The 144,179-nt window shown below is 44.4% G+C and overlaps 1 long non-coding RNA gene across 1 annotated transcript; it reads right to left on the bottom strand.

Moving 5' to 3' along the window:
- Window positions 1-62,986: 62,986 nt before the first annotated feature.
- On the bottom strand, window positions 62,987-139,654 carry LOC146799477 (uncharacterized). The gene is made up of 3 exons (XR_014969277.1): window positions 139,581-139,654; window positions 80,588-80,763; window positions 62,987-63,060 (listed from the first exon to the last, which is right to left on the bottom strand). It is a non-coding gene; the product is annotated as an uncharacterized LOC146799477 (long non-coding RNA).
- Window positions 139,655-144,179: the final 4,525 nt, after the last annotated feature.

The raw sequence follows: 144,179 nt of genomic DNA, 5'->3' as shown, positions 1-144,179 counted from the left end.
GCATATGACCAATCAAAGCTGAATGACATCTCATGATACAAGCGTGATACAATATGCCAGCTTGTGTGATTTCCACATGCCAACCACCTGTGCGTCAGAATACAGTATTTGCAAAATATCTGTCTAATCAAATGCAGACGCTTGGCCTTAGCATATATGTGGCCATCAATATGTCTGGCTGGTGGGTGGTTGGGTGAAGCAATGCATGTCGGGTGCGGTGTCTTTGAGCAAGCCTTGTGTTACAAGATATTCAGTTATTAGTTTATCTGAGGTTATTAGACCTCTGTAAGCCTTTTGCAGACTCTGTCATCATTGAAGATCACAGTATGTGAACAAGACTTGAACAAAACAAGATGGACTTCACACATAATAAAACAGACTTCCACACTGGGAGTGATTGGCTGGGCGTGTGAAAGCTCTGACCTCACTCTGTGTCAGTCCATGCACCCCTCTCAATGGTCCAGTCTTGATTTTCTGATGATGTTGACAGTTGTTGGCTGGCCACTCAGCCAGTGCTTCTGGACAAAACAAGCTTGAGAGACACCAAATAGTCTTCACAGGAACCCCCATGACAAAAAGGGGAGCTTCGAGCCATGTTTAGGGTATGAAGTGCTATATAAATGCTACAATACAATGTAATACAGTACAGCAACAGTATAGATACCAAGGGTCATATGCTATAAAATAGCTCACTCCCTTTTGGCGCTGCACCTTGCGCAGAAATACCGCACCCATTATTACATACAGTGTGCTCTGCCCAGTCAAGGTGCATACGTACGCATTCTTAGAGGAAAGGGTAGTATTCAAAGACAGATCAGCATTTTGAAAGACAGTCTGTCACTCAATGCTGAACGAAAGAGACTGGACTTTGAGAAGAAGGCTGGGATGCTCCTGCAGGTGGGTGTGGTGTGTGACTGCACACACCTGGAGGGGATACCTGGAGGCTACCTGGAATCTCTGTGCTCCCTCCCACGATGTACCATTAGCATGACTCTGAATGTGCACCACTTAATATGTAGTGCACTTTCCAACTGCATGTTTGCTTGTCCCAACTCTATAATATGGCACGGGCACAGGGACAAAGTCTTTCTAACATTTGCATTGTGCCATTACATGGCCCCTTATAATTGAGGCCGGACACCAATGGATTCCCACTGGTGCAATATGGGCCCTGGAGCAGTCCATATTACAGAGGAGCATCACAAATTCCAAAAAGGCATAAAAATCTAGTGTGCCCTAGGGGCACTTCCTGTAATACCCACCAACTAGGAATAGCATGTCAGTGGACATATAGAGTTATCCTATAGGGCCATCAACGTTATGGGCGACTCAGGCACAAAAGCTACTTTTTACCACTGTCCAGATGCATTGAGTATCCTAATATCAAATATGTGGGTTGGGAATCTTGGTAGAGCAACAGATTACTGACTTCCTACTTAGGGCTGTAGTAGGATCGTACATCTTAAAAGTAGTTTGTGGATGTTGCTCTCTTTACCCATAATCCTGACTCTGCTTCCCGTTGGACTGCAAGAAACCCACTACGAAAATGTTAGAAATAGGAGAAGGGTAGCTTAAAGGAACTAGGTTAGAATAGTTTGAAATTACATCTTAGGCCTAAGTAGGACTAGGATGTGTCTGAGAGACTGGGTGGGCAGAGCCTACAGCACTTGGATCTCCATACAACTATATAAATGTTGTGAGTTTGACTGATTCTTAAAGTCTTAGTGCACTTAATCTCCTTGAAACTGATCTCCAGCTAAATCCCTTGTGGATGTTCAAAGAATGTACACTCATATATATGTATCCCAAGGAATGTTGCCTGACATTTGACTGTGCTTATGGGGGTAGACTAGGAAACATGCCCTGAAGTTCATAGGACCAGGGGCTATATTTGTATCCCTGAAGATACCCTGCATGGGACATCACACACACTTTCACAACATAGGTCATGCCACCTCTGATTGGGGTAGAATTAACTTTTTCCCATTTTTGCTATGCAGATTGGAAACCACTGGCAAGTTCGTAGATTCTACGCGGCCCTGTTTGGGAAAAAGAAAGAATGCTGATGAATTACTTGTGTTGGGATTGGGGTATGCACAAAACGAGGACTTCTTGTGCTCCCAGGCCATTTTTATTATCTTATTGGTAATTACGTTCAGTAAATTGTAATGGTTTTCCCCTAAAAGTGCTCTTGGAACATTCCCAGTAGCAGAGCTTGGGTGTGTGGTCTGTCTACCTGGAGTACCTTGCAGGTAGGAGCTGCACAAAGACATCCCTGCTCGGGAAGTTGTTTATCCTTGCACTGGCAGAGCCCAGGCAATGTAGTCACTTTGATACAGTTAGCACTAAGGCAAATACTCTTCCCAGCCACTTACAGTGCCTTAAAAAGCAATTGTGACTTTTGCTTTTTAATTCCAGCAGAAAACTAAATCAGGGGAGTAGACTTTTGAAAATGCCCTCTTGACTATTCATTAATACTATTGGAACAGACACACTGTTGCAAAGTCATCCTTGTGCCCTGGGCACCCCCATTTATTTGCTGACTGGTACTGGTGGTACCTGACTGACTGTCCCTGGGCTCTGCTTAACCAGGGCCAGTGCTATGCTGAAAACCACACTTAGAATACAGTGAAAACACCCACATACACTAGGGTGCACTATGGGTTACGGTACACCTATGATTGGCATGACCTCACCTATAAGGCCCTAGTACATAATAGGACAGGGGAATCAAAACTACCTTAAAGCCCCTAGTATATAATAGGGCATGGCAGTTTAGAGGCCAGCAGCCCTTTCTGCAGTTGCATGTGTGCACTGCTGAGGCCTGAGGTCAGTTTAAAAGCAGCCCTGTGTTGCAGGACTGCTTTTAACATGTAAATTGACTACTTTGGTGTTTGGGGTATTCAAAAATTAATAAACTACAATATTTTGGTATATTAGGTAACCTTGGGGTCTCCCCAGATGTCCGAGTGGTGGGGGCCAGGTACTTATAAGGAGGACCCAGAGGATTTGTAAAGATTTTGTACAAGTGGATTGTGGGAATTGAAGTCCCAAACTTTCAAGGACCATCTTGGAGCTTCCAGACCATTGGAGTAAGATTTGGACACTTTGCGACCCTCAAAGGAACTTCTGGAAGAAGTTCCAGACGTTTGAAAAAGTTTGGAGCAACTTTGGAAAAAAGCTCCATAAGTGGACCGACTCGACCAGGCCAGCCAAACCAGTGAACCCAACCGTGAGCCGGCCTGCCCTCCAGGTTCATCCTGCTGAAAAGCTCCGGAGGTCGGACTTCCAGAGTTTGATTGGGAGCTGGTCCAAACCCAAGACACCGAACTGTCACCGAATCCGGCCTGGTAAAGAGCATCGAGAGACACCGGGAGAAAAAGCTCCATAAAAGTTTCTAAGTCAGAACGCAGAAAAGGTGACCAGGACTAACCGTGAGAGTCAAGCCGCTCCCCTCCAACTGCAAGCTGGCCTGGATCTCTGGTTCGTTCTGCTGGACAGCTCCGGAGGTCCGACTTCCATGAGTTTGACCGGGAGCCTGTTGCAAGGCAAGCCTGCAAACCCTCACCGAATCCGGACTGGCTGAGAGCTTCGAGGTACTTGGGTAGGAAAAGCTCTAGAAAAGTTTTTAAGTCGAAAGGTAAAAACATTTACCGAGACCTCCCGCGAGAGGTAGATGTGCAGGGCTCCATTGCGATCGGCCTGAAACTTTGATTTTGTCCCGGTCTAGCGCAACCAGATGTCCCAATAGGCACTATAGGCTTCTATGTGCTATATAGTGCTAAATCATATCTCCGGTTCCCAGCATTGGATTTTTTGCATTTTGGTGTCATTTTAAAGATAAAAATCGTTTCTAGTTTTATAAATTGGTGTTGGATTTTTATTGTGTGTTGTGTCTTCATTATTTACTGAATTGGTGTTTTTAAATGCTTTCCATAACTGTCTCTGAAGTTAAGCTTGCCTGCTCACAGCCATGCTACCAAGGGTTGAGCATGGAAATAATTTTCTGAGACCTATTCTGAGCCCTAGCCTATGTTAGTGTCCTTATTCCCAGTGTCTGATGCACATTTGCCACTACAAAAACCCACTTTCCAACACACACTTAAAGCCTCAAGGTTTAAAAAACACTGTTAAGACTTTTCTTAAAAAACACAAGTATACACTGAATAATGTTGCCTAAAGATATTGTCATGCAATTTCAGTATTAAGCAATGTCCGCCGACAGCCAGTCGGGGTGATGGGGATCCATAGCTCATGGTTGGGATCTGTTAAAAGCACCTGCTGAAATCTGTAAGGTTTGGCCCCACTCAGCCCTGCTTAGGCACCTGATCTAGAAATCAAAGGCCTTTGAAGCATCAATGGAAGCAACCACTGCCTGGAATCTTTGAGCAATTGCATAGGTAACAGAGAAAATATTTGAAAAACTGTGTATACTGTATCTACCATTCTTCCTGGCTTTTAACATATCCGGGAAAAGCAAGGTGGAAAGTCTGACCTCCAGTTTCCTTGTCAGTATTTTACACAATATTTTATTACTGTTGTTTATCACCAACTTTGAAGAACCTTTTAATAAAGAGAAACATCTGGAATTAGACAGCTTCTTGCCCCCTTAGGACAACTGCAGGCAGCGCCCTGTGGTGCACCATCCAGAGGTCACAGTAATGTAGTACTGTGTTTAGTGCCCATTGGTCCTTCATCCAGAGGTCACAGTGATGTAGTACTGTGTTTAGTGCCTATTGGTCCTTCATCCAGAGGTCTCAGTGATGTAGTACTGTGTTTAGTGCCCATTGGTCCTTCATCCAGAGGTCACAGTGATGTAGTACTGTGTTTAGTGCCCATTGGTCCTTCATCCAGAGGTCACAGTGATGTAGTACTGTGTTTAGTGCCCATTGGTCCTTCATCCAGAGGTCTCAGTGATGTAGTACTGTGTTTAGTGCCCATTGGTGCTTCATCCATAGTTCACAGTAGTGAGTGGACGGGGGGTTTGCATCCACCTCACACTGTCGCCTGCCTTTCAGTGTGGTGTTACATCGCTATTGAACCGTTTCTTTTCTCTGATTTTGTTGCTAGGTCGCTATATATGTCCCGGCAAGGACCCCAGCTATTTCAGCTGTGCTTCACTGAGGACTTCAAAGAGGACTGGCTAAGAAACAGACTTCTGGAACTTTTAAAGTGCCTCTTGTTAACTCATAATCCAGAGGATTTGACTGCCTGGCATTGCTTCAAACTTCAGATCTTGTGGATATTAGAGACACCTTTGATATGCCCTAACGTGGCCAAACCATCAAATGGTCTCTTCTCTCTGTGTTCTTGAGGGGGAGGGCCCCCTCAACCCATTTCTGCATGCCCTCTATAGATGACAGCAATTCATCATATGTTGGATGCGACATCTGAACATAGAAGGGATGCCTAGTAGCTTCCCCTAGCAAAAAAATGTGTAGTGATCTGTGGCAAATGGAGCCCCTTCATGTTTACGTTTTTAATGAATGTGGACCTTTGCAGTTCTTAGGTGAACTAATAATTGCAAACATCCACTTTGGTGTAGAGTTTTTTCAACAAAAACAATCAGAAGGACTACAAAGTCATGTTTGACTGAGACCATCTTCGGTGCACCTGCTCTTATAGTAACACTCACCTCCTCCTGAACATCCTGTTAGTTTAAAATGGTGATTGCAAAATGGAAGATGGCTGCTGCCCAAAGAAACACAGACCTCTTCTCCTTACTTCATTTCTCTCTCTGCTTCTCTCCGGGTCCAGCATGAGAGAAATACACAAGATTCCCCACCAGAATAGACCCTTGGAGATGGTGCCTCCTTGGTGTTGCTTTGGCACTGGTCCACAGAGCTCATTCTGGGAAGAGGACAAGACCTGCTCTTGTTAAACCCCCTTCTGAGAAGGAAAACTTTTCCCCAACCTGCTTGGTTGGGATTCTGGGTAGTTTGGATGCAGTGGCACTAATTAGCAGTGGGCTGCTGCCCAACTAGGAAACACTGTAAACTTAAGTTGAATCTCCCCTCCAGCTGAAGGAAGATCTACATTAACTCAAGCTCTGGGAAGACTCCTGTGGTGCTTCTTGGATGTGGGCAGCAGCACCAGCTTGGCCTGCATACCAGCAGGACCCCCTGTAGCTCTAAGAAGGCTTGTGTTGTCCTAGTGGGTGCCCCTGTGCTTGTGGATTCACACATCAATTGTCTACAGTGTCTGACAGCTATCAGCCACTATTAATAACAAGACTTCCTCACTAATTATTGAGCTGATCATTTACACCTGCTAGAACTACCAGGTCATGAGATATGTATTATTCAAGGTTCTGGTAGACCTTGAGCCTAAATAGGGTGATTAGTTTATCCTTCTGGTACTATTTGTGGGGTTTGTGTGATATCTGGTGTGCTTGCTCAGCTAGCGACCACAAAAAATGTCTGATTAGTTACCAAAATTGTAAAAGGGATTTCACATTCCTCCACGTCTTTTTTGTTCGCGGGACAGTGCAAAATTCAAATTAAGTTAGTGATCACCAACAGTACATTTTTGGGGTTATTTATCAAGGTTTGTTTGTGTGTTCATGTGGCACAAAACATTGCATCTATTATATCCTATTATAGAATTCTGTGGGCGCTGCACAAAATGAAAGAGTACATTTAGTCCTCTGTGTGTAACTTGGGTGCTCAGTGTTGCAGAGGTATTTCTTTATTTTGATTAGTTTTCTTTCATTGTTTCATCACTCAAGGCGAGCACGTCCAGCCTTCTTTCAGGTTTCAGACAGCAGGATAGTCCTTCTTCAGAGTCTCTACAGGTTCAGAAGTGTTCTTATGACATGTTCTAAGGGTGCCAATGTTATACCCAATGGTAGCCTGTGTGTAGGGGGTTACCCCCTTTGTCTAACCCTGAAACTGGGTCTGGTCAGTTCTTCCCATTTCCCTGGGTTTGGCTCCAATCTGTCTAGGGGGACAAACAGCAGGCAGGCCCAGGTGTGAGCTGGATTGAATTTGAATTTGAATTGGGATTTGTAAAGCGCGTAGCTACCCTAGGGCGTCCCAGCGCTGGCCTAGCTTACCGTTCCAGAGGGGGAGAGTAGGAGAAGTGATGGTTTATGGAAAGAGCCAAGTTTTTAGTTGCCTACGAAAGGCCAAAAGATTGTGTTCTCTCCGCATGACAAGTGGAAGGGCGTTCCATAATTTAGTGGCGTTGTAGGAGAACATGCGCCCCCCGGATCGGGATTTTTTTATTCTGGGAACGCTGGCAAGGGAGAGGGAGTCTGATCTGAGTTGTTTGCTAGAGATATGGGGTTTGATGAAGGATCTCAGAATCTGGGGGCCTTTACCATGCAATATCTTGTGAGAGATGCAAAGGTATTTAAAAGTAATCCTTTCTTTAACTGGAAGCCAGTGCAAGCTTTTGAGTGCTGGTTTTGCAGAGCATCTCGGTTTGGTTCCGGTTAGGAGTCTGGCCGCAGAGTTCTGAGCGCATTGCAGTTTATGAATAACTGATGCTGGTGCCCCCAGGTACAGGACATTGCCATAATCCAGTCTGGAGTTCACCAACCCCTGCAGCAGCAATTTCCTAGATTGGAATGGGATCAGATGGAGGATCTTTTGCGCCGTTCGGATGAGGCCAAAACAGGTGCCCGTGGTTTTTCTGGCCTGAGTTTTGAAGTTGAGGTCTTGGTCCAACCATATGCCAAGGCTTTTGACTTCAGGTTTGGGAGGAGGAGGCGTTCCCATACAAGGCGGCCAGGATAGGGATGGAGGGAGTTTGTGAGGGTTCCCCAGGAGAAGTATCTCGGATTTTTCTCCGTTTAGTTTTAATCGGGTTTTACACATCCAGTGGAAAATACTCTCGAGACATCTTGACAGATTGTCTAGGCTTTTACTCTTCTGGTTGACCGAGACCACCAGCTGGGTGTCATCGGCATACATGACTGTTTTTATGCCAAATGGGGCAATAACGTCTTCTAGAGGGGACATGTAGACGTTAAAAAGTGTGGTGCTCAGGGAGGAGCCCTGGGGGACCCCACACAGAAGGGGCTGGGCTGTAGACACTGCTGAGCCATCCGACACTTGAAAGGTTCTTTCTTCCAAAAAGGATTTGATCCAGGACAGGGCGGAGCCAGAGAGTCCTATCGAACTTAGTCGGTGGATGAGGATGGCATGATCCACCGTGTCGAAGGCAGCACTCAGGTCGAGGAGGATCACTGCCACTGATCCTCCTGCGTCTATGATGGTTCTAGCCTCCTCGACCACGGCTAGCAGAGCGGTGTCAGTTCCCTGCCCGGGTCTAAACCCTGTCTGAGATTTGCGGAGAAGATTGTTGGTTTCCAGGAAGTTGGAAAGTTGGTGGTTGACGATTCGTTCGGCTACTTTGCTTATAGCCGGAAGAAGAGAGATGGGTCTGAAGTTGGTAGGGTCCGTGGGATCGAGGTGGGGTTTCTTTAGAAGAGCCCTAACAGTGGCTTTCTTCCAGTTGGCTGGAACAGAGCCCAGTGAGAGAGAGGCGTTAATGAGGCGGGCAAAAAGAGGGGCAACAGTGGGGGCGACTAGCTTTAATTTGCTCATGGGGGCTGGGTCTGATGGAGCACCACTTTTTACGGTTTGTAGAGTGGATAGAAATAGCTCCGTGGTAATCTGGGGAAAATTTTGGAGGCGTGGAGCTTCGAGGCAGTGGGAGGGGATGTCTGGAATTTGAGAGGAGTTAGGGGCTGAAAGTGAGGTCAGAATTTTGTCGATTTTTGATGAGAAGAACTCAGCAAGCTGGTTGCATCTAATGCCCGATGGATCGGGTATGGGTAAGGGGTCTGGAATTTTGGTGAGTAGACGAACAATGCGATAGTTTTCTTTCGCGGAGTTGGAAGCCGCTGCTATTTTTTTCTCAAAGTAGGTTGCTTGGGTGTTTTTTACGCAATTTTTGTAGTGCTTGATGGCGTCCCTGTACTCTTTTTTGCTTTCCGTCGTCCAGATCTTTCGCCAAAGTCGCTCTAGTTTTTTGCAGTTTTTCCTGAGATTGCGTAGTTCTTGGGTGTACCATGATGATTTGGCTGATTTCTTTTTACTGGGGAGGGGTCTGACTGGCAAGGTATCGTCGAGGGATTGGGTGATCCACTCGTGTAGTTGGGCGTCTGCTCTGGAGGGGTCTGGGTCCAGTGCTGGTATGGTGGAAGTGAGTGCTTGTGTCCAGGCGTTTATGTCCAGATTTTTCCACGGACGGGAGGGTGCTTGGGGGGGGAGTTCTCTCTGGTATCGCAGCCGAGCATTGTAGCTTAAAGGAGACTAGGGAGTGGTCTGACCATGGGATGGGGAGGGGGGTGTTGACAACTAATCTTGTGAGGTTGGTGAATATGGGGTCCAGCAGGTGGCCCTTGTTGTGGGTGGGCTGGTTGCTTTGTAGATGGAGGTTCAGGGGGGCTAGATCTGCTTTGAGATCGGCAGCTGTTTTGTTCGAGGGATCGTCAAAGTGGATGTTCAAGTCTCCCAATACCGTGAAGTTTCGGGATAGGCTGGCGAGGGAGGAGGTGATGTCCATTAGGGAGTCACAGAATCGTTGTTGTGGGCCTGGCGGGCGATAGATTAGTATCCCTGAGATGGTAGTGGATGGGGGCTGATGGATCGAGAAATGTACGTTTTCACAATCCAGAATGGGGCTTTCTTTAAACTGACAGGACAGGTGATCTCGGTAGATGATCGCTATTCCACCTCCGATACCGGACGGTCTGTTTTGGTGCTTTATAAGGTAACCAGAGGGGAGTGATTGGATGATATCTGGCTCCGAGTCTAAAGTCAGCCAGGTTTCTGTGAGAAAGAGGGCCTCGATTTTCGAGTCCTGCAGGAGTATATTGATTTCTGCCTGGTGCTTCGGAAGGGATCTGCAGTTCAGCAGAGCCAGCCTGAGCCAACTTGGTTTAGGGGGGGGGGGGGGGTGGGGTTAACCTATATGCACAGTTTAAACAGCGGGAGTGTCCATCCGCTGCGATAATGCTACCGCGACAGATCACGGGAGGAAGGTCCCTTAGCCCGAGCAGGGTTTCCTGGGTGTATCTTAGTGGAAGTGGGGACGGTGTAGCATGGGTCATGGGCTCTGGGCTTGGCCTGGCGCGGACGGGCGCAGACGGGCGTGCCTTAGGCGCGCCTTCGGCGCGCAGACGGCGCTCCTGCTGCGCTCGTCCGCTGCGCTTCCGGCCGAGGCACATGATATATGCGGTGGCCGAGAGGGAGGGTAAAATAGGCGTGGCCTAAAAAAGGGGCGTGTCCCGATTCCTCGTGGTGCTGGCGTCGGGAGGGGAGATCAGGGGAGCTGAAATCCGCTACCCGTGCCCGGTCGTGATTATCAAGTGCCCTGCGGCGTGGTGAGTTAAAAAGCGCGCCCACAATGGCAGCCTGTGTGTAGGGGGTTACCCCCTTTGTCTAACCCTGAAACTGGGTCTGGTCAGTTCTTCCCATTTCCCTGGGTTTGGCTCCAATCTGTCTAGGGGGACAAACAGCAGGCAGGCCCAGGTGTGAGCTGGATGTGCTAGTGACAGAGCAGGCATATTCTGAAATTAGTAAGGAACTGGGTAAAGTCCACCCCCCTTTGAATCTGAGGATGGGTCTGTGTAAAACACACAAGCCATCCTACTCAGGAGAGACCCACCCTTCCCCACGCCCGGGTGCTTTGTTAATTATCTGAAAGGAATACACATCACACTGCAGGAGAGCCATTAACAGTCACGTGATCCCGGACACTGGCAGAGAGGCAAATTTGCTTTAGGCAGAAAGTTCCAACTTTCTAAAAGTGGCATTTTCAAAATGTAATTTAAATCCAACCTTAATATCAAAGAGGATTTTAAATTTCAATTCAAATGAAGGGGAAAAGTATTTCTGTAGCTGTTTACAAACTGAAGTTATCATTAATTAAATGTAATACGTTAACCCATTGTAACTATGTGAGGCTAGCCTTGCCATTGTGAAAAACGAGTTTAGCAGGTTTTCTCTGCCAGGACATGTAAAACAAGGAATATATACGTACGACTTTTCATCTACTGTGCACCATGCCCTGGGACTGCTAAGGGCCTAAATGAGAGGTTACTTATAAGTATTAAAAGGGCCGGACATAAGTTTTATTTTGCCAGGTCGAAATTGCAGTTTTAAAACTGCACACAGGCTGCAGTGGCCAGCTTGAGACATGTTTCACAGTTCTACTTTAGTTGGAGGCACAATGAGTGCTGCAGCCCACCAGTAGCATTTAATTTACAGGCCCTGGGTACAGGTAGTACCCTATACTACGTCCTGATAAGTAAATTAAATGGACCAATTAGGTATATACTAATTCTATCATGTGTAAAATGGAGAGCACAAGCACTCTACCACTGATTAGCAGGAGTTAAGTGTGCAGGGTCCTAAAGGCAACAAAATAGGTTCAACAAAGGAAGGCAAAATTCTGGGGTGACCCCGCAGAGAGGGCCAATGTCCACCAGCACAGTTTCATACTGTGTGGACAGAAGGGTGTTTGATTAAATATGTCCTGCATGGGGGATGCTGGTTTGGGTGCATAAGGATCAGTGAGAGGCTCCAAACAGGGTGCAGTGCATCGCTGCACTTGTTATGTTATGTTATCCGTATTTATATAGCGCACAGCTGCCCCAGAAAAGGGGCGTCCCGGCGCTACAGCAGACAGGTATCAGATCAAACATAGCCAACATCGGAACACTAGCAGTTCTGGGGAAAGAGGAAGGTTTTAACAGCCTTCCTAAAAACCAGAAGATCGTCAATAGCACGGATGTGGGCAGGGAGAGAATTCCAGAGTCTGGCCGCTAATACTCTAAAGGAGCGACCACCGGTCCTAGCCCTCTTAAAACGTGGGACTACAACAAAGTGAAGTCCAGAAGATCTTAAAGTGCGCGAGGGGAAATAAGGCGGAATAAGATGTTTCAGGATATGAGGAGTGGAGTGCTTGAGGATTTTGAATGACAAGCAAAGACACTTAAACCTAATCCTCTGTAAAACAGGGAGCCAGTGAAGTTTGCCAATAGTTGTTTTGGCCGAACAAAACCTTGGTAAGCCAACCAGAACTCTGGCGGCAGTGTTTTGAATGCGTTGAAGTCTAGCAATTTCAGCCGAGTTTGCTCCTAGCAAGAGAGAGCTCCCGTAATCCAAACGCGACAGGATCATAGCTTGTACAATAAGCTGTCGGGTAGGAGCATCAAAATATTTAAAGGTGGGTCTGAGCTTGTGGAGTATCCCAAAGCAAGTGGCAGCAGTTTTCTTTGTATGAGAAACAAAACTAATGTTGGAATCTATCCAAAGCCCGAGGTTTCTAACCTCCAAAACAGGAAGGGGAGTAGGGCCAAGCTCAGATGGCCACCAACAATCACCCCAAAGATGGCTCTGCTTGCCAACCAAAAGCACCTAAGTTTTCTTGGCATTCAATTGAAGGCAATAATCAGTCATCCAGCGTGCTATTGAGCTGATGCCCTCCCGGAATTTAGCAGCTTCCAGGTCGGACGCCCCACTTAATGCAACCGCCAGCTGGGTGTCGTCAGCGTAGGACACCATAGACAGGTTCCATCGCTTGGCTACCACAGCCAGCGGCTGAACATAAAGGTTGAAAAGAGTGGGGCTTAGAGCCGACCCCTGCGGGACGCCCTGGGCAATAGGATACGGATTCGATTGAAAAGGGGGTGTAACAACCCTAAACGTACTGTCCGATAGGAATGATCGAAACCATTCCAGTGCCGTATTACCGACACCAGCCTCACCCAAACGTTGTAATAAGATAGCATGGGAGACGGTGTCAAACGCGGCACTGAGGTCAAGAAGTACCAGTGCCGCTGTTTGACCAGAGTCGACCAAAGTTCGTAAATGGTCGACCATGAAAAGCAATGCCGTCTCCGTGCTATGGCCGGATCGGAAGCCGTTCTGAGTAGGGTCCAGAATATCAGCGCGATGGAGATGATCAGATAGAATGGCGTTGACATGAACCTCAGTCAATTTAGCCGGCCACGGAAGAAGCGATATGGGGCGATAGTTTTCCAGTTTGGAAGGATCCAAAGCTGTTTTTTTCAAAATAGGCATCACCTGAGCCTCTTTCCAGCTTGCAGGAACAGAGCCAGTTGTTAGAGATAAATTAACAAGGTCACGCAGTGGAGAAAAACAAAGAGACGCAGATTCTCTAAACTGAGCAGGACGAAGAGGATCCCTAGGTGAGCCAGACTTGACCTTCGCGACAATTTTTGTAAACTCCTCCCGGGAAAGCTCAGGTAAAGAACAAAGAGCCAGCGTAGTCATCGGAGGAGATTCTCCCTTATCCAGAGGGGCATATGATCGGGGAAGGATCGATAAATAGCTGCCACCTTTTCCATAAAGAAAGCGGCGAGATTTTCACAGTGTGATGCAGAGCGAATCTCATCAAGTGAAGCTCTACTAGTTGTAAGATCCTTAAGAACCCTGAAGATTAATTTAGTAGGATTAGTGCTAAGATTAAATTCACGAGAAAAATAGGCGGCCCGAGTTTTACAGACCGCTCTATGATAGAGCTTAATCTTAGCACGGTACTCCAATTTCTTATCAGATAAATAAGATTTGCGCCAAGCTCTTTCGGCTTGTTTGCAAGATTTCTTTAAGAGCCGAAGCGTATCGTCATACCAGGGGCTAGACTCACCACGGCGACATTTGGCCTCCGCAGTTGGAATCAGGTATTCCAGCGCATCAGTCAGCCAGTTACAGAAAAGATCGTAGCCAGATTCTACGTCAGAGAAAGGACCGAGAGTTTGTTGGCCAAGGATCCGATGAAACTCGGCTAAGTTCAACTTGCTCCATGGGCGTCTCAATGCCACAGGCGCCGATGTTTTGTTCGGAAAGTCCTTGATTGCAAGGCGAAACTCAACAAGATGGTGGTCGGTCCACGCCATAGGCTTGGGAGGCAGCACTTTAGCTGACATAAGGTTGGTAAAAATGGGGTCCAATATATGGCCACCATCATGAGTGCTGTGATCGACAAGCTGATGCAGCTGGAGTGCTTCCAGATCTGCAAGGGTGCTGCTGACGGCAGGAGAAAGGGGAGAGTCAAAATGGAGATTTAAATCTCCAATAATGCTAAAATTAGCTGCATTCAAGGCCAATGCACTAACGACCTCCGGTAGAGCTAGCCTAAAGGCAGCGTCAGGACCCGGGGGTCGGTAGATAAGTAGCCCGGAAAAAGTAAAATGAGGGCTGACCGAAACACGGAAGTGGGCACTTTCGCAGCCGGCTATGTCCAGCGGCTCCCAAACACATGGAAAGCATGATTTAATAACGGCCGCAATGCCACCTCCTCTAGAGTTGTGGTTGAGAGTAAAGATCGTGTACTCCGAAGGAAGAGCTAAGTTGATCGCAACCGCGGCGTCCTCATGTAGCCAGGTCTCGGACATAAACAACATATCAGGGGCAGCATCGGTAAGTAAATTATGCACATCCCCGTAACGTCTAACCAGCGACCTTACATTAAGATGACAGAACTTGAGATTAAGGGAAGGCTGAGAGCTATCCGAAGGTGATAATGAACAGCCTAAGCACCCCAAGGAAGATTTCCTATAATCAGCAATAGGGGTGTGTGGTAACAATTGAAAGGCACAATCAGAGCAATTCACAGGACCGGAAAGAGGGTGTAAAGAACAGGGCCTGCAAGAAGCCCGAATGCGCAGGCTAAGCAGAGTGGTCCGTGAATACCTAACCTGTAACGGAGTACGGGACATCATACAATAGCAACCTGCGGCGGAGCGGGGCCCGACCCGGCCTGGTCCGGCCTCGACGCGGACGAGCGCAGACGGGCAGGACTCTGGCACGACTCAGGCGCAGGGAGGGCGCCCACCGCTGCGCGTAACCCCTGCGCGCTAGGGAGGCTGGCTGAAATAGACTGCCCGCGAATATGCAGCGCGCCTAGGACATGGAATATGGCGTCAAAGCTATATCACCACTAATGCCCCACACAACATGGCGCCCAAACTTCCCACACTATCCCCACCCGAGGACTAGACCCGCTAAGCAGCGGTGCGGGACACAGTTTACGGTGCAAGTGAGAGGAGAGACCCCAAGAGCTAAAATCAAGGTAAAAGAAAATGAAAACGTAACCCAAATGAAAAAAGGGAGTATTTTAAAACACGGATCAGACAGCGCGCGCCTCAAAGTAGCACTATGCTATGCACATGATTCCTAAAGCTGAAGAACATAAATACCTTGTCCGACTGTCCCGCTAGGCAGACCGCCTTAAATAGACTTAAGCCTGAAGTGTTCCCAAGAATATCATGATAGATACCCCTTTGTATGTCTACTTAGCAAAGTAATTGCATAGATCTTCTATTGAGTGTTATAGTTTTGGGCAGTGCAAAGTTTTTAATGCTTTCTGGAATTGGAGATGGTTTGGAAGTCTTTTGATTCGAGCTGGTATAGAATTTTGGTATAGAATTCCAAAATGTGGGTGTCTCTGCAGATAATTAGTTCTTTGGTTTCTCTAGTGTGTGTCTTTTTGAATGTGGGTACAGCTAGGAAGGGAGCATAATTGACCACAAAGTTTGAACGTGATCGCACATAATGAGTTTATGTTGAAGGAAAAAGGGTCTTTACCTGTGGATAGCACAGAGCTCTTTTCACATTACGTATATGGATTGTTGTACAAAGATATGAGCGAGCAGTAAACCTGGCCCTTTGGCCTGTTGACTAACCACTGGTGTGACTGTCAGTGCATGACAATCATTTCACTTTGCTGGCAGCATCTTACCACTGCTGTGGTTTTTCCTGTGCCAAGTACTTGCTTACTTACTTACTGCTTGTTATGCTGAGTGGCATGTAGGGCAGCAACGAAGGCCTCCCACTTCTGTCTGTCTTGGGCACGTTTCCCTACGGTGTCCCAGCTGTGGTTCAAGGTCGTCCTAGTACCCCCAGGGGCACCCCGCTGTCCCCCCTCCCCCATAATAGGTTACCCAAATGACACACACAAGACAGTTGGTGTTGGGTAACAAATGCTGCAGGTTTATTACATAATTCCAGAATATGTAATGGGTGGGTTATCTTACGGGCGATCCAAGGGCAGGCAACCAACTGGGTCGCCTGCCCGCCTGATGAGCCGGGTAGCGCGGGAGCGATGCCCGCCTTGCTGCCCTCCAGGTGATTCTTTCTATGATCACGTGCCGTTGGTAATTCTACTCACGCCCCCCTATCGGGGCGGAGCGTCGCATAGCAAGCCCCCGTTTGTTCAGGCCCACAACAGCCCGCAGGACTAGCGGGGCGCCGACACGGCTTCCGGGACCTCCCTTGAGGCTCTTCGTTTTGGCTCAGGCACCCCCTCTGGTGCCGCGCAGAGGTACCCTTTGTACCGGCCTGCTTCCAGATCGCCCTGTAACTCCGCCTGCAACGAAAAAGAAAACATTACAACGCTCAGAAACCCCCCCCCACCCAACGCCTACGCCGGGTAAGCGGTAGGGAGGGAAAAGGCGAGGTGGGTGACAAAGAGGTCGCCAGGAAGGGTGGGGGAAGGCTAAATAGCCTCCCCCTCACCCCAGGGCCAGGAAGTGACACGTATTGCGCGTCACTTCTGGCCCAGCCAGAGGAGGGGGGCTCCGGTCTGCGTCCCCGCACCCCCCTCCCCAGTGGGAGGGGGTGGGGAGGGGTGACCGGGGCCACTAAGGCGCCGACCGCCTATTGGCCCCCTGCGGGGGCCGCGGTCAGTGGCATTTCTGTTTCCACAGTTCGCCTACAGGTGCTCTTTCTCCTCCTGGAGAGCTGTTCTTGTGATGTCTTGTTCTGTTCTGACACTGTGCTGAGCATCACCAGCATTCACATGATGGTGGCAGCAGTGGTTACCACTGCAGAATGCTCCTTATGTAGTATGGCCCCTTACCGAATACGTCCCCAGGCCACACCTCTCATACGTTATCGGGGGACAGGGAGGTCGCCCGTCTCTGTGGCTCTACTATTCTTACAATGGCAGAGGTAGAGTGTGCAGTCCGCAGTTTCGGAGGGTTTACCTGCCGTGTTTTTGTGCGCTTTGATTATTAATTTTTCCGCTCTACAAAGACTAGTGCGGCGCAAAGTTTCTGAAGTTTCAACACAGTTTTTGTTGCAGTAAAATGTTTTGTTTTTCCATTTGCCAAAGAAGGCGTTCCGCGGTGCAAGCCTGGGTGCATGCGTACAAGTAGATTAAAACGCCACATGTCTCTGAGGTACTTATTTCTCACTGTAGGCTGCTGCTGTTGACTGACTTTACCATTTAATGACATTAACGCATCCCATGGGTAACAGAGTAATTATTTTCTGGATGAAAATGAAATTAGCCTCCGAGACTGTACTAAATGATGTTTAATTTGCAACGAGCGAATCAGCATCTTTGTTCTTGAATCACGCCCTGAGCTGCTAATGTTTGCAGGTTCTGTCTGGAGCCATCGCAGACAACAGAGCGCCTAGACAAGTGTGTGATTAGGAAGAAGCAGGCGCTGCAGTGGCCCTGTCGGAGATATCCTCATGGGTGACCTTGCAACAAAATGGCCGAAAGCTGACACGCGGACGCAACATAAAACACTAAAATAAAATGCAAAATCATAATGGCGTGAAATTGTTTATTTTACATATTTTAATGATATGATCCTGAAATCCAAATTGAGAGATGACACACAGGAGAAGATGTGAAGAGGAAATACAATGTTGGAGTAGATGAAATCTCCAAGTGAAGTACTTTGTACATCCCGCAGTACACCAAAACAGTCCATACTCGGTCACTCTCCAGCTCAACTCTCTTCCAACCAATCACTCCCACTGGTTTAGGGCATCACCTGTCTCTAAATGCGCTTCTACGCCTCGCCGGAGATATGAAGCGCTATATGAATGCAAGCACAGTACAGTATCAGTGATGGTAACTGGGATCACGGGGGATCTGAGCGAGCGAAAATGTAGAAGAGATAAAGAGAGAGATGTTCGGTTTAGGTACAGACTTTGGGTTCTGATCACAAAGGTATTTTAAGGTACACAAAGTAATAAATACTCCTGTAGTAGTCTTGTACTTACTCTTTCATGCCTTTGAAAATTGGCCCTAAAACATCTCAAATTGGACTAAAATGTAAGTATAAAGGGAACTTTTTATAATTAGTACAAATAAAAAGGATTGTAACTTCTTTGCACTTTTACTAAAAGGCAGTTGGATGCTTGGTGACAAACGAATGTCGGAGTAGGTAATAGAGAATTCCTGTAGTACTGCATGCCTTACTCATAAATGAATTTGTGATTCAACCCCATACTTTTAAGAGGCTGGTAAGGGGCCTGGGTACATCCAGGGAACCAGACTGACGGATTTGATGATAACAACATCACATCAAAAACTTTTTCGGTCATCTGTAATCTACCAGCCTGTCTACCAAGTCAAAAAAGACCAGTGACAGCTCATTAGCTGCAGAAGGCTAGTAGTAACAAAGGTCAAATAAAAGTGGCCGTAAGTTATTCTAAATGTATTAACACAGCTGACATCAAAATCACAATTCACTATGCATGTAACAATGATGATCTTATCCACAGTTTTGGCTAGTCTGAAAAGGTGCTAATGACCATGGGGCATATGTATCAAATTCACTATTTGCGATTCTCAAATAGCGATTTTTCTGAGAATCGCTATTTGGGAATCGCAAACGAGATGTAAGTAAAAATTTGCGAATTGTTAGCGTTTCCTTTGCATTCCTTAATTGCGATTAGCGAATTGCGAATCGCAATTAAGGAATACCTTCCCATTCATTCCAATGGGCCAGGAGGCCCATAGGAATGAATTGGAAGATATTCTCAATTAGCGATTCACAATTAGAGAATCGCAAATTGAGAATAATTTCAAGGGTGCAAGGGTGTCATAAGGACACGCTGATGCACCCCTGAAATGAGCATGTGTGCGCATGTGGCGCACATACATGCCCTAAGGGCATGTATGTGCACCACATGGCACTTTGAAAAATGCCAAAAAGTGCATCTTTCAAAGAAATTGCAAATTACCACCAACTTGAAGTTGGTGGTAATTTGCGATTTCTTAAGGAGAACTTTGGTGCTTGTTACATTGCATTTAAGGAATCGCAATTTGCAATTCCTTAAATGCAATCGCAAAATAGAGAATCGCAAATTATTTGCGATTCTCTAATTTGCGATGCCCTTTTGGGATGATACATCCCAAAGGCCTTTTTCCGTTCGCAAACGGGCCGATTCTGAGAATCGGCCCGTTTGCGAACGGGAAAAGGGCTTGATACATATGCCCCCATGTTCTTATGCACTGACAATCCATTTTCTGAAGACAACAGGGCGTACAAAAATATATTAACACTACTAAGAACGTTGCCTACTCTACAATTTTTTAATTTATAGGCGTGATGAATGCACTTGTCTTTGTCCTATGTTCCTCAATACATAACTTATGCCACTTTTGGGTACTCTTGTTCTTGGGCCATTTTACCCGAGGGAAATAAAAAACAGGCTTGTTCACCCATTTTACCCGCAAACAAAAAACTCACCACAGTGTGTATTCTGCCCCTAAACACACATTTTAGAGCTTTTTCAAAGCCAGTGTAGGTTAAGAGCCCCAGCTGCAGTTGTTGAATTTTGAACATTGACACCAGTGGTCTTGCACCAAAGTATACTCATTTGTTAGGTCTCGCCTGACCCAGCGCATGCGCTGGTCTGGCGAGACTTATTGAGAGGGCTCCAAAAAGTGCTACCAGGCCAGCCTAGAGCTACAGTGCATGTGCGCGGGCGCGCTTGCCGCGATTACTTTCACTTTCGCGGCCACATGGCCACTTTGATGTTTGATCGCGATCACTTTCACGGCCGCTTGGCATAGCCAATAGGTCTCGCTTTTGGGACCTTATAAGTATTTAGTTATGCAAATGTTGCATGGCTAAACACTTATAAGGTCTCAAAGGCGAGACCTATTGGCTATGCCAATGCTTGTTTTTCTTTCTCTTTGGTGCAGAGGTGCAAGGGAAGAGTTCTTGCAGTTGGGGGTGCACCTTTTGAGTGAGTGTTTGCTTTTTGCGCCTGAAATTAATGTCATACATATCTTACTCTGCTCATATTGCGAAATGAGCTAAAACAATTCATCCAAATGTGTGTGTTTTTTTTAATGTAAAGGAGGGGTTTTAATGTGACGCAGGTCACAGACGTCTATAGGGTACACGGAGTTAGGATTGGACTTTATGGCTCAAAAGTGTGGGGATTATGCAACGTTATGAACTACCCCCAAAAAACAGTATCGCAAACCGCTTGTGACTGTCTCCACAAATGTGTTCTTGTTTTGTGTAAGGGCAGATCTGAGGTACATTGCTTCCATACTTACACTGTCCAAAATAACCCTGCTCCTAAGACATACGTCCTATTATTCTTTTATTTTTTCCCAATGTAGCGCTGATTACGCTAGTCTTTTTTACATTTTTAGTAGAAAGACTTCTAATTGGTCCTGTATTTAATTAAAAGATAACCATATTATATACAGCGAATTACATTTTCTTTCTAACTCCCCACATTTGGAACTCGTTTTTCGGATTTTTTAGAATTCTTTTCTGCGGTGGGGACCCGGCGCGAACCCGGTGTGCGATCCCAGCCCGTTTCTTGTGTTATAGTAGACAATGACGAGTTGCACTGGCCATATCGTTTCCCTATTCATTTTGCTCTTGCATAATTTGTGGGGGACTGAGATGAAATCTCGAAATGTTCCTAGAAAGCTTCTATTAAATGTCCTCCATTGCAATGATATATATCCCGACTGACTTCGCTCTGATTGATCTCCCGACTGATTTCTTGTTCTATGTCAGTAATAAAAGCGTGGAGTGTCCATTTTCAAATCAGGGGAGCACTATTTTTCCACAATATTGTGATTTGTTTTCCCCCAGGAGTTCACTTTTTCTTGTTGTTTCAGCAAGCCTGTACTAGGGAGTGGGTATAATTACTTTCTGTCTCATGCTCCACATGTGCCAGTTGCATCTCTAGCAGGGGGGGAGGGGGACAGATGTGGCCTGTGTCCCTGCTCTATTAGTCCTGCTCCCCCCTTGTGCCCCACGACCACAGCTGCTGAATGTGCCAGTAGGCAACACAAAACAAGCATTTGCAATGCAATAGGTCTAGCATTTGCGAGAGTTTGAGCTATTGGCATTGTAAATGACAATGCCTTTTATTTATGTGTTTTGAAAACCTGCAAGCAGGGCATATGTACTTATAGTCCTTGCTTACGAGAAGCAAGGCTGGTAGTAAAAGAGGCGCAGTTACAGCCAGCCTTGCTTCTCGTAACTAGGGTGGCAGTGGTAACTGCTAAGAAAGTGTAAGCAAGGCCTCTGTTGCACCCAAATCTTTTCAAAGAGCACGAGTAGCTCACAGTACAACTTTTAAACCTGCATTCTGGGACTTGAAGTGCTGATTCCATAACAGGATAAACAGGACTACAAGCCTCAGAATGCAATGTAGAAACCTAGAGTGGATGAGTTACTCATGCGTGGACCTCGAAAACATGAGAGCTTTGCCAAGCCATACTAAAACATGGAAACGCACAGATAAACACAGAACGCCAACCAACTAACCTAATTAAATATTGGCATAATTGCTGCAACAACATAAATTATTATTTTTCTTCTATTAAAGGACCATATGGAGTGAACCTTGCTCTAGGGTCAGGGAAGCGGTGTACACAGCACAAAGTTTATGAGGCCATTCGTACATATAGCAAGTGTTAATTACTTGTGAACAAAATCAAGAGCAGGTAGGACATGCTTACAAATTTACAAAAGAACAGCGGGTAAACTGCACAAAGCAAGATAGGACCAAGACGCAGGCAGTATGAGCATGGTTTCAGTGTAATGTTGGGGAGAAGAGGAAGGACAATAGTGTGGGTGGAAAGTCTCAGAGGATGGTTCCTTCCTGCTGGAGTGAATCGTTCTTCGGATATTTTTCATGCCAACCCTGGGCGTGATTGGGGGACCCGTTTCATTTGTGGCCTTAGCACAAGGGCAACTGCTTCACAGCATCCTCTTTGTTTCCAAGGTTTTGGTAAGCCCAGGCCCCCGCTAACCAAAGGACACAGCAGCGTTGTGACTTGACGGAGGGACAAGCTTATTCAAGTTAGTATCAAACCGCTGTGGGACTTTGATATACGCGGTGAGACGTTAAGGGGGCCCGGGAGAAAACTTTTTGCCGCAGGGACACTGTGTGATGGCAACTGCACCTATACATACTTTGTCGAGATCGCCAGCAAACTATTCAACAGTTTCCATGAGCTGGCAGCAAAACACTTACCTGGCAGCCAAGACGGTGCATGCTGGGAAACGCAGTCTTCTGGATGAGGCGGCGTCTAGGTGTTCAGGAGACCAATCGGCTCAGCTGTGCTGCTAACCAATGTCAGCGAGATGGATCATAGAAAAGTTACAGGATGCAGTATTCAGTGTATGGCATTTGAGAAAGGGACTTAACCCAAAACGCATCATGCCCCCTGTGCTGGAATAAAGGTTTTCTTCTTGGCTCCCTGTTTGTGTCCCTCTGGGTCCTTCCTGCTGGAGTGAATCGTTCTTCGGATATTTTTCATGCCAGCCCTGGGCGTGATTGGGGGACCCGTTTCATTTGTGGCCTGAGCACAAGGGCAACTGCTTCACAGCATCCTCTTCATTTCCAAGGTTTTGGTAAGCCCAGGCCCCCGCTAACCAAAGGACACAGCAGCGTTGTTGCCTTCGCAGCCCGTGACTTCACGGAGGGACAAGCTTATTCAAGTTAGTCTCAAACCGCTGTGGGACTTTGATTTACGCGGTGAGAAGTTAAGGGGGCCCGGGAGAAAACTTTTTGCCGCAGGGACACTGTGTGATGGCAACTGCACCTATACATACTTTGTCGAAATCGCCAGCAAACTATTCAACAGTTTCCATGAGCTGGCAGCAAAACACTTACCTGGCAGCCAAGATGGTGCATGCTGGGAAACGCAGTCTTCTGGATGAGGCGGCGTCTAGGTGTTCAGGAGACCAATCGGCTCCGCTGGGCTGCTAACCAATGGCAGCGAGATGGATCATAGAAAAGTTACAGGATGCAGTATTCAGTGTATGGCATTTGAGAAAGGGACTTAACCCGAAACGCGTTGTAGGAGAGTAGGGTCTGCTATCCTATGGTCACCCCAAATTTTTGCTTTTTGCTTCACTGGTTTTTGACATATTGAGGCTGTGGGCCTGCCAATCAGACCCCCAGCCTGCTGTTCTCTCTACTAAATTAAAACTATGCACCCTAGGTGCATAACCAATTGGAAGTGGATCACCCTGTCAGCCCCTGTACCAGTGTACACTAGGTACCCAGGGCATTGGTGTACCCAAGGCCTGCCAAGGGCTGAAGCATGCATTATGCCACCCCAGGCTTGGCCTAACAATTTGACACAACTGGCTGATCACTCAGCTGGGGTAAGTTGGTGTAATCACCTCTTACTTAGGTGTAGTATACCTATACCTAACCTTAAATGGGACACCTGGTAACCTATAAGTCACTCCTATGGCAGGCCTTAACAATCCTGAAGGCAGAGTGCGTGGTTCCATGTGAGATGGTGCTCTGGCATGAGCTGAGCCTGTCTGCAGTGGTCGGAACAACTTCCTTCTACTGTTTCCAGATATCGTCATACCATATACTCTTACGTGCATTATGAACCTCGCGGTTAAATGCTATCTTTGGTTTGGCTTTATCAAAACATGTCGAGTAAGGTGTCATACGAATTGGAATACTAACCCCTCGCCAATTCTGGCGACGGGGTTAGCATTCCACCCTTCTAGAGGGACACGACATGTACAGTGCCTGAAACCCGGGTAAAATCAGACATAGCCTCAGCTCCTCAAAATGGATGCTGCCACCACAGACACAAGTCTGCCCTCCTGCTGCTGGGAGTCCTTCCAGCTTGGGAGGTGTGGACAAAGGGTTTCCTGCCAGGGGAGGTGCGTGCACCACCCCAGACAGGATTTTGTGTATTGGTCAGGTAGGGCTTGAAAGAAACCAGACATGCCTGTGGCTCACAAGGAGCCTCGGTGCATATGCCAGTTCAAACCGGTCCTGGGGCACACCAGTCCCGGGCCTGGGGCGAGCTGGACAAAGGATTGGGGGTGTAACCACCCCCCTTCCTGGTCCCACCCATAGAGAGGGACCTAGCAGGTAGTCCGGCCCCTAGAATCCGCTTAAAGGTAGGAGCTGTGTCCTAAGACTTCAGACATCCTGGAATCAACTTAACACTAAGAAGAAGACGGGAACTTCGACGCTCTGCTGCACAGAGGACTGAAGCCAATCTCCCCTGTGGTCAGGGAGTGACCACCTTGCTAACGCAAGCACCATCCAGCGAATCAACGTCTGCTTTGCCGCCGCCTCCCGCCGGAGCCCGAGCCCAGAGACTGACAAGACCTGGACCTCCAGACCTCTCACCGCCCGATCCACAGTCCCTGAAAAGAGGAGACCCGTGGAGGCACCGAGACACGTGGAGCCAGCCATCTTGGAACGACTATGACAAGCTGACAAGTGCAACAACCGAGGCTCCCTCCAAGTTGTGCTTTGGGATCTGAGAAGCCCAACACCCGAGCAGCATCTGCACCAAAGGTGAGCCCTCCAGCATCTCCACGATCTGCGTGGGGCCCTTCTGCATTTTGCCACTCGACGCGCCTAACCGGTTGCTGGCCCGCTGGCTAGTAGCCATCTTGGCGACGAACTTCAAGAAATACACCGCTGGTCTGGTTGCTCCAGACTAGCCCTTGCTCCCCTCCAAAGGAGCAGTCCTTCTGACCTTGCTGGTCAGAACCATCAGCTTATTTCCTTTTCCTACAACAATTGCTTTTGCCAAGGCTTGTTTGCTTCGATCAAGTCGCCGACACCGCCGACAGCGAGAGCCTGCGTGGGACAGCTCGTGACTCGACTCCCGGACGTCGTCGACCTCCAGGGACCACGTGGCTGCAGAGACAAGCTACACCTTTCTTCCTGTTTGCACCCGACATTGCCTGGTACCCACCTGGTGCCACGCTGGTCACTGGCTAGTGACTGTGAACACTGTCCCCTCTGCTTACAGGTCTTCAACATCTCCGATCCACTCTTGGATCCACTGCATCTCTCCCGGACCGACCGCCTGCAGCATCTTTGTCTTCAGGCTCCACGGAACAGATAGAAGAAACCCGACGCACTTCGAGGCCTATGCACCCGCTTCCTGTGGGTGAGGTAAAGCTGGCACACCTGTGCCCAAGTGTAGTATTACATCTATAGTGCCTGTGTTCCAAATCTTGAGTTCCTAGTCCATCCGGAAGATCCTCTTTGCAGTAACTTTGTACTTTTTACGCACCCATTGAAACCTATGGGAGCACGCGTGTGACTATTTGCTCTGCACACGCCACCCGTGGACCTCCTGGTCACTAACTGACGTTAGCTCCTTGTAGGCCCAGCGATTCTAGAGGCCCTAGGCCTTTTCCCTTTTCTGTTCGTGGTACTTATACCACTATTTTAGTATATGGTTTGAGTGGCCACCAGGGCCTATCCATATAAAGTGCAACTTCTGTGTATTCTACTGTAATCTTGTTTGACGATTTGTGCTCCTGTGCTCATAAAGAGACTAGGGGTTACTTTGAGAAATAAATACATATATATTTTGAATATATATCTGTGTGGTGTCCTTTCATTGGTATAAAAGGGGGTTGCATTTGGTAAAACAGCTGGCTTAACACGCTTCCCGAGTTTAGCCTCAAAGACTGCTTAGCCTACGCTACCACTAGGGCAGCTAGTCCGAAAAGGTTGACTTACAACCACACCATAAGGGTTGCTTGGCATGGTACAAGGTGATCACTTTAACTAGTGAGCATCATATACCAGGCCAACTTCTCACACGCGTCATGCCACCTGTGCTGGAATAAAGGTTTTCTTCTTGGCTCCCCGTTTGTGTCCCTCTGGTTCCTTCCTGCTGGAGTGAATCGTTCTTCGGATATATATAGCAAAATGTGAATGACACCACAACAGACGAATGGATGAAGAAGGCAGACTAAAAGTTCTTGTAAATAAGTATGTAGAATGTATATTTGTATTAAAATCAAAAGATCGTGCCAGTGGACATAGCTTTCCAAAAGTACACAGAAAGAAAAACAAAAAAAATTGGCCCAGACCACCAACCAGATCTCATCAAGCTAGATAGTTGAAGAGATGATAACTTTCTTAGATCGAGGAAGGACAACTGGAAAATGCTATTTTGGAAATTTGTGGAGATCAAAGAAAATATAAATTCATCTCAATATTCCAAAGTAACAGAAGTAATATTTTCGGCAGTGGAAGGGCTATATATTTCCGTATGAATACTTTACAACTGCCAAAAGATCATTACCAGTTATTTTGTAAAATGTAGCAGGTAAACAGGGGTTCTAAGTTGCCAGGGCTTTTAAACCAACCAACAATGTTTAAATACAAAGTGATAGCCTTCTGTACACTCTGATCCCCTCTTATGTTTAGGGTTTGCCTTTACCACACTTTTCTTTGTAGCGCTGTCACTGAAGAGGAATACTTGTGTCAGTCGGGTATGTTAATGGCTGAAGTGGACTACTCCTGAGTCATTGCAGTATGCTGTTGAGGGTCGAATCTTAAAGTGAAGGACGGTACGTCAGACCAGTGAATGAATAAAGAAGGGTGACTGAAAGCCCCGTGTGAATATGCTTTGTTCAAATATATTTATTAGAAACAAAATGTTTTGGCTAACGCCAGGTCTTAACAAGTATTGGCATAGCCAATAGGTCTCGCTTTTGGGACCTTATAAGTATTTAGTTATGCAACTGTTGCATGGCTAAACACTTATAAGGTCCCAGAGGCGAGACCTATTGGCTATGGCAATGCTTGTTTTCTTTCTAATCGCGGCACCGGTGCTTTACTTTTAACATTAAAAGTAAAGCGCGGGTGCCGCGATTATAGCAAAAGTAAAGAAATAGATGTTTGTTTCTATTTCTTTTCTTTTGCTATAATCTCGGCACCGGCGCTTTACTTTTAATGTTAAAAGTAAAGCACCGGTGCCGCGATTAGCAAGCTAAGAATGCTACCGCCGGCCACAGCTTGCAGTGCATGTGCGCGAGTGGTGTGCGCGCAGCAGTAATCACGCCATATGGCACCTCTGCTGAAGCGTGCGCCCGCGCACATGCACTGCAAGCTGTAGCCGGCGGTAGCATTTTCTAAAGCCCTTACTAAAGTCTCTCCGAGCAGCGCATGCGCGCTGACTCAGCGAGACCTAAAAATGAGTCCTCCATTGCAAGCCTTACTCCCCTACACAAATAACAGTCACTGCTTTAATAACGACAAACAGTGACCAGTTACTCCCCACACCTACAAGACAGATTAGATTAAAAAGAAGATATGGTCTAGCAGTTTTTGGGAATGTAGAATGACCAATATTTTATGTGCAGTTAATCTATTTTTCTTTTCGAAACTGTCCTTGGGAACTTCAGCTAAAATGGCAACAACAGTGCTTATTTACTACCGAACATGGTGGTGTTTCCCCAAAAATAGTAACACCTGTCCTTAAGAGTTGAAAAATACTTAAGAGAGAACCTGTCCAAGTAACCAGAATCTAATAGTTGAAAGGAAGAGTTTTCATTTTCTGTAAATACATACACTGAAGGAACTACAGAGATACCAGCTATGTTTCCGACCATAAACATTGAAACACGCTTCTTCAGCCATAACTGCTTTCTAGGAGCAGCTTGTCAGAAAAAAAACATATTTTGGTAAGATCAGAAGCCCGTATTTCCACCATCCCTTTACAAGACTTTCTGTAATGTTTTGGTCCAAGGTGTATCTTTAGAATGCAAGCCATTCTTACATCGATCAGTGATAAACATTGATCAGACTGTGGTCATGCCAGAGTGCTCTCGCCTGAGAGGGAAGCCAGTGCAGAGAAAGCATGTCATCCGAGAGTTCTGTGTGGTGCTCTCTTTAGCCACAGTTCCGGAACTCATCTAAAAAAAGGGAAGCACTGGCTTTATGCAACGAGGGCTTGCCTTGGGAACACACTTACTTTAACTTGCAGTGACGGCCAAAAAGCAGCTGCATTTTCACGCTGGCTGCCCGCGACCTCCGCTCATGTGGAAACCGGCCACCTGTACTTGCTGGGGCTGGTTTAGAGTCAGCTGAGCTGCAGTGAGGGGTCCCGGGCCGGCACGCTTTGTGTAAGCCGCTGCCTGGACCCCAGTACCATTGGATGCAGTGAAAGTAAGTGCTGGCGCGTTGTTAAACAAAGTGTTCAACCAACGCGCCTGCATTTACTTTCATTTTCTCTCGCAGAGCAAATGAAGCAACGTTACGGGCGGAAAAGCAAAGGAAAGGGTAGGGCGGGAGAGAGGCTAGGGAGAGAGTAAAACTAACGGAACGGTACATGTTTCTCCATGTACGGGTCTCCTAAAGGGAGCTTATGCTATTCCAAAGGTACCCACAAATTACCTGATGGTCAGCGCCCCACGCAGCCTTCAGCCAACATCGCACTGCTCCTGTCCGCACCACAACAAATTACGTCGCCATCTTCCTAGTGACGCTAGCACCTCAGGCCCGCTTGCTGGCCCGCTGGCTAGTAGCCATCTTGGCGACGAACTTCAAGAAATACACCGCTGGTCTGGTTGCTCCAGACTAGCCCTTGCTCCCCTCCAAAGGAGCAGTCCTTCTGACCTTGCTGGTCAGAACCATCAGCTTATTTCCTTTTCCCACAACAATTGCTTTTGCCAAGGCTTGTTTGCTTCGATCAAGTCGCCGACACCGCCGACAGCGAGAGCCTGCGTGGGACAGCTCGTGACTCGACTCCCGGACGTCGTCGACCTCCAGGGACCACGTGGCTGCAGAGACAAGCTACACCTTTCTTCCTGTTTGCACCCGACATTGCCTGGTACCCACCTGGTGCCACGCTGGTCACTGGCTAGTGACTGTGAACACTGTCCCCTCTGCTTACAGGTCTTCAACATCTCCGATCCACTCTTGGATCCACTGCATCTCTCCCGGACCGACCGCCTGCAGCATCTTTGTCTTCAGGCTCCACGGAACAGATAGAAGAAACCCGACGCACTTCGAGGCCTATGCACCCGCTTCCTGTGGGTGAGGTAAAGCTGGCACACCTGTGCCCAAGTGTAGTATTACATCTATAGTGCCTGTGTTCCAAATCTTGAGTTCCTAGTCCATCCGGAAGATCCTCTTTGCAGTAACTTTGTACTTTTTACGCACCCATTGAAACCTATGGGAGCACGCGTGTGACTATTTGCTCTGCACACGCCACCCGTGGACCTCCTGGTCACTAACTGACGTTAGCTCCTTGTAGGCCCAGCGATTCTAGAGGCCCTAGGCCTTTTCCCTTTTCTGTTCGTGGTACTTATACCACTATTTTAGTATATGGTTTGAGTGGCCACCAGGGCCTATCCATATAAAGTGCAACTTCTGTGTATTCTACTGTAATCTTGTTTGACGATTTGTGCTCCTGTGCTCATAAAGAGACTAGGGATTACTTTGAGAAATAAATACATATATATTTTGAATATATATCTGTGTGGTGTCCTTTCATTGGTATAAAAGGGGGTTGCATTTGGTAAAACAGCTGGCTTAACACGCTTCCCGAGTTTAGCCTCAAAGACTGCTTAGCCTACGCTACCACTAGGGCAGCTAGTCCGAAAAGGTTGACTTACAACCACACCATAAGGGTTGCTTGGCATGGTACAAGGTGATCACTTTAACTAGTGAGCATCATATACCAGGCCAACTTCTCACACGCGTCATGCCACCTGTGCTGGAATAAAGGTTTTCTTCTTGGCTCCCCGTTTGTGTCCCTCTGGTTCCTTCCTGCTGGAGTGAATCGTTCTTCGGATATATATAGCAAAATGTGAATGACACCACAACAGACGAATGGATGAAGAAGGCAGACTAAAAGTTCTTGTAAATAAGTATGTAGAATGTATATTTGTATTAAAATCAAAAGATCGTGCCAGTGGACATAGCTTTCCAAAAGTACACAGAAAGAAAAACAAAAAAAATTGGCCCAGACCACCAACCAGATCTCATCAAGCTAGATAGTTGAAGAGATGATAACTTTCTTAGATCGAGGAAGGACAACTGGAAAATGCTATTTTGGAAATTTGTGGAGATCAAAGAAAATATAAATTCATCTCAATATTCCAAAGTAACAGAAGTAATATTTTCGGCAGTGGAAGGGCTATATATTTCCGTATGAATACTTTACAACTGCCAAAAGATCATTACCAGTTATTTTGTAAAATGTAGCAGGTAAACAGGGGTTCTAAGTTGCCAGGGCTTTTAAACCAACCAACAATGTTTAAATACAAAGTGATAGCCTTCTGTACACTCTGATCCCCTCTTATGTTTAGGGTTTGCCTTTACCACACTTTTCTTTGTAGCGCTGTCACTGAAGAGGAATACTTGTGTCAGTCGGGTATGTTAATGGCTGAAGTGGACTACTCCTGAGTCATTGCAGTATGCTGTTGAGGGTCGAATCTTAAAGTGAAGGACGGTACGTCAGACCAGTGAATGAATAAAGAAGGGTGACTGAAAGCCCCGTGTGAATATGCTTTGTTCAAATATATTTATTAGAAACAAAATGTTTTGGCTAACGCCAGGTCTTAACAAGTATTGGCATAGCCAATAGGTCTCGCTTTTGGGGCCTTATAAGTATTTAGTTATGCAACTGTTGCATGGCTAAACACTTATAAGGTCCCAGAGGCGAGACCTATTGGCTATGGCAATGCTTGTTTTCTTTCTAATCGCGGCACCGGTGCTTTACTTTTAACATTAAAAGTAAAGCGCGGGTGCCGCGATTATAGCAAAAGTAAAGAAATAGATGTTTGTTTCTATTTCTTTTCTTTTGCTATAATCTCGGCACCGGCGCTTTACTTTTAATGTTAAAAGTAAAGCACCGGTGCCGCGATTAGCAAGCTAAGAATGCTACCGCCGGCCACAGCTTGCAGTGCATGTGCGCGAGTGGTGTGCGCGCAGCAGTAATCACGCCATATGGCACCTCTGCTGAAGCGTGCGCCCGCGCACATGCACTGCAAGCTGTAGCCGGCGGTAGCATTTTCTAAAGCCCTTACTAAAGTCTCTCCGAGCAGCGCATGCGCGCTGACTCAGCGAGACCTAAAAATGAGTCCTCCATTGCAAGCCTTACTCCCCTACACAAATAACAGTCACTGCTTTAATAACGACAAACAGTGACCAGTTACTCCCCACACCTACAAGACAGATTAGATTAAAAAGAAGATATGGTCTAGCAGTTTTTGGGAATGTAGAATGACCAATATTTTATGTGCAGTTAATCTATTTTTCTTTTCGAAACTGTCCTTGGGAACTTCAGCTAAAATGGCAACAACAGTGCTTATTTACTACCGAACATGGTGGTGTTTCCCCAAAAATAGTAACACCTGTCCTTAAGAGTTGAAAAATACTTAAGAGAGAACCTGTCCAAGTAACCAGAATCTAATAGTTGAAAGGAAGAGTTTTCATTTTCTGTAAATACATACACTGAAGGAACTACAGAGATACCAGCTATGTTTCCGACCATAAACATTGAAACACGCTTCTTCAGCCATAACTGCTTTCTAGGAGCAGCTTGTCAGAAAAAAAACATATTTTGGTAAGATCAGAAGCCCGTATTTCCACCATCCCTTTACAAGACTTTCTGTAATGTTTTGGTCCAAGGTGTATCTTTAGAATGCAAGCCATTCTTACATCGATCAGTGATAAACATTGATCAGACTGTGGTCATGCCAGAGTGCTCTCGCCTGAGAGGGAAGCCAGTGCAGAGAAAGCATGTCATCCGAGAGTTCTGTGTGGTGCTCTCTTTAGCCACAGTTCCGGAACTCATCTAAAAAAAGGGAAGCACTGGCTTTATGCAACGAGGGCTTGCCTTGGGAACACACTTACTTTAACTTGCAGTGACGGCCAAAAAGCAGCTGCATTTTCACGCTGGCTGCCCGCGACCTCCGCTCATGTGGAAACCGGCCACCTGTACTTGCTGGGGCTGGTTTAGAGTCAGCTGAGCTGCAGTGAGGGGTCCCGGGCCGGCACGCTTTGTGTAAGCCGCTGCCTGGACCCCAGTACCATTGGATGCAGCGAAAGTAAGTGCTGGCGCGTTGTTAAACAAAGTGTTCAACCAACGCGCCTGCATTTACTTTCATTTTCTCTCGCAGAGCAAATGAAGCAACGTTACGGGCGGAAAAGCAAAGGAAAGGGTAGGGCGGGAGAGAGGCTAGGGAGAGAGTAAAACTAACGGAACGGTACATGTTTCTCCATGTACGGGTCTCCTAAAGGGAGCTTATGCTATTCCAAAGGTACCCACAAATTACCTGATGGTCAGCGCCCCACGCAGCCTTCAGCCAACATCGCACTGCTCCTGTCCGCACCACAACAAATTACGTCGCCATCTTCCTAGTGACGCTAGCACCTCAGGCCCGCCCACCGCTGTCAGCCATGCCCATAGAGGCGAAAGTGGCTAGAGCGGCAGCGTTTCCATGGCGTTTGTGGACGGCATGCAGTTGCTGAGATTAACAAGTGGGAAACGGCAGCTGCGAGAGAGCCTGGCACAGTGGTCTGCGAGAAGTCACGAGTATCCTGCCAGCATTGAAAGTGAAAGCGCACGTGGACACCTAAAAGAATGTAGTGCACACCGAAAAGCGGACGATGTATAATTGCGCTTAGAGTGCGGACGAACACAGCAGTTAGGAGCTGCTGCTTCCGGTCTAAACGAAAGTGAGTATCGCATCAACAGCCAATTAAAAAACAGCTAGCAAGAGCAATGACTGAGTTAAACTAATGGCAAGCAGCAACAGAAATGACAGGCAATAGGTGGAGTTTCACCCCAACATACTGATTACTTGATGCCTCGTAGAGGCAGCGCATGCGCTGCCTATGCGAGACCTAAAAATGACAGTGCACCTAGTAATACAGACATATTAATTGCTCCAAATGTCTTTCATTGCAAAGCAGTTATGTTTACTTAAAATGTTCAAATTTGCTTTGTATATATGGGTATATCTACATCTAGATAAAGAATTCTAAACACACGCACGCACACACACACGTACACACACTTTTATTTTTAATTTTGTAATCGGAACAAAGACGCTCCCTCAAGCTGTTCTCAATACTGCAACGTTTATTATAAACAGCTTCGACCGAAAACCGGTCTTACTCGTGATAATGGCTCCACAAAAATATTAACACGTCTTTACAGTGAGTCAAACATAGAATCAGGACTCTCAGAGTCACGCCACAATGTCGCCACTTTAGAATGGGGTAAAAAAAAGTAACTAAACAATTGATTCCATGAAAACGAAAGGTAAAGCTAAACACCATTGTCCAAATGTGCTTATGTCAAATATATAATTATAGCCATCACAACAAGTAATCTATTCCATTGGGGTTAGTCCGTTGTTTGCTTAACCCATTGACATAGCCTCATGCGCAATTCATATGAATATCTGCCATATTCTATGCAGGGGCATATATCATAATGTTTATTATACTTGCATAGTCTATGAGAATTCTGCAACAACGCCTCAGAATGTTTATATAAATAAACAAAACACACGCAATTAAGCCCTAATAGGCACACATCAGTTCAAAGATAATTGCTTATCTGAGCGATAGAAGTGCTGTCTTGCAGGTCATGAAGAAATTGGTAGGGGGTGTAGTAGGCCAGTCGGCTACATCTTCTCTCATGCCCAGCGACAAGAGCTCCTTTCTCCTCTTTCTAAACATAAACAAAATGAGATAAAAAATAAGGTAACAATTGTCCTTTGTCACATAATAAAAACCAACAAACCCCCTGTTTACGCACGGGTCAAAGTTCCGAGTTGGGAGCTATTTATTGCATCTGATATTATCGAATGCGTTAAATATCTCAACCTTCATTAAATTGCGGCAGTTCATACATGAGGCTGGGAATGCCCCCTTCACTACTAGTCGTCCTGCAGCAAAGGGTTGCATTTGTAGAACTAACCAGGGCACAAGTCAGAGTAACACGCAGGTACACGGCGTCCATCCTCTCTTTTTACAGGGTGGACACCGCCCCCCTGCTAAGACATTGGGCCCCACAGAAATATGCTGAACTTGTCCTGGTATAATTTTCAGACACTGGGACACGTTCAGCAGTGCCTGCACGTTGTTTGCTTTCCATTCCCAGCAGCAACATGCAGGCAGTGAGGGAGCTTTTTTTTCACCCCCAGCTGGGCCGAAGTTAAGGGGCCATCAGGCCTCCTTTTTTTTAATATACTGACTGGAGGCGGCCTGGAATCCCACACTTAAATGTAAATGCCACAGAGGGGGAACAAAGGCACACATCTTGTTATCTCTTCACAGGTACTGAAGAGCGGCAGCTTTGTCTTTGTTCAGTCCTTGTATATAAGAGATGCATGCACTGTAAGAATGTGAGATGTGTTGGTCTGTCCCAGTATTTACACAAACAACAATTTCAATTGCACTATATTATGTCTTTTATAGCGCTACACAACCCAATGCAGGGTGTCAGAGCTCTATACACATTATACATTGACAATAAATCATGTACACGTGCAATTAATGTGCAAGGTGAGTTACATGAGACAGTGAGGTTTACAAGGTGTAGGAGTCATATGTCCTTCATAGCTCACTGTGCTATATTACAATTTATGAACTGCAGGTAACAAAAGGATCTGTGTGTTAAAAGCAGTAACCCACTTTACTATCTACATAAAATAAAAACCTGTCATCTGCATGTTACATGATATGCTTTGCAGGAGACTCATTAATACACTCTGCTACTTTGATTTAAATCTGGGACTTCACAAAACACAGATCTCTCCAACAAATGTGTTAAACTCCAGAGTTATCTCACCATTATTACTATTCCCTGAGATTTACTGGGCACCTTTACAGCAGATGCCTTAACTCATAACATTTTAAAATGCATACTTTGCAACCAATTAAGCAGAACAGATCTACTGCTGTGCTTCTCCTTGTTGACAATTTCTTTGAGATATAGTTAAAAAATACATAAATATTAGTTGAGGCCCAGGTTTTGTATCGGGGTTGTGCCACTTTTTTGGCACAACCCCGATGCCAATTCTCATTTGTTAAATCTCATAATGTGCTGAAATGTACTCACTATATACCTGATAAACATGATGAGGTCTTAATATGTGATGTCACTTCTTGTGATGTCACAGCCAGTGAGGTCACTTCATGTTATGCCACGTGCAATGTCGAGCGTCCTGACATCATGAGCTGTGATGGCACGCATCATTATTTCACTTGCATACTGCCTAACCTGGTTAGTCCCCCACTTCTTTTTTTGGGACTTGTGCCCTGGAACTAACGAAGCACAGGTCAAGAGATTGTCCTTCAAGATTTTTCATTTTAAAAAAAGTCAGAAATGTGAAGACTTGCCCATTTGCTACATTGGAGACAAGGAATCTGCGCTCTAAATGTGCAAAGTCTACATTCAAGTTCCCTTGACCATATTTCCCTACACCCAAATAATTCTATTAGAAATGACATCCAAGCCACCTGTAAGCTGCCTGTTTGTTTTCTTGCTCCCATCCCTTCCTTGCTACAGGTGACAGCCAGGAAACTGAGGGTGTTTGCATTTTGCAATGAGCTTTCCACATAAGTGGGGACAATGGGGTGGATTTACGGGTTTTTCACGCAGTGCAGTGCAGCAAGTTAATTGCTGTGCTGCACTGAGTAACAAGCAAAGGGTAGAAATGCGCCATATTTAAGTCGGTATGGTGCATTTCTGTCTTTTCCCCTGCACTGGCGCCCTTTTAGCAGCCTTATGCCAATGCAAGCACCCTTGTACCGTGGTGCAAGAGGGCCTCCGTTGCATGCAGGCTGGATTTTGTGCAGCAAGGGGCACCTTTCTGCACAAAAAGAATCCCGAGAGACATATTCCTCTTGCTATGTGTGCTGCAGAACGAAGGGGGAGGTAAGAGGAAGAAATAAAGATATTTCTCCTTGTTACGCCTCACCCGGGAAGGCGTAGCTTTTTGGCGCATTCACAGGTTTGCCATTTCTGGTAAATGCGGGAATGTGTCGAAAACCATGGGAACACCCATGGAACGCCTTCCCAGGATAAAGTAAGGCAACACAGCATTTTGCGCTGCGTTGCTCTGCTCCAGATTTATGGAGTCACTCAGGCCCATGCAAAGCAATATTTCCTGGCTTCATAAATCTCACTTGAAATTTACTTAGCGCAAGTACCAAGTTGCGTGGTGCAAAAGCGACACAAAGCAAGTCATAAATATGCCCCAAAGTTTTTACAAATCAAAATGCTGCACAAGATTAAGCTAGTCTCACAAGACCGGGTCTAAGTCAAAAGTTAAGGTAGACACAATGGAGCTTGGGTCAGATACAAGGGGTGTAATGGTCCCAGTATTGGCTTGCTTCAGAGTTAGAAGGAATTTCAAAAATGTTCTTGAGAAGGTAGAGCCCCAGTGGGCAAAGCACCAGGCTGTATTCAAGAACGGGTTGTCGACCATGGAGAATCACAGGACAACTCTTGGTGAAATAGTTGACGATGGTGGAAAAGCTGGATTTTCAGGCCAAGGAGGTTGTTGTCTTCATCGATGGGGTGCTGGTCGTCGTCATCCCTTGGGAAGATTTATACCTTTGTCACACGCTGTGATGTCACTTCCTTCGATACTACCTAACTTGGAGAGTGCCCCACTTCTTTTTTTAGGACTTGTGCCCTGAATACACATCCCACAAAAGGAGAGCCATTCACAGTCATGTGACTAAATGCCCTGGCAGAAAGGCACACTGGTTTAGGAACAGCAAATGCCAGCTTCTTAAAGTGATATTTTCAGAATTGTGACTTAAAATCAAACTTTGCCATGAAAAAGGATTTTAAATTACAGTTCATTTGAGCGTAAACATCATTTCTCTACCTGCTTCCAAACTTAAGTTACCAATTATTAAGTGTAATAAGGTTACCAAATGTTACTCAATGGGAGAGACTGGCTTTAACAATAATGAAAAACAACTTTAGGAGTTGTTCAGTATTAGGGCATGTAAAACTTAAACCCACATGTCCTCCCTTTTAAATACCACGCCCCCTTGTTCTAGGTGCTTTTAGGGCCTAACGTAGGGGTGACTTTTAAGTATTAAAAAGGAAAGTTGGAGTTGAATTTTAAAACTGCACTACAGGTCGCAGTGGAGGGCCTGAAACATGTTTTAAAGGGCTACTGTAGTAGGTAGTACAATGAGTGATGTAGGACTACCAGTAGCATTTAATGTACAGGCACTGGGTACATGTTGTACCATTTAGTAGGGACATATAAGTAAATTAAATATGGCAGTTAGGCGTAGGCCAAAACTACCATGTGTTAGGGAGAGAACACAAGCACTTTAACAATGGTTAGCAGTGGTAAAGTGCCAAGAGTCCTAATTCAGCAAAACAGGAGGAGTGAAGGCAAAAATGTTTTGGTGTGACCCTGCAAAAAGCGATAAAAGAACAAATAGCTTACTTTACTTGAGAAAGAAAATGAAGGTCATATAATCTTTAGGGCAAACTTGTCTATCAGGCACATGTGCAAATACAGTAATTTAGTAAGGAAAATCAAGAAAAGATTCCACTCTAATAAAAGCTTACAGGCCCAAAATAGCCCTTCAGAGCAATTCAAAATTGCAGATTCTCTCCAGAACCCTATCACAGCAGGCAACAATATTAATCTAACTCAAGAACTAGTTGACTCCCTATCAACATGTTTTCCAAAAAAAAAAGAAAATTAGGTATAATCTATAAGTACTCTTGATCCAACATTACTGTCAAAAACACCCTCATTACATCAGTTAATGGAGACGCACTCAGACAATGTCTGCCATTTCTATAAAAGAATGTCTCATGCATATAAACACCAGTAAACCTTCCAGTTCCCCCATGGATTTCTGTCTGGTCTCACTCCTTAAAAAGTTTGGCAAATCAATCACCCTGCAATTTGACAAATCATTGACATCTTATATGCCAAAGGTATTGTACCTTCATCTCATTATAAAACTGGATGCCATTGCAAGCTCTTTTGCTTGCAAAGGACTGCCTGAACAGCAGCCACTCTTTGTACAGGATCAAGGACACATCCACTTTGCAAGAGTATAAATCTCTGGAAACCTGGCAGACAAATGTTCCACGACAGATCGAATTTTCAATAATGGTCATGGTCTGGATGGTCCTGGGGCAATACAGCAGAATTGTAATTGAAATGCAGCATACGCTGAAATAGCAAAAAACGATCACTGCTCATGGATGGTGCTGAGATGAGTTACTTGACCCGTGAGAGTAGACTAGCAGGACTGCAAGGTTGGTTTCCGCAGTAACCCCATTTTGAGCATAAGGCCCAAAAATTTCTTCTACTTCTTAATTGAAGTGGGAGTCCACTGGTGTGCCCTAGAGTACCTTCCTGCTCCCTCAGAAATTGTTCATCACGCAAATTCGTTTGCTGCACTATTTGCTCAAGGAAGTCAACATCCAAAAAGAGATGGACGTAGTTAATTGGCAAAAAATGGTCTGTATCCACTTTACACCCAGCATCGTAAGTGAAAGGCTGAATTTGAGGCTGAACTAAATTGGGGGGCTGCCAAGAGAGTACTCTGTCTGTGCTTGCCATCCAATGTGCCTTTTTTCTGTGTTGATCTAACCTTCTGCAGTCGCTCTGCTGCACAGACTGTTTTTGCGAAGGGAAAGCGCGACTGCCATCATAATATCCCTCAAAATCTCTGGAAGATGAGTCATTGAATGGTACTCCGCTGACAGAAAAAGCATTTCCAGATTCTGCTCCATTTTTCTCACCCTTGGATGCGGTCTCGGTATCTGCTGTCTCTGATCCTGCCTCAGAGCTGTCCTCCACAACCCTAGTTAGGGCCTTGGCAGCAGTCCTCCACTGAGACACCATCACTTCTGACTGGCTCATTTAATTTAACATGGCTTTATTTCAGTTACAAACCTTAAAAAGCACATGTACAAATCTCATATATTACATCAATAAATAATCATATTATCTAAAAATAGTTAAAACCTTTAAAATCATTTCCATGATTCCTTAACATGGGACAATTAATTGATAGGCCATTATCAAAAATAGAATACAAATAACCTTACAGAGTATAAATATACATCATCAGTAAATTTCCAAGGCCAATCTGTTGTTCAATCCCGGTGAAACTATACAGCCTAGGATCTCTTTTACACTGGGCTTTTTCCTTTTATTTATATAAAGTGCAACAGTGCAGCCATCTTATATCACAAGCCTTTGTCCCTATATGCTAGCTTGGTGACATCTATGGCTTGCCATCTAAAATTTTAGACATACTTGCTGCCTTTGATATTCATGGTTTTTCTACTAAATCCAGTTCTACAGTAGCTTAAATATTCTGCAGAAGAATTACCAGAAAAGCTATTTTTTAAGCTAGTCATTGAAAATGTAGTGTGCCTTAAAAGTTCATGCCTTTCTTTTTCCGAGAAAATCAAACTGCATGCAAAAAACGGGTTACACTGAAAACTATGAACGTCAGTTTTGAGGATCAGTAGTGCATCTTGGTATTTCGTAAATTCCAAATTGTGACATATTAGACGGATCCATTTACTTCTAGGGTTTGCGTAGGTAGGGAAAAAGAATAATATGTGCACCTGGATTTTCTTTGGTATGTAAATTACACAAATTACACAAGATTCATTTATCTCCAAAAGATCCATTAACCCCTCCTTATAACAGCTACATTCCTGTGTGGTCCATAATCTCACCTAGAATAATAAGGTTCTCAGGGCTGCTAAGTGCTCAATTCTCTTGCGATCCATATCTTCGTATAAGGGGATAAGAGGAATGTGTGGTGATGTGTTGCCTTATTAGTATTCTATGATGTCACCTAGAGTGTTGGTAAGCATCCTGCTCTGAGTGTTCTCTCAGTGGCAGTTGCTGTTTCTGTGCCTTGGCTGTGCCAGCTGGGACGGTTCTCTGTACTTGTTAATAAATCCTACTTCTATATCTACAAGCGTGTCATCTCTACTTTGTATCAGTGGCGACAGAAGACAGGATCTCTCCTACCCACAGCCATCCTTTCCTGCTGACCTTGTTCATCATGAGCTGTGTCACAAGTATTTCCCTGTAAAATGGAACTGCTGCTGTGAGTACAATTTTTTTCTTCTACCCAAGGCACCCATGCACATAGTACAGAGAGCCGTGCCCGTCTTTTAGTATCAACCTGTGCTGTGTTTTACATTGCTGTGAAAGATTTTTCCTACGCTGTTTGAATCTGCTGCGAGGGACCACCCCTGTTTCTTGAAGGTCTGCTGTTGTGTGTACGCCGCCTAGCGTTGGCAAGTCAGGATTATTGAGACTTTGCTTTGGTTTTGGCAAAAGAAAGTAACACGCTTATCCTGCTTATTCAATACCACGCACTATCTCACGAGCCGCCTTCGTTTTGCATCGGTTACCCAGCAACGAAATTAATACATGAACTGCACAGGCATGTACACACACACACAGCGTCTACTGGAATGTGCATGTGCATTTGCATTTAGCTCGCGCTCTGACCTGAGGAGTCCGCTCGAGCGCTCTTCTTCGCCTCACAGCATTCAGTTGCTGAGCAACGGAGTCCATTTCTTGAGCCTGTTGTTGTGGAAGCTTTGTTTCTTCTCTTGCGCTGACACGCACAGCACTAATTAATGCGTGTCACCGTCATCCAGTGTCTCCAACATTCTTTTCCTATTGCGCTGACACGCACAGCACTAGTTACAGCGTGTCACCACTTCCCAGTGTGATCTCCGGTCCTTTTCACTAACACCACGACAATTTCTGTGTCGGGTGTCTCACCTCTTACTTCCTTCTCATTTTTTATTGGCTGGACTATGTCCTCATACACAGAGTCTTCGTTTAACAAAATAACTTGCACAAGGCTGACACCCAGTGGTGAAATTAATTTTCTTTTAAAATTCTGCATCTAGTTCTAACTCTAAAGTCAAGTGGAACCCTCAAAGCCATATTCTACTTAAATTCCCTGCGTCACGTCTGTGATACACTCGAACATTATTTTTTCTTCTTTTTTCGCTTTTTCTTTTCTCTTTTTCTTCATTCTTTTACTTTCCTGATTTTAATCCACAGGTCTGCAACCAGTATGCAGCGTGTTACAGCTCCTGCTCCATTTCTTCAAGATCCAGGAGATCCACCATTAGCGTGGAAGTTATGGTTTAGATCTTTCAAAGCGTACTTAGGTGCTATTGATGGTCAAAGATACAGACCTGAGAGGAAAAAGAAACTCATGTATTACCATCTAGGGGTCGAAGGACAAAATGTGTTTGACCATCTACCCCCGTATGATCCGCCTGAAGGTGAAGACCCCGACGAGTTTGAAGAAGCTGTTGCACAACTGGACAAGTACTTTACTAAAACAAAGAACATTTGAGTGCATAGATACACGTTTTTTAAAAGGATGCAGAAACCTGATGAAAGCACAGATACTTTTATCACACCTTTAAAAGTTTAGCTTCAAAATGTGAGTTTGACAATTTTACCTCTCAACTGGTGAGAGATCAACTTGTCGCACGTTGCTACTGTAAAAAGATACAAGAGAGGCTACTTACTTGCAAGGATCCTACTCTAGATAAAGCGGTTGATATTGCTAAAAGTATCGAAAGTTCAATGGATGATGTAAAACAGCTTTAAACTGCTCGATCTAACTCTACCATTTCGGGTGCTGTCTCCACCAAGCATCCAGGCGCTGACTCCAAGCCCCCCACTCCCATACGTGACAATGCCACTCGTGACTATATTAGAAGACTGAGAATGCCTAGGGGTGGAAGAAATTTCATGCAAAACAGACAATCCAATTCTAGAATCTTTTGCTATAGGTGTGGCTCATTCCTACATGTTTCATCTTTTAAAAACTGTCCAGCTATTAACCAGCAGTGTGGTCAATGTGACAAAATGGGGCATTTTGCAAAAATGTGTATGAGTAGCAGAAGAAAAAGTGTAAGGTGTGTCCTCAATGAAACTGATGAATTTTATGACCATGATGTCACAAGTCAGGAATATGTTGTAGTGGTCAAGCACTGTACTGATAAGCAGAATACACTGCATGTCCCTGACCCTGAAGTTGATGTTCTTATCGAAACCAATCACATTCAACTTCTTATTGATACCGGGGCACGCATCACTATTGTATCTCAAGATAAGCATCTCAAGTTTTGGGCTGAAAAGAGCTTGTTACCACCTGATGTACCCACTGTGGCCTTTGAGGGCAGCAGAATTGAATTGTTAGGCTATTTCTGGGCTAGCATCACTGTCCTAGGAATAGCTATCAAAGGTAAAGTATATGTGGCTAAAAGAGTAATCAGTGTTCTCGGTCTTCTTCATCAGGCTGAGTTTGGCTTGACCATCAAACCTGGTCTGGCTAATCCTGTTTTCATTGACAAAGAATCCAGTCAGAGTTCTATCACTGCCATGAAAGACATCAACTCACTGTCTAGTACTCGCATGACCAATGTTTGGGAACACAAGTTTAGCAAAATATTTGAGGACCGTCTTGGCAAGATCACTAATTTCCAACATTTCATTAAAGTTAAAGAGAATGCCAGTCCTGTCAAACACAGGTTACGTAATGTCCCATTAAGCATTAGAGGTGATCTTTCCAAACACTTACAAACATTATGTGACCAAGGTATTAGTGAAAAGGTTGAGTCCACTCTCTGGCTTTCACCCATTGTTTTGGCCAAGAAGAGGTCTGGGGACTTGAGGATGTGTGTGGACTTGAGGAGCCTTAATGAAGCCATCTGGGTTGATGGTTTTCCCCTCCCACGTTTTGAAGATCTCATCTCAAAAGTAGGGTCCTCTTCATGGTATACCAAACTGGATCTCAAGGCCGCCTATCATCAGGTCAAGCTACACACTCAGTCCCGACATCGCACTGCTTTTGTCACTCCAGATGATGTTTTTCAGTTCTGCCGGCTTCTCTTTGGTCTGGCCTCAGCGGCTGCTGTATTTCAGAGACTCATGACAGAAATGTTTCATCACAACCCTCACATGGTAGTTTTTCAGGATGACATTCTCATCTTTACTAAGACTGAAGCTGAACATGACTCTGTTATTGATCAAGTTTTTAGTATTCTAGAGAACAGCGGAGTTACCTTACAGAGAAGCAAGTGCACCTTTAATGTAAAGGAGATTGAATATCTAGGTCATATCATCTCTGAAGAAGGCATTAAACCCAGACCAGGTCTATTCAAGAGTACCGTAGAGGCACCCACTCCTCAAAACAAAGAACAGCTTATGTCTTTCCTTGGCCTTCGTGAATTTTATACAAAATTTGCTGTAGCTGTTTCTGTGCCTTGGCTGTGCCAGCTGGGACGGCTCTCTGTACCTGTTAATAAATCCTACTTCTATATCTACAAGTGTGTCTTCTCTACTTTGTATCAGAGTGCTAGTAGGGAGACATAGTAACGGTCTTTTAAACTTATTCTCACTCCAAATAAGCTTAGCCACTTTATGAAATCCCCATAACTCAGCTCCATATAGAGCAGCTGCTTGGGCCTCACTCCTATAAACTTCAATTGCAGGAGAAATTGCCCTTGATGTAGTTTTCAGTATAGCCATTGAGCTATGTGCTAGGGAAGCTACAAAATTGTTTATATGTGGGGACCAAAAGAGTTTAGAATCGAGAGTTATACCCAGATAATCAAATCTGGGTGCTCACTCAAGCTTTTGTTGATGAAGCTCAATACTCCTTTTGAAGGTTACATGTGGTTTGATTGCTTTCTATTTTGTTTTAGTAATATTTATTTTGAGGCCCTTGCTATTGCAATAGGTTTTAAATTAGTTAAGCAAGGACTGCAAGCCTATCAGGTCTGTGACATCAAAAGCGTGTCATCTGCAAAAAGAAATGCAGAGACAAAGACCCCATTGAGCTTTGGTGAATCATATCTACACTCTTTATAGATAGCCGATAACATCATCAACATATAGAGAGAAAAGGGTGGATGCGAGCACACAACCCTGACTCACTCCCCTGTTGATGAGTATAGGATCAAGATCTCTTCTGACTGGCTAAAACCTTCCTTCTAAAACTCTGTCCTACGTAGAAGGCAGAGGTATTGATCTAAATCAGTCGGTGGGTGTGTGAGTCTGTGAGATGTGTGCAACAGTAAATAAACAAAAACCTACTTCTTTGGTGAATCTGCAGGTTCTCCAAAGGCAGTAAAAAAAGGCAAAAAAGACACAGTATTACTTTATCTTGCACACATACCCAATTCCACAGCATATTTGTATCATGGATCATGCAAAACTTTATAGTTGGGTGATATTCTGGGCCACTGCCAGTATAAAGGTCATTTTCCGGAGCTACAAATCTATCTTTGATCTCAAGATGCACATATTCACATAGTAGCCCCTGCAACATTGTGCGCAGGCTTGCTTCTTGAGAAATCTCACATTGCTATCACCAAGGTCTCTATAATTATGCGTAAGAGCACCAAATTATCAGACAGGTTGACTAAATTATGTGGCATAATTCTGCACATTTTATCTTTAGTATTACTTCATAATTTGTTTGGTTTGTAAACTTGTAAACATGGACATACTGTCTCTCCAAACATTTCACCTCATTAGTACCAGGATAGCAATCAAATGCAGAAATAAGCAACTGAAGGATGACCAGTCAACCTTTTCGTAGTCCCTTTCACTGCGATATGAGGCATATGCAGTATATGTTTTATTTTTGTTTTTTTAGAAATGTGTGTTTTCTCCTTGGGGGCACTATCTGCTCCCCCACGAGAAAACACACATTTGAAAATTTTTTTTTTTTTTTTTTTACAGACGCATGAGGGGGATCGGCCCGTTTTCACAAGGACTGACGCCATGTCAATTTCCTTTTACATGTAAAGAAAATATATTTATATATATTTCCCTTGGAGTGTGATTGTAAAATCTGCATTATTTCTTTTTAATTTGTGCCCCCGGGGATTGAGGGGGGAATCTGCCCATTAGCATGAGGGCTGACCCCCCCAAACAGCGATCCCTGGTTATCTAATGGTTTCCTGACTGTGTATCGCACGCAACTGCGATCCACAATCAGGAAACAGTTTCAGGAAGGCCTCGTTTGAAAGCGGAGACTCTTCGCTTTTAAAAGTGACCTCCCTGAAACCTGGGAGGATGTTTTCTTCTTTTTGTTCCCGCCGGAGGGGAGAGAGCGCTTACCTGCTCCTTCCTCCGGATCCGGTCTTTAAACTGTGACGTCAGTGCAGTGCGCTGACGTCACCGATGGGTGAGGGGGCTGATGCTGAAGCGATTCCGCGTCACCTCAGCCCTTTTCTTTAAAAAATAGAATCCTCCATGCTCTCACTAGAGGATCCATTAGATCCCTCCCCATTGTCGGCCAATGGTCGACACTGGCACAGGGGAGGGTGTCCGCACCGAAGGGGTTAACATTTTCTACACAGTATTATGGCCTGTGGGCGTCGGAATAATATCCACACAAAGACACATATTTTAGTTGTTTAACCCTGCAGCCACATTTACTGGATTTTACCATATGGGGCACCCTGTTTGAAGCGTGGGAAGGGCCTTCAAATGCCTACTACTGGGTAAAACGGAGATGCCCCTCACAGTCAATGCAGGGCTGCGAGCCCCACGACCACACAGAGCTGGGGGTGCTACAGATGGTTCTGCAGACACACACCAGCCCGAAGCGGGCGAGGTGTGCACCACCAAAACTACAGCCCTAATCTCTGAGAATAAAGCACGTGTGCACACTGGTTTCCAGTCCCAGCCGAACATTTGTCACATAGCTGCTACATAGCTGCTAGGTTTTCAGATTGCTTCTGTGTGAGATTTCTATGGTTTCAGTGTTCATATGAGTGACATTCAACTGCTAAATGTGAGTCACTTAGAGTGATACTTTATCGCGATTAAAACTAAGCAACAAAGTGCATAGTACCCCCAGGGGCACCCCTCTGTCCCCCCTCCCCCAACATGCATACCCAAATAACACACACAGAGACTGTTGAGTTGTGTAAAATTGCTGCAGGTTTATTACATAATCCAGAATATGTAATGGGTGGGTTATCTTACGGGCGATCCAAGGGCAGGCAACCAACTGGGCCGCCTGCCCGCCTGATGAGCCGGGCAGCGCGGGAGCCGTTGCTGCCATCCATGTGATTCTTTCTACGATCACGTGCCGTTGGTAATTTCTACTCACGCCCTCCCTCTCGGGCTGGAGCGTCGCTTAGCAAACCCCCAGTTGTTCAGGCCCACAGCCGCCCGCAGGACTAGTGGGGCGCCGACACGGCTTCCGGGACCCTCCCCTGAGGCTCCTCGGTTTTGGCTCAGGCACCCCCTATGGTGCCGCGCAGAGGTACCCTTTGTACCGGCCTGCTTCCAGATCGCCCTGTAACTTCGCCACAGCCCTGGAGGCGGCTCACCGTCGCAGCCAGGGCCCCCCACCAACCGCTATAGTCTTACCTGCCACCTCTCCTGTCTAGAGCTTCCTGCACTTGGATGGAAGAGAACCATCCCTGCTGGATATAGATGGCCCCATCTATATCCCGAAGCCCTAACGCTATCCTAGGTCAGCTAGTGTCTGCTGAAACAAAGGACCCATTGGGCCTGAGAAGCTGTGCCACAAAATGTTCTCCCCATGCGGGAAAGTTACACTGCTTCACTAATCTGGGCGGGTGGATGCCGGCACCCAGGCTCACAAAGCCCCATCAATTTGATGATCTCACCTAGCTGCCGTCCTGTCCACCTAGCACCGAGTGTGCCTGAACCTGCGTGCCCCTCTCTGGGACAGCAACCCACTTGCTAGGTGACCACTCCCCTCCCGCCTGTCTGCTTATGGCTATTATGGCGAGAAGGGTTGTACTTAACCTTTGGACAGTCCCCTATATTTGCTAAATCCTGACGCACGGAATGTTCATAGCTGACAGCGCGTGACCATGGGCAAGGGGCCCTCTTGCCCTTGCCATGCATCCCTTATTCCTTATGGGAATTATGCCCCTTCAGATCCCTCTGTGATGAACCCCCTAGGCATCTCAGCTTCGGGAATATGTCTGGTTTAAGCAGTGCGCACTGTCTGCGGTGTGGTTCCAGCATTAAGGATTGACTAAGTGCTACTTCACCCCTCCTAACATTCTCCCAGGTAGGAGGGTGGCAGGAGGGTGCCTGCCGCCAACCCGGAGCATCCCCAGCGAAGCCAAATTCCTGATCCGTTGAAGTTGAGTTTTAGTTACACCCTGGGCGTGCCAGACGTTCTATTGACACAATGTCCCCTTGTGTTTGACCCGCTGATACCCCAGTTATTGGGACGGCAGCACAATATGTTGGCTGACCGTATCCCCTAAGCGAGGTAAAAGTGTCCGTATCCCATGTTCCCAGTTTCCTGCCGCTGCAGTACACGACCAGTGGCTCTGCTGGGAGATACCACCAACCTCAATGGTCCTCCGGACATTAAGGAATGCCCCATTCTCACCTGGGCCTACCTCTGAATGCTAGTAATTTCACACAGCTGTGGGGCCAGAGGCCCGACTGTTAAACCTATTTACTTGTTTTTTGCTACTCGTCCCCCTTATGGTTGGAGCTCTGTGCTTGCGCAGCACGCTTGCTCCCCGGGCACGGTGTTGCTGGAGAGCTGGTGTTTGTTACCCACCCGCTGATACTTTATCTGTCACGAACTGCCCTATTGCTGGAAGCTTCCCAAGAACTGTAGACTTCGTGGTCCCACCTAGGTTGATCCCATCGCTTGGGGGGAACCTGGTGGTAGTCAGGACCTTCATGGTACCTCCACCCCAGCGTAGACTATTGACATATTTAGGACTCCTGAGCAGGGGATGTCCCCTCAAGTCTCAGGTTCTAACCCATAGGAGGATAACCCTGGGGGCAGGCAAGTCTGTGGGCCGGAAGGAACCTCTGGTGCCAATACCAGCCCTATCCTGAATGTTGAGAATGCTGAATTGGCAATAATGCTCTGTCGCCAGGAGGCTCTAACGTAGTGTTTACCAAACTTTTGAACCACCGCACACTTGTTATATGACAGCTACCCGTGCCGGTGTCTTAACAAGACCTGTTAGTTGTAGGGGATGACCGAAGCCACACTTCCGGCTTCGCCGCGTGGCATTTCAAAATTGCTTTCATTCTGAAATGGTGGGACTGTCCCTTTCTGTGTTGAATAAGCCTAGGGTGTCTCCCTTCAGTGAATAGCAAGCTCGCCCATGGCATATGCAGTGGGCACTGCGTCGCCATGCGACCGACGTTATACTAAATAACGTGGCATGTAGGTAGTCCCATGCTGATGTTCTCTGCCTGGCACCCCACAGAGCGCTGTGCTTACAGCCTCCACTGTGCAATGTTGTGCCTTCTAACTTCCCGGCCGCATCCTAGACAGCAGTTGGTCACGCAGCGCCCGCTGCTCCTCACTGCGGGACCCCTCTTCGCATGCAGATAATTGGATTCCCAGGTAATCTAGTGTTCGTAAAGTTTTTGCTTGAACTATCAAGAGTGGGAATGGCGGCCCTCTAAGCCCGCGCGTGGACAGTCTGCACGGCAAGCCCCCGTAAATCCCACACAACTGGGGAGGAGGTGTACCTCTCTGGAGGCCCCCTTGTTCCCACTGACCTGCCCGGATGCTGGGGCGGGGGTCCTGAGAAACAATGACCACCTGAGTGATTACTCGCAACCCAATTACTCGCAACCCAATAGGGTTGCTGCCCAGACAGAAGTTGTATCGAATAATGCAACCTGCATGGTCCAAGATTTAACTCGGGTGCCATGAGGCGGTCTGGAACACGGACCGGTGGACAGCAAGTAATCTGCTTAACAATGAACTATTGGTGGGTTGGAGAAAGGGGTACCCTCCAAAACACTGAAATAACAACGGTGAGAATAGTTCTATGAAGAAAAGCATTGAATGAATCGTTCCTCAAAGTGAAGGGACAAATTCCCTGTCCGGTTACCCCCAAGGCAGGCGTACCGCAATGCCACTGTAGGCCGAGGGACACACAACCACCGACCGAGAGCTATTCACGGCAAAATGCATCTAGAGAACCAAATTGCGCAAAACTAGAAATTGGCATACACGCGCGCTTCCGCCGCAAGGCAATTCTACGGACCCCTGACAATTGTGCGACTACATGCCCGGCTCATGGCAGGCAGCCACTTCCTATCGCCCACACCTTGCTCCTGCCGTGCTGTCCATCATAGTAATACCCCAACCAACCTAGATATTCGTGCAGGCATGATACTTGCGTCTGTTCCAAGCCTTCCAACTATACGAATGGCTTGTTCAGCTGGCAACAGAGAATTTAATCCCAGATGCATTGATCCATGCCTGTGCGGTCGTCTCTACAATATACGGGCCGCACCAACTTGTGTCAGGCTGTCCCCAGCGCCAGTTTGCAATCTGCTCACGTGTGGCGCACCCGCAACCACTTGGTCAAATCCCACCGGTAACTCTGTGCCGTGATTTTTGCCCTAGTGAGGCGCTATGTGGTGACCACATCTTTGCCGCTATGTCAGAGCATCCCCGTATTCAATGCGATTGGGGCCCTAAGCTACACCCATCTTTGGCTTAATCAATGCTTCCATTAGCATTAGATAATAAACTACCATTCTATCTCGGTTGCGTTGCCCTCCAAGAACTAGCCACCCACCTGGGTGGCTAGGTTTCAGTTAGCTATGTGTGATTTTTCCCATATCTGTGCAACTATGAGTGACAGTTAAAGGCCTAAGACTGGAACTTTCTTGCGAGCAAAACCAAACCACGCAGATGCAGCAGGCCAATCGATATCAATAATTGCACTAACATACCTGTGTAAGGTAGTCTCTGGGCCAGACAATTCGTAGCTCTGACTAGTTGGACAATGGTGACCGTTACTGATAGGCCTGGCTAGCAGCAGCCCCCACGGCTGTAAATTGCTCCATTGCGTGTCAATCCCATCTCACCACCGTGCTCAGATCAAGGCCCACCTAAGCATGTTGGAGGGGCAGAGTTGCGGACTTATAGCACACCTCTTTTAGACTGTCAGCAGCGTCCCATCTTTAACTGTTACTAACATAGCCCAATGACCGTTCTACGCTAGGACTATCCCCACTCTGGTCCACCCTGCCCAAGGACTAATGTACTTCGGAGTGCGAGGCCTTAAGCAATGGGGGTTTGGATGTCAAGACAACAACAACAACAACAACAACCTACCCGAGCCCCTTTTCAGCAAAAGGTTGGGGCCGCGAGACCCGTGATGCAATCTGCCGGTATAGTTGGAATTCTCTCGATGGCTCCACAGTTAACTCCATAATTGGGACGAACTCCCACTTGGCAAGCGCGGAGGCATCTGCGAAGCATGATTCATGTCGTAGCTGCTCAACACATGCAGTAAACTGTGCTGACATCGATCTTGTGGGACTGTTGTTAAATAGACATGCTCATCTATGAATTAATGTTAGTCAACAGCGCCGCACATGGCAACGGAAATTAATTCCATCGTATCTCCTCCCTATACCACTTCTTTCAGGCTTAGTGATGGTACAGCATAGCCACAGTGCCAACCGGTGGCGTACCATTTGCAACATGGGCAAGCCTGTAACTAGTGACTGTCTTGTGTACTAGAAGCGACACCTTCTAGATCAGACGTTCAGTCAGCAAGGCGAGCGGACTCAACCCGAAGGTATTGGAGCGCTGTACATGAGTACCGTATTTACATTACCTATTCGGGCACAGGGGGAGATTACGTGATTCGCCCAGAATCACAGGACACGACCACGAGGCTCGAACCCTGGTTTCCTGCAACAAAGGAACAGCTGCACGTTGAGCACCGTGTTTACATTACCTATTCATGCACGGGGGGATTAGTGATTGGGGGGGGTACCTTCTCCCCCGCAATGTCTAGCCGCGGCACGCATGCGGCTGCTGCAGCGTTGAGGGGTCAATTCACGTAGGATCACGCACCCCTACGCCCCACCTCCCCGCTACTCTCTACTCGGCTGCCGCGGGCTGGACCTGCACCTGGAGGCGCGGGGCCCCAAAACTACTTAATTGTTGTTTATTGCATATTTATATAGCGCGAATTCGCCCGAGGGTATTGGAGCGCCTTAAATAGCACCGTCTGTACATTTCACATTCAGGCACGTGGGGATAAGTGATTTGCCCAGAATCACACGAGTGGACGCGACCACGAGGCTCGCAACCTGCTTTCCCGCGCCAGGGGCGGCAGCGCAGCCGACGGACCAATTTTTATGGAGAGTGCGGGCATCAATCCCGCTACTCAGCAGCCGAGAACCAGACCTGCACCTGGAGGCGCAGGGCCCCCAGACTAATCTTAATTGATTTTGTTGCATATTATATATAGCGCGAGTTCGCCCGAGGGTATTGGAGCGCCTTAAATCGCACCGTATTTACATTACACATTCAGGCAAGGAGATTACGTGGGTCACAAATTTTCAAATTTTTATGGAGAGTGCGGGCATCGATCCCGCTACTCGGCTGCCGGGATCCAGCCCTGCACCCGGAGGCGCAGGACCCAAAACCAATCTTAATTGGTTTTCTGTGGCATAATATATATAGCGCGAGTTCACCCGAGGGTTTGGAGCGCCTTAAATAGCCCCGTAGTTAAATCAACCATTCAGGCACGGGGAGAATAAGTGATTTGCCCACGATCGCAGGATGTGGACGCGCCTACGGGGCTCGCAACCTGCAGTCCGTACCTTTGGCGGCAGAGCGGCCGAAGGACCACATCCTCGTCGCGGCGATTACGTGATTATATTTTTTGTAAAAAAATTTTTAATGGAGAGTGCGGTCATCTATCCCGCTACCTCTCGCCTGCTAAGCTAAGCAATGCTCCGCCGTTTGGAGCTACGTCCCCTGCACCCGGACCCAACTTGAGGCACGGGGCAATAAATGCTTTGCCCAGACTCACAGGATGGTGACGCGACACCGAGGCTCGCAGCCCGCGTTCTCGCCATATGACGGCAATATTAATGTTGCGCCGCCGCTGAGACCATTGCGCCACTGCCACGCTTCGAACCCTGGTCCCCCAGACCAAAGTCGCACCTTATTCAGCCATCCTTTTTTTTTATTTTTTTTTTTATGTTTTTATCAACTAACTGCCCTGCAGTGAAAATGCATTGTACCCGCACTGTCCCAAGGAGGTGGGGAGGGGCAGAATTAAATGGTGACGCGACCACAAGGCTCGCAGCCTGCTTTCCCGACCTTTGGCGGCAGCGCAGTCGACGAACTACATCCTCAAGACCCCACCTGGAAAGTAAATTAAATGATTTGCCCAGGATCACAGGTTGGTGACGCCACCACAAGGCTCGCAGCCTCATCACCGGACCTTCAGCGGCAACGCAGCCGATGGACCACATCCCCAAGGCCCCACCCGGACCCACTCGACGCACAGGGGAATAAATTAAATCAGTAGCCCAGGATCACAGGATGGTGCCGCCACCACGAGGCTCGAGGCCTGCAATACCGCACCTTTGGCGGCAGCGCAGCCGACGGACCACCTCCTCGAAGCCCCACCCGCACCCGACTCGAGGCCCGGGTGGGGGGGGGTTAACAATGACTTGCCCATGATCACATAGAGGCGATTACCTGATATCCTCAATCAATGCCCATTTGTTAATGGGAGTGCGGGCATCTTTCCCATTACCTCCCGCGTGGCAAGGCGAGCGATGTTACATTCGCGCAAATATATTTACCCAAAGGTATTGGAGTGCTTTACTTGAGCCCCAGTTGCGTTGTTGAAGGAACAGGAAGATTAGGTTAAGTGATTGGCCCGGATTCACAGGCTGTTGAGCCAGCGTCGAGACTTGATATTTCCCCCGCGACAACAACCCCACCCAGACCCAACTCGAGGCACGGGGAGGGGGGAATGAATTGCCCAGGATCACCAAATGAGGACACGACCTCACGCTCGTTAGCATGGCGAGTGTGGGCATCAAAATTGGACATTTTAAGTTGCCTAGAATCACGAACGTTGCGCTGAAGCTGGGATCCGAACCTAGTGTGTCTGCTCAATAGACGGCAGCTCTATCCGTTAGGCCACATAGCTTCCACCGCTGCCTCGAACCCCCCCGACCCTAGCTCGAGGCGTGGGCAGGGTAAATGTTTAGCCCAGGAGCAGATTAACATTGGGGAGTGCGGGCATGATCCCGCTACACCTTCGCGCGCCAGCAGGTGCTCTACTACTCGGGGTCCCTGCTGCACTGCACAGTGCCGCCCTTCGGCAGCGCCGCCAACTGACCGCGACTGCCACCCATGCCTTAATCTTGCACCCCCTCCGCCCGTGGCCATCCGAGCCACAGGGCCCCGACGACCTGGTGCTGTCCAGGGACAGGGCCGGGATGGAGTGGGTGCAGCAAGACTCACCCTTGGTATCGGAACACAGCGACGAGACGACGGCCGAAGACGAGACGACGACCGATGATGTGGCGTGGTGGGCGACAAAGAGGTCGCCAGGAGGGTGGGGGAAGGCTAAATAGCCTCCCCTTCCCCACAGGGGCCAGGAAGTGACGCGCTTGCGCGTCACTTCCGGCCGGCACGAGGAGGGGGACACCGGTCGGCGTCCCCGCCCCCTCCCCTTGGGAGGGGGTGGGGAGGGGTGACCGGTGCCCCGGTGGCACTAGGGCGCCGACCGCTGTAGTGGCCCCCTGCGGGGGCCGCGGTCGGCGGCAAAGAAATACGTAAATATCAGATATTACACTCTTTTGAGCTGTAGGAAGCTCTTAAAACATCTGAAACTGTTGCAAAGCCGCTGAAATGGAAGGTCGCTAACTTATAACCCCTTTCTAAGAAGATCATTGCATATTCACAGTGTTTCAGCTGTAGGCTACAGAAGTCCCTTTTCCCAACTGCGCCAACCAGGGTTCAATTCTGTTTCAGTCTGATTATGCACCCACACAGGGGCTGACTGGCCTGTAGAGCAATCAAGCATTGCCTGATGGGGTGGTCTGACAATAGTGTGCGCACCATTCTTTTTAACAGGTTGTGGGTTGGTTAAGCATTGCCTGCAGAAAACACACGTTTATGCAGTCTTTCATATCATGCAGAATACTCATACAGCATGTCTATGCAAGTTCAAAACTTCCAAGTGTGGGCCACTTTGTAGCTATCTGGTTTGCTAATGTGGGCCCAGGACAATATTTCGACCCGATCCGACCCTGCACACACACAACATCTGCAGTGATTACATTAACCAATTGAGTTTTCATGAAGTAAAGATAAAACAAAAAGTGCACTTCTTTAACTTGCATGATTTATTTTTTAGTTTATTTTATACATAGTTTCCTGAAGATGAAAGACCAACAACATAGTTATAGAATACTCTGTGCTGTAAGCAGAGCTATGTTTTTGATCCCACCCTCACACTCTAACAGACATCGATCACTTTCATTTCACTCACCTTCAGTAGAGTGCTCTGGTGCTGACTCACCTGTGACATCAGAAGTCCTCCAGAGATCGTCTTCATCCTCCGTGTTCTTGAGCAGAAGGGCCAGTGGCCTTTCTGCTGATTGGTAGGCTGTAGATGGCTGCCGTCTCATTGTGGTCTGGTACTCAGAGGCCTTGCTATGCTTGCTTATTTGTTGCACACTGCTCTGGCATCTCACTAGGCTCTCTGGTAGCCGGTATCCGTGTGTTTTTCACAGCTTCTGGCTTCCTCATCGTCATCCAGTCAGCAGCCCTGAGACTGTAGGTTTTATAGCAAGCTGGTGCTCTGCTGGTATTTTCAAGTATACACCGGCCGGAATTCACTGGGACACCCCGCTCCCCGGCCCACCGCACACTTGCCTGGGGGTAAGGGCCAGGCGCGGCTGCACCTGGTAAGCAGCAGTGGGGAGGGGGGAAGAGAGGGAGGAGAAGGGGTTTAAAAAAAAACAAAAAAACGAACACTTACCTGCCAGCCGGCTTCCTGGCTGCCCGCCACTGCCTCTCCTGCATCCTCTTCCTGGCTTCTTCTCTACAAAAGAAGCAGGAAGGAGGAAGCACCCGGCTCCCAGCATCCCGATAGCCAATCACAATGCTGCATTGCAACGTTGTGATTAGTCTGAGCGCCGTGGATCGACACTCAGTCAGAGAATGTGAGGCTGGGCATGTTCTCAATGCAGACATGCAAAGTGCACATGAATGTTTGGCCAACCCCAAAGGCCCAATAAAACATTCATGCACACTTACATAGTGCCCATCACTCCTCCCCCTGCTCTGAGAGCAGAGCAGATCTGCCCAGCACCACCAGCTGAGACGCTGCAGCAGGAAAAATGAAACAATAACGTAGAGTGATTATAATTTAATTTTTCCTTTTTTTCCACTGCGAAAAGCAGTGGGGTGATGCTCCTCCCCCTTAGAGGAGGAGCCGCCACTGGTAAGGGCATGCTAATTTCAAAGTTCTGTTGACACACCCAAGTGTCAACAGCATAATTTATAACTCTTGGGGCCAACCAGCAAAATTTAAATGTCCGGGCCATCTAGGGCCCAGGATCTAGCCTTGTGGTTCTGCTCTCCCTTAACCGGTAGTACCGCAAAAGTATTCAGCACCATGCCTGCAGTGCTGCCTGCACAACCACCTCCACAGCAGACTGACTGCACCTCCTTATCCTGGTGTGCGGGCAAAGAGTAGGAAGTAATTGAAACTGCTGCCTAGTTATTCACCGTAGAGAGTAACTGGTAAAACAGTAGAAGACAACAGATGCACATTGAGCTGTGCCCAGCACTTACTGTTGTTTATTTATTTATTTATTTTTGCGGGCAGGTGCTGGATCAACTTAGCCCAGATAGGCCGGGCATCACCGCATCCAGCTCACATTTTTGTTTGAAGGACACCACACTATGAGGAAAGAATAAACAAAGTGAATCAACTTTAGTAATAGTTTACTGTAACCATAGTGAGGGCGTGGCGTTTTCTTTACCTCAATCTACGAGTGTAATTATTAAATAACCACTGCCACTGGTCATATGGGCCTTTGCGTGTCAACGAAGAAAAATGAGGAGCAAACATGTACATAACAATTTATCATTAAATGACTTTAAATTCAGCCAATAAAGAGAGTTCCCCACTCCCCCAATTTCTTTATTCATGTTTTGTCAGGTAGTACAAGAAATACAGTGTTATAAGAAGCCAACAAATAATAAAAAAACATTACAATCAAGTGTGCAGTTGAGGAAATCCTACCGTAGTTGATGGGAGAAGTGTGGGTGGCCATGTTCGGCCAAACAGGGGGTGGAAGGGATGTGAGATCTTTCCGACAATGGGGGTGGGGACAGCCATCCAGCCTTTGTCACAGCAGTACATGGACTTGCATGCTACACCTGATCTACTCTCTGTTCAACCTTCACTTATCCAGGTCAATCAGCTACTTTGGGAGCTGGAAGGGCACGCGGAGGGGGCGGGAGACAACAGTGATCCCCCCACATTGTGTGCTCCGGCCAATCTCCCCCTAGATGAGCGTCCGAACCCGCCTCACCTCGCATCCTCCCTTTGTCAGTTCCAGGGGATCCACCTGGTCACTCCATATCTCCAGGTCCATCTCTGCGTGTTCATCCATGCGGACCCTTCGGAGATGGCTCTCCTCAGCCACGACCCATTCCATTAAGTCCGCCCTCCACTTTTTCACTTTGGGCGGTAGTGGGTTCGCCCAATTGATCGCAGTGCGTCTCCTGGCAAGTAGTAGTGTTGATGGTGACCTCAGCTAGGCCTACCAGTGCAAGGGGTTTGCCCTTCTCTGCACAGAGTCCTCAGACCAATAGGAAGAAGTTGGCACAGAAACTGGAATAGAAAATACAGAGTTTAATAAACCTCATGAGGTGGAACTACATTCAAACAGCACCCTTTGGTACTGAGTGAAGTAGTATACAGAGTAGAAGAACCATGGGTCTTTTATACCAACACAGGGGCTCAAAAACGAGGGCGGTACAAGCACACATAGGAGAATTACATACATAGATGGTCATACAGAAATGCACAGTCAACAGTAAAGGAGGAGCTAGCAGTTGCTGACTCTGGTAGAAACAACCTGACAGCTACAGGTTAAAAACAGATGTATGGACAGTTAGATTCTTCTGCACATGTGCAGAGTAGCAGAGTCTAAGTATAGCCAGTCCTTTAAACAGAGCACAAGGGTAAACAAAATGGCTGCCAGAAATACAAAATGGATTTCACAAAATTGACAAGATAGCCTCTAAATACCAGATGGATTCCTGCTAATGCTAATCCAATCACAGCCAATTTACAACAGACGACCCTTTTAGCATTAGCTGAAGACATCTCCCATAATCCAGTAGGAAAACAAAAAAAATATGCACATTATTTTTTTTTTTTTTCTTTTTCCATAAATTTATCAATATCCTAATTCATTGCTAGGTGGGCATTTCTCATTCTAAATATTGTTAAGCTGGTATGTATAATGTATAAGCAGGAGTACAAAGGGAACAGAGCATTGGGTCATACAGATAGCAGGAGAGAGTAATTACTATTATCAGAAACAGAACTATTAGCTTTCTAGTCCTAAGCAAATCCTAGAACCATCCAGTAAAAACATTTTCAAGGCTCCTGTGCATTTCAGTGACCATCAATTTCAATATCGAAATAGTCAACAGTACATATGTAATAAAAACATTTTCACTAGACTTTTCAAGTGTTTCCTTTATGAGGGCTAGAGTATTAATCATTATTAAGGAAATGTAATATTTTTCAACTGCTCAGAGGAACTTTTCTCTCATAGAATAAACATTATTCCCAATACAAACATTAAAGCAGTCAGACATATTATTACAAAAATGATCCTGGATCCAGAGGACTAGGAGGACTACACAGGACCATGAGAATTAGGACGAAGAGCTGCAAAGGGTTGCTCCTCCTCAAAAATTGGACGACCAATGGGGTACATTTTCAACAAAATAGAAAAAGAAGTCCTTGGGAAATGAAAGCCGCTGTACAACCAACCAGAGGGGAGTCTTCTCCCTGTGTCCGTTTGAGCCTCACAGGCAGGCTCTTGTTGTTCCCACGGTGGAGCTGCACAAGTCGCAACTCAGGAATCATGGTCTAGTTTCAAGGGAAAAGTTTCTTCTTTCAGGATAGGGCAATCACCCACCAGGGCAAATGCTCTCAGCAATCCTGTCCAGTGTCTCAGGCAGTGCACCAGTTTTCTTCATTTCAATTTAACAGGCACCAGAGACACAGCACCTGTACCCTGAACTCAAGTCCTTCCCTAACTCCTGTATTGCTCTGCTGGCACATTGCTCTTTCGTTGGGGCCATAGATTGCATTCAGTGTGCCCAGGTATCTCTTGGCCAACAAAGGTGAAAACTTTACAGCCACTTTGGGACCAGGTTTCAGAGGCCTGATGCTAGGATCTCTGAAGCAACCCTTGTTTCAAAGGGGGTTACCTCAAGCAAAAACGTTCTCGCCTTCCTGGTCGGTCTGTGACTCTCGGCTGGGCATCAAAAACTTGATCCACGATTTCTCCTTTCTGATTTGTGACCCCGTCTTTCGCCCAAGACAGTGGCAGGGGTACACACTTCACATCCCAGTGCTTCCGGCCTTCTACCTTCACTAAGGTCCTGGTTGCCAGCAATGCCTGTGCTGGTCACCTTCACTTTGACTTCAAGCTGGACTGGTGCTGACTCTCCAAGCTGTATCTGATGTCCGCGCCCCTCTGGCAATGGTTGTAAGGCAGCAAATATCTATTGGTGGACAGAACAAAAGGTCTTTTTAGACAAGGCACAGAAATAATCTATCAACAGAGAGGATAGTCTCAGAATACTTCCTAGTCTAGGGACGCCCCATATATTAGCAAGGCACCCAAAAACAACTTTCATCTATGTGAGAGTAAAAGAAACAACAGCCTGGACCTATTGGCAAGTATAAAAGGAACTCTTTGGTGAACTGACAAGAGTAATACATCACCCAATCCCAAGCAGCCAAGGAAGTCTGTGTTCATTTACTAAATTCTGAGGAAAAGAGAAAAACAATACAGACATACTCCAAATCCTTACATCTGTATATTCCTATCTTAATCATCTAAAGACCCTCAAGAAAAAAGGAAATGTTCTACACTTTTACTCATAGACTTTGCATTACTTGTACAGGACTGCAGACACTTCTAAAATGATTTCTCTTAACAAAAGCACCTACATTGTATGCTTAGGACCATGCTCTCATGTTATAGGAGCAACAGGAAAATCTAAAACTGCTAATTTAACAAGGATTCCTATTACATAAAGAACTAAAATCTTCAACATAATGGGTACATTTTCTCCAGCAGAACATCTTGTGACAAACAGACTCCTATAAAACAATATTTTCCTCAAAAATGTTTGCTAAGGATCACATGAGCATCTTCTCTGCATTCTATTTTTCACAATCCAAACTATGCAACATCAGCTCTAGTAAGGACTGTCAGTTTATTTACACAGACTAACTAATAAAAACTAGCAATGCCCTTGCAAAACTGTATGTAGCATGAGAGTAACAAACAATAGTGGTGTTATCACCTGAGAATTTTAGAACAAAAACTACCCACAGCTAGTTCCCCTTAAAGATCAAATAAGGGAACAGCAATCTAGACTACTCATCCTTTCATAATTTCATCAGACAGGATGGGCAGTAACATAGCAAATTTATTTATTCATTTTATTAATACTAATAATGTTTAAAACAGTATTACTGAATAGCCAATTAAATGTCTCATGGCTATTTCACAGACAGTTTAGACAGAAAATTAAGAAAAAGAGAGAGAAAACATAAATTTGCCTACCCTTAATTTGTAGAGGAGCTAGCCTCCTCCCCTCATTTTTGACAGTAGGAAACCTGTAACAGGTTTCATTCTGTCAAAACTATCAACCCCAATTTGTAGCAACTGGGCATAAACAAACTCTGAGGAGCTTAATAGCACATTGAGCTAGCTAAATAACATATTCCTTTAGCAAATGTACAAGTGTAACACGAGGGCACATGAATTCAAACTAAATCCCATTGCTTCCTTAATTCAGCCCTAAACGCATTAGTGCTATACATATGACAGAGCCATTGTCTGAATAAAAGCTGACATATACCATTATTATTATGCAATCTATTCATGTGAGTGAACAAAAACTTGCTTTTGCCAAAAAAAAGTAAGCAAAACCTCTTTCTGTCCCTGCCCTGCCATTTTGTCTTTCAAATGTCGAAATGTCAAAGCAAACGTTGCGCTGATCCCTGCAGGCTTCTAAATGTAGGACTTCGGCCTTTAACCTATGCAGCTGTCCCATCGTGCGTGCAAGGTTGTCATGGAGGTGTCCCATTTCAAAATGACCCTGGAAACGGAAAGAGGAACAGCAAACCCACTTCAGTCCTGCCTACCAGCAATTCAGAGGTAAGCTGAATAACTTCTGCCAGGTTTTTTGTACATATTTATATTTGTAAGCAGTGTGCCGAGTGCTTGTCTGGCAGTATAGATGTCAGCTATTCATTCTATGCTTACATATGTGCATTTACTGTAGCCTAAGGCAGTTTAAAAGCTGCTCTGACTGGAGAAACCTCATTTAAATAGTGAATTTTACTCAATTTCGACTTTGATGTTTAGGGCACTTAAAAATGAATATCCTACAATGTTTTTGCATACTAGTCATCCCCAGAATGTCCCCTACATATCCCAGAGATGTGGCATCAGAAATGTATAATGTATACCCTTATAAAAATGAGTTTTGTACACCTGGGTAAAGTGACATTTCCCATCTAAGTGACCCCCTATTGCTGTATAGCATGGCTTAAATTCAATTTGGATGCTAGGAGGTCACAGTATCATTATTAGGCATTATAAATATTAAAAAACGAATTTAATGCACTTATTTTAAAAAACATTTTTTATATAATCAAAATAATATATATATTTTTTTTAATAAATCTAATCATTTTGATGAGTCCACATATGAAAAGCGAGCTGCATCCCTTGCCTATCATATTTAAACGCATTCATTCACAGCCCTAAGAACAGAAACTTAACTTGAAAGTCTGCGCCACTTTTAAAGGACAGTCATTATTATTTAACATCAAAAACCACTCTTATCCTTATTTAAAAAGGCATTAAGAAAATAAATCCCTACTGTCAATCTGTCCTCTATTTATCAAAAATAATGAAACTATATTTCTAACTTTTAAAACAGCAGTTTGAAATGCCGCATTTTACACCGTGTTTGACTTCAGCTGTTCTCTGTGGCCGGAGTCAGAAATACCCATGTGCTGACACAGCTGCTTGACACGTGAAGGCGTCGAATTCACACGCCTTTCAAGTCAGCCTTGCCAGCCAGCACAAATCTGTCGTTCTGTAATGTGTATTTTGGGTCAGCAACAACCAATTCACTCAAATAATGTAAATGCCTTTTAATACCTAATACAGAAGGATAAATGCAGTGACATGTTGTATCTTAATTTATCTATTGCAAAACACACAATTTCGTTTTTTGAAGCTTTTTTATTCCTATTAAATGTGGATTCTAATTTTATCATTAACATTGTGGCAATTTGCACACATGTATAGTGTCTTACTCTGTCAATTTAATGATAGTGTGCAGCTATTTAGCATATATTATATAATTCATTGCTGGATTCTTTTAAAATGTATTTCATTTTAATGATATTTGGCATAACAGAATGATGACAAAAAAAAAAAACATTGAGCTTCTTCCAGACATTTTCAAAACGGTGTCATATACTCAGAACACATAATACAGGGCACTTAAGGCTAGCCATTCTTGCACCAAGAGCGCAATCGCTACTTACAAGTACCACTAATGACAAACCACAGACATTTAAACACACATTTAACCCACAGATCAACACTTAGGATAAAACCAAAAGACAGCCCACAGACTGTACTTAATCCAAACCATTTGTAAATACTAGTTGTAAGTCATATTCACTAGATCTGGCTAGCAGAACACCAAGAAAAAAACGCTCTGCATATCACCACTTATGAATATTACTAAGTGCACAGACCAGGATCCTTTCTATGTACATATTTAGTTCCTCGGGGTACTAATCACCAAAGAATAAATACTTTTTTATACTTAAACCTAGTTAAGTATCCCCTCTAGGGGAGCCGGCTAATTATATACAAGTAACTGCTTTGTTCTTCAGCTCTAATTCTTTCACATAAATGTTCTTTCGCTGTTCTTTTTCAATCAAGGCTTGCTCACGCTTCATTCATTCACGCACTTCTTTCTCCCACATTCGTACACAATCAAACATCTCTTGCCTAAACATATATTGTGCCACATACTCAATCTTTCGTAAATCAAATGACCCATACATAGGCCAACGCATCTCAGGATCCTTACGAGTGTATTTATTCCATAATGCGCTGTACATTATAGAAGAAAGACCATACTTAATATACATATCCCTATTAGGCGTCCCCTCCGGGGGCCCGGTTGTGCTTCATCTAGTTTCAAATTCAAATTGGTACCACTACCAGAGCTACACATCCTATGAAGTGTGCTAAAAACAGGCATGCCAAAAATAGTGCAGAATATGCAGTATTATAATCAAAGTAGCACTTAAAGTACCTTTAGTACGATGTGCCGTTCAAATCAATTCAGATAGAGAAAATTCTCCTCATTACCTGCCTATATAGATTGCAATCCATATATAAATCTCATGACAAACCAAGTTGGCCAACACAAATCTCCAAATCCAAAAGCCACAGTAAGCGTTACTAAACTACCTTACCAATCCCAGGCATCAAAACCAACAGCAAGCGCCACAGAAGGACTCTTATCAATCACTTGGTGTCCAGATTCCAACTGCCAAGTTCTAAAATCGACCAAATGGTCACTGCACGGCGAATCAACAGAAGAGATCTCAGTCGAGGACCGGCACCACCTGGATGGTCAGATCAGAAAGAAAGGAAAAACGCCGTGGTTGCCAAGACTCGGGTCTCATTGGGCAGCGATCGCGTCCACAGCGAGATTCCAATCCTTCGTCGCGACCTATCCTTTGGGCATCCGAGTCACCGATGAGCCCCACGTGTTGGGTGCCAATTTGTTGATGGTGACCTCAGCTAGGCCTACCAGTGCAAGGGGTTCGCCCTTCTCTGCACAGAGTCCTCAGACCAATAGGAAGAAGTTGGCACAGAAACTGGAATAGAAAATACAGAGTTTAATAAACCTCATGAGGTGGAACTACATTCAAACAGCACCCTTTGGTACTGAGTGAAGTAGCACACAGAGTAGAAGAACCATGGGTCTTTTATACCCACACAGGGGCTCAAAAAAGAGGGCGGTACAAGCACACATAGGAGAATTACATACATAGATGGTCATACAGAAATGCACAGTCAACAGTAAAGGAGGAGCTAGCAGTTGCTGACTCTGGTAGAAACAACCTGACAGCTACAGGTTAAAAACAGATGTATGGACAGTTAGATTATTCTGCACATGTGCAGAGTAGCAGAGTCTAAGTATAGCCAGTCCTTTAAACAGAGCACAAGGGTAAACAAAATGGCTGCCAGAAATACAAAATGGATTCCACAAAATTGACAAGATAGCCTCTAAATACCAGATGGATTCCTGCTAATGCTAATCCAATCGCAGCCAATTTACAACAGTAGGGCCAGGTGAGCAAAGCTGTACCACATATTGCTACCCCCTTTGGGAGGTAATAACAATCCCAATAGGCTGTGACACATTGTTAAGTCCACTTTTGTACTCATCACTTTATGCACTTCCCGCACTATCTTACCCCAGATGGGTTCTATACGGTGGCATGTTCAAGTAATTTATGAAAATACTGTGGGTGCCAACCGACATGTGTGCATGCAGCCGTATGTGTGGGGTACACTCTGTATAGATGCTGCGGCGTTAGGTAGACCCTGTGCAAGTAATAAAATTGTGCCAATTTAAACCGGGCATTACTGGCCACTTCCTGGACCAATGTGCGGGTGTGTCTCCGCTCTCCGCCTGTTGGGGGGCTCTCCAGGTCACCATCCCACCCAGCATGATCAGATGCTCGGTCAGTTTGCCTATCATTTTTTAGAGCAGCATATAATCTGGATTTGATAGCTTTAGTGGATCCGGGATCTAACATCACTTCAGAGTGTGGGATTCCTCAGGTTTGTCGGGAAAGGTTGAACATATCTCCCTGGCCGTGCAAGAGAAACCAGCACAGCGTAGGATCTAACCCAGGCCTGTGCCATATTGTGCTACCATCTCCTCCATGTTCATAAACGTCTCATTCAAATATAGGTCACCCTCTGTATGACATTCATCTTCCAACTAATGTGTAACATCCATGGAGTTTTTTATGTGGTCAAACAGTTGCAGCCACTAAATGAGGAGCAACTGAGCGTGCGGTGCTTTCTTGAGAACCTGGATGACTGCCTGTTCCCAGGCCTGCTCCACCTGTTGAACTATGAATGAGGTGTCTGCTGGTGACCTACAGCCCACATAGGTATCTTGGGAGCATCGTCTTTGGTCATACGGGCACATGCATCAAACTAGGCAATTACGATTCCTTAATAGCGATTATTAAGGAATCGCTATTAAGGAATCGCAATTGCCTATGCACGTAGGTTTTTCAAAAATATTTGCGATTCCTACACATTCCTTAATTGCGAATCCCAAATAGTGATTCACAATTAAGGAATGGCTTCCCATTCATTCCTATGGGCCTAGAGGCCCATAGGAGTGAATGGGAAGCCATTCCCAATTTGCGAGTACCAAATAGGTACTCGCAAATTGCATTCGCAATTTGAAGGTCGCTAGGGGGCCATAAAGGCCACCCTGCTGCACCCCCAAATTTGGCATCTATGCTCATGTGGCGCACACATATGCCCTAAGGGCATATGTGTGCGCCATATGGCACTTTGAAAAATGCACTTTTGTGCATTTTTCAAAGTATTTGCAAATTACCATCAGCTTGCAGTTGATGGTAATTAGCGTCCCCTAAATGCGAAGTCGCATTTAGGAAAGGCTTTGATGCATCCCAAATAGGGAATCACAATTTGCGATTCCCTAAAAGCATTCGCAATTTTGATAATCACAAGATTTGCGATTACCTATATTGCGAATGGGTTTTGGGTTTGATGCATCGGAAATGGCATTTTACCGGCCGCAAACGGCCCGATTCTGTGAATCGGCCCGTTTGCAGCCGGCAAAATGCTTGATGCATGTGCCGGATAGTTCCTTCTAATAGCAACGTCTCCCATTTGGGGACATTGTCGTACCATAACGCCGCATACTGTAATAAGTCCACTAAATAGTAGAATTTGAGTTCCGAGAGGACCAAGCCTCCTTCAGCCAAATCTAATTTCAGGATCTGCAGTCTAACTCTGCTATGTTTTCCAGCCCACACCAGGGAAACTAATAATCTATCCAGTTCCTTGAACAAGAAGTTTGCCAGAACACATGCTGAATTCTGCATGGCGTAGAGACAAAGGGGTAGAAACACCATTTTGGTTAATGTTACTCTGCCCATCACTGACAACAGCAGCGTGGTCCAGAATCGCATGGAAGTGGTAAGGCCCGCAAGAACCCTCCCCATGTTTACTTCGTATTGTTGGTGTGGTTCGTGTGCGATCTGCATCTCCAATTAGTGAAAGTGACTCACCTCCCAATGCAGGCCTACCACAGGAAGGTTTGCCTCTTCCTGAGTTGCACGAGACGATAGGGGAAAAACCACTGTCTTGTGGTGATAAACATGGAGGCCTAATACCTGGCCAAAGTGCGTCATTAGCTGCAGGAGGCGGGCCACAGCAATCACCGGGTCCATCACGTATAACAGTGTGTCATCGGCATACATGGACACTACGTGTGGCATGTTACCCACTCGGAATCCACAGTCCCTCAGTTCGGCTCTCAAATGGATGGCCAATGGCTCCATTGCATGGGCAAACTGGAGCAGGGACTGCTGGCACCCTTGTTTGGTTCCTCTCTCAACACAGAAAGTGGTGGACACTATCTGACTGGTTCACACCCTCGCCCTGGACTCTTGATACAAAAGGCAGACCCACTTTAGGAATTTCAGGCCCACACCCATCCGCCGCATTACCTCCCACAAATAGTCCCAATAGTCTTCTCTATGTCTAAGGCAACCAGAGCAGCATCAAACACCTCACTCCGGGTCTCATGTATCACATGGGAGAGTCTACTGAGATTCATGTGGGTTCCTCTTCCTGGTACAAAGCGGAAACTAATCACTGTGCATTATTTGTGTGATCACTTGGCCCAATCGCAGAGCTTGACGTCTACATTGTGCATAGACAGTGGTCTATACGAGTCTGGGTCTGTGGGATCCCTTTCAGGCTTAGGGAGCATGATTATTTAGGACTCCTGCATATGGGTCAGCAGGACACCACTGTCACAGGGCTCAACAAGAGCTTCTAGGAGGGCAGGGAGCAATTAGGTGGAGTACGTCTGAAAATACTCGATGGGGAGACCGTCAGGTCCAGGGTAATGACCTTGGGCCATATCCCATACAGATTCCTTCAGTTCCTCCAACTGTATAGCGCCATCCAACCCCTCCAACTGGGGCTCCGTCAGGCGAGGGAGTTCAACTTGGTTTGAAAAGCCTACCACTGCCCGTTCCTCTCTGCCTGTCGACCTAGTGTATACACCTACAAAGTGGTTGTGCAGTAGGAAATCAATGGCCATTTGTCCCACTGCCACATCTCCCCCAGGAAGGTTAAGTGAGACTATCGTGGACGGGGGTCTGTCCCTTTTCAGTAACCAAGCCTACAAACATCCAGCTTTGTCCCCTTCTCTACGCAGTCACTGCCTATAGTCTTGATGCATGTTGCAATCTAGTCTGTCCCATGTAGATTCCACCCATCTCCTTGTATCAGCTAGTAACCCATTGTCTGCCTCGCGCCCCACCATCCAATGTTGCAGGCTATTTTGATGTTCCTCCCTCTTCCGCAGTTCACGGTCCAACTGTTTTTTTGGCTCTATAGGTCTTGCTGAGGCTTTCGCCTCTAATGACCACCTTGAGCACCCCCCACTCAGTCCCTTGCAATTCCGTGGAGTTCCAGTTAGTATCAAAGAAACTCTGCAAGTCCAATTGCATGTCTATCTTATATTCTGCGTCCCCACAGCCTCCAGTCCAGCAGCAAAGGAGCATGGTCCAAGAGAAAACGTACTTGGTACCATGCTCTCTGAACATCCAACATACCGTTATTTGTCAAGAGGAAACAATCTAGATGACTGTACACTCTCTGAGTGAAGCAGGGAAATTCCCTGACTGTGGGGTATAAGTGTCTACAAATGTTCACAAGTTGTAAACTGGACATCGTTTCACGCAGGCTCGCAACCATGCACGGCTTCATGCCCATCTTGGATAAATACCTGTCCAGTTGCCTGTCTAATATGCAGTTAAAATGCCCAGCTCACACAATAGGCAACCTTGCGTAGGGTAAGAGTTCCGCCTCCAAACCCCATAACAGTCCCTACTGTTAGTATTAGAGGCATACACATTAAGAATGCACAACCCCCTGCCATCCAACATACCGTGTAGGATAACGTACTGCACTGCCACATGTCCACACAGTTAGAACGAGACCCCTGGGGCCACCCAAATGGATACACCCTAGCATATGAGCAGTATGTGGAGGAATACAGCTGCCCAGTCACTTACTCTGCAGCTTCTGGGCCTCTCCCTCTAATAGGTGTGTTTCCCGTAATAGTGCGATGTGCACCCCTACCGCCTCAAATAGGATTGCAACCTATATCTCTTGACAAAGGAGTTCAGACCCCTCACATTCCATGTGAGGAATTGTGTGCATTCACCCATCACTAATCATTGTTATATCTGATAACAGCCCACCTCGCCAACCCCATCCAAGCCTAAACCACCACACGTTGCACTGTGAAACAATAAACAACCCACCCCTGCAACCAAGCACAACTCCAATTCCCGCTCCGGGTAAACACAGCTAAGAAACGAAAGTTGTGTCTCCCCATTCCCTGTAAGAGCCCACCCACCTTCACAAACAGATATAACACTCTGTGACTGTGTGGAGGTACAACTAAGTCTGTGTACTTATCAGCTAATGAAATTAACCCAAGGGTGAGGCGTGGCCCAGGTCTCCCGTCACCTGAGTCGCAATCCTGCCGCAATGGGTACCTACAACCCAACTCCCTCCATTCTACACAGCCACACACTAACAGATAAAAAGAGGATTATAAAGAAAAAGAAAAAAAACACGGTAAAAGAGAGAAGAGAAAGGGGGGGTCAGGAAGCAAGTGCACTTAATGAGCCTGTCCTACTCTTTGTGATCTCCCCAGGTACTCTAATCACCCTTGAGGCTTAATGTTTGTGCACTCAAACCCACACTCTCAATCTTGCAACAGTTGAAGGCATGCACCATCTGTATGCAATACCAAATCTGCCAATCGTCCAGCGGGGATGGGGCAGGGGCAAAAGAACACTGCTCCAGGTAGAATCCCAGGACGGGACTCCCCAACAGCGGGCCGCACCTGCACTAGGCAGCCTGTCAATTTAAAGTTGCTCCTGTCTCAGACATCTGTGTGTCGTCCCTCCCGCTCAAACCACTCTCAAGGGATGGATCGGTGGTGGCAGATTCCACTGGTACCCTGGATTCCTCCCACTTTAAGCGACGCTGCTCTTGCTCCAAGGTACTGTCCCTACATACCACCACCTTAGCTCTTGGTGTGGAGCGCTGCTGTCACCTGCTTCTCCTCCTCGCTCCTGAACCATTCTGTCGATTCCGCTTGCTCCACTCCAGGGACCCTTCATGGATTGGTGCCGGGATCCAGCCACCTTGTCTGATTTCCAACCAGACCCAGACATCTTTCGGGGTTGTGAAGAAATGTGAGTGGCCCTCATGTAGCACTTTATGTTTGGCCGGGTAAAGTAGCATGTATTTGAGGTCTTTGCTTTCAATTTTTTCTTCACTATGCCAAACGTTTGCCCCAGCTGTTGTACTGTTTGCGTGTAGTCTTGTAAAATTCGAATGACCAGATTCCCGTAGGTGGGATCACCCTTCCGGTGCACTTATTGCAGGATAGCTTCTCGGTCCCTATAGTTAAGGAGCTTAGCAACAATGGTTCTCGGGGGACCTCCCTGCTGGGGCAGCGGGGCCAGCGATCTGTGGGCCCGTTCCACTACAAAGATCTGTGACAGATCAGCATTCTGGAGCTGTGATATGATCCATGTTTCCAAGGACAACTCCAGAGCAGTGCCCTCTGCTCTCTCCGGAAATCACGCACATCGCAAATTGCATCTGTGGGAATGGCCCCCCACTCAGGCTTCGAGTCTCAGAGATTGTGACTCAAGATCTGTCACTGTGGCCTGCAGTTTCAACATTTCCTCCTGTAGTATTGAAACATGTTGTTCCGTGGCTACAGTCCTTTCCGCCGCCTTACTAACATCCGCCCGAAGCAGGTGTACATCCAGTGCAATCTTCGCCTGCACCTCAGCTCCCGATACCTCAATAGCCACCAGGCTCTGGACCCCCGTTGGGCTCTACGATTCCTGCAATCCTCCAACACCCTCCACCAGGCGCCTCCCCTGGACGCAGCAGCTGCATACGGGTCAATTTCTGACTGCTGTGAGCCTGGGGTACCCTGCCCTTACCCATATTGGTTGAAAAATCGAATGCACCGCAGGCTTCTCACCCCCCCAGTGGGAGGGGCCGAGACAAGGGGCATCCAAAGGCAAACACTAATACAGTGCACAGAGTCCCTGAAAGAGCAGAATCACCAGCGTCCCATTTAGACTTGCTGGCTCATATCAACAAGGCCCCCAGGTGGGGGGCTGTGTCCAGGCTCCTTGGTCACCAACTCAAAGTCCCACAGGTCCCCACCATGTGGGCCCCAACATGTTCACCTAGGCAATGTAGCGCTTGATCAACAGCCATTTCAAGGCTCCAGTCCACAGTTAGATCTGCAATTAGTCACTCAAGTAGGGGTGGGGGGCCCTCACCGCAGACAGTCAAGTCAAGTCAAGTTTATTCACATGTTCGGTCTTTTAAAACCATTACATAATTTCATTTACATTGCTTAAAACATCCTATGTGTAAAAAAAAAAAAAATTAAAAAAACACTAGTAAAAGGAGTAAAATCTTCGTTCATTATTCTACACTTCATAAAAGCAAGACCTCATTATATTGTCCATAAAGTGCTGCAACCCTAACACCGTCCTCATCTTAGAGACCATAATCATCATAAAACTGTATATTAAATTATTTGATTTTCTTCTGCAATTCTTCCAAATTACTTTAGTTACAAAATTATGAATTTGACCCCCAGCAGACTAGAGGAATCGAAGACCCACCTAACCAGGTGGTTACATGTCCACTGCATGTTCGATATTAATGAATATTTCTTTCAAAAGTATCTTTTTTTCTTTTAATAACTTCGGACATGCACAGAGAATATGTGATAGGGATTCATGTTTGTAGTTGCACAATTTGCAGTCTTGATTTTGGTGGTGATCTTTCCAGGAGGGGATCAAATCCTTTGTTTCCCACATACCAAAGCGTAGATTCATGAATTAATTCTTTAAAATTGTTCAGAAATGTGCTGATAAATAAACCTGAGGTTTCCTGGTGCCATATGAATTAATCACCGTCCAGGCATGATGTCTTCGTAATAAGCTGTTTTCAACTGTTATGTAAGACAGGATTTTGTTGACAGATTTAATGCTTTGTTAAGGGCCTGTTTTCCCATAACTGAGTTCCAAATTTGTTGAGCGCAAAGATCCTCAACAACCTGTGCTAATTAAAAGCCACAGGAACCTTGTAATTTCTTCTCTCTTTGAGCTTCTATTTCTCTACAGCACAGATTCTCAATAGAGTCGGTTGTGGCTGCTCTAAGCCTTCCACATAGTTTAATAAAAGCACTTTTACTCCGGTATATTTGATTGGTCAAACCAAACTCCAATCGGACTTGAACCAGTGATGCTGCTTGCTGGATGAGGAAGACATTTTTATAAACCTTCGTTTGGATGCTATTTATGATTGTGATTTCACGACCCCTCATAATTCTGCTACCATATGTGACAGAAGGCATTAACTGAGCTGACATAACGGATAATAGGTGGCTGTAAGATGGGCAGCTTAATTTCTTTTTTAGTAAATTGAAGCTGTATATGAGATTTGGGGCTTTAGCCCTCATTGCTAGAAGCTGATGCTTATAACTCGGTTTTCTCTCGATTTTAAACCCCAGATATTTATATGAGGCAACGACCTCGACTTTATTTCCATCCAAAAACCACACGTGTTTTTTGTATTTGGCATCCGCTAACCACACTACCTTTGTTTTAGATAAATTTAATTCTAACCCATGCTGATCTATACACTTGGCTAGTGTACTCATGGTTCGTTGTAGCCCAATTGGAGTTTGGCTGAGAAGCACTATGTCATCAGCATACTGCAGGTACCTGATTTCCTCTTTGGCTAACGTTGGTGGATGGCTGTTTACTCCAGTAAGTGCTTCTTCAAGATCAGATAAATACAAATTAAAGAGGCTTGGGGCTAACACGCACCCCTGTTTTAATCCATCGTGGGTACCTATTTTCTTTGTTACACATCTGCCATCACCCATTTTCACCTGAGTCCAGGTATCAGTGATGGCGTTCAGTAAGTTGTTTGGAATGCCCAACGTCGCCAGTTTTCTCCATAGGTGTTTTTGGGGACACGATCGAAAGCTGACTTTAGGTCCACAAAGCATGCAAACATCCGTTTGTTCTGTTCTTTGGCATTTTCAATTAGTAGCGTTATAGCTGAAAGATTAGTTAGTGTGCCTGCCCCTACCCTGAACCCGGTTTGAGACCGAGGTATCCGTTTCTTGTCGTCTGACCATTTTTTAAGATGTTCGAGCAGACAGGTAGCGTATAGCTTAGCTTCACCATCTTTTCATGCGATAAGTCTATAGTTGGTGGGCAGTGACTAAATTCCACCATTAAAGATTGGTTGAAAAATGCTTCTCCTCCATGATTCTGGCATTTATTTTCTTTGTCAGAAATAGCCCCTTAAAAAGTAGGCAGGCTCTCCCTTAAAGAGAGCATTTGGTAAACCATTAGGGCCTGCTGCACCCTCTGTTTTTAATTTCTGTATGATTTTTGTTAATTTGTCTCTATCCGTAAGTTCAAGGATATCTTTGCTTTGATGTTTATTCATGATAGTTTTTTCTTGAGTTCCTGTAGATATCTGCGTTGCAGTTGACAAGCCCCTTCTCTTTTCATCTACAATATCACAACTGTCTGTTTTTCAATTTGTACTCCGATTCTTTGTACATTTCTTGCACGTGGGCCACCCACATGTCTGCGTTGATACCTAGGGTATGATGACTGGATTTTCCATGTGTCAGCATGTTTATCACTTGCCAAAAAGCTTTCCCGTTAGGATGTTGACTTGCCACTAGAAGTTTGTTCCAAATAAGTGCGTGGTGATTTATTTTAGCTTTGCAGCAGCTTTTCTTATATTGAGTTCTTTGTTATTGCAACTATTCTAATTTCTCGCAGAATTTGGAGTTTTTGCTTTTCCAGTTTCGTGCTGTACCAGGGTTGGTGTTTGTTTGCCGGAATGTACTTCCCGTGGGAAATGTGGCGCTCTTGCTTTCCTTTATTTATTTTTTTATTTATTTTTGTCCTCATTTGCCTCTATCACATCATTTCGCTTTTCTTACGAGCCGAAATGTCTATCACCTCATTTGCTGACATGAGATTAACAGAGGTTGAGTCACCGGAAGACACCCTGGAATGATAGCTCCCACCATCCGAAATCCAAACACTCCTGAACCAAGTGGAAGAAACCTACCACAATGGAAAAGGTGCTGTCAGCCGAGGCAGAGAAGGGCTTAATCATAGGACCCAAGAACTGATAGGTTAGGAGTGAAGTACTTCCATCGATTCAGAGTAAAATCGGTGCCCAGAAAGCCTGGCTAGATCGGCCCTTAATTGACCTATCTAGATTTGCCACATTCTTTACTGACGATTGCCACTCTTGATAACTTGGTGGAATCGGGGATACCCACAGCTTGCAGATCTCCCTGCGGGCCATTAGGATCGCATAGAAGATCAACTTTGCATGGTCCTCGTTACTTAAATTTCTAGTGTCCAACAGCCCAAAAATAACTAGTAAAGCGCTTACCTTCACTTGGATCTTCAGAGTATCAGAAAGCGCTTTACTCACGGCCCACCAAAAGGGCTGGATCTTTGGGCAAAGTAGAAACATGTGGAGATCGTCTTCCTTCATGCTGCCACATTTTGGACACGCCACATCTCCTCGACGACCAAACTTCGATAACCTCTGGGGGGACCAGTAAGCCCTGTGAAGGGTGAAAAGATGGTTCCTTCTCAGGTATGCAGGTTTAACTATTTTGTATAATGTAGACATAGATACTTGCCATTGATCTTCAAGCGTAGCTAACGGCAAGCATCTCCCCCATAGATGACTCGGGAGGCTGAAATTTCCATCTTCCATCTCCACCATGAACCAGTACCAAAGTGCGATTTCCTTGATTGGAGACTGTCTGGAAATCAATTTCTCCTCGAATTCATTATAGACCCCCATTTTTGTCCTGGATGCTTGAAACCAACTTAGAACTTGGAGATATTTAAATCTAGATATTCTTAGATTTGTTTTCTGCCTACAATCTTCCCAAGAGATTAATTGATCTTCGTGTAAGAGATGATTCCAAACTACTATGCCCGCTTCCCTTAATGGTGTGGCCAACGCATCTTTGACCCAATCAGGGGACCCTGGAGAATCCCAGATAGGAGCGAAATGACTGAAGTATGGCAATTTCACAGCTCTTCTAACTCTATACCATGTCTCAGCCATACCTCTTAACATTTTTAATCTGACCTTTTTGTAGTATTTTGGGTCTGCGTACTTAAACATAAAGCCTCCTCCGCTCAGGTTGTGACTTCTCAGCTCAACCTCAAAGAGTCTGCCCATTTCTGAATTAGATGGAGTAACCAAAGGCATCCTGCCGTTTTTTAACAGAAAGGACCAGGAAAACACAAGCAGATCGGGTAACGCTAGTCCACCTTTTTCCAGCCTCCTTCTCAACTTCTTCCAGGAAATTCTAGGCCCCTTAGAGGCCCAAATGAAAGAGCTGATCTGACCCTGGAGTTTTAAAAACCAAGCTTTGCAGAAGGGGAAAGGAATAGCCTCAAAAAGGAAAGTAAACTTCGGTAGGATTACCATTTTTATGAGGTTGACCCGACCAAACAAAGTCAGCGGGAGATGCCCCCAGTACTTCAACAGGGTAACCACTTCCTTCTTGACTATCTCGAAATTTACTTCCGTGAGCTTAGCAATGTCCTGTGTAATCCTTACCCCTAGATATCTCATATCCTTAGTGCATCCTATTCCATCTGCTGTTTGATTCCAGGTCATCACCTCAGTTTTTTGCTTGTTAATCTTATACCCAGAGAATTTTCCGAAATCCGTAGTGATTGTTAACACGGACTTCAGTGCAGTGTGGATGTCGCTAGTAAAGACCAAGATATCGTCCGCGTGTAGCCCAATCTTTTTACTCCAGCCATTATACTGGAATGCTAGGATATCTGGAAAGCCCCTGAGCCATCTAGCTAGAGGTTCTATATATAGATCGAATAAAAGAGGGGACAAAGGGCAGCCCTGTCTTGTTCCCCTTGATATCTGTATTGGTTCTGACAGGGCTCCGTTAACAAGAACTCTAGCAGAGGGTGCAGCATAGATTCCCTCCAAAAGTTTTGATAAATTTGGGCCAAGATTGAAAGACTTGACTACTGCTTTTAAGAAGACCCAATTGACACGGTCAAACGCTTTAGCGGCGTCAAGTGCCATAACCGCTAAAGGGAGATTGTACGTGGTAGCCAGGTCGATTGCTCCAATAAGATTGAATGTTAGTTCTTTGAGCATTCTACCACGGATAAAGCCCTTTTGATCTTTTTGCACTATCAGAGGAATGACCCCGTTAAGCCTCTCTGCTATAATTTTTGCAAACAGCTTATAATCACAATTTAAGAGTGATATTGGCCTGGATGAATCGCACTTTTTGGGGGATTTACTAGATTTCAAAATTAGAGCAATGGTAGCCTCTTTCCATGAGTTCGGAAAATCCAGACCAGAGATAAAAATATTGTAAAACATGTGTAGCAAAATTGGTGCCAGAATGTCCTCCAGGGCCCTATAAACTTCATGGGGAAGACCATCCGGCCCGGGGGCCTTCCCTTTCTTACCCTTGCTTAATATTATCTGTATTTCCCCTATACTGAACTCAACTTTCAGACGCTGAGACTTCTCCATTGGTAGCTGTACACACGAATCTTGCGCCAACCACCTGGCAGCTTCTTCGGGGGTCCCAGCTAAATCCTCCTGATAAACTTCCCCAAAATATTTGAAAAATGCCGATTCAATAGCCTGATTATCTGATAGTAGAGCCCCCGTTTGCTCGCAACTGATCTCTTTGATTATATTTTTAACCTGATCACTCTTAACTTTCCACGCTAGTAGCTTACTGGAACCCTCCCCATACTCAAAATGCTCTAAGCGGCTTGTCTCCCAGCGTTCCATGACCTTTGTTTGAATAATGGCAGACAGGGATGTTTTCCGTGACTCGATTTCAGTCAGCCTGGTATCCTGCTGTCCCGGGTTCTCTGTAGAGATCAGATCAGTCTCGAGCAACAGAATTTGCTGCTCTAAGTCTAAAATCTTTTGAAGGTATAGTCTTCTTCTAGCAGCTGCAAGAGTACCTAATCTACCCCTTAAGTAGGCCTTATAAGAGTCCCAGACTATTCCCATTGAAGAGGACCCCAGATTGTTATAAAAAAATTCTAGTCTCCTTTTTCAAAATATCAAGAGACTGTGGGTCCAACAGGATAGAACGGTCTAATGTCCATCTAGATTGGAGCCTTACCTGGCCCAGATTTATACAGAGTAGTACAGCAGAGTGATCTGAAATATGTACGCCTATATGCTGGATATCTGATACCAAATCCTTTAATCTGTTATCAATTAGAAAGTAGTCAATCCTAGAATGGTGTTTGTATTTCTTATTATGGAATGTGTAGCTTCTATGGAGGCCCACTCTTTGTCGCCAAATATCGCACAGGCCCAGTTGTTTAATCAAATGATGTAACAGTGCTGACATTTTTGGATTGACTACAGCTCTACTATTTGATGATCTATCCAGCTTATTGTCGATCACCGCATTGAAGTCTCCTGCCATAATAATTGGATCCGGATAATCCAGTAACTCTGCATACAGAGCATCAAGGGGGCCTGTGTCATCCTGATTAGTAGCCAACTAGAGTGTATTTATGACCGTAGATCTTTAACTTTGCTACCAACCATCTACCCGAAATAGTTGAGACATTACCTTCTACCATAATATCCGTCCCTTTTTTTTATTAAGATTGCTACACCTTTGGTGACCGCCATCTGCTTTGATACAAGTGTGCAGAAGATCCATTTTTTAGCTTTGAAAAAATCTAGACTCTCAACCTCTGTCAAGTGGGTCTCCTGCAAAATTATGATTTGTGCACGGCAGTCCCTCAGATATTGCAGTATTATCTCCCGTCTAGCTCTGACCCGCAAACCATTGACATTCCAGGAAAGTATTCTTATTTCCTTAGCTACTTTCTTGGACATGATCTACAAACTTCATAGTAAGTCGGACAATGGCTGCAGATTAAAATGTCACTGAGGCAAATTAGGATATTTTTTCCCTTGATGCTCCCCAACCTGGGCTTGACAACAACACCCCTCCCACTCCCCAGGAAAACCCTCCCCTGACTTACCAAGTAGGAAAGCCCTATGAGTGCCCTTCCCCCAGAGTTACATCAAGTTATAACAAAGAAAAAGAAGAAGGGAATATTTCCATTAAGATGGCTAATAAGGAAACCCAAGCCTTTAGTCTTTCCCCATTTACTGATAGCCAATTTTCTTGCATTCCCAGTTCCCTTCTCAATTTCTTCTTTTGTTCCTACTTGAAGATATACTTCAGCCATTACTTTCTCTATCCCTTTTCCTCTCCATCTCAGACTTTTTAGATTATATACGAAGGGCGTGGTAATTAAGTCGTTTGGTACCATCAGACGGGCAAAATTGTGTTCCAATTGTATTGATTGTGGAAAATGATCACTTTCCGTGCATTGAATAATCTGGAATTTATGCCTCTAAGACCTTACATTTTCGCTCACAAACATGTGGTCGATAGTTGAGCTCTTGTTCCCACTTAGAAAGGTGATTGATGCCGAGAGTCCTCTTTGGTGTTTCCATTCAAATGTTTTATACCTAAAAATTCTAGCTGGCTTCTAAATCTTTTACCCATTTGATGATGGTTCCTGATGTTTTTGCATAAATCTGTGTTAAAGTCATATTGTATCTGCATTGTTTTTATCAATTTAATCAGGTTATTCATGTGCGCCTCTTTAGTCACTCTTCTTGGATGAATATAGATATTTATAAAAATTATTATTCTTGGTGTCATGTTAGTCTTTTGATTATCCAATTTTATTACAAGGATCCATTTGGTGTCCGTCGGTTGTTCTTCCATAGACCAGTCCAGTTTGGTTGAGAGATAAGTAGACAAACCCCCTTTGGATGGCCAAATCTTGCTGATTTTACTGCCAGTATATGGCAATCCGTGTAGCCTAAAATTGGCAGGGGTTTGATGCGCCACGTTTCTTACATCAAAATTATATCATATTTTAAGAGGAAATCCATAACTTTGTTGTTTCCTGGTAGGTTTTCTAACCCATGGGTGTTCCAGGAGCAGATGCTCAGAGTTTTAGGACTTTCTTGTGGGATGTTACACTTGTCAGGATTGCGTGTGTGCGTGGAGTGTGAATGGCCCCGTCCATTTGCCGTCTGCTCCCCATTTGATCTTGTTGTTACCTTGTATATTTACTCCTTGGGTGCTTAAGGGCTTAGTGATTTTTAGGTTCTCGTATTCTTTTTGATTGGTTCCTGCGCCAATAGCATCCCTTGAGATCGATCCTCCTCTGGACGGAGCTTGGCAGTTCGGGCTGGACTGTTCCCAAGAGGCACAGCGTCAAGACTGATTTGCATATAGCTGGGTCTGAACTGAGGTGGCGAAATGAGCTAAAGAATGAGGGTGGATTCAGTCCAGATCTGTGACTGGGGGTGAGTGTCTCAAATGCTTCAGCGCTCTGTCCATTATCTCCTTGTGTTTGCTTTGTTTTCCCTAAGTTGGCAGGGTATGCCCAGGCGTGGGTCCCTTGCTCACTTTGCCACTGGATTCAAGCTAGCCTGGCCTATGAAGGGAGTTACCCATAAACCGGTCCCAGGATGCTTTTTTTCCGGTTCAGGGAAGACCTGGCTTGGCAGTTAGGGCTGGACTGTTCCCATGAGGCACCGGGTCAAGACTGATTTGCATATAGCTGGGTCTGAACTGAGGTGATGAAGTGAGCTAAAGAATGATGATGGATTCAGCCCAGATCTGTGACTGGGGGTAAGTGTCTCAAAAGTTTCAGCGCTCCATGCATTATCTCTTTGTGTTTGCTTTGTTCGCCTTAAGTTGCCAGGGTATGCCCAGACGTGGGACACTTGCTCACATTGCCACTGGATGCAAGCTAGCCTGGCTGATGAAGGGTGTTACCCAGAAACCGGTCCCAGGATGCTTTTTTTCCGGTTCAGGGAAGACCTGGCTTGGCAGTTCGAGCTGGATTGTTCCCATGAGGCACTGGGTCAAGACTGATTTGCATGAGGCTGGGTCTGAACTGAGGTGGCGAAGTGAGCTAAAGAATGATGATGCATTCAACCTAGATCTGTGACTGGGGGTGAGTGTCTGAAAAGTTTCAGCACCCCGTCCATTGTCTCCTTGCGTTTGCTCCATAAATGAAATTCCCTGATCTAAATTAATTTGGGATGAAGAGAGAAAAAATTGTCAGTTCAGAAATCCAATGAAAAGCTCTGATGGGAGATTGAAAGTCTATGCGCAAGCAGGATGTTTTTGCATTTCAAAATATCAGAAGATAGATCAGTAAAATCTAAGTAAGGCAGCCTCATTTGAAAAGAAGACATCAGAAACTCGAGAGCGAGCCTCTTGTCAGATAATGGGGAAAATAATCTGGGCATTTGAGGCCTGAGCGTACTATGTTGCAACATTATTTTCTTTCGTATTGTTCATCCTCTAATAGAATATTGGTAAACTCCAGGGAATAAGCAAACTCCCCATTTTCTCGCCAGAGCATAATAGACTTTTAGATCTTTGTCCTTGAAAAGTTACATTGGTTTCTTGCAGTCCAAATGCAATGACTCATCTTTCCTGTTGCTTCACCTTCCCCAGTGAGACCCTTACTATCAGTTGTCTAATACAAAACTAGTGTCTATTCACTAGATAGCAGTAGGCTTCTGAAGTTGTAGCATCTGCAGCAAAGAGAAGAAAAACATCTTCCACCCAACTATTCAATGTGAAAACAAGCCTTTCAGTGCTCATGCATCATTTTTCACGTAACATGGCATCGCAAGTTAGGCTATCAATTCAGTTCCTTATTCATGGGCAGGCCTACAACATATAAGTATGGTTACCTACTACAAATTTGCATTTAGCATATGTTTTATTTAAATGAAACCTTGTGCACATTATTAATAAAAGTGTTTAAACAGAGGATAACATTCATGTCATCAATAGCAACGCAGCTCCACTCTAGGCCGGCTAACGAAGTCAAATTGCCTACACTGGCAGCCTGAGGCAGGCAGCAGCACAGCAAGGTGAGAAGCGGACTGGCTTTTCTTTTTATAATTGCAGATCCTCATCGTACAAAGTCGGAGGAGCTGTGATTATGTGTGACTAATGCATTTTAGTGCTGCAATGCAGATACCAGCACTAAAATGCGTTAGTGAAACCCCTTAAGCGTGTTACTGAGCTGCCTCGGATTCTGTGAGCCCCCTGAGCCCCACAGTCCACACTACACGGCTGATGAACCAGAGTGAGGCCACCCACAGACTCTAGTGAGTGGTGCATACCCCCAGCTCACTCAGTTTCTCTTTCCAGGGATGCTTATGTTTCCAGGTTCCACTTTATGTGGTCGGATTCTGATGGAAGTTTGAGCAGGCCAATGGGGGGCTCTGCAAGGATTCTGCCTGCATGCTCTGCCACTTTGTAATATGTAAGTAACTGTAGTTATGATTTAATATACATGTTTCTTTAAATATTAGAATGTAGTAGAGTTTAGGACTCTAGAGTTTAGAATGTGAGTCGTAAGAAATCATTCTTACTTGTGTCTTGTGAAGGGAAAGTCGTGGGTTGTATACCTCTGGAAATAAACCTTTTATTCTTACAAGACGAACCTTTTTGGAATCCTATTTCTTCCTGATTGGCCTTTTCTACAATTATTGGCGACGATTGGGATAATTTTGAGGAACCCACCGACCAGATTTAAAAGTTTATTGACGAACGAGTTGAACGAGACAAAGGATTTTTTCCACAAGCGGCATTGACGTGAGTCTGGCCTCTATTTGAAATTGGGGAAGACCGGTATGAACTCACTGCTTTCGGTGCTTAGGCGGGGAAACAACTTTGCTCATCGTGGCTTTTGAACTTCCTTTATAACTGTGTGAGAGCGAATATCAGATGGGAACAGAAACGACGGAATGGTGTATGGGGAGTTTTTGACACGGATACGTTTTTTTAAAACTGGTGTTGGATCTCCTAATACTTTTCGTTTGGAATCTAAACAAGCCTCCTACCTTGTCGGCAAGTTCACCGTTGCAACCCGCTGACTTTTGATTTCCATCATCGTTCTCTGCTTCGCGTGTCACGGAAGAAGACGCGCATCAAAGGTGTTTCCAGTCATCGCGTCGTCTCGTCACCACGTCACTGCCACGTATATTCGTCACTACGTGAATTACGCACAAGCCGCCATCTTGAAAAAAAAACCCAATATTAAAAGCATTTTCTAGCTTTATTGATGGAAAGATATCCCGTTCTAGGTTCATAACGGTGATTGAGCGTTTTCAAGCAACGTTCTTCATATCACACTGAATGCCTATTGCTGTCGTGGTCTGGGATGTAACGAGAACCACTGACCTGAAAGCCGGATACAGCAGGAACGATGCTAGTTAATCTCCTCCCCTAAGAAGTGACACCTGCGCGTAGCGTAATTACGGCACAAATGGCACCCCTACCGGGGAAGGGAAAAAAGGGGACAAAGGAAACAAAAACAGCGTTGTCGCCTGTACTTCGGGCCCGCTTGACGGGAAGGGTGCTCTCTCTTGTCGGTTTGTACCACTAAGCCCTGTAACGAGAGTAGAACATACATTCAGAGACAGAAACAATCATGCGCTTCCTCACCCCCTCCCGCTCCACAGGTTGGCACTTACTAGAGGTAATGACAAGGCAGAGGTCGTAGCTACAGGCGAGTTCACCAAACAATAATACCTCTAATATCTTGAAGTAAATCTCACAGTCTCGGAAATAGAGGTAAAGGATACTTATCCTCTTGTCGCGTGCAGGTCTGCGCCGCTTCTACGACGTCTGATTCAAGCTGAAATCCAGCGCTATCATAAGCGCACCAAGAATATGTAGGCAGGGTTTCACGAATGTCCAGCGCTATCATAAGCGCAATGTCTAGTATGAATCACGGTGAAGGTATTCCGACAACGGAAGGGGAGACGGGACACAGGGAGCTGGGTCGAAAAGGAATTGTTCCTACGCGACTGAACGCAGGGACACCTGGGTCTTGTAGTCCTCCCAGGAGCCTGGAATCCCCGCGGTTGCGGTGGAAGTGCAACGCGGTGGGTAGGCTCGTCGGGAAGAGTTCTCAGCTCCCGCCCTTCTTCTGTAGTAAGGAAATGGTAGGGTTTACGAAGGAAGGGGGAATGCAGGGTTGGTGTAGCGCTCTTCGTCCGCGCGAAGAGTTCGAGGCGGTTCCTGGAGGCAAGGAGGTGTTGCGAAGGTTGGTCCCGCCAGGACTCCTTGAACTAGTTTCCAGCCCGTAACGGCTGGGGAACGCTGCGAGCGTCGCGGTGCTTCCGCGCTGAGGAACTTCACGGGTTTCTTCGTCTGGTAGGGTTTAAACGGGTATCTCCGCCTGGGAGCATGGAAATACGTAGCTTCTCTTCAGGTATCTGGTACTTGAGTGACAAGCACCTGATTTCGTGGGGGAGGGGTTTTTATAGGGATGGCAGATCTACCCCATTGCATCTTGGGGACGGTAGTTCCAAAGCCCTTCCGATTCATGCTCATACCGTGCCTGCTCTACGGCGCCCCCTCTGTTGGGCCATGACAATTGCATAGTGAATTTGGACTTACGTATGATTCTCAATTTTATGGAGTATTGTTTCAATTTTCATTCCTTGTTTAATGTCTATGTTCTTACTTACCGGATTACAGTTAAATGTAATTCTTATGTGGTTTATTAACAATAACCTGTATTTTTTTCTTTTTGGAACATTAATTTGATTGTGTATTCAAGTATATTATACTTTTCAAGGAATTAAATTGTAAAACATGTCGTCCTCATCTAACAATGTGATGCAGCCACCACCTTTTCTTCCTAATCCAGGTAAACCACTTATGCCATGGCATAGATGGTTTAGAATTTTTGACAATTATTTAGAAGCTATCGATGCAACAAAATATTCTGCTGGGAGGAAAAAAGCACTGTTGTTTAACCATCTAGGTAATGCTGGGCAAGATGTTTTTGTAACTTACCCGTAGTACCATCCCCATCTCGTGATGATGGTTGGAATGTGTATGAAGAAGCTTTAGCTAGGTTGGGTAAACAGTATGTAGATGAACCGTCTGTTATGGTGGAACGTCACTTATTTTTTAAGCGTAAACAAACACAAGAAGAATCCATTGAGGATTATTTAGCCGTGTTACGTGTTCTAGCGGCGAAGTGTCAATTTGCATCTCAATTGGATACATATTTGCGGGACCAGTTAGTGTTTAATTGTCATAATAAGAAAATACAGGAACGTATTTTAACATGTAAGAATCCTTCTTTGAATGAGGTTATGGACATTGCTAGAAGCATTGAACGATCTGTAGTCTCGTCTAAAATTTTGACACAAGATCCCACCAGTAAATTAGATTCTAAGGTAATGCAGGTTGATACTAGTTCCAACAACGATGAAACAAGTATAAGTGCAGTCTCCACAAAAGTAAAAATTAATAGTTCATCAGGAAAAAAGGGTTCATGTTATAGATGTGGTTCAAAGTATCATATGGTGAATTTTGCTAATTGTCCTGCACAAGGGAAAAGGTGTAATACATGTAAGAAGATTGGGCATTTTTACACGGTATGCAGATTTACTAAACAAAAAAGTAAGATTAATAGTGTAAACATTGAACAAGAGCAGCTTTGCAGTGCCATGAACAATATGTTATCCACTATTGAGATAAATACTTTGCGGAGTGATTTAAGAAGATGCAAAGGCCCTTTATGTAGTGTGGCCATTGGTGCTGTTGATGTGAATGTCATGGCCGATTCTGGATCGCCCATTACTATTTTAGATGAGAAAACGTTTAGTAGATTTTGGTCCAAAGTTTTGCTTAAACCTACAGATGTAAACCCTAAAGCATTTGGGGGGTTCCATATTACCATGAGAGGATATTTTTCTGATTCCATTACATTTAAAGGTAGGGAGATTTACACAAAGATTTATGTTGCTTTGAACGGCAGAGACATTCTAGGGTGGCAGGATCAAGCAGATCTAGGTATCATTGTAAGACCTGGACATGTAGAACCCGTTACGTTAGGTGATCTACCTATCTCAACGATTGTACATATGGGTGATCTTGAAGGTGAGGTAAACAATATTGTATCAAAATATCCTAGCGTGTTCTCAGATAAGATAGGTTTAGTTAAAAACTTCTATCACACTATCAAACTTAAGAGGAATGCGGTTCCTATTGTTCAAAAATGCAGACCTGTTCCTTTGTCTGCTAGGGAGGATTTTAGGAAATCTCTGAATGATTTATGTGCACAGGACATCATAATGCCTATTGAATCATCGGAATGGGTTTCTGCCGCTGTAGTGGCTCGCAAAAGTTCTGGCGAGATCCGCTTATGTGCAGATTTGAGAGTCCTAAATCGCAATATTGTTGTGGATTGCCATCCCCTTCCCAGGATTCAAGAGATGTTGGCAAATCTAGGTGGTAGCAAATGTTTTAGCACGATTGATCTAAAGTCTGCTTATCAGGTAGGTAGGTATAGCTTTATTCGATAAAAAATATCATAAAAGCACAACATACAATAAAAGTTAAAAAGGATCAACTATCATGATTATGGCTAAAATACACTACATCACATGATATAATAACATAATATATACAATAAAAACAGGAAATTCATTATAAGAAGATTGGTAGAAGAAGGATAAAAAGGGTTGTGCAGCCAAGCCTCGACAACATTTCAGTGCACAAGTGTGGCGAGTTTTTTTCCCCTCAACAGCCAAGCACATCCCAGGTACTTTGCCAGTCCACATACCACAAAAAGAGATGATGTATCTGTTTTTAAAATACGTAACACAGTTGCATAATCTCTAGAGCCCAGGATTCTACAAATTGGTCTCAGCCACTTGGATCTCGCTCTTCCATAGGTATGACAGGCAAAGAGAAAGTGAGGAATAGACTCCTTCGGGGATGCACAACTTGGACAACCAGTTAATGTGTGTATGTGACCCTTCCAACCAGCCGTAACGGAGTTAAGTGGTAAGGTTCCTAGTCTGAATCTTATCTACAATGACCTATCTAATGGAATCTGGATAAAATCAAGGTATGGTTTCAATTTACAAAGTGTCTTGTGCTCAAAATAAGACTCAGTCAGCTTCCCCACATTAGGATTCCTTAACTCTCTCTCTTTGACCCATCTCCAATAGGCCTTCTTAAGATCCAATTTTGGGGGAGGTAACTGGGATTCCCAACAGTCTGCATATCCTATTTCTCTCAACAATTGTCTTACATTAGTGATCCATTTTATCTTGTTCCCAGTATCAGCTAATGTAAGTTCACTTAGGGCTGCAGCATACTTAGCGAGCTCCGGTGTCCTTCGTAGTCTTGCCCAGAATAGTAAAGGGCGAAGTCGTACGATGTCTTGGATAGAATGTCTACCCAAATCATAGAACAATGGTTTTAATGGGGTTGATGTGGGAAGAGAGATAAGGTCCCCCATAAACTTATTCTCAGACTTAACTAGCTCAGGGATGTTTTCATAGCCCCAAATTTCAGCTCCATACATTGAGCAAGATAGTGCTTTTGCCTCATATACCACAAGGGCTGGGGCCACTGGTCTACTCGTAGAGAGATGTTGTTCTCTAATGATGGCACCAGAAGCCCTCTTGTGGCATAAGAGCATCTTAGTTAAGTGAGAGCTCCACTTCATCCCCTTTGCAATCCGGACACCCAAATAATCAAAGGAGTCCACAATATCTAGCGGGTTGCCATCCAAAGTAAAAACATTTCTAAAACGTCTTGTAGGGTTAATTACCATTAATTTGGTTTTCTCAGTATTTATAATCAAGCCATAAGACCTACAAAAAGTGCTAAACCTATTTAAGATCTTTTGCAGGCCACCTGGGGATTTTGAGATCAGAAGAGTGTCATCGGCGAACAGGATGGTAGGGATTTTTTCACCAGCTAGGGCTTGAACATCAGCTGGGTCCTCTCTAAGAAGATCCACCACCCCATTGATGTATAAGGAAAACAGGGTGGGGGCTAATACACAGCCCTGGCGGACCCCCCTGTTCACCGTGACACCTTCTGTGAGCTGTCCCTGAACACCCCATCTATTCTTGGCGTGATTATCCTCATGTAAAAGCATTAAAAAGGCGAGAATCTCTGGGGGAACACCTAATTCAGATAAAACCTGCCATAGCCTTTGGCGCGGGATCAGGTCAAACGCAGACTTAAGATCTATGAAAGCCAAATATAAAGTGCCTTTTCCTAAAACTACCACTTTCCAATAAATCATATAAAATCTAAAAACTTGATCCATTGTGCCTACCTTTTGTCTAAAACCTGCTTGAAGATGGGATAAAATATTCATGTTCTCAATCCACAGCTTCAATCTCATGAGAAGGACCCTGCCAACCACCTTCTGGATCACATCTATTAGACTAATAGGTCTGTAGTTGGCAGGGTCCTCTTTGTTGCCCTTTTTATATATTGGAATCACTACTGCGGCTTTCCAGGACTCTGGTACTGTGGAACCCCTAACTATAGCATTCATTATGGCGGAAATAAACGATGCCCAGGGTGATGGATCATGCAAAAGCAAATCTCCTGGAAGGCCGTCTGGGCCCGCCGCTTTGCCCGGTGCAATACTTTTCATTTCCAAAGTCACTTCCTGGATCTCAAAAGTAACATCGGGTGGAAAGATTACGGCAGGAGTCAAATTATGCTCTTGCTCAGAGGCTGGGGAGGCATCCTCTCCCGCGTATATAACAGAGAAATGGTCTTGCCATTGCCGCTCTGTTATATGATTGGGGATGGTTTCCGTTTTGCCCCTCTTTGCTCTATTTATGAGGTCCCAGAATAAAGTGGAATCTCTTTTCAGTGATGCCTCTTTAAGCTCCTGCCAATATATTTCCTCCCATTCCCGTTTAGCGACTAGCAAGGATCTAGTGTATTCCTGTCTTGCTCTTTTAATCATACTACTATCTTGTTTCTTTAAAGCTTTTGATAATGCCACTCGTTTTTCTCTACAGGCTTTGGAATACCATAGATTCGATCCTTTCATTGGGGCCCCTTTGCAGGGTAGTTTCCCTTCTAGAGTAAAGAATTTTCCTATCTTTCTTATAGTATCTCGGTAGAGTGAGGATACAAATTGAAGGTCTCCCACTTTGTTGTGAACCTCAGCAAGCTCCTCATTTTTCCCCACCAGTATTTCCTTAATACTTTCCAGATTGCTCTCATGTTGTGAAACCCCATGCCATTTAAGCCGTCTATTACAACCTGCCAGCATTACCTCTTTAGTTGACATCAGGGGTGGTTTGTTGATCTCACACTCCGGGGTCGACCAGACATCATTAATTTGCAAACAGAGTGGATTATGGTCGCTGTCCATAGTATTTTTCACGGTCATATCCACAACGTTCCCCCAGAAGTGAATATCAATAAGAATATAATCAATACGGGACGGGGTAGTTAACCTATTATATGTGTATGCTCCACCCATATCAGATCTAGACCTGCCATTCACTGCTCTCAAATTGAATTCTTGAGTAAGAGCATTCATTTGAATTGCCCTTTGCGACCATTTCTTAATGGGAGGCAACTCGAGAGGCGGAATGCCTCATCTAAGATCTTCCTCAGTGGTTCCCATTAGATCTTCAGAACATAGGGGTTCGAATGTGCAGTTAAGATCCCCGCATACAATGATGTTAGAATGGGGGTCAATATGGGATATTTCACATTCCAGATCAGATACTGTCTGGGATGTCTGTCCACCCACAGTACCTCTGGCATAGATGTTAAATAGCTCTAGTGTTGGTCCCCCTGATGGACCTTTAATAGTTAGATGTAAAAGATCAGGGGAGCCACCAGTGTGGGCTTTCACTGTCCAATTGTGTGTTATATTAACCCACACTAGTAGCCCCCCTGATGGTCGGCCCTTCCCTAGGCTTATAGCTGGTTTGTAATAGGTGGCGTAGCCTGTTTTGTAAAGGGGGGTTAAGCTCCATGTTTCCTGGAATAGGCAGACATCAAAAGTACCAATAAATTCCTGCCATTCTGGAATTAAAAGTTTTTTCGGGAGCCCTGCGATATTCCAAGAGACAATATTTAAAGTTGCTGGGGAAGGAGGGGATTTTGTGCTCGCCTGATACCCAAGGTCTTCCAAGGAATTAGGGCAGTTAGTTGGAGATATCTCTCGAGGAACTAAAGACTCTAGAGGGGATAAAGACTCAGGAGGGGTTGATATAGGCACTTTGATAGGGTCAGAATGGGTTAAGCCTATATCTCTAGTGCGTCCCCGTGGCAATTCTTGATCCAGTCAATCCACCCTGTTTAGGTTTGACTCTTCTCTCTGGGTCCCTACTCTGCCCTGAGGCTCCCGCCCTGGGAAAGGCCAGAGCGGTGAGCGCCTGATCTGTATGGAAGAATAATCTGATGAGGATGTACGGAATTCCAAAACCAACAAATTCTCAGCTAATTTAGTGTTAGTGAATAGGAGCTCAATACAATCAAATTGGCTGGTATGGAACGAGAGTCTTCTTTCTCTAATAATATCTTCTCGTATTATTGACCTACTTCCTCTGACGTGCCTTATCCAGTGTATGGTTTTATTCTTTAAGGATTCTCCATTTTCATGGCCTTGGGTATTGGAAAGTTTAGGGACTTTAACCATGTAAACTGTTTCCGCATTATACAGTGGGCGGCCAGAGGTTGTATTGGATGCGGTATTGGCTTGGGAATAAGCATGGACCTCCTGATAACTTAATCTCGGAGGACCAGCAGAATTTAAAGTGTTGAGAATATTCGGGTGATCTTTTGAGATTTTTGAGCTTTTGACAATGTCCGTGTATAGACCTCTACTACCACTGGCAGAAGCCAGTAACTTTTGTGTTGGCTCATTCCTATTACAAACTGAATGGGTCCCCCCATGTGGTGTTAACGATAAATTATGCTGGACTGCTATCAAGGGGGCTAGTGGTGTTTCGTTTGCAGGATGACATAACGGGTCAATGGGCATAGATGTTAATGGAACCCTCTTGTTTAGTTCCACCACTATTTTTTTCAAGGATTCTACCTCTTTTAATAATTGGTCAATTTTCGTTCAAGAATCTCTCCCTGCATATTGTATGTCTGTACTGCTTTGTTATCAACCAAACCATTTTTTCCACATTCCAAGGATGCAGGTGATAATGCCTCCTCGTCTAGACCCTCCAGAATCGCGAATCTATTTGAACATAGAAGTTCGGGGGTAACTGAACTTATAGACGAATGGATTTCAATGGCGGGTAATGTTTTCGAGGGATTCAGATTTACTTCCGTACAGAGCTCAGACTGCCCAATTGGATTAGTACGGGAAATGGCTTTGGAAGTTACTTGTTTAACACTTCTAAACATTGTTGGGATCTTATGGTTTTGGCTGCTACCTATGGGTTCACCCGCTAATGCTAATGCTGCATCTGGTGGTACCCTGGATTCCTCCAGCATCTCTTGGCAATCATTTACTATTATTTCAATCCTTTCCAATACACAATTGCTAGCTGCATGATTAACTTTCTTAATCTTTTTCCCCTTTTTATTTGAACTGCCCCCGCCACCCTCCATAGACTTTCTTTTAGACATTAAATTATAATGCCAGAGGGTAGCAAAATAGACAGCTAAATATACTTTCGGCACTTTTGCTAATAAGTTCTTTGTCCTGTTGTAATTTAGAGCAGTCACTACTTGTTCGCCGCTGGAGCCGCAATGATACTTTCTATATTGTAGTAGTGGGGTCACAGTACCTTCATGATGTGGGCGAAATGTTGGGGGGGATGCCCGGCCTGGCCTCTACCGGCCCCCTGACGGCCACACGACAGCCCGCCCTTTGCCCGGGCTTAGCCCGGAGCGTCCCGCGCGTGTCCTCGCAGGACGAGGGACCGGACGGGGCTTTATGCGCCTCCTGGCGCGCTCTGTAGCAGTCACCTGGGCCAAGGGGATCCTGGGTAACGTAGTCTAGGACCGGCGGAGCCAAGCCCGGCCGGTCAGTCAGCTGGCTGGTAGTCCACCGAAGCAGTGCGGAGTGAAGCCCAACAAAGACCGGCAGTCCCACAGGGCGTCACCCGGCAGTCAGGAGGTAAGGGACACACTGGACTCGGCCCCGGACGGGGCTTTATGCGCCTCCTGGCGCGCTCTGTAGCAGTCACCTGGGCCAAGGGGATCCTGGGTAACGTAGTCTAGGACCGGCGGAGCCAAGCCCGGCTGGTCAGTCAGCTGGCTGGTAGTCCACCGAAGCGGTGCGGAGCGAAGCCCAACAAAGACCGGCAGTCCCACAGGGCGTCACCCGGCAGTCAGGAGGTAAGGGACAATGGATAATAGACCCTGAATGCTTATTGCAAGCCTTGTGGCGGCCACGGACTACTGCTTGCAGAGGCTGAGTGAAGTTTCATCAAATTCAGTCTGCTTATCATCAAATTCCATTGTCTATAGAATCTCAATCACTAACCACATTTGTTACACCTTTTGGGGTTTTTATGTACAAACGTATGCCGTTTGGGTTAGCATCGGCTGCTAGTGTATTTCAACGTCTGATGGATAAATTGTTTTCTGGAATAGAAGGGATTCAGGCTTTTCAGGACGATATTTTAATTCACACATCTACACTTGAATCACATTATGTACTACTTGACAAAGTCTTACATAAACTGGAAGAGGCTGGTATGACTATTAACAAAAACAAGTGTAAATTTGTTACTCAAGATGTGGACTACCTGGGGCATAATATTTCCGCAGATGGTATTAAACCTAAATTATCTCTAGTTAACGCCATCAAGGAAGTTCCAAGACCACACGACAAGGATGCATTGAGAGCTTTTTTAGGACTGAGCGAATATTATGCTCGTTTTGTGCAAAGTTATGCGGTCATTGTACAACCTCTGAGAGATTTGTTAAAGAAAAATGCAAAGTTTATCTGGTCTGAGGAAACTCAAGTGTCCTTTGATAAAGTCAAAAAATTAATTTTGGAAGCACCAGCCATTAGGGCTTTTTCTCACGGTCATAGTTGTGTAGTCACTGTAAATGCTAGTTCAAAAGGCCTAAGGGCAATCTTAAGCCAGATAGTTGAGGGCAAGGAGTTCACCATAGCATTCGCTTCAAGATCTTTAAATAGTGCTGAATCAAATTACAGCTCTATAGAGCGTGAAGCTCTAGCATGTTGTTGGGCTGTAGAAAGTTTAAAATGTACATCTGGGGTTCAAGATTTCAACTTTTCACAGATCATAAGCCATTGATATACATGTTAGGTGATAGTAATTCGAACAAAGCCTCCACTCGTTTGATCAGATTACTTGCTAGGCTACAAGAATTTCACTTTGATATTAAATACATTCCGGGTGATAGAAATGTCAGGGCTGACTGTCTGTCTAGGATTCCGTTAGAATATGAAGTCACGGATTTTAACAGCAATAGTGATTCTGATGTTGTTTTTAGCATTAATGATATTACACAAATGAGTAAATTATCGGAAGAGGAATGGATTGAGTGTGCACGGAAAGATTCTTGCCTGGAAAGAGTGAAGAAATTTTTGGTTCAGGGATGGCCATGTGATAGGAGTTTATCCATGCAAGATAAATGCTTCTCGCAAGTTGCGCATGAACTTTCCATTGTCAATGATATTCTACTAAGAGATGACAAAATAGTACCACCTGAGTGTTTAAGGAGTAAAATCATAGTTCTGGCTCATGATGGACATTTAGGGATTTCCAGTACAGTAAGGAAAATTAAAGATGTGTATTGGTGGCCAGGTATAGACAGTCAAGTTAGGTCATTTGTTGATAAATGTCCAGAATGTTTGTGCTCTGACAAACACTGGCGTATATCTACCTCTCCTTTATGTCCTGTCGAATGGCCTAGTGGACCATGGCAAAAATTGGGTCTGGATTTTTCTGGTCCTTTTAATATACTAGGTAACGATAGTAAGTTTTTGATTGTTTCAAAGTGGTTGTATTTTTCATTTGTTAAGAGCTCAGATTCCAAAGCAGCTATTTCCTTTTTGCAGCGTTTGTTCTTGATTGAAGGGCTTCCTTCTGAAATTGTAACTGGCAATGGTACCCACTTTATCTCAAATGAATTTGAAAATTTCTTGAATGAGGTTTCTATTAAGCACATTTTGGTGCCACTATACAGTCCTGCCTCAAATGGTTTGGTTGAAAGAGCCAACAGAATGTTGAAGGAAGGGTTACAGACTGCTTTGAATAATGGTTTAGATGTGTACAAGTATATCTGTGATAAGATTTAGAGTTATAATGTGACTCCGCATTCTACTAAAAATATTTCTCCATATATGTTATTGAGAGGAAGGAAACCAGTTTCAATGTTTAGTCCATCATGGCTGAAAGGAAAAGTGGAACAATGTAATTATCATGAGATTGACTTGCAGAAAGTTAGGACATATGTAAGAGAGAAACAGCAGTCCTATAAAGCTAATTATGATGCTAGAAAACATGTTAAGGTTACGTCTTTGGCTCCTGGTGATTGGGTACTCATAAAGAAACCTATTAAAGTCGGGAAAGGTCAATCAAAGTTTTCTGAGCCAGCCAAAGTCATAAAGGTTTCTAGAATGTCTGTCATGTTACAAGATCGGGGATGGTGGAATCGGAATGCTTTAATTAAGCTTAAAGAGGAACAAGCAAAAATGATTTGTGATAAAATGAGATCTCAAGTTAAATATTCTGATCATTCAGATTGGTTCAATTTTGGTGATCTGGATTGCAGGAATGACAAAGTTGATTTGTCTTTGCATTCTTCTAGTCCATTGTTAAGTGAGGGGGAAGGTGACAATAATTCTAGGTCTAACAATTCTGAGACGCTAAACAACAGAGTTGTGCCGGAAAACTTAAGTGGATCTGGTGACAACACGTGTGTTAGGCACAGCTCTCGGATTAGAGCTCCACCTTTTCGAAATGAAGATTTTGTTGAATGCAGTGTAACTTGTTTTGTTTATTATGTAAAAAAGGGGGATGTGTAATATGTAAGTAACTGTAGTTATGATTTAATATACATGTTTCTTTAAATATTAGAATGTAGTAGAGTTTAGGACTCTAGAGTTTAGAATGTGAGTTGTAAGAAATCATTCTTACTTGTGTCTTGTGAAGGGAAAGTCGTGGGTTGTATACCTCTGGAAATAAACCTTTTATTCTTACAAGATGAACCTTTTTGGAATCCTATTTCTTCCTGATTGGCCTTTTCTACACACTTTTGGATTATAGTATCCCAGAATGTCTTCCTTAGTGGTGTTTTGGATTGTAAACAAGAAGTATGATGTCGGTGGTATGGCTTCGTTCAATAACGATCAGTTGACTATTGCTTAGGGTTGCCTTTCGTCCAGTTTTCACACCCAGGGTGGCTGCTGAGACTGTGTGAGTTCTCTCCAGAGTTCGTGTGAGGTTTCAAAGGATTTAGGGGTGAAAAACTATCTTCCGCATGTTCGGACTGATGCACCAGTCCACTCCATGCTCCTGGTCCATGGAAGGCAATGGCTGTGGACCAGTGTCCTATGGCTGGGAAGAGGGGACCTGGCCATCGGAGGCCCCCAGGGGTATGGCCCAGTAGTGGGCGAGTTGGCTAGGAGAAGTCTGCCAGGCTGAGCAAGATTTAAAGGTTTGAGGGATAAGCTGCACAAACCGGTCACATTAGAATTATTGCAGGGGGATATGCAAGTTTTACCTCATTGCTGTTTCAATAGTTATGAAGCAGGCGTGTCTAAATTGTGTATGCGGTGGATGTTTTATGGGGCTTTTCCTGGATCGAAATTGCTTGGTTCAAAGGGCAGCTTGACTTTTGTGGAAGAGAGGTGGTTATTGAAAAAACAGTGTGAGGACTTGGTTGTGACGCTCTAAGATAGATCAGAGTGGTAGAGGAAGGTGGACACTGTTGAATAGGGCAGAGAGTAATGATGTGTCCCTGCTGGCAGCTTGGGGGGATTTTTTGGAGTTGCCAGGAATGGGTGGATGGTAGGTGTTTTCTCATGTTCACAGTTATGATTAGTGATGGCCTCCAGTCTTCTGGGAGTGCTGAGAAAGGCATTGCCCATAGTGGGTGAGAGGACTGCAGGTTAAGGTACACCATCAAGATTGAGGAGGCTACAGAGGTGGCTAGCTTGGGTTCGCTTATGGAGGGTACACAACATTTTGGACGATGGATGGTGCGACAAGTATATTAGGCTTGTGATTAACAAAGTGGGGTAATACTTCTTTGGTATGGCTGGGTTTGTTTTTATTCTGTTGCAAAGGTTGGTTCTGGGCACATTGATGTCCAAAGTACTTACTTGGATCCTGGGGCATTCTGTGGAACGATGAACTAGAGATTATACAAATTCTTGCCCTTATGGCCATTGTTTCGGACTCCCAGGTAGCAGACATGAAGTGATATGGTGGGGGAAAAGCAGCATGAGATGTGATGGTATGATGCAGTTCCTCGACTGAAACCCGCAGCCCAGAGCCTGGATACCCTTGCGGGTGATAAGCAACGCTATACAAGTACCACATAATTGATTGATTGATTGATTCCTTGCAGAGCTTTTTGTGGGTGAAGGATATTTGAACTTATTGGTGCTTGCCTTAGTAGAGAACGATTTAGATCAGCGGTCAGGCCATACATTATTAAAGCAGACGAAGAAGGATTCGATGTGCTTGACGAAGCTTTAGACAGGAACTTGCATGGTATAGATGACATTTGTATCCAGAAGAGTATGAAGGGCTGCAAACAAATTTACTGCTGTGGACAAGGCAAGAAGAAGTCAGAATAGGGCAATGAGAGTTTATTGAGAAATCATGGGTATGAAAGTATTGTCACATATGAATATTAGAGCAGACATCGTTGTATTGGGGAGATGGGGTTCATATGTTGCTTTTTGGAAAAGCCAATTTCTGTGTTGGAGTTGTGAAGGCTGTTTGATGGGTTGCTGGGCAGTGCTGACAGCTGTTTCTGGTATGCACAGCCTAGGCGCGCAACACCCATTGGCCTCAAAGGGCTTCAGACCCCCCCTCGTGTGTGGCAGCCCGGGATGAGACAGCATCCCGGGCACACACACAGCCGCACCTGAGCACTTCACAGGTCTTTAAAAGACCATTTGCATGTTAATGAGCCTTACTGTTGTTTCACCCCTTCTAAGAGCTCCTGCAGCTCCACTCTGCCTATTGCTTAAAGATTCAGCCCCCCCCCCCGCCACATCAGCTCCACTCTGCCTATAGCTTAAAGATTCAGCCCCCCACGAATTTTTTTCTTAGCCCCCCCCCCCCCGAAATTTGGCTCTAGTTGCGCCTCTCGCACAGCCTGCGTCTGTGGCAGGAAATCCCCTGTCCAGGGTTTTCCTAGTCGGCAGTCATTTTGAGGGTGGCTGGTGAGTCAGGTGTGTGGACCTAACTACTCCTCAGAGATGGTGCACTGGTGAGGGGTTGGATCAGAAGTTTGGGGGTTTTGAGCACGCGCAGGTGCAGATGAGTTTGAGATCTTTGTGGCTCGTGAGGGATGGGTTACTGAATCATGGTTGTGAGAAGGAAGATGCAGAAATTATGTTTTGGGGTGTTTTTAATTTTATGGGGACTGTTCGCACTTTGGGGTGGCTCAAAGGAGGGGGAGTTTAGGTATGTTGTTGTAATAGTGAGGCTTGGCTGCCTTCATATACTGTATGTTCTTGAACTAAAGCCGAAGATTTGTCCTAATACATTTTCTTACGCTGTCAATTTGGGTCTGTGGTTTATGTGCAGTCTCGCCCACGTGCTCATTTAATTCTGACAGCTTTGAGGCTTCTGCTCTCAAGTAAAATGTTTACTTAATTTATATTAATACTGCTTTTAACATTGTTTTAAGAAGCAAACCCAAAACCTACACGGAGCTCAAAGGTGCCATTAACGACCAGACAGCATGTGGGGAGCGAGAAAGAATTCTACCGCAGAGCATAATAAATGTTAATGCAGTGCTTAGCATTTCAATTCCCTGATTAAATATTCCTCCATCCCATTAATTGAATGCTTTAGTCTCAGGAAAAGGCCTTGATCCTCACGCCGGCATGCAAATGCAGGAATGTATTTTAAATGAGAAGCGAGAAATATTCTGGTTTTCAGACAGAAGAGCCATGCAGATTATTGCATTTGTTTGCTGCTGGCAATTAGTTTTGGGGCACGAAAACACTCGTAAAATGGAATATGAAAACAACATGCTTTGTTATCGTCTAAAACAAACGCGTCACTGGCCTTGGGCGTTCCAAATGGGATTGAAAACAAAATGCGAGCAGAAATAGTCCGAAGGTGAAAAGAATTAAAGAGCGGACGTCCAATCTGAATCATGGGCGAGTGCTGCGTGCGTGCCAGCTCAGATGAGGTTTGCATTCCTGCCGAGTTCAGCTGCACCATCATTTGTCAAAGAAAAACCTCTCTTGAATTCTGCGCCGTGGGCCAGACTTTCATTTTTATGGCAACGCCAAATTAAAGCTGTGGAATGGCAATTCACATCAGTTAGCCTCTCTCACATGTTAATTGCGCCCTAACTTGGGCCTGGTGCTGCTGATAGAGGATTTGAAGATTTGATTTGTTGTTTTCACACAAACATAGCCAGCCTTAGAAAAAAAAAAAGATTGGCTAAAGGACAGAAATATTTTTGGGTCTCAAAAAGTGCACATTACCGTAGTAATACCCAGGCACTAAAGGGAACTACTTTGTGAGTGGATGTGCTCCTTGTGAAAGGCGGAATTCACCAGCATTATGTCAGTCAATGGCTTGAGTGGCCTGTCGCCTTGCCCCTTGATGCATACTAGAGTGGGTGGAAGAAAAATGTGAATGACACAATCACAGACTACTTAATGGCTGAAGTTTGGCTGAAAACCCATGTAAGTAACAATAGCCAAGAAAGGTAGAAAGGAAGGAAGGCAAAAAAGGAAGGAAGAAGGAAAGAAAGATGAAAAGAAGGAAAAAAGAAAGAAAAAGATAGGAGGCAAGAAAGAAAGAAGACAAAAAAGAAATAAAGAAAGAAGGACATAAAAAGGAAAAAAGGCAAAGAGAAAGAAAAAATTAAAGAAAGAAAGAAGGGAAGAAGCAGGGAAGGGAGGAACGAAGGCAAAAAGAACAAGAAGGCAAAAAGAATGAAGGAAACAAAAAAGGAAAGAGAAAGAAGATGGAAACAAAAAAGGAAAGAAGGAAAGAAAGAAGGATGACGGAAAGAGGGATAACAGTATAAAATATTGAAAACTAAAACCCAAATTACACATTGCCTATGTTTAAATAAAACTGTCACAAGTGCGCTGCAAACTAAACATGATAGAGTTTGTTTTTCTACTTGTGTGGTAAATTTTAATTACCTGAACTTAATTTATGCGGTAAAATTCAATAAGAATAACTCAGTAAACATAAGAGGCAGAATCCGTGGTATTTGAGGTTTTTAAAATGGGTTTATTCCTTACAAAGGAATTGGTTCGAACCAGGCAATCGTATTCCGTCACCACGAAGGTTCGGGAAGGGATAGAGGCAATACTTTATTGACAGGTTGTCATATATATAGTAAATGCATTACAGTGAAGACATATGCAGAAGGCGTTACAGCTGAGAAGAGAGATAAGAATACACATACGTAATAAAAAGGCGTTACAATAGGCGTGCATGAAGGCGTGTACTAGAAACGTCATTATGATGATGACACAGGTGGGTGGATCCATAAGAGAATCCTGCAAAATCAGCAGAAATACTTGGCAGAGATGCGCGCACAGTAGCATGACGTGTGATTGACGTGTAACTGGAGGATGAAGGGGACTTGACATTTAGCCCTACATGAGGAGACAGAAGTCTGGGATGTCAGAACAACCTAATCCCAAATCGTATCTAATATCTTGTGTTTAAGGAACTGTATTATCTGGAAGGAAAGGTCTCTCAGGCAGAGGCTATCCTATACTAACTACTAGTGCGTGTATAAGCGTCTACGTGTCTACATGAGATGCGAGGGGGCATGGGCCTACCATGGCAACAGAAGCCATGAATTACTTGCACGGAGACAGTAAGGCCGGGCCCTTTGCTCTGTAGCTGGAAGGATGTTTACCTAAACTACTAGACAGGAATGCATTTCTCGAGGAGCGGAGCAGATAACTTGAAGGCTGAATACAGTTTTGGCAGGCAACAGGCCGGGCCAGGCACCGTTAGCCGCGCAGGAAGTAAGACAAAGGTCATGGATACAGATACAGGTCCAGGCTGGAGCATTCAGAGGCAGAAGGCAGGAAAAGCTCGATGGCAGAATTCAGGGCCTACCTTGCCAGAGCTGAAGAACGTGAAAAGTATACCATATAAAGACGGTGGCAAGGCATACTTAGGAACGGGATATTTGACCCATTCATGGCGGATCTGAAAGAGGACATGTTAACGTTGGACGCATATGTATTTGCGTCTTCATAGCTTGAAGTGGAGGGAACATACATGTACTTGTAGCATGTACATGGAGCCGTTGGGGTCTAAGATAGGGGACACAATCGATCATAAAAATTCATATTTCCTCATTCCCTCCTTGTCCCCTACGGACCCTTCATGAGATATCGATCCTCAGGAATCCATCAATCTGTTCATGTAACATCATTTGCTCTTCTTTCTTCTTCCGGGATTTTGAATGAGAACTTGAACGTGGAATACATGATGTGGCACACAGGCCGCAAATCGCTGGTCCACATTGTAGACACAGGCAGCAACTGAATACTATGAGAAGGCCAATACCTAGGAAGGATAGGACTTTCCATCCCCAGGCTGACAACACGCTCCAGAACCAACCGGACCATGTCCAGGTGCCTGGATTCTGATGTATCTGGCTTGCAATCTTATGAAGACGAGTTATGGCTTAATATACGGATGGCGCGTTTTCTGGAATGAAAACACAACAACTTGATCCGATGACTCTACAGGCTCCGCCCCTATCGGCCAGGATGACGTCAAGGACAAGACGATTTTGGAGAACAACAATCCGCATCGCAGACTGCTCCTCTGTTAAGTTGCCTAGGGCAGAGGTAGTTTCATTCACTACTGCTTCAAGGGTTCTGGTTAATCTGCGTATCAGTTTACTATTAGAGACAACACCTATGTAGGGAAAGAGACCTTTATTGAAGTCTGTATATTGTTCCCATGCTGTTTCAGTGTAGTCGACAATCGGGAGATCTCTCTGAGGTCTATTGTGTACTAGATGGGTGTTTCTATGATAATCAGGAGGGGCTAGGAAAACAGGTGGCAGAAGGAATGCAATGTAACAGGTACCATCCCAATCTAGAGGTAAACGTATATATGCGGTATGACCACAAATGAAGTAGGAATGACGGAAAGCTCTAAATGTAGACTTGCCTTTATCACTGAATTCGATCACAGTAGTACATTTACTATGACCCAGGTGTACTGAACCATTCTTTCTTACACATAATTCACCTTTGACTGGTAATACGGACATAGCAGGCAAGACTGGTGCAGTTTCAGATTCGACATTTAGAATCATGAGGTTAAGTGTAAAGTTACCTAATCCATATACTTCATTTTCTAGATCAGTTCCTGTCCTTTTGGGAAGTCCCTCCTTGTTAGGGTAGCAGGCTTTAAGCAAAACTAAGTTCAGGTTTCCCCATACCCAGTTGCTCTGGTAAACTACGGTATTTGAATCTAAAGAATTAATCAAACTAAACCATGCGCCACAGGAACCATTGTGTGTGAATGGATACGGAAAGAGGGGCAGGACTCCCTTGTATTTCTGATAGGGAGGGAGTCGGCCACATATCCAACAATTTGTAGCGTTGCTGGCCTGATGGGAGTGATGTAACATACTAATGAATGTGTTGTTGCGCAGCGCAAGTCTATAGGGCAACTCATGTGAAGGTAATTCGCTAAAAGAATGTTCGGCAGTAACATTGTAAGCAGAATGAGCACGCTTGAAAATAGGATAGTATATGTGCAACAGTATACTTGCAACAATAATCAAAAGATTTAGAAAAAACATAATCAACAATGTCACTATACAGTGACTATGAAGTGATTTACAATATGCACGTTTCTTGAGCTGTTTCTGTCTATCTCTCTCTCGATTTCGGTCTAGAGGATACATGTCAGAGACTAATTTAACCGATTCACCTAGGAGAGGACTTAAACAATCAAATTGTCTGACTTGCTAGACCTTAGTTTCAGTTTATAGTTTTGGGCAGCAGTGTTCTCGACCAGGGGGAGTTTTGAATCAGTCTGTGGAGGGGGGCAGGACTGAGAGTTCAAATCAGAAGGCAGTCCATGAAATTTCTTGATGTGGCTCGAGTGTAGCCAACCCTTGTGACCCTCGACCTTTACTGCTGTCCTCGTGGTCAGGAGTACTAATTTCGGCGTTTGCCAGCGAGGCTCCAGCGGGCTCCTCCTGTCGAAATTTCTTATGAAAACAAAATCTCCGGGAACCACTTCATGGGGCTTCACCTCGGTGTTGTCGGGAAAGGCTGCAGCTACCTGTGAACGGCAAGATTGTAGTGCAGACATCAAGGAAGCAAGGTAATCTGTCAGCATATTACAATCAACATCAGTGATTTTACGAGGTATAGGCGTCCCCCACATATTTGGTGGCCTACCGAAGACCACCTCGTACGGGGATAGCCCTGTGCGAGAATGTGCTACCATTCTCATGTAAAAGAGTGCAACTGGTAAGGCTACTATCCAGTCGACGCCTTTCTCTCTACAGATTTTAGAAAGTCGAATTTTCAGAGTCTGGTTATGACGTTCCACGAGACCTGCTGCCTCGGGATGCCGGACACAGTGGAATTTCCATTGATAGCCTAACAGGAGTGAAATGTGTTTCATTAGCTCGGATGAGAACGGTTGGCCGTTATCTGAATACACGATACGGGGCAAACCATACCGTGGGAAGAATTCACGAACCAGCTGCTTGGCAGTGGTCGGGGCAGTGTAATCTGAGACTGGGTATGCCTCTGTCCAACGGGAAAGAGCGCATACAACTACGAGAACATATTTGAATCCTCGACATCGTTCCATCTGGATATAATCCATCTGGAGGACTTCAAAAGGGTGATCAGGAGGTTGAAATCCACCTTGCTCTACAGGTACGCCTTTACCTGGGTTGAACTGACAACAAATCATGCAAGTACGGACTTTCTGTTTGGCTGCAGCTCGTAAGTGTTTATTAAACCAAATGTTTTGAATACTGTCTAACATAGCTTTCTCTCCTAGATGTGCTGGACTATGTATTGTGTTAATGATAACTTGAACCATTGAGTCAGGGAGAAACCATGTAGATTTTCCCTTCGTCATCCATCCCTGATCTGTTTGGATCCCTCCTAGTTCAGTCCATTTCTTGATTTCCTCTGGTGTAGCATGTGTCTGTATGTCAATTACATCAAGGGCGGGATCCCTAACTGTCATGCAGTGTGTCGGTGTCGGAACTATTGTCTTTGTCAAGTCAGTTACATGAATCCGATTCTGTGCTGTTTGCTTAGCTGTTCGGTCTGCTAGGTCGTTACCCTGAGAAATGATATCGGTGACTTTTGTATGGGCCTTGCACTTCATGATAGATATCGAAGTAGGTAGATGTGTTGCATCTAACAGAGCTTGAATGAGGGGACCGTGTTGAATGTTGGCACCGTGAGAAGTCAAATAACCTCTCTCTCGCCAAAGGACTCCGAAGTCGTGTACAACTCCGAATGCATAACGTGAATCTGTGTATATGTTGACTCTTTTATTTTTGGCTTGAATACAGGCTTGTGTCAGAGCGATGAGCTCTGCTGCTTGAGCTGACAATGTGTCAATACAATTTGTTTCAATAACTTCGGTGTCTGTCGTGACTGCGTAAGCGGCCACTAATTCTCCTCTACTTGTTCTCATGCATGAACCATCCACATAAAGTGTCAGGTCTGGATCTGGTAATGGAACATCTGTCAAGTCTTGTCTGGGTTTTGTCGTAATAGTAATGACTTCAATACAATCATGTGCCAGTGGGTCTGTTCCACTTAATGGCAAAAGTGTGGCAGGATTTAATGTACTACAGCGTCTGATTTCTATGTGTGGCTGAAACAATGTTAATTCGTAACCTGTCAGTCGTGCTATAGTCAAGTGCTGAGTCTGAGTTCGGTTTAAAAGAACTTCCACGGAGTGTGGAACTTGCACTGTCAATTGATGTCCTAATACTATGGAATCGCTTTGTCTGATCGCTAAAGCTGTCGCTGCGACTGATTTCAGGCATGTAGGCAGAGCCTGAGCTACTGGATCTAATGTGCTAGAGAAGTAAGCACACGGCTTGTGTGAACCTGCTTGTTCCTGAGTGAGTACTGACAAGGCAGTACCTTCGCGTTCTGTAACAAAGAGTGTAAAAGGCTTACTATAACATGGTGTCGCTAAAACAGGTGCTTGACATAAGGCTTTCTTTAAGTCTTCAAAAGCTTGTGTATGTGCCTGAGTCCAAGGGAGGGCAGTCGAAGTCGCTGCCTCCTGGGTTGTCAACTGAATGAGTGGCTTTACTAGAAATGCATATTGGGGAATCCATTGTCTACAGTACGAAGTGAGACCTATGAAGGCCCGCACCTCCTTTTGTGTCTTGGGTGGTGGCATGTTTACAATTAACTGGATGCGATCAGGTTTGAGCTGTCTTCCCCCCTTGGACAGCAAGTGCCCAAGGTACACAACTTGCTGAACACAAAATTGCAGCTTCGAAGGGGACACCTTGTGCCCCTTGTCGGCCAGAAAATGTAAAACCGTCAGTGATGCTTTTTCGCATTCGGGTTCGCTTCGGGCGGTGATCAGCAGATCATCGACATACTGAAGCAGTGCAGTGTTAACAGGCATGTGGATACTGTCAAGTTGTCTTTTCAGTGCTTGGCTATAGATGCTGGGGCTTTCTGTGAATCCTTGAGGTGCGCGTGCAAATTTGAAGCTTCGTCCATTTAAACTAAATCCGAACAAGTATTGGCTTTCCGGATCGATTGGGACGCTAAAGAAGGCGTTCTTGAGGTCAATTACAGTAAAGAACGTTGCTTCTGAATCAATAGCTGTTAATAATGAAGAGATATCTGGAACCACGGGATATTGTGGTACAATGCATTTATTCAATTCGCGCAGATCAATAATCAATCGATAAACTGGAGGTGCATTTGGATCAGTTCGTTTAAGAACCGGAATTATAGGAGAATTACACACATTGGAGTCCGTTTCCACAACCACTCCTTGTGCAATGAGCTCGTCAATGATTTGCAGCAAAGCCACCACAGCATCTGGAGGTAACTTGTATTGTCGAATTCGTGGTAATACCACTCCTGCTTTGAGTGTGACTCGATATGGTGTAATGTGCATACAACCTACATCAGTAGGGCCTTGTGCCCATAAATGTGCAGGGACATTCTGTAACCTGTGATCCATGTCTCTAAATACATAGTGACCTTTGAAGTCACGCAAAAATAGTCGTACCCCCTCCGGGGAACAACATATTACAGCTCCTAGAGCTTTCAGTGTCTTTATACCTAACAAGTTTTCTGGGCATGATTTTGTAAGCAATAGATCTGTAGTCCGTGTCAATGGACCAACTGCAAGAGGAAGAGGTTGCGATACTTCGTTAACAATAGGTTTTCCTGAAAATCCAAGGGAAATATTCTGTGAGCCTGAGAGGGGTGCCCCTGGAACCTCGTCGTGACTTATAGTTGTTCTGCTTGCCCCTGTATCAATTAAAAACTTTCTGTCTTTCCCTAATACTTGACTATGTACATAAGGACCCTCTTGATCTACGGGAACCTCAATAAGGGGTAAGCCAACTTCCCTCTCTAGGCTGTTTCATGTGTATCGCTGATAATCGGGATAGTCATTTTGTGCATACTGGTACATCTGTTGTGTCGTGTTCTGTGTTGCGGCAATAGGCTGTGACTGTGGTACCGCTACGGTCTGTTGTGCAGCTTGCATAGGCTGTACATTCTGAGGAACTTGTTGTTGGATCTGATCCTGTCTAGGTGGACGTGGTCTCTCCTTGGTTTTACCCGTAGAGATATTATGTTTCAGAACTGCACAATCGTTTATATAATGACCTGGCTGTTTACAGTAGTTGCATGTCCCTTTAACAGGAACCGCTGAATTACTGGACTGTGTCGCACCCTTTTTATGACTGTCAGCCGGGACTGACTGGGCGACGAGCATTTTCATTTTCGTGTCTTTCATACGTCTCTGTTCGTGTTCTTGTTCTTCTCTAATTCTATTCTGGTGGTACTGTAACATTTGTAACATTTGTGACGGGGTATTAGCTTGCCAAGAGCTCTCTACTTTCAATACTCTGTTCTTAACCTGAGGCAAGGAATTCTCGACTAGTTTCGTTACAAAAAGATGTGGATATGAATCGCTACTTGCTTTCAGGCCGCTATTAATACCAAAACATTTTTCAAATCGGGAATAAAAATCACTAGTGTCTTCATCGGGTTTCTGTTTGCAAGCTGAGATTGCTCCCCAGTCTTCCTTTTTCGTAGTTAATAAACGTGGCAATACTTGTACTAATAATCCTGGTAATGCTTTAGTTTTGTATCCAAGCCCTACGCCTGCAGTTCGGGCATTTTCTTCGTTTTCCAATGCGGTCCAATCAATCTTTTGTTCTCCCACCTCCCACTCTTTTTCTTTGAGTTTCTCGTAAATACCGGCAGGCAATAATACTTTCAATATTTTCATAATGTCGGGATAGGTATAATCACCCATGAGTAACATGTCTTTTATTTCACGGTGAAAACCTGCTGGATCTCTGTCATGGCTAGGCACTAATTTTTTCATTTCCAATAGTTCTATTTTAGTTATAGGCGTGTACACGAACACGCGTCTAAAAGTATTATCATCATTTCTAACTGGGTGCACTTCGCGTAAGGGATTTCTGTCTGTCTATGTAATACGTCTTTCTTTCCATGGAGGGAGCTGGATCATGCTCTGGACACAAAAAGGCACTATATCTGTGTCGATATTCTAGAATTACTTTAATTAGATCGGTACCTAGACCTCTCCATTTATTCATGAGTAGTTCTATCAGTATATCAGGTAGGGGACCAGGATCGGAGTGTTGGCCTTTATATAATATAAGGAGGTGTTGTATCATGTATATACCAGCTAAACGCTGTTCATCTGGTGAAAGATTCAAAAACGTATGTACTAGCGCGTCATCACTATATTTATCAGAACTGTCAGCCCATTGTACTGCTGACCTGGCTAATTCTTGTTCATCCATAGAATCGAGTACATGGTACCCCATTCGTTCTTGAAGAATTTTATCAGTAGCCTGAAATAAATGTTCAGGGGTTCTTGGGTTTGACATAGCTGCTTGAAAAATTCTCTTACTTTCTGGACGTATCGGACGTATTGGATTATTGAAGGATCTTCCTTTTCCTACATAAGCTATCGTTTCTCTAGCTGGTAATTGTAATTGTCCTGTTGTCATTTCTAGTTGTTCCTCATCCCCTGAGGACTCGGTTTTATCTGCATCTGTTTCTCTTTCAGGCTGTTCTCTTTCACATATTTGTTCTACTGTTTTCCTGATCCTTCGGTACATACTTTCTATACTATTCTGTTTATCATGTTTTCCGTCTGCTATATTCTGGCCCCATTTGTTAAGGGCTCTCATTTCTTCCGCATCTACACCTGGCCTATCTCTGTGTCTTATCAGGCAGTTTATAAAGAAGCGTAACAACAGTTTTTGCGTGTCCACTTTCTGGTATGCCATGGCTTCGCCAATACTTTCAGGACCTTGCCCTGTTTGGACAAAGTGATATATTTTGTCTAGATGATCAATCATTCCTGGTAATATCATTAAATAGTTCGCAACTCGTCGTAGACGTACTGATGATAGCATCATTCTGTCGTCTTTACCTGGTACTGGATCATATCTACAATCTGTGAGAGGCTCTTTAAATATGTCATAATTCCCTGTTCGGGCGCCAATTATGTGGTAAATTTTAATTACCTGAACTTAATTTATGCGGTAAAATTCAATAAGAATAACTCAGTAAAAATAAGAGGCAGAATCCGTGGTATTTGAGGTGTACGTTGGTGTGCTAGATCCCTATAAGTCAATCGACGCACTGATGGCGGCGTATGAAAACTTCCTGTCGCACCTCCTGAGGTGCTAGGTCCAAAAGGATTCGTTGGGTGTAAGGTAGGAAGAATAGATGCAGGGAGAAGTGAAGGAACGGGCGGAAGGTTTTGAACGGACGGAGGAGTATGTTGCTGCGGAAGCGGGGGCGGATTATCTCGGGGTCGAGCACCATTAGCAGGTGGTGTACGTGGCGGCGGAGCATTAACATATTCGGGGGCTACATCGTCTAAATAGGAAGAAAGGAAAATGTCCTTTGCGGTCTTGGGGTGTATTTTAGTCGGAAGCAATGGAGGTGGCAGATCTTTTGGTACTTCCAGGGTGGCCTTAGGTAAGCCCTCGGCCAGAAGAGGATACATACCATTCATAAGAGTGTTTCGTTGTCTGTCTACTTGTTCTGCTTTTACTCGGATACCTTCCTCAATTAATACATTTTCTCGGGCTTTTTCTGAATCCTCCCTACTTTTCTCTTCTTTTCTGAGCGCTTTCTCTGTGCGTCTATGCGATTCTTTACGCCATAATTCAATGGCATCTTTCTGTGACTGTCTGGCTTTCTTTTTCCATAATGCTTCTTCTACTCTCATGATGCAATCTGCATCCCATGTCCCAGCAACGGGCCATCTCTGATTCTCTGCTAAATCCTTGGTGTAGTCTACCCACAATTCGAGATATAATACGGCATCTAGGCCATGTTTATGGTACATAAAGTACCCTGGAGTGTCCCTAGGTGGAATGGGAACGGCTTCTTCGAGTATCCCTTTTCTAGTTTTTATCTGTCTTAATTTTGAAAATAACGGCATCTTAAACCTTGCTACTTGATTCTTATTCGGACTTGAACACAATTAATACAATAAACACAGTAATGAAGATCGAACAATCACTCATACCACGACATTTAAAACATATCAAAACATTTTAGAACGAACAATGATAATCAGAATAAAGCTAGTTAACTGCATAATACTAGATGTACTGCTAAACAGCACAGATACACTGCTGAAACAGTGCAGACCAGGTCTGTGTACCCAAACCCGTCTTGACCGGCACAAACCAATGCGCACGTCTAGATGCGTCCCCAGCAACGGTACTCACCGGGAAGCACGGAACGGAACAGAAGGCCTCGGAAGTCTGGACTGGACTAGACCAAACTGGACTGGACTCGACTCGTGACTTAGATACTTCGGAACTTCGGAATCTGGTGGGCCTCTGTGTACCTCGGATCTTGCTCTCTCAGCTAGGCTCTGGTCGGGATTCTCCGCACTCCTCACCGCCTCGTCTGGGTGTTGATCGCAGCCTCAGTCACCCCCGTTGGCCTGAGGGAGATACAGGAAATCCTGCGGGTACGCGTAGTTGTCCGTCCGGCTGTGGCAGGAGACCGGGTCTGCAACGCACCTCCGGCGCGTGGGGTGTGAGAGGTGTCCCTGTTCGGGCGCCAATTATGTGGTAAATTTTAATTACCTGAACTTAATTTATGCGGTAAAATTCAATAAGAATAACTCAGTAAAAATAAGAGGCAGAATCCGTGGTATTTGAGGTTTTTAAAATGGGTTTATTCCTTACAAAGGAATTGGTTCGAACCAGGCAATCGTATTCCGTCACCACGAAGGTTCGGGAAGGGATAGAGGCAATACTTTATTGACAGGTTGTCATATATATAGTAAATGCATTACAGTGAAGACATATGCAGAAGGCGTTACAGCTGAGAAGAGAGATAAGAATACACATACGTAATAAAAAGGCGTTACAATAGGCGTGCATGAAGGCGTGTACTAGAAACGTCATTATGATGATGACACAGGTGGGTGGATCCATAAGAGAATCCTGCAAAATCAGCAGAAATACTTGGCAGAGATGCGCGCACAGTAGCATGACGTGTGATTGACGTGTAACTGGAGGGTGAAGGGGACTTGACATTTAGCCCTACATGAGGAGACAGAAGTCTGGGATGTCAGAACAACCTAATCCCAAATCGTATCTAATATCTTGTGTTTAAGGAACTGTATTATCTGGAAGGAAAGGTCTCTCAGGCAGAGGCTATCCTATACTAACTACTAGTGCGTGTATAAGCGTCTACGTGTCTACATGAGATGCGAGGGGGCATGGGCCTACCATGGCAACAGAAGCCATGAATTACTTGCACGGAGACAGTAAGGCCGGGCCCTTTGCTCTGTAGCTGGAAGGATGTTTACCTAAACTACTAGACAGGAATGCATTTCTCGAGGAGCGGAGCAGATAACTTGAAGGCTGAATACAGTTTTGGCAGGCAACAGGCCGGGCCAGGCACCGTTAGCCGCGCAGGAAGTAAGACAAAGGTCATGGATACAGATACAGGTCCAGGCTGGAGCATTCAGAGGCAGAAGGCAGGAAAAGCTCGATGGCAGAATTCAGGGCCTACCTTGCCAGAGCTGAAGAACGTGAAAAGTATACCATATAAAGACGGTGGCAAGGCATACTTAGGAACAGGATATTTGACCCATTCATGGCGGATCTGAAAGAGGACATGTTAACGTTGGACGCATATGTATTTGCGTCTTCATAGCTTGAAGTGGAGGGAACATACATGTACTTGTAGCATGTACATGGAGCCGTTGGGGTCTAAGATAGGGGACACAATCGATCATAAAAATTCATATTTCCTCACTTGGACAAAGTTTATTAAAGAACCATCGGTAATACTCAGTCCAGGAACAAATATGATATGATATGAAATAGCATTAGTCCTATAAACAAAGGCCATCCCAAAAGGAAGCTTTACAACAACATTGGCAGGAGACAAGAAGTGATAGAGCTGGAAGGCTCACTCCAAAAGGTATCCTGCTATCCAATCCAATCCATCTTTATTCGATCCATTTAAAATACAGATCATAAAAGTAGAAATACAGACAAAATGAACGGTAATAAACATATTGGGCCCAAATTGATTCTCATTAAAGACTTCTTATGCAAATCTTACAATATGCCCATATGGACAGTACAGTACTCTGATTATTCGTGACCTGAAAACAAAAAAAAGTCAATTAAGATCAAGCAATACACCATAAAAGCTTTAAAACAATAAAAATATCCCATTAAAACATTACTCAGAGGGTAAATGGTGGTTGCATATCACAGACCATAGTGTTCAGCTCAGTTATTTTCTAGCAACTTACAAAAGGCTAGAGACCCAAAAGTTTCCTCCTCCTTACACAAGCCCATAAAAATGTGGCTACCGCAAAACATGAAAGGGGTCCGAAAGTTTCTTTAAAAAATATAATGCTATTCGGCATTGCTTAAATTTGTGGCGTTTTAAGATTGGGAGGATACATTTATCTCGTTCTAACGTATAAAGCCCACAAAACAAAAATAAGTGTAGGTCAGTCTGCTGTGAGCTATTATCCCATGGACAAGCGATCAATTCAGTGTGCCTACATCTTCTTACACGGAAACCCACCATCAGGGGGATTAAGTTCAAACTGAACCTAAGCAAGATATATCTATGCTGCGATGTTCTGATGCTCTGTAAGTAAGAGTACTCCCCTCCAAAATAGGCGGTGTCAGTTGATATAGGAGGATTGTTTACGCGATTACTTTCCTGTTGACCATAACCAGCCTTAGATAAAAAGGTGGCCTTTAATTTCTGCTTTGTGATCTTCATGCACACACTTCGGTTAGTAAATAGTTCCACCAGGCCAAGTGCGGTCAAGGTTGACCTAACATACTACAGTACCATAATTTTATGAGTATTGTGCAATTTTTTATGATAGTTTGCGTTGGGTTTACCGTGTCCCTTTGCCAGATTGAGTGCCTTAATAAAATCGGCGCTAACCAGCTACTGTATGACACATAATATAATCCCAGTTCTGAGTGTAAAAGATAGTTTGAGCAGCAGCTAGGCAGAGAAACAAGTCTCTTAAAAAATGTATTCTCAAGGATTTGAAGGGAAGCTATAGAAGCCATACCCCATACTCCTGCCCCGTAAATCACAGCCGATAGCGTCTTTGCCTGGTATATCTTTTTTATTGGATTTAAAGGTCTTGTGCCCAGCTTCTTTGCAAACGACGAGATGGCTGCCATACTCATCTCCATCACTAGGGCCCTATTATCCACTATAGTTGACCACGTCTGTTTTTTTATCAAACATGACCCCTAGATATGAAAAGGAGTCTACTACATCTAGATTGTGATCCTACGTGAAAGTGTGGTAGTATTCTTTTGTGGCGGCAGGCCCCTGCTATAAGGACAAAGGATTTAGATTCATTATCCTCAAGTCGAAAGACGAAATAAATGTTGCATATGCTGTGGAAGGCCACCCCAGTTCTGGAGATTAGTACCGCATCATCGGCGTAGACCAATATAGAGACAGAGAAAGTGTCAAACACAGGGACATCCGATGTTGAACCAAGGAGAGCTGCTTCAACCCCGTTCGTATAGATGGAAAACAAGACGGGGGCGAGGACGCACCCTTGTATGGGCGAGTGCACTCCCCATTTTTGCCATATCGGACACGAGGGGTCGAGTTGGAATACAGTTAGTGAATAAAATTAACTATTGCTGGCTCAATCCTCATCAACTCAATTACTTTCCATAGTTTGGGATGACTCACTCAGTCAAATGCTGCTGATAGATCCTTGAAAGCCATGAAAATCTGCCCACCCTTTACTCTAGTTTATTTGTCTAGGATCAGAGTTAAATTTAGACACTGATCTATTGTGCTCCAGCCTCTATGAAAGCCGTGCTGTGCCTGGATCTGAATATTCATCTCCCTTGCCCACTCTTCCATCCTATTTAACAACAGACGGCCCATGAGCTTCGCTGTAGTATCCAGGAGAGAGATCGGTCTATAATTCTGAGGCTTCCCTTTATCTCCTTTTTTGTATATTGGTATGATTACACTGGTCTTCCACGAAGCTAAGGGGCCAGCTTTAGCTAGTGCATTAAATGCATTTTTTAATAGGGGGACCGCAGGTCCTTGTGTTCCAAAAAGAAGTTAGTAGGGACCCCATCAGGACCCAGAGCCTTACCAGCCCACTTCTTGCTTCTTGAAGGAGAATATTAGATGTTCCTTTGAGACTATGTCTAAACTAGGGGAGTTGATCAAGACAATATCATCTGAGCTGAAGATCTGCTCAAAATGGGCCATCCACTCTTCTTCGCCAACATGAAAATCCAATATGGGATCCGTGCAATCTTTAAAAAACAGTGCATTAATCACCCTCCAAAAATCTCTACTTTTTCCAGTGCTAGCTTCCTGTTCAAGATTCTCCCAGGCTTCCTCCCTCAGACTCCTTTCCTTTACCTTCTTTGCTAATTTATATTCCTTTCATAGGATCTTTATCAAGACACTGTCTCTTGGGTGGCTTTTTAGGGCTTTATGGAAGGCTTTTTGAGATTTTGTACATGTGTGGTCAAACCAACGATTCACTGGGGCGTCAACTACCAATTTGCTTCAGGTCATAGCCACTTTCACTTTCCCAAGCAGTTCCACAAACTGCAGGAGCAGTGAACCAGGGGAGCTCTCAGACTCCAAACAAGTTAGAACGATTCCCATAATATTTAATAAGATTTGTGGGACCATTTTCAGCTTATCAATTGGACTTAAGCTTGTAGCCATTTTTCCTTGCCATGGTTGGCTTCTGGAGTTGTAGTGTTACTGTGGTTTTCCTAGACTCCAGTGCCATCCAGGTAAAAAGAATTGCACGGTCACTAAAACTTGTGAATAGGGTGACCACTTGGATAAACTTTTCACGAAGGGAATCGGACACTAATACGAAATCACTAGTAGATTCATATTCATTGCATCTAAAAGTCTTTTCCAGGTCTCCCGTTAATACGTCAACCCTATTTATTATTTCCAGGTCTCTGACATATAGCATCCTGTTTAAGTTGTTTTCATATTCATGGTGGCAAAAATGGTGGATTGGGTTGACCAAAGTGTCTTCTAAGACACAGACCTTATTCTGTTTATATTTGCATTGCTGGGCATTAAAATCGCCTACCCAACTTATATTAAAGCCTTTTTTAGCAGAAGATCTACTCAGTTTAGTGATCTCTTTATCTAGTGATTTCACCACTGACTGCATGTTTCCCCCAAAATTATACCTGCCACATTTCTGCCACATCATTTTATACTTTATTTTTGCTCTCTTGTTAGCCGGCCTGAGGAGTTTAAGCCCCCTTGAATGATGGCATTGGATCATACCATCTCCCCTCCATGATTGTGAACAACAGTGGGTAGTCAATCACAGGCCTCTAAATCCATCAGGGGGGTCAAATATATTTTCTAATCTTAAGTCACAGCCACTCCTGCTTCCATATTTTGCATTACCAGCCATCCCTATGATCAAATCTCTCCTGGGCCCATTATTAACAGGTAAAGTATGGTTATAAAAATTGTTCAGTGGTATAATGGAAATCTGCATTCTGGATAAAAAAGCTTCATGGAGCTGGCCTAGAAGGAGCCCAACTACGTGTTTGCATTAAAATTTGCAACCACACAATCCCCCAGGAAAAGTTTCCTTGAGCAGCCCACCCACCCCACTCTCCTGGCCATAATAATGTATTTAGACAGACATTCGCCCCTTCCTTCAAAATTGATAAGATGGATGGATAACCGATGTAAACCTTTAGCCATAAGTTGGCCCGTTAATTCCCCTTGGCCCTCTCTTAAAGCCGGTACATTTGCCAAAACCAGGACAAGCAGTGAAGCTACTGGGGAAAGGCCGAATGACTGGTATGAATGTCTTTTGTGTCCCAACCGACCTTCGTCTGGCCTCCGGACCACACCCTTCATCGGTCCCCCTCTTAAGTCATTAAGTCTCTGCGAATCATTAGTTTTGGTTGCGACTGCATTTGAACTCTCCGCTAGTATTTCTGACTGTACAGGAGGATAAGAGGCTCTTCTAACTTAGGGCCGGTTAAGGTGACGAGGTATGTTTTGCAAAACTTTGTGAGTTTCCTGTAGGTTAAGAGCCAGGGATGTGTCCCAGTATTCAAACAACACCAAATAACAAATTCCAGTGCTTAAACTTAATCCCACCCAGCACCTCTCATGAATAGTAGGTATGTACATTTACAGATCTTCAACACCATGACAGACCACTCCCATTACAAAGTCATATTTGTGCTTGGCGGAGTAGATTCAATAAAGCTTAACTCTGCATCATACACACACAGATATAGAATATATAGAATGTGTCAATTTTGAATATATAGATTTTATTAAAATAGTTTTTTAAAATAAAATCAGAGTAAATGCAGCGGTAATCACATGTTCATACAATCCAAACATAAAACCATAATTTAATTTGAAAAAAGAGGGTCAATCAGCTAATACATTGCTCACAGTAAGCGATAAATCATAGGCTAGAGAATAACATAATGTAACAGCAGTATTTTCAAAATGGACCAAGAGTAGAATTCAGTTTACAAAAATAATGCAATGCAGAGGAGAGGGGGCCACAAATCCTATTCCCTTTAATCCTACCTTTTCTACCTCTCCTTTTGTAAAGTGCCTTTTCTAAATTATATATATGCAAAAATCGTCCCTTCCATTGCTGAAAGGTTGGAGGTTGCGAATCAAGCCAGGCTAAGGCGACACAGAGCCTGAGAACTGCCATTGCTATGAAAGTGAGTTCTACCCCTTTGTTGCCGACTAGATCATTTACCCCTAATAACATCAGCTGAGGTATCAGAGGAACATCTTCATTTAGCACCTGTTGTAAAAAGCCTGATATTTCATGGCCTATAGATTCTATGTGAGGACAAGTGGCAAAAATATGCACTAAATCCGCACCAAATGTTGCACATCTAAAACAATGAGTTCCCTCTGTTCCCCCCCATTTGACAATTTTCGCAGGTGTTATATAGAGATCAAATAAGGTCTTAAAATGTTGGGACCACAGATTGGCTGAGCACAATACCGTGTCCTAAAGTTCTAATGTTCTCATAAAACAGGAATCCTCAACCCCCAGCCTATCCTGCCATTTCAACCTATGTTTATCTAAATCATCTGGTACTCCTTCCAGTAGGCATTTATATATTTGTGTAATTGATGATCCTGAACTACTGATTAACAATCCCATCAAAGGTACCTGTCCAAACCCTGCCGCACCACCAGCTTTTTAAAACAGGAAATCTCTCATCAGCTGAAGAAATTTTAAAAAATCCCGGGGGCCAACACCAAACCTTTTCCTAACTACTTCGAATGAATTTATGTGATCCCCAGGTAACAGGTTCCCTATCCTGTATAAACCACCTTTTCCCCACCTCGCCAGGCACGCATCTTGTAGTGCCCTTGGCAGTTGGTCATTCCCGATCATGGGAGAATAACGGCTGAACCTACCTACCCCAAGTTTCTTCCTTACGCCTGCCCAATTATGAAAAGCAGTGATTAGCACCTTGAATCGTGTTTTCTTAAAGTAGCTTGCTTTATAAAATTTCAAAAGACAGCTGTTAGCTCGGGTTCCTATCAATATCTCATATATTGTCAGCACATGACCGGGATCCTCCCTCTCCTTTTCCTTAACTCCAAAGAGAGGCCGGTAATATTGTAATTAAGCCGCTAAATAATATAGCTTAAAATGCGGGAGCCTCCATCCATCCCCCTCTATCCCTGGGTAGGGATAGGAATACATTAGCTCTCCTGGTCCTTTGATAGCACCAGATAAACCTAGCTAACTCTTTCGCTGTTTGTTTAAACCAAAAATTATGAATTTCCAAAGGAATCGTATGAAAAATATATAAAAGTTTAGGCAGGATCATCATTTTAATGAGATTACATCTCCCTACTATTGACAAATTCAGATTATCCCATCGTTGGAGATTGTTCTTAATTTTCCCCATTATAGGGGTGATATTTAGATCCACTATATCTTCCACTTTTGCTGTGATGGTAATACCTAGGTAAACAGCTTTTTCTACAATCCTGGATGTAATGTTTCATTGGAACAATGGCTAAAGTACGCATTGTTTCTATTAATATTTGCGGGCTTAATGACATTGCTAAGAGGAGGAGGATCCAGGAAGATCTTAAAGTATTAAAGGCCGATGTTTTTTGTCTACAGGAGACCCACATCGCCAGGAATGATTGCAACCTACTTAAATCCTTGGGGTTGAAAGTAGCAGCTTATACCGCACAAGATGTGAAGACTAAGGGGGTTGCGGTTCTCACAAAAGACAGTGTCATCAATCCAGGTAGGAAAGCTGTCGATAAGAATGGTGGATGGGTAATACTGGAATGCAGGCATACAACTGGCTCATTTACATTATGTACAGTCTACGCCCCAGTGCTAGATGACCCAGGGCTACTGCGTTTTTTGGCTAATGAATTACCATACTGGCCAGCCCCGTATGTGGTGTGTGGAGATCTAAATCTTATTGGATCTAGAGGCATCCTGGGGACATTAGGAATCTCCAGTAAGGGGCGGAAGCCACATTCGATGAGGGCGTTTAAAAACTTTGTAAATGATATCGGTCTGGTAGACGCTTGACCTAAACTTAGAGCTCCGGAGCCTGGCTATACTTTTTACTCAGCTCCGCACGGCAAGTTTGCCAGATTGGACTATTTATTAACTTCGCCATCTATACTCCTAGAGGCACGGATTGAGCTCTTCCCTAGAGTTATGTCCGATCATAACCCTGTAGTCCTAGAGATTTCAGTAACTGGAGCAAAGAAGGAGTATTCAAGATGGACTTTTTAGAGGGCTCTGCTATCAGACCAAAAATTTATTGAATATATGAAGGGCTGGATTAGGGAATTCTTTGATAATAATAGCGGTAGTACCCCCCCCCCCCCCCGGAATGGTTTGGGACGCTTTTAAAGCGTCAGTGAGCGGTGAGATTCTGCAAGACAGCCTGAGCAAACGAAAAAAAGAGGTAGAGCAGATTAAACAGTTTTATCAAAAGCTTGCCCAATTGGAAACAGAATTGATTAGTGCCGTGATTCGTGGAGGTGAGGTGGTTAGAATCATGAGCTCTATCAATATAACCAAAGCTTGTCTGAATGATTTCAATGCAGAGAGGCTCGCGGGGAAGTATTTAGCTAAAAGGCAGGATTGCTACGAATATAGCGAGATCGTGGGCAGATTATTGGCAATCAGGGCCAGACAGCAGGCGGCAGCAGGATATATAGATAGGATTAGAAACATGCAGGGCAAAGTCGTGACAGAGCCTGCCAAGATTAGAGAGGCGTTTAGGGAATTTTATGAAGACCTTTACTCGGCCCCATCTCGTGAAGGTCATTTATTAAATCTGGAAATACAGGAATTTGACCCGATCGAAAGGGTCCCACAGGGACAGGGCGCCTGGCTAGGGGCAGAGATTAGACAGGAGGAGCTATATAGTGCTCTTCAAGCCCTTCCCTCGGGCAAGGCATCAGGAGCTGACTGTATCGCTATAGAGTTTTATAAAGCCTTCTTCAGTGAGAGTTATCATTCTATGCTCGGTTTATTTTAGGCGATCAGGGAAGGGGCTACACCACCTGGCTCTTGGGGTATTACGAATATTGTTCTCTTTTTTAAAAATGGCAAAGATCCTATGAATTTAGGCTCATATAGGCCTATTACGCTGTTAAACAGTGACGCCAAGCTATACTCCAAGATTTTTGCTTCACGCTTGAACTCTGTGATACATCATCTTGTTTTGGTTTGGCAGCACAGGTTTATACAAGGAAGAGGAACTGTAGATCACGTTAGGAGGTTAATTACCCTTTTCGCCGCTACCGAGATCTCTGCCAAACCTAACCTATGGGTGCAGCTTTTTTAGACGCGGAGAAGGCCTTTGATAGGGTGTCATGGGGCTATTTATGGATGACCCGCGAGGCTTATGGCCTAGGGGATTCATTTGTGAAAGCAATACAGGTCTTGTATGTCAACCCTATAGCAAGATTACGAATTATGGGGGTAGAGACATCGCCATTTTCAATCGGTAGGGGAACAAGACAGGGCTGCCCTGCCTCTCCCCTACTGTTCGCCCTATATGTAGACCCCCTTCTTAGGCATCTGGAGGCCTCCGCAGAAATTATCCCGGTCAGTTTACAGGGCGGGGACACCAAGTTATTGGGGTACGCGATGACATGGCTATTATTTCATCTGACCCTGATCGTGCAATGTCTGCGGTGGAAAGCATTGCTGAGAACTTTGGGACTGATTATGGTTTTTCATTGAATAAAGCTAAAACACAGATTGTGATAAATAGATTTGTTACTGGTATGGACAATTTTGAATATTCATCTATATTTCATGATTTGATGCGTATAATATGCATTCTTGAATTAAAGGTGCTAATGTCAGATATTTCCTGGCGTGCCATACCTATGTATGCATCTGATAGGTGTGGAATGACTTTTGCATGTTTTCTAGGGAATGTACATATGTGGTTATTGTTTTGGACCAGATGGTTATGCACAACTTCTAATGTGTGTTTGGTGGATATGCACCTTGGATATAATTAGAATGTATGTTGGTTAGCCTTGAGTTTAGTCCCACATGGTCTCACGGACTGTAACATTTTTGTTGCACAAACTACAAGTTATGTGTGTGTGTGATGGTGAGACACTATGGGGCTCACCGAACATGGCCTCCAGAATGCACACATTATCGAGTGAGACAGACTAGACAGAAACCAGCATGTGATTACAGTGGATGTGGTGCAACAATCCAGAAAGACTAGTAATATCAGTTCCAGCTGGCGAGGGTTAACGGAGGTAGAGCATGCGAATAAGTATGGGGAAGAAGATGAAGAAAAGCAACACAAGGAGCTTTGGGCAGCACAGACAAGAGAGGTGAAGTCAGAATTCCAGAGGAGAGTGTGCTGGTACTGAACCACTAGGAGAAGATGACACAAAGGATGCTGGAGACACATTAGGTGCTTCCAGAGCCAGATACCAGGGTGTTGGTCAAATTAAGACAGAGGCACTACCAGAACACAGTCCATCCTGGGAGAGGTGCAGCATTCTCCAACGCAGGTAGGCTGTAGCTATGAGTATGGGTCTTCTACCTTAATATCATTCAAATACCATCATCACATAATATTATAGCACTAAAATTGCGATGTTATGTATATCGTCCAATATTTTAGCATGGGTAAGTATATCTTTGTAATGATATTTTAATATTGACGTAGTTAAAATTGAGTTTTAAATGTAGTTGTTCATGCTATGGTTATTATGTTCATCATTTAAGTAATTCATTGTATAATTTGTTAATTTAACTTTTTATTATATCAGCTAGTTTGTTGGTAAATATTTTAGGAGTGAGGTTTAGGATTAGAAGGAGAACTGGGTGGGAAGTGTTTTTAAAGTTTTTCTGTTACTTTTGCTTTTCATGTTAATTATAAAATATATTTTTTAAATAAAATATTTGAGTTTAGTTTTACACGTATATAATAATACAAATTTTTTTGATAACATTTGGTGATGTATTTTTATTTTCTATAATATTTAAATAATGTAGTATTTTTTTAAATGTTGAATTTGTTTCTGCTGATTTTAAATCTTTGGAGTAAGTAATGTATTTTTTGAAAAAGGTAACATTTATTTTGAATGCAAATGTTTAGTTCTTGTTTATTCTTTTAAATTCTGTGTAATAATGTATCATTTTTTCAAGTTAATGTATTAAAATTGTTACTATTGTGGTTTTGTTTCATTTTTCTTTTTTTTATTTATTAATTGAATTGTCATATTTAATTTTAGTTTGTTTCAGTGTTATTTGCATTACATTTGTAGTTTTTGAGTTATCCGTTTAGTAAATATAAGTTCTTTCGATATTTTAATAAATTGATACTTTTTCAGTGGAATAGTTAATTTGAATTTCCCTCAAAATCCATGCTTATCCATTATACGCTTATGTTTTGAATGGAAACAATATATTCAAATCCCCCTAAGTCCTACATTTTTCCTAGCATGATTAAACTTAGAGAAGGAATAGTAAACATTACACCTCAAAGTTTAACATTTTCACCAATGCAGTTTACTTTGGAGTGGTTATAGTAAAACTTACCCACCCAAATACCCACCAGAGTCCAACACTTTCCCCAATGTGGTTAAGTTTGGAGTGGGAATAGTAAATGCAACCTCCCGAAAGTCAATTATATGTCCCAATGTTGTTGCGTTTGAGGTGGGAATAGTAAATCTAGCCTCACCTGTCTAAGTACAACATCTTATCCAATGTGGAAACATTTTTAGTGAGAATAGCATAACCCCCACCCCAAAGTTCAACACTTTCCCCAATGTTCTCAGGTTTGATGTGGGAATAGTAAATCTACCCCCCTTCCCCAAAGTCTAACACTTTCCTCAAGGTGGTTACATTTGGAGTGAGAATAGTAAATCTACCTTCCTAAAGTCCAATACTTTCACCAGTGTGCTTACATTTGGAGTGGGCATAGTACATATAACTAGGCAGGCCTTGACACATTTTTACTAGGCCTGCAGGTCTAGTAACTTGATTATCTACTTAACCTTCCTGGAATGCACTTGATTCATAAACTTGTCTCATTATGTCATCCTGGGCAAATATTTTATTTTACCGGGCCACCTTTTTTCATTATCACAAATGAGAGCACCTTCCAATATGTGAGTTCAGCATTCCTGCTGTACAATTTCTTTTAATTTGATTTGATTTAATAGACTAAACATTTGCTCCATGCATAATAATAATCTACACCAAGTATAGAGCACACAAGACCCTTGACTTGCCTCTTACTTCACTAATAACATTGCCATCAGGACAGGGGCAGGAGTGTTTCTCAGTTCATCTTAAGACACTCTCTTTTAATAAATATATCACTAAAGCATGAGGTGGTAATGCACTTTCATTTACGAATAGTACATTTTTCATCGAAATGGCCAAAAACCTTCCCACTAGGATGCAGTTAAAAAGTATATAGCATATAAACAATAATCTGTAGAAGGTTTCAGAAAACATAGCTATCATTTGTTCATTATCAAGAAAAGAGTTCTGATTTGTTTTCACTCTATGAAAATAATTTTTTTCATCACACAGAATTACAAAAGAAGGATTTTCATACCTATTGAAATTTATTTCAAAATGTTTTTTACAGTTCAGTTTTTAGCTATTTAAATGTGTGTTAGAGTAAAACATGACATCCTACAGCCTTCCATGTCAGACTTTTTGTTCATTTTATAAAATCCTTTAACTTTGCAGTCAGAGAAAGAAAAGTAATTGTAAATGTAAACTGTCTTTTCACCTCTGTCTCTGAACACAGAATGAATGTGACCAGATAGAAACAAGATTTAAAGGTAACTTTAATGATTCTTCACTTTGTGAGTGAACAGAACACCTGATTGTCTGCTCGCCAGAAGGGGCGCGAAGCCCCTAAATATAGCTTGCCCTGATAAAATCTGACTTGTAATAGCCAGTGGGCGTTTGTCGAGGCCTGCTAGTAAGTAAGTAAGTACGTCAAACACCTTCCAAAATGTGCTTAAATGTCATTTGGCAATAGTAAAAAGTACACCCTGCCCCCGAGAGTGCAACAGATGCTGTTATGTCGCTTACAAAAATTGTTTTTTATTTGGTTACATTGGTTAGTTTTGAGTTAAAGTGTTTATATTTTATTCAGTAAAAATATAAACTTAGTTTACATTTTAAAAAAAACAACTGTTTATTTTAATTAAATATTGTCAAAAATACCAGCCCTTTGTTTTTAACAGACATTTTAAAAGTTTATATTCACAGAGAATATATATTTACATGCTATGCATTTTTTAATTTTTTTCTAGTTTTCATATCATATTTTTATTTTTAGGCATTAAAATTTTGATATATCTTTACATTTCTAAATCATTTGTGATTACTTCTTGGTATCCCGTATGGAGCACATTGGGCAATAGGACTCCCCACGTCCAAAGAGAATTCATGAATAAGGAAGGTGAAACCCTTGCCAATGATGTTATACACGGGGCATGGGAAACGTACTGATATTTTTGAAGAACTTGTTTAGTGAGAACATGTAGCTGAGTGAGAATTGCAAGTCCATTGATAAGGTGACTACTAATAGAATATGTACATATATGTTCACATATTGTAGATTGAAGAGAAGATCATTCCAGAAATTTGAATGCATAATTAGGACTCTACCATGTCCCCAACTAATGACACTGCAGAGGGATGTCTGTCTTTTAAGGAAGTGAAGTGTGTTTCTTCTGCAGACACACTGGTCTTATTTAAGACAAATAACCTTATACCCTGATGTTACTTGCTGCTATAATGAAGCCTCAAATACTATTTAGATATAATTTAATTGAGATTGATATCATCAACTCTAATTATCTGTTGGTAGGGGTTTTTGAGCAATCATTTTTTGTCCCAATGACGTTTTATGCATTGGCCTCCTGTTTTGTGTTTTTGATGTAAGAATTGAATTGATATTGGCAAAACATGTTTAAACTGTAAAATAAATAAATAAATCTATATTTTTTTAAGTCTGTGGTGATAGAATTTTACACAGTATAATATTTCTTTTATTTGAAAAGCAAGGGGAATTCTTTTTGTTGTTTGTGAGTTAAGAGGGGCTGCTTATATAGTGTTTGGTACATTTCTATACAATACATTTTTTAAAGCAATATTTATGTAAAATCTCAATTTTTAAACATCTTGAACATTTGAACATAAAAGATAGTCAATATTTGTATTTATTTACTTCATTAGTGGTTTGTATAGTAAGAAAGTCAATTTGCAGTTCCATTTTCCTGCTTCATTAAAAAAATTTTTTTACCGCTTGCTTTATTTTATAGTCTGGTTTTATCATTTTTAGATGCAGGCAACTCTACAGGTTAGTGGTTCCTCATTGCTGTTTTCCACTAAAGGTAGGTATAATAATAATGTATTCTCTAAAGTTAGTATGTCAGGGGAGGTCGTAGGGTGGTAGATTATTAGTAATGTTACTATTTGTAGATAAATGTGATTTTTAAATTGTAGTTTATCCTGTGCTTTCTTTAGCAGGTGTTTCTATTGAATTCAAGATTCTATTTTGTTGGATGGTGGACGCATCTCATTATTTTTTAAATGGTGTCAGAAATCAGTTTTCTAGTTGGCAGAGTGTTCACCCTGTACAAGCAGGAACCACCATCCTAATCAGGGTAAGTTAGATACACAGCAAAAATGAACCTGTGCTAACCCTCTGGTAGCTTAGCACAGAGCAGGCAGGCTTGACTTAAGAGGCAATATGTAATGTATTTGTGCAACAAATCAAACAGTAACACAGTGAAAACACTACAAAAAGACACACCAGTTTAGAAAACTAGATTATTATATTTTTAGCAAAACAAGACCAAATGACAAAAATCAATAAGTAGAAGTCAAGATATGGATTTTTAAAGAATAAGTGTCAAAATAGCTCTTTGAAGCAACTAGCGCTTATGGGGTTAAACGGGGTCGTGCTGGACCGGGACAAAGTCAAGAGTTCAGGCCGCCCACCAAAGAGTACAGGCTGGCTACAGGACACACACAGGGTCTGCTGAGCAAAGTACCTTAATCCCTTGTCGCAGAACAAAACGCGAGGTGCGATGCGTCGCAATTGAGGTTGCGCTGGAATTCTCCACGCAGTAGTGGCGATGCGTCGGCCATGGATGAAGCTTTGATTTTGGAGTGAGGCAGTGCCAAAGGCTACACGCTGGGTTAATTCCACCCTGGAGGAGATGCAGCTATGTTCTTCACGCTGTGGAGGCAATGTGTTGGTCCTTGAAGCGGTTATTCCAGAGGCACTGCGGTAGTGTTGAGTGTGATGCACAGGATACAGACCTCGTAGCGATAGTGAAGAGTCAATCTCAATCTTATGGCAGAGAATGTACCAGTACCGATCGGTGCAATGATGTCAATGCACATGTTCTTGTTTGATGCAGCACTTTAAACTCACTTCCAAAGGTTCTGGACTGGATTGGCACCACTCGGAAGAGTAATATTTACAGCAAGTCCAGGTATTGGGTTGAAGATTAAAGATGAAGTCTTTGATCTCCCTGGAACTTCAGCAACAGGAGGATAACCAACAAGACCTAGGAAAAACTTAGGTTCAAGGATATAGAGAGCAAGTCCAGTCCTTCCCACTCCCAGGCAAGAGGCAGTAGGCCACCACAGCAAAGCGAGTTAGGAAAGTGGCTGTTCCTTCAACAGCCCATCAATAAGCAGGCAGCAGCCAACCCAGCAAAGCAAATTAGCAGAGTGGAAGACCATCCTACAGCACATCAGCTTTTCTTCCTGGCAGAATGTCCTTAGTTCTATCAGTGTTCTGAGTTTGGGGGTCAGAGGGCCAATACTTATACTCCATTTGGCCTTTGAAGTAGGGACACTTCAAAGATACGCTTTGAAGGAATATGTGATGATACAATGCGTGGTGTTACCACGTGGTAGGTAACAACGCGGTCGTTACAACGACCGCGTTGTTACCACGCGTGGCTTTACATCGCAAGTCATTTCTACGAATTGCGCTAGATGGCATGCTGGACTTTGGAATAGTATAAATTACTATTCCTACTCCAGTTAGCGCAACAGCAGGGAATGTGTTGGATTTATAATCCAACACATTCTCTGGTGTTGCACACCACCTAGCGCAAGTCGTAGAAATGACTTGCGATGTAAAGTCACGCATGGTAACAACGCGGTCGTTGTAACGACCGCGTTGTTACCTACCTGTGTGGTAACAGCAGCGTTGTAACCACTGTTTCCCACTTTAAAGTGCTGAAGCCCCTGCCTTTCCTGCCCTGGCTCCAGACTCACTCCAGGAGGGTATGCAATCCTTTGTGTGAGGATGGACCCAGCCCTTTCACTTGCAGAGTGTCAGCTCCTTCCTTCCCTCATGCTCAGGATGAGCCATCAACATGCAGATGACTAAGTAGACACATTTACCCTTTCTTTGTGTGTGACTGTCTAGTGGGAATGCAGGAAACCAGCTCTCACCTATCCCAGACCTATATTCCAGAGGCAGGCAGAAAAGTGCCCAATAGTTTAAGTAAGAAAATGGCATCTTTCAAAAAGTGGCATTTTCAGAGCTACAATTTAAAAACCTCTTAACCATTGGTTGTATTTTTAAACTGTGATTCCTGAGGCACTAAATTTGATTTTCCTATCTTTTCCCAATTGGAAACTGCACTTATAAAATGTAATGAATCATTTCCCTATCAGGACATGTAAAACCTAAAATGCATGTCCCACTTTTTAAATACACTGTAACCTGCCCAATGGCTCAACAGGGCTAACCATATGGGTGACCTATATGTAATATTAAAGGAAGGTTTCGGACTGCCAAGTAGGTATAATTGCTAAGTCAATATGGCAGTTTAAAACTTCTTTTTTGCAGTTTTCCTGGAATGACTTTTGTATTTTTAATATTTTTCATGATTCTAAAGGGTTTTCTAGATTTTGTATGATCATGTTGATCATATTGGATGGATTATATTTTTAGGCTACATTTTCTAAACCTTTGTGATGAATGATGTGTTTTGGTGGATGCCAGAAAAAAAATTATGAGTAACTCTATTTTGTAAACTGTGTTGGTGGGAATTGTTTTTGTATTTTGTTCATATTTAGCTATTTTGTAATTATGTGTCATATTATTGGGTTATATTATGTACTGTTTTTGATGTATGTGTGATGCATATTATTGTATGATTGTTTTTTTCAGAACGTATTTTTTATAAATAATATTTGTTAGAATATTCATCCCTGTGAAATAATGTTTCTATTTATTTTGTAATTGTTTTCAGAGTGATAATATTGAATTAATAATTTATTATGTTTACAATGTTTTGGTTGTCTATCTTTTAACTCGGGTTTTGGTTTGATTTAATCGCTGCTCATTTTTGCTGTAGTAGTGATCTGGCTATTGTTTCAGTGCCCAGATACCCCTAGGGGTCACTGTACTGCGCTTTACAAATGCTGATTGATTGAATGTAAGGTATGGCATAGTTGTTATTAAAGAGTTACACTTTGCTTACTAGTATTTTGTGCATTTGTCTAGTTTGTTTGGATATTTTTGGCTCTGACTGTATTAGGGATTTTCTAGTTCTTGGTAGTGTTGAATTTTTAAAACATTTCTAGACATAGAGTGCAGGATGTCTTCCTTTCAAGTGTTCCTTGAAATGAACCCTTCCCCTACATTGTTAGTTTTTGCATCTTGATAGATGGTGCAATTGTAGACATTCCAACATGGAATGTAAAATTTTGGGTGGCGTCTGACTCTTGATCAGTGTAGGTGACCAACCCAGTGGCTTAATAATTGTCCATTAGTGTTGACAGTTTGTTTTCAGTGCTTTGCTAGTATGGGTATTCCATTAACAGGTCATAGTGTTTAGTTACTTCTGTGACCGGAACATAGCTTAATGTGATTAATTTAATTTGCAAATTCTGCATCTGTGGCATATTCGTACAAAGGGTCTGATTGCGAGTTTGGCGGTCTTTGGAGCCCCGTGACGTCTGTGTAGGATCAACAGCCTCACCGCTGGAGGTCCGATCGCCGTATAATGAGAAATGCGGTTAAAGAGAAGAAAGACCGTGTGGTCCCGTCACCACTGCCAGGAAATCCTGACCGTGGGCGGCGGAATAGGCCAATGAGGACGTTGGGGTCCCTTGATCAAACAGATTTTGTGTCACCCAGTTTGGGAACCAAGTATATCTGTATGATGCCCTCCTTGGCCAAGTTACTGGCACTGCACAGGCACACTGTACACAGATGGACATGTGTTTACATCTCACAATCCATGATAGTTATGTGTGCAATAAATTGTGTCACACAACAGCACCTCCCCATCAATATCATATCTATTAATCTCTCTGACACCCTCAAATTGCACACATCCTAGGTCTTTATGAGATATCAAAGATACATATGTATGAAAGTGTCATTAAACTGAAACACACCTTCTTTGCTTCAACTCCGTATTGGATTCTCACCCAACATCCCCATTAAAAGGTAATGTTACTAAATGGACTTACAAATAATCAGTGTGAGAAGCATTCAAAGGGCACAATGTAAATACTCTCTGTAGAATAGGTATGCTTCTTCCAGGGGGAACTATGAAAGGCTGGGGCCCTGCGGTCAAGTACATTTGGCACATGCCTGAAAACCTCAATGTGCACAGGAACTGTGGATTGAAGAATATCAGGGACAACCAATAGTATAACCAGGTGTCATGCATGTGTAGGTAATGTGTAAGTGCAAGTCATGAAAGCAAACACAGCACTAACAGCATTTGTCACACATGCAGATAAGGTAGACGTAAGGTATATACAGAGAAATGGACGCATGTCCATGCGAGTGTCAACAAAGAATGACAATTTAACACTGTCCATTTGTGTATAAACAAATATCTAACTTGAACACATCAAACCCATATCCAATCTCCATCATAGGGAGAACTGCAACCTAAATGATGTTGACAGTGGCCAGGCCAATCTTAAATACTTACAAGTGATATAACACCCAATGCAATGTCAGCCCCAATTGGATTTCATCCCGCATAGAAATCCATTCAACGTTTTGCCTTGTCCTGTATAACTCCAGCACTGACTCCAAGGTCAGATCAGACTAACCGTTTCAACTGGATCAGCAATCCAGGATGAAACAAACACAACTGTAGTCAAACATCACTAACTATACAATAACATCAAATAATTAGAAAACTAATGGCAGAACCAAAGTCTTCAAAACAATGAAATGTTTTAATCAATGTAGGATTACCATAATACCCAACAAAGGCCAATGGTCATTCCATTGTGGAACCATGTGGCACAATTCTGTACCACCAAACCTGCCCTTACGGACACTGCCACGGAACCTCCTCACAAAGGGGCATCTATTGGGCATAGCAGACACCTTGAAGATGGTACTTGGGAAGGGGGTGGGCTGCATTTTATGGAGTGGTGGGTTTGGTTTTGAGAGGGGTTTTCTTGGGCTTTTTGGTGGTTGAACAGGGTTTAATGGGGTGGGGATCAGGTTTCTCAGGTGTGGATTGGGATGTGGAAGGTATGGGTTGGCTTTGTAAGAGGTTTTTTGGGACTTTGGGAGGCGGAGGTCTGTTTTCACTGGTGTTAAGGCAAGGGCAAACCAGACATATTCACATGGAAAAATGATACGATGTTTGGGATAGAGTGGGGCTTTTGAGCTAGAGAAAGTGGAAGTGAGTGGTGTATGTGCTGTATCAAATGTGTGTTATGTTGGTGTCTGTTGTGTGGGTATGGATCATTTGTGTTTATTTGTTGTGTGTGATGTGGATGTGCTGGGTGTTGTGGAGGGGTCTGTGGTGTCTGGGGTTGCTGGTGTGGTGTCTGCAGGTATAGGTGTTGTGGAGGGATCTGTGGGTGTTGGTGTGATGTGGTGCCTGGGGGTATGGGCATGGGTGTGGTTGTGGAGGGGTATGTGGGTGTTGGTGTGGTGTCTGGGGGTTTGGGTGTGGTTGTGGAGGGGTCTGTGGGTGTTGGTGTGGTGTCTGGGGGTAGTTGTGGAGGGGTCTGTGGGTGTTAGTGTGGTGTCTGGGTGTGGTAGGAGTGGTGAGGGGTGTGTGTCTGGTGAGTGGTTGCATACCTATGTTTTTTGTATGGTTTTGTTTGTGTGTGGTGCTTGGGTCGGATGAAGTGTGTGCGTGCATATGTGTGCGTGTTCTTGGGACAGGCATGGGAATAGAGAATTTGGATGTTGAAGGGGCAGAAGGTGGGGTAGGGGGAGGGCTGCCGTGAGGAAGGAGGCCAGAGCCTGAAAAGCCCTCTGTAGGCCAGACAGAACTGTGAATGCCTTCCAGGTAGGTGACCAACTGTGTCAGTTGATTGCCTTGCCCCTTGATGGCACCCAGAAGTGCAGTCTAATCCACAGAGAATGGTCCTCAGGAGGTCAGTAGGCTCTTCAGTCAGGGCAGCAGGAGTAACAGGGGCAGGGGCTGAGGTGCCTTGGGCAAAGGCGACAGCTCATCTCTTAGGGGAGCAGGCCTGGACAACTAGTTGGGGGACAACAGGGAGGGTGACAGTGGAACTGGGATGGCAGACAAGGATTAAGGTGGTACTAATCCTATGGGGTCCACCACCATTAGGGAGAGTGTCTACTAGAGGATGACTCTGATGAAGTTGATGATTAGCTGCTTTTGTTCGTGGCATTCCCCACACCCTCCTGGTCACTGGGTCCCTCCGTGTCTGAGGTGTCACATCCGGTACCACTGTGACCAGCTGTGCCCTCAATAAATGTTGGCCCCTTATCCTTCACCTGCCCTGGATAAAAATATGCATGTTATTTTTATACATATGGCGACATAGCTATCTGTAACACACAAACAATGGCAGCCTGATTATAATCTCACCCCAGGGCAGGTCGTACTTGGTGAGGCAATCCCTCATTTGACATAATTCTAAAAATAGCTCACTGGTGACTCATGCTTATAGAGACTAGGGGGGAATCATAATTGTGACGAAATTTTCGTTCCTTGCGCTATTTGCACTTACTCTGCTATTCTGCACTTGGCATATTTGCACTTTTTTAGCTTAAACCTGTAAAGTTGTACTGTATTTTATAAATGAATTATCACCTTTTAAATGTTCTTAAAAACGTTCTACATTTGTTGACGCTCTGATGTGCTGATATTGACGAAGCTTCTGTCAGCCCCCGTCTATTCTAGCATCCCTCCGCTTCCCCGGTCCAACGCCGGCCTTTGTGGCCGTTTGATTGGAGGGAAGCGGATATTCCCCTCCCACGCCTTGACCTATCAGGGCCTCTGTTGTTCGCTCCTCTAGGGAAGGCGGAGACGAGAGTCCTCGAGCCGGGCAGCTATTTAACTTCAAGCTGGGCCGGACGCGCGCAGCGGACGCGCGCAGCGGGCGCGCCGGCGGCGCGCCAAAGGTAAGCCCGTCTGCGCCCGTCCGCGCCAAGGACGTGACAAAGACGGGATATACTGCTCCTCCAGTTAGATTAACCTACAATGCTGAGGTCCTAAAGAGTTTAAATTCGACCTCCCTTTGTCAACATCCTATACATCCTGACTGCATATATGGAGCCTGTGTCTGTGGTAGATGTCTGTCAGACCTTCCATTTGTACTCTCAACTGGAGTCTCTCATCAGAATGTCTACTCTAGGGCTGGCACTGCTAGGAACAGGGGCCTACTTGTTGGAGGCCTTATCAACGCACGATCTATGGGTAAACATTGTCATGACATTAGGGACCTAATTCTAGACTCCCAACTTGATATCCTTTTTGTAACAGAGACCTGGCTCAAGGACTGGAGCAGCCCAGATATTGCCGATGCGATCCCTTCAGGCTATCTTATACAGAGGAAGGACCGGCCAGTGGGTAGAGGTGGAGGACTGGCTATTATATTTCGTGATTCATTGGTCTGTACTTTCTTTGAATTGGATGCGTTGCTGGATGTTGAGAGCTTGGGCTTCTGTCTTTCTTTGAATGCCACTCTATGTTTCTCTGGTGCTCTTATGTATAGGCCTCCTGGTCAAAGTGCAAAATTTATTAACTCACTTAATGACCCATTAAGTTATTTTATGCTCAAATATGCCAATTTTACGCTTTTAGGTGATTTTAATCTACATTTAGAGGATCACTCTGATTCTGGAACAAATAATTTTCTTCAAACTTTAGATTTGTTTTCACTACAGCAAATAGTGAATGGCCCCACCCATTCAGCAGGTCACACCCTTGATGGGGTCTGCTCTAATCTATTGCACCTTGCTGCAGATACCCCCGTTCCCCTAATCTGGTCCGACCATTCCTTCATCCCCCTTAGAATTACTATGCCTCCAATGACACAGATTGTGAAAACCTTTAATAATCCTCAGCTGGGACCCTCATGGACGCAGATTGTTAAAAATCCTAATTTAACCACAGTGGCCAAAAGTCTAGTCCCATCTTTAACAGGCAATACAGATACTGACTCTCACCTTTTTCAGTCCTGGCTCACTAACATCAGCAAGGCCATAACGCCCTCACACATAAAAAGCAAGCCGCTAAAACCAAAAAACGTAAATACCCCCTGGTTTACGCCCACACTGGCTCTTGCTAGATTGCATTGCAGGCAATTGGAGCGGCAGTGGAGAAAGGGATACACGGAGAAACAAAAAACAATTTTTAGGGAAGGTAGGAAAGCATATCTTTCCCAAATTCAACTGGCAAAAAAGGAATTCTTCACAAATAAAATCAACTTAGCTCAAGACAATCAGAAGACGATTTTTCAAATTGTAAAATCCTTCACAACACCGACGGCGGAGCAAAGAGAGTTGCCCGCCTCTCAGTTACTATGCGACCAGATCTCCTTGTTTTTTGAGGAGAAAATCCTCGCAATTCAGAAAAATTTCCCAGATGCCAATTGCTCCCTTGACCCCTCTCCGACGAATAGCTCTGCCTCTCTGGTGGCATTCTCACCTGTATCGTTAGATTTGACCCTTATGGCCACACAAAAATGCAAATCGGGGTCGCCCTTGGATGCCTGTCCTCCATCGGTTCTTCACAAGCTGTCAGAGGTAGCAAACCCTTTGATTAATCAGATTGTTAATTCGTCCCTTAGTCTGGGCGTTGTTCCAGCAGACTGGAAGTTGGCACTGGTTAAACCATTAAAAAAAAAACAACACATTGACTCAGCTGTGCTCTCCAATCTCCGCCCTATCTCACTTCTTCCAACTTTGGGAAAAATCACAGAAACCTTTGTTTTAAAGGAGCTCACAAAATTCCTGGAAGATCAACAGATTCTTCACCCTCGCCAAGCAGGATTCCGTCCCAAACATTCTACGGAATCAGCCCTCATTGAAGTTTCTGATGCCCTGAAGATGATTGCAGATAGAGGTAGGAAGGGGGTACTGATTCTGCTCGATTTGTCAGCTGCATTCGATACGATCTCTCATGACATCCTCTTGAGACGTCTCGAATGCAGCGGCATCTCGGGCACGGTGCTGAAATGGATCAGATCCTTCCTGTCCTCACGGAGACAGGCCATTACCCTTGGTTCTTTCCTCTCTTCTGAACGACCCATTTCAGCAGGAGTCCCCCAGGGATCTTCCCTAAGTCCATTACTTTTTAATGTCTATATGGCCCCTCTGATCACTTTGATTAGTTCCTTCGGGATTGAGGTTCTGTCATACGCAGATGACACTCAAATGATTATCTCCTTGGAGAACGACTCCACGCAAGCTGAAATGAATTTTAAAGCTTGCCTAACTGCGGTTCTCCAATGGATGTCGATTAATCATTTGAAGTGCAACACCGATAAAACAGAGATTCTCCCCATAGGGACTGGCACCTCCTTTCACCCGTCGATGTGGTGGCCTGACGGGGCTACCCCACCCCCTGAGGTGGTCAAGGTCGCCAAAAACTTAGGAGTCCAATTTGATAACTCCCTCTCCTTTCTTCCTCATACTAAAGCAGTTGCAGGAACGTGTTTCGGCCTAATTAAAACTCTAAAAAAATTCTTTCGGTTCCTTCCTTTGTCAGCTAGAAAGTCCGTAGCAGTGGCCCTGATACTTTCTCGTATGGACTACTGCAACGGGCTACTGGCTGGAGCCAATAGATCAGTCCTAAAGAAGTTTCAGGTGGTACAACATGCTGCAGCCCGCCTGGTACTTAAACTCCCCAGAAGTTCCTCAGCGTCTGCCGCCTTAAATAAACTTCATTGGCTCCCGGTCCACAAAAGAATTCTCTTTAAAATCCTCCTCATCACGTTTAGGGCAAAGACGAAGACTGGTCCTAAATTTTTGTCGGCACGTGTCTCTCCTTATACTACCACCAGGCCACTCAGATCCTCCTCGGCAAATCTTCTAAAATTACCCAATTACAGATATAAACGAAAAGGCGCAAAAACCCTAGCCTTTTTGGGTGCCAGAGCATGGAATAAGCTGCCAGCCCAGATTAAACTCTGTAATACTGAACTTTCATTTAGGAAAGATCTCAAAACTTGGATTTATGGTATCTCGGACGACTGCTGCTTTGCTTTGATTTAATTACTCTTAGCAATTCAATAATCCGTGCTATCACTACTGTATGACGCCAGCGCCAAGATACTCCTCGCGGAGTGATAGTGCGCTATACAAATACAATCTCAAATCAAATCAAATCAAATGCCGGGTGTTGGTTGAGGAGCACTTCTGCTGTCATCAAGAGGTCTCTATACACTGATGCTTTTGCCCAGCAGTTGGCTGATATATCCGTGTGGAGTGTCCAAGACAGGGTCCTACACTTTTTCCCTACAAGTAATGGGGTTGGATCATCCAGCACGGGGATTCTTGGCAGAACAGACAAATACACCCTAGAAAAGTAGGTTAGGGCACGCATAGTAGGAGTACACCAGATTGTTATATTATTTTCACATGCTTGCATATATAAGTTGTTTCAGCAAGATGGTGGAATTTTTGATCAGGTTCACTGTCATGATACTTCTAATAACTATCAATTACTTCTGTCTATTGATCATTGCAGTGCATGTATTCTATATAAGAATCACGTTTGTTACATAAATATTGAAAATGTAGCTCTGTGTATTCTATGTATCCTTCTCTGAGCAAAAGAGAGCACAAGTGTTTGAGCAAAAGGGTTATAGATCTGTCACTACCATGCCTGAGGGATCAGGGTTGTCATGTTCAGTGTTTTCCAGAACTAGTTTCTCCCTGTCGGGTTTATGAGGGGCTAATGGTGGCACTATGAGCTAGATGGTCTAAGGAACAACATATCCTGAGTGAGTGCATGGAATTAGTCTGGCACCATCTCAACATGGATGCCAGCCACAGATGCACAGTTCCTACTTATTAGTGGAAACTACATGACATGGCACCACCAACATTGGTTGGGTTCTTATTTTGTATGGATCATCTTATTAGCTCAATCGTGCCTTCTCAGAGACCCCTACACACTTCTTAACTGGAGGCGTCCGTGGTGGTAGGGAATATCCTCCTCAGCTAAGTAGGGAAATCATATGTATTGGTTGTTGGAAGTTCAAGTTTGAATGGATCAAATTCTTATTGTGATTACCCACTCTGTACTTGATTTTGCATAAATGGCAACAAACATCACTGAGAACTCAGAAACTACTACAACATGGTCTCACACTAGATGGTAATGACTTTACCTTTGTGGTTGAGGCATACAAAGCAAATAGGACAGAGGTATTATATTCTTGGGTTACATTCCCAGATGCAGTCAATACAACACAATTATTTCACACCTACACTGAGGATGAAATTCCAGACAATTATACTCCATATGAAAATATAGAGATACCATTAACTTCCCAAGAACACATCAATTGGTTTAAAGTCGCCCTCCCTCACATGATGGAAAATGTAAGACTAGGCCCACTCAGCAATGAGGGGGCAACATGGCCAGTCCTTGTTGGATACACATTGCATCTTGGTATCAACAATTTTTCTGCAGCTCGGATGCGGGGATTATACAATAATCTAGTAACAATATATAGATGTCTTACACAGTTTGTGATGCAAACATTGAAACTTACTCCTGCATGGACTATTCAAGCTGTACCACCACAACTGGGTACATCTGAAATTAGCCCACAAACACGGAATGCAGTTATGGGTAAAGTTCCCACCAAGAGAGAAGAAATTCTGTTTTGGATTGCACAGAAAACAAATCAGCTTGAAACAGTATTCCCCCATACAGGCGCAAAGGAAAAACACAGAATATTAACAATTTGCTTGTCGATGGGGATGGCTCCCCCAGTTCCACAATTTTGGTGCAGTCTTTGCTACTGTATATACCAGAACACATAGTATCCCTTCTCTGGCTGTTCTACCTGAAGTACTGAAACAGATCCAGAATAAATATGGGACAGCACTTGCCCTGGACCTGGGGAATGAAACTGTTGCACAACTTTTCTGCAGTATCTGCCATAATAATGAGCAACAATAAAGGGGAAGCAGCAGTGTTAGCTATATACAAACATCTGAGGGATTTTGACTCCTGCAAAGCAGGAGTGCGAATGACCTCAAATTATTGAAGACATCTATGCTACACTTGGTAGAGATAATGTTGGAGCCAGACGTGGGAAACCACAATTAAAGAGTAACTCTGAAAAGGATAACTCTAAGAAGTACCCAACTCTTCAACAAAGAAGACGTGGGAAAACAAGAAAAAGAAATCAAAACATAAACACAGGGTGGGTCCCTTACACAGGAATCCATTGCAAAACGTTTTAACTTGCGAAACCATAATAATGTTAGACCTCTTGACAGGTATCAGGATACTGATACACGTTTGTCTTTGCCCTTGCAGAAATCATGTGATAAACGTTCAGAGAGAGGAGGACAGTCAAAGCGCAGATCACAGGAACACGTGAAATTAAAGAAGGACTCACAACGCTCGTCTGACTACATTATTTATAAGAAGAAAAGCCTAAAACATCAAACCCTCAATTCAATAAGAAGACGGTAGCCGGACTTAAGATCAGGCATGTCCCGGATATTGAGGACTCTGCTTCTGAGTGGGGAATGGGCAGTGACAATGCTAGACAGCACTGCATAAGTCACAAAAGTTCCCCAGAACCTGATGGATTGTCTGGTGGGAGTAGTGCTGAGGAAGTACATCATGTTGGAAACACCAGATACCAGGTTGAGTGCTCCATTTCATCTATACGAAGTCCAACTTCGGTTGGAGGGCTATATGCTCAAGTTCATTTATGTCCTTTTTGGGAGGATCTCACTCAAGGTTATGTTATTCTTCTGCTGAAAAGGATTGCCACCTGATTTCATAATGGATTGCCCAAACGGGGAAACAGTAATTTTACAAGCTTTCTCTGACCTCGTCCTAGAATCAGTTAAACAATCATATGCCAAGGAATGGGCACTTGCGTTGCCTTCTGTGTTATACAGCTACCATGTGGGATGATGATTCCGCTTATCATGAAATTCCACTGAGGACAACCCTACAACCTCAAAGGCAATACTCAATAAAAAATGTAGTTAAACAAGTAAGGGAAATCCTAAAACAACTTAAATACCAAGGTGTAATAGAAAGTTGCACCTCCTCCATGAATAATCCTTTGTTTCCTGTCATGAAACCAGATCATTCATATTGTCTAGTATTAGACTGCAGACATTTAAACATAGCTACTTACACTTTTGCAACAGTACAAAATGCACACAGTGCCACACTAATGAATAACATTGTGTGGAAGTAATACAAAGCAACACTGGATATCTCAATGGATTTTTCTGCCAAAATATAGCACCTGGAAGCAGATATTTGACAGCATTCAGTGCACTAGACTTTTAAAAGCAGTTAGTTCTGCCTTTTGCCCCAAGGGCATAAGAATAGCCCTGGGCTGTCCCCGGCCATAGTAACAGAACTTGATGAAAATTCTGATGACCAAGCATTGTCCCATGTCAATTACAAATATTTGACGGATGATGACCTTATGGAGTAGATTGCATAATCCCGGGGTTTGCCCGCATGGGCTATAAATTTAATTTCAAGAAATCAAAAATTGACCACCTTAATGTCCTGTTCCTTGGACAAGAGCTGTCAAGTGAAGGCAAAAGCCTGATGACCCATTTTTTTAGCAAATTGCATGTTTCTCCAACCTCCAACGACATTAAAAAGATCACAATCCTTATTGGGATTTTTACATTTCAATGACATACATTCCAGATAACGCAGAACGATTACATGGTGCAACAACTTGATACGTCCAGACTTTTCAAGCACACACTGGACACAGGAACATACAGAAATTCTACGTTCTGTACAAGTTGACACGATCGCTTCCAAACATCTACATACACGTGTAAGCACAACAAACTTGGTGATCTGTGTCATCGTTGGTACATCAGGGTACACTTATGTCACATTCAAGAAAAGTGACACAGTACCAATTGCATATAAATTGCATTTATATACCAATGATGCAATGTGTTTTGCACCTACTGAAACAATACTGACAGCAGTAAAGACTGCTGTGGTGAGAGAGCAAGCTCTGGCTCAAGGGAAAAGCATAATTGTCATGACCTCGGTACCTACCTTAGAGGCAGTCACCAAAGCAAGTGTTCCGAACACTAAAGCTCTGAATCCATGATGGATAATATTGGCCAACTCCCTCTCCACAACAGATGTAGATTACATATTTGATTCTACACTACAAACTCAAGCCTTTCTGCAGTATGAAAAATAATATCCTCTGCCTAATGAAATAATGGCTCTAGATCGCTATGATTACATCATTTACATTGATGGTTCTGCTCAGCCTGCTGTAGGGAGAAAGTGTCAATACTCAGCGGCATGCGCAATAGTGAAAGGGCATATGCATAATGGAGAATTCCATCCTGAGAAGACATACACACAGTCAAGAGGTGATGCAGCTGGCAGGATTAAAGGCTCTAGTGCTGGAGCTTCAAAATACTGATGCTGGATTCCCCACAATTATAGTGTGCAATTTGTATCATTGTGTGCAGTCATATAATGAAAATCTTCATTATTGAAGCTAGAATGGATTCAGATAATCATAGTGTTGCACAGTTAAGCACAAGCTGCTTTGGGAACAAGTGTCAAAGCTGAAAGAATGCTTGCCACAGGCTCATGTCATACATACATTGAGCCTTCAGCGTGTTGGCATTCATGTTGCAGGGAATTTCATGGCTGATGGAGTTGCAAAAGCAACAGTTTGCACTGCTGCAACTCATTCATGTACGAGATTAAACCAAGACTTCATGTTGGCCGTCAATGCAGCTCGCAATGAGATACACCCGCTGAAAGGCTTTCCACTCAAGTACTTCTACAGGTTAGATGCACACAATATACAGATTGCAGGCATGGGGGATAGAGTAATGCCAAACAGTGATTGCAGACTGGGTTTAAATCTAGCTTCACATGAAGGTCTGGCTTCTGCACATGCAGGAGTCACTGCTACAATTTCATTATTGCAGCAACTCTACTGGTGGACAGGTCTCTACAAACAGACCCATATTCTTTCAACTCTTGTAGTGATGTTGTGAGGAGGATGTTAATGCTAAGTACTAGGAATATATGGGTTTGGAAATATCTGGGGAAAAGTGTTTGTATTGTAAGTGTAAGTTTGTTCAGCTATAAATGTTGTCTTGGACTGTGTTCTCTTGACGTTGACAACGTGATGTGTGTCATACATATGCTTTCTTAGCTAATCTCTCTGTGTTGGTCTGTTTTAGGTACCTCCACCATGGCATTTGGACATTTCACAGTTGTGACATTAGCAGGTATATGATGCTTTTCTGATTTACAAAGTGGACATGGATTGTTCCTGGGAAAGTCTGTCACAGACTTTGGGTGTACTAAACCTGTATGTTTAATCAATGGTGGACGAACCCAAGTAAGTGTGGTACGATAACTGTGGGGCAGTGTTTGGGAACCCACTGGGTAAGTTAAAAGACCCCTCACGCACCAACCTGGTTGGTGTCATGCTTCATCATTGGGGTCCCAACCGGGTGGCCGAATGCCCCCCGGTTGTGCTACGACACCTGATTACAGCGGAGCTGGTGTGGTGCAACATTTTGGTTTTAGGGACAAACATAACATCTCCTAAACTTTATGCCAACACAGTGTGGTATGTAAATTTGACCATTCCAAGTATGTTTAGCATTATTCATCATGTGAGCTATGAGGAGTCACCTGCCACTTCTAATCAGCTGCTGAGTCACCTTCATGCCTTACATGAATTTGAAGTACACACTTGGCATGGTGTCACTCATGCCAGCAATAGTTTCAGTTAAGGATAACAGAACACCATCAATCAAAGTAGCCGGACATGCCTCTGAGTAGAGCATTGTATTTAAATGGCATGTGAGGTGAACATCAGTTGTAACGTGTAATGAGCTGTGTGATTGGTTTTGTGCTCTTTTAAATGCAGATTTCAGGGGTACTTGAATCCCCCAATTCAGTTCTAGACGTCCTATACACCGAGAAATTGAGTACTCGTTTTTATAGTGTTCTTTTCCTTTTTATTTGAAGACATGTGCAGAAACAGAGAAACAGCCGACACGTGTTTCGCCCGAGGGCCAGCAGGCCAGGGCTTTCTCAAGGCTGAGTGTGGTAGGATTAAGAGGATAGGCATGTTAGGTATGTGGTGAATAGAGATTAAAACAGGACAGGTGGAAAGTCATTGAGTAAGAGAGTGATGTAAAATGCGACGAGGAAGGTAGGAAAGAAAAAAGGAGAAAGGAGAGTGACAGACGGAGAGAAAGGAAGGAAAAGGGACAGAGAAAAGAGAGTGACGAACGGAGAGAAAGGAGAAGACCAAAGTTGGGGCAGCATCAAAGAGAGCCGTTGATATAGTGAAGGAGGCGGTTATTGGGTAGATGAGTGACATACACAAAGCCCAGAGTGTATGTGGATATATTGAAGGTGAGAGGAAATTGTCAGTAAAAGTGCGAGAAAAGAGAAAATGGCAAGGTAAGTTGAAAGTGAGAAGGGGTACAATATAAATCATAATTAGGGATACAGCAATATTATCAATGCAGTTAATTACGTCATTTCAACATAAGTCGCAAGTGTTCACTCTGATGAAAAAATGTTTTCACATATAAGGAAAGGTTTAGAAAAACGAAAAGTATGGTCATTAAATTGGCAACAATATATATCATACTACTACGATACTGAGTAACACAACCACATTGGAGGCTTAACCAATTCTGTCACCGGTAGGTCAGGCTACATTCAGCTCATGTAACAAGTCTTTGGGATAGAGTGGCCAAAAACATATTAAATAGCCTTATAGCCCGCCGTAGCGGGCTATACCGGCTATTAAAGGCCCGCTGCAGCGTTAAAGGCCCGAGCCGAAGGCGAGGGTCTTTAACAAAAGCAGCAGGACTTTAATAGCGGTATAGCCCTGCTACGAAGGGCTATAAGGCTATTAGAACATTCTGCCACTAGAGGGCAGAATGTTCTAATACATTAAACAAAGGCTTCTCGAAGCTCGAGGGGATTTAAATCCCCTCGAGCTTCGAGAGGCTTTTGTAAAACATTGGAATGTTGCTCTGCGGGCCTTTACCGGCCCGTAGAAGCATGGAGCACTCCATTGTCTACAATGGAGTGCTCCACATTCCAATGTTCTAATACACATTGAATCATGTAAGAGATTCTCCATTAGGGGCAACAAAGTTGAGGAGAAAACAGGGCAATTCATATAGATTCATGTGCCAAGGTGCATATGAGCAGAACAGAGTGGCCTGTGTGGTTTATAGGTAGTGGGACACCGGAGTGAAGGCATTATTAGCCTGCATATGATAAAACAATTGAGCAGTACTTGGCATAGTGTGTCTGCGGATACCTTTAACTCAAAATAAGAACATACAGTACAAAACATCAACAGCTATAAGTAACGTGCGGGTATTATTCTCTCTAGAGGGGAACATGCAGTACATACGGTTTAAGTGCCAAAAAATCATTACGCTGGAAAGGAACAACCAGTATAAAAATAAGTGTTACTGAGGTGGTTGTGGACTGACTGTTGAGTTCAACTTACCAGGTAAATCTTATGCGGTTGGTGTGGCGTATCTGTAAACTGTTAAGATAGACTTTGAGTGAAAAGTGATTCGAAAGGAGAGGCTGAAACCAGGTGATGGGAAGAGGCGCAAAACCGAGGTGGGCGGTGCATCGTCTGGTTGAAGCTGGGGGATCGCGGTGCCAGAAAGTGTATCATGCGGTCAGGCAGAATCAACGCCGGTGAGCTAAGCATCGTCTGGTCGAAGTTGGGGGATCGCGATGCCAGCGAGTGTATAATGCGGCTGGGCAGAATCACGCCGGTGAGCCAAGATTGAACAATGGGCCAGGGGGGGTATGATTAAACAATAAACCAAGCAAGAAAGGAGACGAGAAATCAGGTGTAGGGATCTGGATCATGGGCGTGAGGGGAAGCACTGGGTGTGCGGGGGTTAAATGACCTGCAGGTCGAAGTGCACGTTAAGCAGGCGTAATCAGCTGGGTCGAGACTGGGGGGTCGCAATGCCAGATAGAGTTTCATGCGGCCCGGCAGTGATCTCGTCAGTGCGCTAGGATTGGACAGAGGTCCACAAGGGCGTGAGGGGAAGTGCTGGGTATGTGGGGATACTATTACTTACAGATCAAGGTGCACGGAGGCAAGCATAATCAGTTGGGTCCAACTGCGGTCCATGTGAGTTTACCGCTGCTGCCGGTTCCTTTTGTGGGAAGGAAATGCCGCAAAACGAAGAAGGATGACGGCAGAGAGCTGTAAAAGGTCATAGCACGAGTCCTATCGCCGGGGTTCGAGGCTGCAGTACGCAGTTTGTGAAGGAAATCCTTCTTGAATTATAAACGGGCTAATTGAAATACCACGGTAAAATGTTATTATATACCCACTCGGTAAACAAATTCCTGGCTGCAGTAAAAGTTTAATGGGGCCGCGAATAGTCAGCTTAAACCTGGAGCAGGAGTTTGACGCTGCAAGCTGCAGTATCTTGCAATCACAGCAGGAGATAGTGGAATAAACATATTAAGTCACTAATTCATATGGTCTTGTTAGAGTTGTCTTAATCAATCCTTTATTTTCATAAGTGTCCAAATACAAAATACCAGCCAACGCGTTTCGTTCATAAGAATGAACTTCTTCAGGGCATCAAATATCGGTCCTGGGAGAGACAATGTATGTGTGCAATTTAGGCTGCGTGGGCCTCCTTGATAAGGGCCAGTATGCGGTGAGTCTGAAAGCAAAGTAGGTAGTAAACCGTCGGCTTTGGAAGTGAGACTCCCAGGACCGACATAGGATCAATCTCAGGGCCCTCTGCTTCCTGCTGTAAGGGTCGCCAGTTACGTTCCACAGGAGCGTCAGGAACCTGAAGAAGAGTCCTCAGTCTTCCCCTACGGCCTTCCGACTCTATCAGACTCTAGAGTAGTGGAAGACACGCCAGGGGAAAACATGGAAACAAAACAAGGATAGGCGGGGAGAAAAGTAGGTTATGTTGATGGACCACGTCAGGGATAATGGCGGCAGTAACCAGCTGTAAAATAAGAGAAAAGAATGTATTAACTCTATCTATACTCTACTACCCCTGTGTTGGACAACCCACCTCTAAGACACCTACCACGGCTATCGATCACGGCTAGAAGTATAGGAGGGTGGTTGATGTGTCACAAGTTCTATGGTCCCCTACGAGGGAAGAATAAGGGTTAGGTACGTAACTCAACTATGTGGCAGACCATATACTTAGAATGCACAAGGCTCACCCCGTAGTTCTCCAGGAAGACTGTGAGTAATGTAGGATAGTACTTCTCTCTTTGACATTCTAAAAGTGAGAAGCTTGCTTGTTCATTTAATGGGTATGAGATTCATCTGCCAAGGAATTAAAGCAGGCTAATTATTTTCACATTATCTATAAATCAACAATATGTATAAAAAGGCAGCGCAATGCGCTGTTACCGTGATTCTGATGTTATGCGCCGTCCCATGAATATCGCACAGTGGTCCACGCCAGTGTTCCCCAAATTAAATAAGAGAAAAGGGTATGCACCCGGAAGACGAGAGAACCTCTCTCGACCAAGGGGGAGGATACTTAACAGAGGACGCCCAATAAACGGGAACTGGTTTGGACTTGTAGAATTTAGCAACTGCTTAGGGAGTTCAGCGAAGGGACCTTAACTCCTGGTCGAACTAAGGGAATGAGATACTACCGCTAAGCAGAGTACAAGAGCAGGAACTATCCTAGGGAGACTGGTTGCTATGCTAAATACACGTATCGGAACTGTCACAGAGAGATTGGACGTGTAAGCAGAGCACAGGTCCCAGAACAATCACGGGGCTCAAAACAGAGACCAACTTGCTCCAGGGATTATTAAAACCAGGAACTCAAATATACAGGACAAAAATGGTATCTGCTGCAACCAGCATATGAGAACGCGGCATCGCCACACCAGGTAGGGATCCCCGCAGCCGACAAACACTTGTCAATTACAACTTCACCGGAAACAGGAACCAAATCAAGGCGGAAGTCAGGCAAACTCTACAAGGACGGAAATGGGGCTAGAAGCAAGAAAGCTAAGCGGCGTTTCCTTGCATCTACGCTCCTTAAATACTACCAACGTCTTGGGGGGCAGGACCGCGGGGCATGACACCTGCTATGTCCCGGGGTGGGCACCCAGGGACATAGCAAGAGCCGGCCACGGGGTGTGGCGGTCCCCAGGACCATGTATGGCTCCAAGAGGGGGCCCTCACAGCCCCCCACCTTTTGTGAGCACTGGGCTGCTCCAAGGAGGAGCTGGTCCCCGGAGTCGAATATGGCCCAAGAGGGGGGCGGACGACCCCCCTCCCAGGTTTAAAATGCAAATTTTGGCCCACAGAGGTAGTGGTCCCTGGGCCCGGAAGGGGGCTGCAAGGCCCCCCAATATGAAAAATTTAGCCCCAGGACAGTAGTGATTGGCAGAGGCCAGGGGGTCTGCAAAGCCCTCCATTTTACTTATTAACATAGCCCCTGGGATGTAGTGGTCCCTGGGACCCAGGGGGTCCGCGCTGCCCCCGTAATACAATATTTATCCATGGGGAGGTGGTGGTCCCTAGGGCAATACAGAGCCCTAGTAGGGGGACCATGAGCCATTTTTTTAAAAAGCCTGCAAGCCCCCGGGACCTGGGCCACCTGGGGCTTATAATGTAAACAAGTGCGGGAGTGCACACTTTTTAAAAAAAAAATATTTTAGCCAGATATTCACTGTGCTATTCCGCAAAAATTATAAAATGCTTTTTGGCCCTCTCCGGGTCCCAGGGGGTACCCCATGACCAGAGCTGAGGGGTCAGGGTATTCCTACCCTGCCCCCTTTTCTTTTAAAAAAAGTGTTTTTTGGGACTTGACTGAAGCAGAGTCCCAAGATGGCTGCCAATACTTCCTGGTTGAAGTGTTGGCAGCCAATCAGATCTCAGCACAAGATTGGGAAGGTTTGTGTAGCTTTGCACTTCAAGATATACAAATTGGAATTTCATTTAATATCTCAAAAAACTGATTTACACCAAATAACCAAAAACACTCTTTCTGGACCAAGAACTACCTTTCTGCCAAATTTAGGGTAATTCTGTCCAGCAGTTTGGGCTGTAGTCCTCTACAATAGCCCTACGGGATTTAACATTGGAAAAACACTTTTTTTGACCCCCCCATTTTTTCGCCGTCCCCACCCGAAACTTTCCAAGCACAACAAGAATCACCAGAGCACTTTTCTAAGGAATCATGGTGAAGAACCAGGGCCTTAAGGGCCTGGCGATGCAGGGCACGCCTTGATCTCCTGAGTTCACCTGCTTTGTTGAACAGAGACGCAGGACATTCTGTTGAGCGTAGAAGATCAGGTTTATTAGCTGCAGCTAAGTACAGTTGTCCCAGAAGTACACTCAGTATGTTCTTAGGAGACTGCCACTTTACTCCGTGGCGCACAATCTTTTATAGCACATAGATTCACCAAGAACACTCCCAATGCATACATGGTTATCCAATGAGAAGAGTTTGAAAACAAGATATAACCAATGAGAAAGGTTTGAAAACAAGATATAACCAATGAGAAAAGTTTGAAAACAAGATATCAAGTAACCCAAATAAACCTCTCTTCCAACTGTTTTTGTCACCCCTCCCCACAAGTTAATCAGTGATAGTGTCTACAACTCAACTTGCAGGTGGCAGGACATATTTGTATGCTTTGGAGGACAGTTGTGAAATGAGAGAATACAAGTAGAGAATAGCGAAGGCCAGAAGATAAGATAAAGTCAGGAAAGAATGGTGCGAACCAACAGACAGTTGAGAGAGGGTTTAGTCAAACCAGACGAGGATTAGTGGACTCAGCCAGTCCCTGACATCAGTCTCGTAAACAGAGACAGAAGGTTATTTGACACGTCACAGTAAGATCAGCAGAAAAACTTCGCTCATTGTGCTGCCTGAGTGAGGGCAACACAAAATGGCGGTGGAACACAAAAAATGGTGGCTGAATACAAGCGAGATCGAAAATCGAATTTCCTCAGACCCTCCTTTTGCCATAACTCAGGCAAAACACACAGATTCACGTTAATCTGAATAAATGTCAGTAGCCATGAGGTCATCAAACTGTTGCTGCAACATCATTTTAATGTTCTCTGTTTTCTGTGACTCAGGTCTTGGGACACACAGAGTGGCACAAAGACCGCAGATGGCGGGGCCACACTGCATACAGAGACAACAGGAAAAAATGAGGGCCAAAACCACTCCAAGGAAGGTTAGTACCTTCCATCCCCATTTAGATAGTAATCCCCAAAACCATCCTAATAAAGACCAATCTCCTTCGTCTTAATGAATCGATTCGGAGATCATGTGTAATTTGGAGATGGCTTGGTATACCGTGGGGGCGTCCTCAGGTATATAAATACAACAGCTAGATCCGATCAATTTACAGACTCCACCACGATCTGCAAGAATAACATACAGTGCAATCCGGTTCTGCAAAGTCATGAGACGATCCACCTGAAGTTCAGCTTTGAGATTACTCAAGGCTCCCACAGTGACATCTATGGTAGTCTCAACAACACAAACTAGCTGTCTCATGTTTCTGCTGTTGGCCATTGGGCCCCAAAAAGGAAGACATCCTTTGAGGAAATCACTTCCCTCTTGTCCTGCCGTGTCTTTAGAATCAATAATCCCTCTGCCATATCTGTTTCTATGATGTCCCGAAGGAGCAGTGTAGGTAGGAGGGAGGAGAAA

Source organism: Triturus cristatus, chromosome 9 (genome assembly GCF_964204655.1).
Source record: "Triturus cristatus chromosome 9, aTriCri1.1, whole genome shotgun sequence".
Taxonomy (NCBI): Eukaryota; Metazoa; Chordata; class Amphibia; order Caudata; family Salamandridae; genus Triturus; species Triturus cristatus.
The sequence above is the reverse complement of the archived record's forward strand: the minus strand, read 5'-3'. Positions and strand labels throughout refer to the sequence as shown.